Source organism: Argentina silus (genome assembly GCF_951799395.1).
Source record: "Argentina silus genome assembly, chromosome: 4".
NCBI lineage: Eukaryota > Metazoa > Chordata > Actinopteri > Argentiniformes > Argentinidae > Argentina > Argentina silus.
The window spans coordinates 6,843,044-6,987,222 of NC_139658.1; the positions used below are offsets into that span (position 1 = coordinate 6,843,044).

At 41.4% G+C, this 144,179-nt stretch overlaps 8 protein-coding genes across 9 annotated transcripts in view; 3 read left to right on the forward strand and 5 right to left on the reverse strand.

Moving 5' to 3' along the window:
• The window catches only part of kcna3a (potassium voltage-gated channel, shaker-related subfamily, member 3a), a gene marked incomplete at both ends in the record, with an annotated part of 1,440 nt that extends 1,103 nt beyond the window's left edge, over positions 1-337 (reverse strand). The window contains one exon of the mRNA XM_083668637.1: positions 1-337. This exon is cut by the window's left edge and continues 1,103 nt beyond it. Within this exon, the coding sequence (XP_083524763.1) occupies positions 1-337 (337 nt within the window).
• A 36,172-nt stretch (positions 338-36,509) lies between these two features.
• Positions 36,510-38,635, forward strand: ngfb (nerve growth factor b (beta polypeptide)). Its single transcript, XM_083668478.1, has 2 exons — positions 36,510-36,611; positions 37,794-38,635. Exon 2 carries the CDS (start codon positions 37,805-37,807, stop codon positions 38,420-38,422), a length of 618 nt encoding a protein of 205 aa, XP_083524604.1. The 5' UTR covers positions 36,510-36,611; positions 37,794-37,804; the 3' UTR covers positions 38,423-38,635.
• A 9,036-nt stretch (positions 38,636-47,671) lies between these two features.
• Positions 47,672-58,504, forward strand: tspan2a (tetraspanin 2a; the record flags this gene model as incomplete). The annotated part of the gene is made up of 8 exons (XM_083667904.1): positions 47,672-47,740; positions 50,402-50,504; positions 55,187-55,284; positions 55,677-55,751; positions 55,856-55,948; positions 56,111-56,176; positions 56,527-56,610; positions 56,793-58,504. 8 exons carry the CDS (start codon positions 47,672-47,674, stop codon positions 56,856-56,858), a joined length of 654 nt encoding a protein of 217 aa, XP_083524030.1. The 3' UTR covers positions 56,859-58,504.
• A 270-nt stretch (positions 58,505-58,774) lies between these two features.
• slc25a55a (solute carrier family 25 member 55a) lies at positions 58,775-65,591 on the reverse strand. 2 transcript variants are annotated; one of them, XM_083668171.1, is made up of 10 exons: positions 65,490-65,591; positions 64,628-64,774; positions 64,176-64,301; positions 63,593-63,648; positions 62,066-62,156; positions 61,842-61,960; positions 61,515-61,704; positions 61,118-61,272; positions 60,942-61,017; positions 58,775-60,156 (listed from the first exon to the last, which is right to left on the reverse strand). In XM_083668171.1, the coding sequence occupies exons 2-10, from the start codon at positions 64,645-64,647 to the stop codon at positions 59,997-59,999; spliced, it is 993 nt and encodes a 330-aa protein (XP_083524297.1). In that variant the 5' UTR covers positions 64,648-64,774; positions 65,490-65,591; the 3' UTR covers positions 58,775-59,996. The 2 variants fall into 2 exon arrangements, with proteins under 2 accessions (XP_083524297.1, XP_083524296.1); XM_083668170.1 differs by having other exon boundaries at positions 61,515-61,707.
• A 2,350-nt stretch (positions 65,592-67,941) lies between these two features.
• Positions 67,942-69,184, reverse strand: tshba (thyroid stimulating hormone subunit beta a; the record flags this gene model as incomplete). Its single annotated transcript, XM_083667653.1, has 2 exons — positions 67,942-68,223; positions 69,023-69,184. 2 exons carry the CDS (start codon positions 69,182-69,184, stop codon positions 67,942-67,944), a joined length of 444 nt encoding a protein of 147 aa, XP_083523779.1.
• Positions 69,185-71,648: 2,464 nt separating this feature from the next.
• On the forward strand, positions 71,649-76,863 carry slc5a8l (solute carrier family 5 member 8, like; the record flags this gene model as incomplete). The annotated part of the gene is made up of 15 exons (XM_083667654.1): positions 71,649-72,002; positions 72,403-72,468; positions 72,744-72,795; positions 73,033-73,100; positions 73,305-73,459; positions 74,078-74,218; positions 74,318-74,447; positions 74,599-74,687; positions 74,844-74,956; positions 75,241-75,308; positions 75,442-75,528; positions 75,768-75,958; positions 76,220-76,329; positions 76,484-76,569; positions 76,738-76,863. The coding sequence occupies 15 exons, from the start codon at positions 71,649-71,651 to the stop codon at positions 76,861-76,863; spliced, it is 1,836 nt and encodes a 611-aa protein (XP_083523780.1).
• A 2,531-nt stretch (positions 76,864-79,394) lies between these two features.
• On the reverse strand, positions 79,395-89,801 carry sycp1 (synaptonemal complex protein 1; the record flags this gene model as incomplete). Its single annotated transcript, XM_083667655.1, has 33 exons — positions 79,395-80,361; positions 80,641-80,730; positions 80,996-81,100; positions 81,214-81,492; positions 81,625-81,789; positions 81,885-81,971; positions 82,079-82,153; positions 82,244-82,336; positions 82,438-82,548; positions 82,633-82,749; positions 82,939-83,001; positions 83,099-83,161; positions 83,256-83,318; positions 83,481-83,562; positions 83,648-83,718; positions 84,060-84,177; positions 84,270-84,373; positions 84,491-84,595; positions 85,067-85,183; positions 85,704-85,765; positions 85,897-85,964; positions 86,058-86,242; positions 86,410-86,504; positions 86,902-87,010; positions 87,293-87,366; positions 87,510-87,576; positions 87,672-87,730; positions 87,833-87,906; positions 88,288-88,355; positions 88,459-88,623; positions 88,857-88,900; positions 89,122-89,203; positions 89,670-89,801. The coding sequence occupies 33 exons, from the start codon at positions 89,799-89,801 to the stop codon at positions 80,221-80,223; spliced, it is 3,333 nt and encodes a 1,110-aa protein (XP_083523781.1). The 3' UTR covers positions 79,395-80,220.
• Positions 89,802-91,650: 1,849 nt separating this feature from the next.
• Positions 91,651-96,422, reverse strand: slc16a1a (solute carrier family 16 member 1a; the record flags this gene model as incomplete). The annotated part of the gene is made up of 4 exons (XM_083667656.1): positions 91,651-91,925; positions 92,130-92,915; positions 93,089-93,232; positions 96,206-96,422. The coding sequence occupies 4 exons, from the start codon at positions 96,420-96,422 to the stop codon at positions 91,651-91,653; spliced, it is 1,422 nt and encodes a 473-aa protein (XP_083523782.1).
• Positions 96,423-144,179: the final 47,757 nt, after the last annotated feature.

The window sequence follows — 144,179 nt, forward strand, 5'->3', positions numbered from 1 at the left end:
AAAAATTGATCTCTTCAGAAAAAATATCTATGGGAACGTTAACAGGTCTCCGGATGCGCCCCCCAGACTGGTAGTAGTAAAGAATGGCATCAAAGCTGGGTCGATTTCTGTCGAAGAAGTATTCGTTCCTCAGTGGGTCGAAGTAGCGCATCCTTTTCCTGGGGTCTCCGAGCAACGTTTTTGGAAACTGGTTGAAAGTTTTGAGTTGAGTTTCGAATCGTAAGCCTGAAATGTTGATAACCACCCTCTCACAGCATCCGTGGACACGCTCATATCGCTCCACGGACAGGTGGGTCGGGAGCGCAGCAGTCTCCTCAAGCATGTTCTCAACAGTCATGACGCCCTCCCCCGTCTCGGTGTAACCGTTATTCTCAACGTCGTTGCCTACCTGATGGAGGAGCGCAGGCCGATGAGTTTGAAGTGGTCATCCAGGTGATATGGAGGGGCAGAGTGCGCCGCGCCCCCCCCCTCACCCCCAGCCAAAGCCTATAGCCTTGGAGAGCTACAGCCGACGCTCAGGCGACGCGCTTTCCTTCTTTCCCCACCTCATCACCTTTGTTCTTATCCACAGTAAAGTGTTGCCGCCCCACGAAGCGCACTCTGGGGTTTATAAACACATGTCTATTCCCGCCCACGGCGCGCCTATGTCTGACACAACTTCCACCGTTCACCCAATCGGATCCTCACTTGACATAAACACAGACACGACACATGGCATAACACCCAGTTATGACGCCAATTTGAGTTAATTATGGTAACCTCAATTTATCTTATCCTAATTAAAAAGATGACAGCAAAAATGGATCATGTACTATCACACCCAGTTCTTTCCCATGCAACAAATGTGCAAAGTGGAACGAGGAAATAAGGACGTTTTTCGGTCTAGCCTATTCTCTGCAATGTTTTTTTAATTTCATTTTTTTAAACCACAGTAGGCCTTGTCTCACCCTTCTTTAAATTCGTGCCAGATTTAAGTGTTTTGACAATACTGTTCAGCACTAGCATCAGGCGCGCGCTCTCCATGGTGCTGAAAAGTAGCGCTCCGGTCAGACATACAACGCACGGCGCTTGTTTTGATGAATCTCATTCACTTGTTAATGTATTCATAACACAAACAGAATGAGTCATTTGCATATGTAATGGTTTTGCATTTATTTAGAAGCTTTAGAAGCCTGCTCTGGCTATTTCTATACAATCTATAATACTAGATACTGTGCATTATCCAGACTATGCACTAACAATGATTCCCTTTTTAAAATATGAAGTTAGAGCTGCCACTGTTCCCATTTAGTCTGAACTAGCATACCTGAAGCCTATAAATGTTCCATCAAGTCCTTTAATTTCCCCTCACTCTGCATCATACAGTAAGAGGAGCATTCAGCCCTAAAGCCATCAGTTCCCAAACTTGGGGTCGGGACAACCACTAAGAGTATCAAATTCAACCATCAAATCCAACCACATCCAATACACTTGGACGTCATTATTATGTTATGGCATAGTCCCATGGGGTCAAAGAAAATTCTTGATATCAATGTGGGGTCATGAGACAAAAAAGTTTGGGATCCTCTGCCTAAAGCAGTATTAGATAGAACGTGAGAAGAGATAGAATGATAGAACAGATGATATGATAGATACATGAATAGACAGATCAAACATGAGGCTGAAGGCCGGGTCAACCTCTGATGCAGGCGGCGATTGATGATAAACATGCAAAATCAATGTCAGTCCTATTGCTTTTCTTATTCATAAAGACAGGCCTCATCAAAGGCAGGTGCTTTATATGGAGCTGTATACAGCAACACATTCATCTGTTGAGACAAACACTTTTTCTATGAGAGAGCAGGCTGGAATCCAATCAAATGTGAAGTGCAGGAAACCCACACTTCAGAAAAATCACATTGCTTTGAGAGTTGGCCATGGAGGGAATAAAGAGGCGATGTAGAAACGCTTTCAGGTTTAGAAGAACTCCCTGGTGGGTCATAATCAGTCTCCTTCCTTTTCTTGGATCCCTTCTGAATAATACTGGGTTGAGGTTAGATACATCTGGATCTGCATTTGAGAAGGGTGGAACACAGTGGAGGCTGGTGGAGGTAAAAATCTGTGGACAAACGTGTTTGATACCATTCCTTATTCCATTCCATGCATTACAATGAGCCTGACCTCAGATTTGTACCTTCACCAGCCTCCATGGTGGAACACCATGTTAGGGTTTTGATAAACAACACTTGCTTTAAATAAATACTGCATGCACATATGAAGAGTAAACCCATGATATAACTCCAGTAACATGGATGATTCGTCAGAAAAGATTGACTGTAAGGAGGAAGTCCAGGTGAGACAGCAACAGTTATCCTGCGGCTGATCATCATTTCCTCCTCCAGGCGAGATGTTTGTGTTGATGTCTCTGGCCTACATGGCAACAAAACATTTATAAGTCTTTGTTAAGATGAACAGGGTTATGTTGGCGACATGTTACATCAGATTCAATGTTCTTCTTCAGGGACAAGCACAGTTGAAGCTATTATGTTTCCTGTAACAGGAAGAGCACTTTTCAGACAAAAAGAAGATAACACAAAGGCTCTTTGTGTTAGAAGCGAGGGTGCTTTTCAATCACTTCAGTGTTGGCTCAAGAAAGTGACAGATAAAAGAAAAGACTGGGTAAAGAGACACTTTGCCTTTCATTTCCACAGCCACTCTTTACTGAATAAGCATGGCTGTTATGGTTCTCTCTCTCCCTCTCTCTCTCTCTCTCTCTCTCTCTCTCTCTCTCTCTCGATTTTCTGTTGGCAGTTTATCCTTTTATTTATCCTTGTAAACATAGTGTTCTGAACTTTGTCTGACCCGGAATCTGATCTCACACTTTGAGAAAATGATGTTTGTTTTCATATGCCTTCCCTGTTTGAATTTGTTTGCCTTTTGGGATGTTTAGATGGGCAAAATAAACGGGAAGATGATCAATTTCCTTCTGGAGCACCTTGAGCTTTTGATATTTCATATTCAAACAGTATTAATTAGATGCATACCTGCCTGATATACATTTTGTGAGTCTTTGTCAGTCTCTGTGTATAATGGGTGTGTGTGTGTGTGTGTGTGTGTGTGTGTGTGAGAGAGAGAGAGAGAGAGAGAGAGAGAGAGAGAGAGAGAGAGATACTCTAGAGAGCCTGCACACGTGAGAGACAGAGAGAAAAAATCACCTTTTTAATAATGGAATTCCCCACCGAGTACCATCAGTGTGAGAGCCAAGATGTCAGGAAGCAAATCCCGTTAGTTATTTGAAGTGCTCCAGAACCACTACATGTGTTTTATTGCCCCTTCTACAGGGGGTTTAATGTGTGGTTGGATATTGTTGACTTTTTCAGACATTTTTCAGGCACATTCTCAATCTTACATTCATAGTTAATAGGCTTTTATCGTCAGGCCTCCTGATGCATTTGCTCCATTCTATCCCATCCTAACCTACCTTGGGCTGAGTAATGTAGATCAAGTACAGACCTGTTCTGCACTCAACTCTCATGGGTTTTGAGCACCTTAAGATATGCTAGGTTTTTGTCTTTCAGAAAATTAATGCTTAAATTAGGTACGTGGGAAATTGTAGAATGACACTGCATATTGCATTGTGTGACTGGTTCAAAGCTTAGGACAAGGACCTTTGAAAAAATAATCCCCTCTGAAAAGCTTATCTGCATTTCAGTTAATCATACTTCAACAGAAGGCCGGGCGAGGTCTTCCAGAAAAGAGTTCTATTCTGTCAAAGTAATGATGCTTGGGAGCCTTCTCTGAGAGATGAGAAGCAAGTCTTTCCTGTCTGCTCACTCCAGCTCGTAGGCACACAAAGTGAAATCAATAGAGCGAAAGAGAGACCATGGTCCATCGATCAGCCATCTATTTGGCTGCAAAGCCTGCCTGTGGCACCATTACATACACTGTCCATCTCTACATTAACAACAGGTCAAGGACCAGGTCGTAAGGACAAAACAAAACTAATTTGACCTTTGGCATGCAGTATATAATAATAATAATTTGAGGAAGTAACCAAATAAATAAGTAAAGGGTATCGAGCTGGTCAAATCAGGACAAGCGCCTAGTAACTCAATCACTTTTTTGCATGACTTATTATTATGTTTGACTTTGGATTTACAATGAAAATGTAAACTAATACCATTGTTGAGAATTGAAATGCCATCAAATCAATTAATTAAGACAACTAACTAATCCATGGGAATTAGAAAATGAAATATATTGTTCTTCTGTCATATAGCACTGTGTGGACTACATATTTGACAAAAGGAAACCTGTGTGTTTATGTTTCAGTATTTGGGTCTGGGAACTGGCATCCTCTGTGAAATCTTCCTCTTCATTAATTAGGCCTTGCCACCACGGAAATATGAACAGCTGCTGCCACGGCAACGTGCAAAACAGGCATGACACACATACCAAATGGCAGGGGAATAGAATGCAGCATCTCATCAACCTGTCCCCCTTCAATGTTATTATGGGGGTTTATATTAAACACACACACACAGACACACACGCACGCACGCACGCACGCACGCACACACACACAGCTAGGAGCTATTTAAAGTGCTGTTGACACTTCTACTTCTTCTGTAAGCTAACCACCCTCTCTCAGTAAAGAATGTACATGTGCACTGAAAATGTACCACACGCTGGTTGGAAATTTCGGAATAAATGATCATAGTGTGGTATAGAACGATACTCTTATTTGGGTCTCAAGTCATGAATCGAGGCTGAATATTCTGCTTTATTAAAGGTTTACAGACCCATATAGTAACCAAGTGACACCCAGGGTGTATGTCTCGTGAGCCGTGACACACAGCACAATCTCCTGAGGGATGACAGGATGTACAGTAAGACTTACAGCCCTGCAAACGCCATGTGATCTATCACATCTTAAGATGCTGTTACAAATGACAACCCAAGCAATCAAATGTGAAGGTCACCAGCATGGAGGGGACGTGCCTTGGGTATGTGATCTACCCTCTTGGATCAGTGTTGCCCTAGTGAGTGTGCCCCCCCCCCCCGATTTGACATTATGTCAGGGTAATGAATTGGATGGGCTGAATAGAAAGCCCCCCTTGGGCATTGGGTCATAGCTTTATCTGACCTGAGACGAGGTAGTCGTAGTGGGAAGACTACGGGCTAGGGGTTGGGTACTAATAAAGTCTCTGAGATTGATGTGGTTGAGGAGGTGAACCATATATATCCAAGCTGTCTCACACACACTCACTCACTCACACACACACACACACACACACACACACACACACACACACACACACACACACACACACACACACACACACACACACACACACACAGACAGACAAGGACACAAAGGAAGGAAGAGTAGTATGACATATGGCATATGGGTGATGGAGGAGGGGAGAGGTCCTAGAGTAGATATGAGTAGACCTCTATACCAGATGGAGGAGGGGAGAGGTCCTAGAGTAGATATGAGTAGACCTCTATACCAGATGGAGGAGGGGAGAGGTCCTAGAGTAGATATGAGTAGACTTCTATACCAGATGGAGGAGGGGAGAGGTCCTAGAGTAGATATGAGTAGACCTCTATACCAGATGGAGGAGGGGAGAGGTCCTAGAGTAGATATGAGTAGACTTCTATACCAGATGGAGGAGGGGAGAGGTCCTAGAGTAGATATGAGTAGACTTCTATACCAGATGGAGGAGGGGAGAGGTCCTAGAGTAGATATGAGTAGACTTCTATACCAGATGGAGGAGGGGAGAGGTCCTAGAGTAGATATGAGTAGACCTCTATACCAGATGGAGGAGGGGAGAGGTCCTAGAGTAGATATGAGTAGACCTCTATACCAGATGAAGCCACTGTTAATATATATGTGTGTGTGTTTTCTTCTTATGTTGATTGTCTTCTTACAGTAAACTAATGGGCACAAGAGGATACGAGACAAATTCCTGTCAATAAAGTGACCTGAATGTGAACTCTTCCATTGAAGGTATTTCTCTGTCATCCTGAGTACAAATGAATCGGTGTTGAACTTATTGATACTGTAGATAACACCCTGCATATTGACTTTGCACTAATGACTGATGATGGCAGATTGGTAGATTGTATTATGAGTCAACACCAGCATCAGTGTCACTGCCAAACAGCCACTAGAGACAGGCAGCTATTGTACATTTGTGAGTCGAGCAGCAGAAGGCACATAAGTGAATCAGCATATTGGAGATAGGACAAACAACTTAATTTGCAACTGTCACCACAATAAACAACACATGGCACATATATATCTAATCATCCTCCATTTGCTAAACTGTTGATTCACTTGCCTATTTATATCAAACAGATGGTTTGCTGTTCACCTAACTGTTCATAGGTGAAACACAGCCTACTGTGAGAGTTCCAGAGCTACTGCATACAGCATACTGATCCAGTGACATGGCAGGAGTCACTGAAAGCACTTTGAAAGATATTGTGCATTTACTCCCTTTGTACCATACACATTGAGAGAAACGAAAACTGTGCAGGGATAGTTACCTGATAAGAATTCTGAGACCTATAGAACTCTTGTGGGGGGAGACAGAGAAGTGTGTTTTTTTTAAGCCGCTAAATAAGAGTTGTGCCTTTCCTTCTCCACCTTTAGAGATTTGACCATCAGTCTCATCAATCTCAAAAAAGCAATCATTTAAAAACGAGAGACCTTCAGCAAAGGAGGTCCAATCTATTATAATGTCAGTTTCCAATCAACAAGGAAGCGAGGAAGAGGGGCTTTCCTGTCAGTTAATCACTGGGAATTCTGGTTACTATGGTAAAGAGGGAGATGATTCGAATGCCGTAGCGATGTGAGAGGAATTTTCCTGCCTGAGAATTCCAGAATAGTTGATGAGCTCCATCACATTATTTACAGCCCAGTGCCGCCACAGGCTTCACTCCACACGCGCTAGCATGCATGCTTTAGTGGGAAATGCTAAAAGAAAAAACAGACAGGCTTAGGAGGGATCTCCCCCCAACTTCACGCCCCTGGGGAGGACATTGAAATGGAACAATCACCAGTATGTGTGTGTGTTTGTGTGTACATATACACCTACACATGCGTGAACACACACACACACACACACACACACACACACACACACACACACACACACACACACACACACACACACACACACATTGAAATGAGAACACACACACACTTGAGAAATGAGAACACACACACACTTGTGACTGTTCCCATTTCAATGTGTGTGTGTGTGTGTGTATGTACATACTGTATACACCTACGCTTACACCTACACATGTGAACACACGCCTGAACGCGCACACACACACACACAAACACTTGGCATCAGCTTTAGCATTTCACGATATGGTGATCTCTATTTAATCAAGGACTCAACTATGAATCAGTTTAGACAGGCCTGGTAGAATACACTCTGGTTATGGTTCCACCACTTTTACTTCACAGACTTGACAGCAAGCCCTTGACAATAATGTCATCAAAACTGCAATGACGTTGGCAAGTAACAGCTGGTGCATCATGAGCGCTAGATCCAACATGGGTTATTATGGTATGGATTTGGTGTTCCCATTTCACAACTTACCTTGAAGATGGAACAGTGCTTTGACTGTCTTATCTTATCAAACACAATCTCTCCGTTCACAAGCCCTTATTTTACAGCAAGTTATATGTGATTATTCTGCTATGGGAAGGCTATGGGCTCATCAATTGTCAGTTAGAGATGATGGGACAAAGACTTGATCTGAAACCTCATCTCTGTGAGTATGTTATAAGTCTTAGAGCTTTGTCTGGGCTAATCCCATCAGGGAAACGAGAGGAGAACATACAGTATAAGCCCACAGGCTGAAGATAGGCTGAGGATAGACATTTGGAGAGAGCAGTTGCTATAGTATTCCCGCCTGTGCTCTGAACTATTACATAAGGTTAAAAATGTGTCAGAATCCTGAGATTACTCTTGCTACAGTGTGATTCCCAAGCTGATCAGTTGGCACTATATGTACCAATGATGCTAAATATTTACCAATGATGCTGGCAGGGGACAGGAGGCAGACAGTGATCCTGGTCCTGGGCATGATCAGAGAGCCTGGCATGGTCTCATCTGTGGGAAAAGACCTCCCCACACAACAGAGGAGAGGACAGGAGAGGGGAGGAGAGGAGAGGAGAGGGAATGAGAGGAGAGGAGAGGAGAGGAGAGGAGAGGAGAGGAGAGGAGAGGAGAGGAGAGGAGACGAGACGAGACGAGACGAGACGAAAGGAGACGAGACGAGGCATGCCCACTGAAACAGAGAGGGCACATGCCACATTATGTTCATCCAATTGTAGTTTCTAGTCACTGTAACACTAAAATACTGTTCATCTTAATGATATCTTAAATTGTGCCTTATGCTTATATGAGGCTTCTGTTGCACAGACTCCTCTCAGTGTGATATTTAAGTGAATGTGCCATTTACCACAAACTAACCCACTCTTCTTTAATCATCATCCTGGAGCCAGTCACATAACACTCAACAATGAACTAGCCAATCACTGAACACTCAACACTGAAATACCCAATCACAGACTTTGTACTATTGTACATACATTCCACCTTACAATATACAATCTTGGACCTGTTTGCAACTGGGCACAAACAAGTTTCAATAATGTTCTTACATTACAATTTACAACCCTAAATCTAGACATTGTTTTACTCTATTCCTTCTTCTGTGAGTGATGACGCAATAAATCCTCTTAAAAATCCAAACAAAACGGAACACATGATTAGACCAGACATCAAAGCACACGTCTTCATTAACTCCCTTGATCTTGTGTAGGCCTTTGAAGAGCTGGGGACAGTCCTCGGAGCAAAATCACACAATCATCTCTCCAAGAACTCTCTCATTACACTAATTATACACAAAATGATCCAAATGTATTGTTCTAGGCTCATTCTAGTCCGGTTCTGAATCAGTGTCAAACTGTGATAACAATGGGGGAATGTGTGATTGTAACTGATTGCCATGATCAACTGTGTAAGAGTCAAGAGTTTCAGCTGAAAAATATAGCCTAGCCTACTAACACATTTTTCACATTTTGTCGAAGTGGGTCCATTTGGCAGTCCAGTACTTCAGATTTGGTGGTCTCACTTGTCTTTATTAACAACCATCAAGAAACATACAGATCATTCATATACTGATGTTAGTGCTGCTACACTATGTTTCAAAGCAATGCAGGCCAGTTACAAACCACTGTGAGTAAAAAAGTAAACATTAAATACATGATGTCTACATTAAATGGGTCAGACATTTTAATGAGATAGATTTAGGGTAGACAATGGATTTAGGCCATTTAATTTGTTGGTCAATATGACATTTCTTAGTGGCCCAAACTTAAAGCATTAGAATACAGCTAGGGTTAGAGTTAGGCTTGGAGCTATAGTTAGGGTTGGGGTTAGGGTAAGGATTAGGGCTGAAGTTAGGGTTAGAATTGGAGCTAGGGTTAGGGTTGGAGTTAGGGTTAGGGTTGGAGCTACTGTGGAGTTAGGGTTGGATTAGGGTTAGGATATGTGTTAGAGCTAGGGTTAGGGTTGGAGTTAGGGTTAGGGTTGGAGCCAGGATTAGGCTCTTAGCCACTTATTGGTAAACAGGACTGTGTGTTGCACGGTGGTAAGGTTCAGGGCTGTGTTTGTGACTGTGACTTGGTTGGAGGACCCCTGATGTTGTCAAAATAAGATGCTTAGTGATTTCGGGCGAGGGATGAATAAACGCCTTGGAAGGAGAGGGAGGGACGGAGTGAGGGAGGGAGATTTGCTGTACAGGGTGAAGGCCGGGCCGAGGGGATCCTGTTTGACACGTCATCTCTGTGGCCACTGTCTGACAAGGAACAGGAGTAAAAGTGCAGAGTCAGACACAGTCAGACACTGGCACCGGTTACTAGTGACCCTTAGTCATGCCTTTGGGGATCACATGATCACCAGGCAGGATACTGTGCTTGGCGCCTTTGGAAAAAGACCTGGGAGGGGATAGAAAAAGACATGAGTCAGGGAGCCAGACTAAAGACTAGAATATCACTAAGACAGCACTCACTAAACTCACCCCCACCCATACACACACACACACAAACTATTTTGCATTTTTTACACAATTGGTTCCCTACTGCATGTTGAAAGTAGTGCACAAATATAAACAAATATGTGCCTTCCAAGGCTCATTTAGTAGCAACATTTGATCTCTCTCTCTCACACACACACACACACACACACACACACACACTAACACACATATTCTGGCCATTAGCTTTCCCATTAAGTGTGTCATGTTTCGTACCAATGACATTTTTTTCACTATGTGCTTCAATCCTCTAAACACAAACAAATGTGAGCGATTGGACACAGTCATTGCTCCTCCTGCAGTGAGGAGATCTCATTCCAGTCTGCCAGTGTGCAATTGCCTTAGCTCAATGAGTTATGCAAAGGAGAACAATCTGGGCACAGATGGGACATGACAGGGACGTGCACAGACTTATGGAAGGGCAGGTGCTTTTTCTTTGGGGGGGGGGGGGGGGGGTGCGCGCGATGTGAACAAGGAGGGTGGGGGGGTATTTGAGTATTTGGGAGGCTATGCTACATACAGAACCTGTGGTGGTCTATGGCAGCGGAGTGACAGGAGAGCAGGTATTCAACACTGAGGTTAGAGGATGGTAACGTGCTAATATCGCAGAACATAAAGGGGAAATCTCACTAATCTGTGTGTTTAGAATAATCAATAAGAATCAATAAGAGATCCATATCCCTGTTCTGAAACGTGTTCATTTGTATCTGTTCTTAACACACTCATTGAGAGCCATTACAAAGCGTGAGGTGCAACAACAACTGTATGAAAAGTTGTATGCGTATATGTTGTATGGACAACAAAATGATGGCCCAGATCTTCCTTAAGACTGATGCAATGACACTCACAGCACCACATGGGTGATTAGCTGTGCCAGGTCTCAGGAGGACCAAAGTCGACTTTTTAAAGTGACAAACACTTTCATTAGTGCACATGAATTCACACCTTTCCCCTCAATGCGACATGCTCATCAAAGGGGAACACATTAATTCAGGTTCACTATTCTCAATGCCTCACAATCCTACAGTGGAAGATGAATTGACATATTGATAAATTGCTTCTATTTCTATAAGTGGGTGCTACTCATTGGTAGTAATGTGATCGCTTTGGTTGTCTAGAAAGGTGCTATATGAATGCAATCAATGTATTAGTCTCCCGTGCTTCACAATCCTACAGTGAAAGAGGAATTAACTTATTGATAAATAGTTTTTATTTCTATGGATGAATTGATAAGGAGGAAGACATGATAGACTTAACAATAATGCAACCATACTGTACAAAAGAGAACAGATATAGTACTCTGTAGGTGTTAAGGTTGCAGTTCACTACAAAGCTCAACATAGCATGGAAGGTATGTTTCCATCTGTATATAGTCCTCATTATTATGCAGCGGTAGCTCATGGGAGAACCTGCATGGAACCTTAGCTTGAGTGAAATCTGTATGTGCTGCTCTTCGGTTCTTCCAAAGAAACATTCTATATTCATCATCATGTTAGATATCACATAGAAAAATCCAGCTTCTTGCCATACTAACTGACATTTTAAATTCAAAAACAACCAACAGTTCCTCAACAAACCAATGTTATTGTCTTGGATATATTTTTTGTTTCTTTCCATCCTTAAACTGGATTCTGAAATATCAGTGACAAAACATGTCTCCTGGGCAACCAATGTGATTCTAATCCAACATGATTCTCTGTTATGAACAGGATTGAAATGAACCATCACTGCCTACATAAAGCCTCCTGTATATCTGAACTGAACAGTACGTTTACTGTATCTCACTGCTGCCACAATCCTTTACAATCTCTCACATGCTGTCTGTTGTCTGCTCCATTAGAACATATGTATAATGTATAACTTAAACAAGCTGTCAAAGGCAGATGAATATAATGATACCATGGGGCTTTCTACTGCATGCATTCTACAGCTGATATGTTCTACCATGTACACTGGTAGCATGGTGCATGTCCACCACATCACATCAGGCTATTCTGGGGCAAGCCATCCTTCACACAGGAAGCGTAATGAACTAATTAATTTGAGTTTCCAGCAGCCGGTGTCGGCTGTGTGCATCTGTTGTTGTTGGCATCTTCCAGTGAAGAGATCCTGGGAGGATTCCTGCTTTCTCTTCTAACGAGCCATCAAACAGTCTGACCTGCCCCTGCACTGTCCTCAGAGGATATGCAGCAAAACACGACGTGTTGTGTAATGTTTCACTATGCTATATATTGTTTATAATGCTACATTTGCAATATACTGTATACACAACACTGTAATTACATAGTTTAACTGAGAATTTCTGGAGGTTGTTTTAATCTGTTGAAAAATCTGAAATTGTTATGCTCTATAAGAGCTTGGATTGGCAACAAAGTTGATATATTCTTACCATGCAGCTATAGTGATTTGCTGAAGTAGGCCCTATCTAGAACGATAAAACTCTTTACTGGCTCCATGTGTCAAGTGTAAAACCACCAGTCAACACAAACACACATGACATTGAAAGGTTTCATGTATATGGCGACGTCCAGTCACAGCAGTGTGATAGTATCCTCCATTTAAAATGACTTCTTATTCGCTTCTCATTCCAATGTGTGTTTTAGTGCAACACCACCGGGAGGCAGTAGACTCACATCCAAAGCCAGTGTGGCCAGGGGATTCACGTCCAAGACCAGTATGTTGAAGTCAGGAACAATCTGATAATGAGCCACCTTGTTTCAATTCCAAAAGACATTCAACAGCAGCACAGCATGACTAAATTAGAGACCACAAGGATTTATTGAATATGACAGCTAAAAACATAATAATGTTGGATTTGTTATCATAGCTTATTTGACAGTTTTTTTTGTAACCCCCTCGCACAGGAAGTTACCCTATGAACCGGTGTGTACATTAAGGAGGTCTTAACTATAAAACACATATACACAGTAACCCTAGAGGCCAGCAGACTGAGATGTCAGCCTTGTGTCACAGATAGGACACATGTAACAGTTTAAGATATAGGTGAGGTTAAAGGTTAACGGTAATATGCGCAGATCTAAATGTACCCATTCAGACGAATCCTCCATTGATGTCTCACAATTAGAAAGTATGCACACTGCTGGTAAAGTTGGCTACTATGATGGCGTAACAGTTGGGATATAGCATGTGTACAGGCAGTTTCAGAGAACATATATATACTCTGCACATGTATGTTCTCTCCACAAACAACCTTTATAATGAGTTCCATTGTGTTATAAATCTATAACAAGTTTTGAATACCACAACATAATTCAGACATTGTTTAGAATATTGCCTTGCAGAGAATGCTGTTGATATAGACTAGAGCTATTGAATTTAAACCATCTGGTGTCCAGATTGGGATGGAGTTAGTCAACTTGTTGGAGGTTGATGTTCATATTGCTGGTTGACTCAGTGCATGGAAAAACATGGTGGAGGCTAGCTGTGGCAAAGCAGTGCCCTCACTGGCAGTTATACTTGAGGTATATGGGAGTTGCTGTCTCCTGGATAACAACATCAAAAGTAGCAAATCGTGCTTCATTTAAAAAATCTAAGTTGACAAAACAATAACAATTAACAATAATACACAGACAGGATTAGGGAAGGAGCAATTTGGGTTTTTAGAAGAGTTCTCTTTCAAAGAGTGAGTTGAGCTGAGGCCATTCCATATCCATACAATAACCATACCTCACAAACCACTACAGTATATCCCAGGGTAGTCTCACGATTCTGAGATTTTAGGCACTATAGGATTTGTAAATTGGGCAATTTGTCACTCAAAGCATTGGGTTGATAACAGTGCAGGGATGTAAACTAAGGAGAAGCCAAAGCTTGTCTGTGAATCTCAAGCATATTACAAGAATGTTATCGTAGCACCACCTGAATGATTTTGGAGACAGAGGGGGAGAGAGAGAGATAGAGAGAGAGAGAGAGAGAGAGAGAGAGAGAGAGAGAGAGAGAGAGATAGAGAGAGAGAGAGAGAGAGAGAGAGAGATAGATAGAGAGAGAGAGAGAGAGAGACCCAATATTTTGGCACAGATATCTAAACAAACATATGTCCCTGTGCTTGGAGCTCTCTGACCCCTGGATGCACAGAGAGAAGAAGGCTAATTACAGAGGAATTCTCCCCTTCCATCTCCCAACTGGCTCAGCGGAACCGAACAATGAACAAAAAGAGGCGAGGACAACTACTGGGAGTACAGGAAGAGACAGAGAGAGAGAGGGAGAGAGAGAGAGAGAGAGGGAGAGAGAGAGGAGAGAGAGAGAGAGAGAGAGAGAGAGAGAGAGAGAGAGAGAGAGAGAGAGAGAGAGAGAGAGAGATACTGGACAAGTAGTGGGAGGTGTGTGGGAAGAGAGAGAAACAGAGAGAGAGAGAAAGTGTGTGTGTGTGTGTGTGTGTGTTTTATAGGAGGAGAGGTGTGTAGGAATAGAGAGAAGGAGATGTTTAAAAACTCCAGAGACAGAAGTCTGTCTCTTCCAGATGGTCAGCAGGAAACACCTCAGTTTCATGTGTTTCCTATTTGTCAAAAATGACGTCTCCCAAAGGCTCCTGAAGAGCATAGATCTAATTTCCAAATTTGAATTGATGAGTCTTATAAAAGTCATAGTCCCTCCATCTGCTTGTCTGAGGTTAATACTGCCTGTAAAATCTGTAAAAATGTTATCATAAATGTGTGCGGCAGAAAATGAAATGAAAATACGAAATACTCATGCATTCACTGGCAATGAAAGGTTATTTCAGCTGACACCTCATCCAGAACACAATGTTAAAAGGAGAAGAGTTAAATGGATAAGAGAATGTGTTTGCAGGTTAACGTTTTTTCATAATGTCTCAAAAGGACTCTGAGGCATTCTCTTTGCATAACAATGGATATTCCCTCCAATGAACCGAACCCGCCAATTTCAGTAGAAGGCCTGTGTTTCACTCAAGGGGGGCTGTGTCGTTAGCGATGGCGGACTGTTTGATCACGTCCCCGATTTCAAAGGTTGGGGGGGTCACCTGATCCCCTTGGTAGGGGAGGGATGGGGCAGGTAGGGGGTGCATTAGCCTCAATGCCCCCGGGGCGGAGGTATAATAGGTACCCTACCCACCCCAGGGGCCAGCCCTCTCAGGCCCGCGGACAGGCTGGCCCGCCTCACACAGATCTGGTTTCAGGGACCAATCTATCGATTGATGGGTGCAGGACAGGTTGTTGGGAGTTCAGCCTTTGAAGAGAGACCCTGGTTTAGCAGTCGTTAAAGGATCTCTTTCTCGCTGTCAAACTGTGAGGTAACAACATGAAATGTTCAAGCAACAAAAAGGTTTTCAGGTTTGATAGGATAAGACAGTCGTTCTAGGTATTTATGAGCTGTGATCTAAGGGTACATTTCAGTGGTTGAAAATATCAATGAGCAAAGAGTCATTTTGACAACTTCCCCTTTTAGAGTTTCTTTTGAGTGTGCCATATAAACTGCATGGGTCTTTGCACCTACAGATCAGAGAGACTCACCACATACTCAATCAGATCGTAAAAGTTACACAACCGTCCTCAGTCTGTCTATAAATGGATGTGAAAAATGTGGTTGACTGTCTACATACCACATTGCTTACTCTGTGTTGTGGATGAGAGATGTTTGACATGGGACTGGGTACGGTATGTGTCTTTGCAATATACTGTCCTTGTCAGGCTGGCCAAAGGGTATGGGACATTTGAATGGCAATGAAAAACTGTTGATTTGCAGAAAGAAGTGGATGGATGGTGTAATCATTTGCCTGGTAAAAAACACTTGTTTATGTGTACAAAATGGCATCAGGCATTGGGATGGCACCATCTCAGAGACCTGTTGTTGGTCGTCATGGAGCTACTTTTTACGACCCACTTGTGACCTTTGTCAGTGGACATCAGAATGATTGTGAATGAGCACTTTGAGATTTACAGGGGTGTTACAGTAAAATGTCCCCTTCACTCACGTCAATGAGGACAAGGAGCTCAATTGCTCGATTGAGGCGACGCTCCGACTCAGAGAGGCCTTTTGATATGGGGAAAGCATTCCAACTCAATGACAGAGGCAAATTCATGAGCAATTCTCTATGGTCAAGCTGTTGTGTAATGTCCTCTGCTTCAGTATCCCTCCTTTAACACCAACTAGCACACAAGGAAGTACCCTAGCCTAGCTGGCACTGAATCAGACCCTCAGGCATACAGTAGAGTAGAGAGTGGCACTTGATGTGACAATGCCTGCTTGTGGCAGAGTGAATACAAGGAATATCATTAAGGCTCCAAATGACGTGTATATCCGTCTTCTGATTCCAGATCATACAGGCTAACAAATCAAATACCAACCTAATAAACCATAAACAAAGCAGCACACGCAACCACACTGATGAGTACTTAAATGAAAGGGATGTGTTAATAATGTCAATATCGCAGACAGTCTTCAACAGCCTCCCTTCCGACTCTGACAAGACACTTCAGAGGAGCACTTCTCAGAATCCTTCAGTCTTGCATTACAAATGTTAACCTTGGAGACATGTTAACTACCCAGCAGCGGATGTTGTGAATTTTTAATTACTGTTCTGATCATTCAAGACAAGGGAGAAATGAGAGTCTCTCGGTCAGCTGCACCCTCTCTCTCCTCTAATTTCAATAATTCTTGTCCAGTTTTGTTCTTGTCCATATTTCTATGTACAGTAGATCATGATTAAACCAAATGGAGAGCATTCCAATACTGTATGAATTGAGAGGTGTTTGCTGAAACACACTTACGTATGCCACTTACTGTATGTCAGCCATGCAAGGGAGGCTGGGGAGGACAGATACCGAGGATCACTATGACAACACTGTAACTTCTAAAATGTAATCGCAAAATGATACATTTCAAGAGACATACGGTATAAACAAAGCAGAGAACAGCTACTGTACAGAGGACTTTACTTCACTCTATACCACTTCTGATCAATACTTACAGGACAGACTGTGTTCTACTGGAGAGCTTTCATTATCAGCGAACAGTGTGGTGCCGTGACATCTGTGCTTCATGTGTGACCTCATCTATCAGCAAGCGACAGGGACACCACCAGTCCTTCCACAGACCAAACAGGAATAGGATCCTTTTCAAACAAACCTCGACGTAAAGAGAATGGATCCTTCAATCACTAGATACAGCTGTAAACACAAACAGTATGTTCTGTGATGCATTATACAGTATGTAGAGTACAGTGTAGGAGGATGTTGAACGGGAAGTGCTTTTGAATGATGTTGACTGAAATTGTGTACATTTTTCTTTCCACACATTGCACTCAGAGGAAAAAAAAAACACATTCATACAATTAAGTATATAAATTAAGAATAGGATAGCACACCCTTGAAAAAGACATACAATACGCCGAAACATCGGGTGTTTCTGTGCTGGCTCTGATATATAAATGAAAATATTAAGGATACAGTGCTCTTGCGTAAGTAATGGGACAGCGAGGCTCTACACTCCAAAAGTTTGGATTTGAAATCAATTACTATGAGGTTGAAGTAGAGATTCTCAGCTTTTATTTGATGGTACATATTGGTTTCACCATTCAGAAATTACAACACTTTCTATGCATAGTCCCCCTATTTTAGAGGACCCAAAAGTAATGGGACAATTGGCTTGACAGGTGTTTCTGTTAAGTCAGGTGTGTTCCGTCACATCATTTGTGCAGGCATAAGAGGGCTGTCAATGTCTAGTATTCATTCTAGGCTTTGCGTTTGCCTTTGGAGTCTGCTATTTGTGTCTGTCAACATGAGGACCACAGTGGTGTCAATGAAAGTCAAGAAAGCCTTTATTAGGCAGAAAAATCCACAACCTTAGGCTTGCCAAAATCAACAGTTTGGAACATCATTAAAAAGAAGAAAAAAAACATTGGTGACCAGCAATCGCAAACGGGCTGGTCATAATTAAGAAAAAACCCCAAACAACTGTCCCACTGATCAGGACCACTCTCCAGGAAGTAGGCATCAATGGGTCAGAGACTACCATCCACAGAATACATCATCAGCCAAACGACTTCACTGCAAGGTGCAACTACTAATTATCCTCAAAAAGGGTGGTCACTTAAAGTTTGGAAAAGGATCTGCCCAAGATTTACAGCATACCACCTCACCTGTGAAACATGGTGGAGGGGGTGTTAATGTTACGGCATGTACTGTACAGCTGCCACTAGAACTGGCTAACTTGTCTTAATTGATGATGTAACTGCTGACATCAGCAGCAGAATGTATTCTGAAGTGTACAGAAACATCTTGTCTGCTAAAGTACAAGCAAATGCCTCCAAATCCATTGGATGGCACTTCATCATACAATAAGACAATGACCACAAAACGGACTGCCATAGAAACTAGGGAGTTTTTCAGGGCCAAAAAAGTGCAACGTTTTTATCATCAGATTTAAATCCAATGTAACATGAATTTCATTTCCTCATGATAAGATTTTAGGCAAAAATACCTCAAAACAAACAACAGCTGAAGATGGCAGCAGTTCAGGCCTGGCAGAGCATCACCAGAGAATATACCCAGCGTTTGGTGGGATCAATGGGTCGCAGACTTCTGGCAGTTATTGCATGCAAAGGATTGTCAACCAAATACTAAACATGAGTGCTTCATTTGGACATTTGATAGCTATTGGGTACCCTGAAACTAGGGGACTATGCATAAAAAGTGTTGGAATTTCTGGATGGTGAAAACAATATGTAAACAAATACCATTAAATAAAAGCTGAGAATCTCTACTTTAACCTCATAGTAGTTGTTTGCAATCCAAAAGAAGTGTAGAGCCAAAAGAAGAAAAAATGCTTCACTGTCTCATTACTTACGCAGGGCACTGTATACAGTAGTTACATCCAGTAGTTACATGTAGTGTTGCCTTATGATTTCTGCCATGCTCCGTTTGGTTTATTTGAGAAGGAAACTTTGCTTCTGAGAAATAAGTGTGAAGAGTGAGGCGTTGACAAGATGATTCTCTGCTAGCGGGTTCCTGTCATCACAATAAATGAAGCTAGCCAGTGAGTGTGTGTGTGTGTGTGTGTGTGTGTGTGTGTGTGTGTGTGTGTGTGTGTGTGTGTGTGTGTGTGTGTGTGTGTGTGCGTGCATGTACGGTATAGATTGCATCTATAGAAATGTGGGTACAGTATGTGACATTATGTAAGGCCAATGCAAAGAACTGGAAATCCTTGGGTGCTAAATCTTCGGAGCAGTCCACAGCTGAACAATTATCGAGAGGCGACATGAACTGAATTGAAGGTCATCGAGAACTGCTAAGCTTGCTTGAAGACAAAGATTCAAACAAGTTGGATTGTATGACACAAAAATTACATAGAGTGGGTAGATTTTTGAAATTCTTCTTTTTAAAAAGAAATTTAAGCCAGTGTGAAAATTGTCCTTTTTGTCAGAGACAACACTAGCATTGTGCTCTGGGACTCAGAAGCCTACAGACTGAAAGGCTATCTATCCAGTAGCCCCAGGCTCATCTGAGCTGAGGAAGAGGGTGGGCGTTCACGGCAGGGGGTTGAAGGGGGCCTCCTCCTAACTACAGTACTACTTCAGCATGAGTCTGAGAACACTTAGTTATGTCATTTTAACTCAAGAGTCAAGTGCAGTCTGCTTGAGCTGTTCTGACCAAAGTTGTCTTCAATCAAGTCTCTGGCATTCATTATTCTGCAAAATATGCTGTGAAATGTTTGTGTTTTTGAAACGTAGCCAAATAAAGCAATTACACAGCCAAATTATTCAATACACAATCAATCTTTCTTTTCCCTTGTGTAAGATTAAAATCAAATGGTAAAAAGATGGTTAAAAGCATTATTGGCGGACATTGTTCACTACTGGGCCTGAAAGGTGACCTGCTCCGCTCCCCTTGTTCCCCTTCTCCCTCCAGCAGAGAGGAGAGGAGTAATCCTGAGAATAGAGGATGGGAGGAACGAGAGGAAAGTTACCCTGGCCTGGCGTATAGGACTGGCTGCAGAGAGGAGGGAAGTTACCCTGGCCTGGCGTATAGGACTAGCTGCTGAGTGTGTTTGCATAAGTGTGAATGGGGTGAGGGTTACACTCACAGTGGCTCATGTTTTTATGTTATTCTCTGGGTAATTAAACCATAAGGGATAACCAGACCAAGTCTTAAGGTAAACTCATGTTTCCTGCAGTGCCCCAGTCAGCTGTCTGTTCCAGCACTGGTTCTGATCTGATGTGTGGCTAATAGAGCCCAGATGTGGGTCAACCTAAGCAGCCAAACCCATCTTAGTCAGAACATAGGAGAGGAGGCCTGGAGGTTACACAGTTACTCCAACAGTCACTGACAGACACAGAGGGCCTGTTGAAATCAGATCCTCCCATCAGAACAACTGTTATCTGATGTATTTGTTTGTTACATTATGAAGGTTGCTTTGGACAGAGAGCAGGAATACTATTAAAAGGGGAATTCCAAAATCCACTACATTTTGAGCAATTTGGTGAACTCACAATTCACAATTTGGTGAATTTAACGTTCCGACCGTCTTGTTATATTTGTAGCTAAGTGCAGTGATGAGCCTGGATGTCTTACTCCAACTCCCACACACTCTACTCCCTTCTCACCACCTGAATAACGTCTGCAAACAGTAAAACATGTCTTCCTCCTCTTCCAGCTGCCACCCACATCCCCACTGAGCTACTGTAAAACAGAGGTTGGGAGATACTGTATAACTCTCTCTCCTCACCTGTCATCTACTCCAGTACTTTAAACACTTCCGAAGGTTGTACAGTACAACTCATCTCTACATTACTTGGAACAGTCTCTTTCAAGAGCAGAACTTAACTCCGTTTCATGCAGTGATAAACACATACATAAATACTGTGCCTTCGGAAAGTATTCAGACCCCTTCACTTTTCATCAATCCACACATAATACCCTAGAATGACAAAGTGAAACCACATTTTTTTGAAATTTCAGTAAATTTATTAACATTTAAATACAGAAATACCATAATAGTTCATGTAATTTTGGAATTACTATCTTTGTTTTCATAGGGTCTCTGATTTGCATAGAAATCAATTACACACTGTGTGGATCAGGATGTCACTACCAACTCAGAAAATGTTATAATTTTCTCTTGACCCTGACAAACTCCCCAGTCCCTACCGGTGACAAACATACCCATAACTTTATGCAGCTACCACTATTCGTCACACAAGAGACGGTGCGGAAACTACATCGCATGTGCTGAATTTGCACCAAACTTAGTCCTTTGTAGTAAAACCAAATAAACACATTTCTAGCCACTTTCTTTGCTGTATCACTTGAATTCATTGTTGCAAACACAATTATGGATATGAGATAGATTATTTTCCATTAAGGGATTGTTTTTGGCCACTTGGTTATAGACCAATTTTGTAGAGTGACTGAGATGATGTTGTCCCATCGACTGTGCTTTTTACTCTCCACCATTTAACTTTGTAGATTTCAACTTATTGAGTGATTTGTTGATGACATTTTTGCATTTTAGCTAATTTTAAGAGTGTCATAGCAAAGGGTCTGAATACTTATGTACATGAGGTATTTCTGTATTTCAATTGTAATAAAATTGACTGAAATTTAAAAAACAAAAAACGGTTTGTCATTCTGGGGTATTGTGTGTGGATTGATGGCAAATTTTTTTAATTTAATCCATTTTAAATTGAGTCTATAACACAATAAAATGTGGAAAAAGTGAAGGGGTCTGAATACTTTCCGAAGGCACTGTATGTCTTAGATGTCTGCTGTATATATCCTACCAGTAGTCCTTGAGATAGATTACAACAGAGTTCTTTGGATCTGGTAGTCGGCAAAATTCTCCTGCAAAATGCAAACAGATCTTTTCCATTACAAAGTCTGTTTGTACTTATTGCTGCCAGGCAAGCAAATCAAATCAGGCAGGGCACAAGTGGAGTGGAATCTTTTTTATAGTACACAGAGAAAGACCCTACATGGTAACTAATGACTATCAATGGCCAGTCAAATAATCCAACTTAGTCTTTCAATGAGTGTATATATAGGTGATACATTACAACAAGAACACTAGCTACCTCCCTGTGAGTCATCCAAGGGTCCCATTTGGACTGACCTGACATTGACAAAAAGCAGCCTGTCCTCAGTATCCTCCATGTGTGAGTTATGTTTCCTCTCCGGTTACTCTCATCCCCGACCGTGTCTAAAGACGTTCAAGGGGCTGTGATGAACAGCATGAGAATGTGGGCCGTACGGCTGCCCAGGTCCTCCAAATGTGTTTTACAGGAGATCAGCGGGAAGACAGGGTCCTAATCCCCAAAGCCCCAGTGCCAAAGCAGGAAGCAGTGTCTGCTACACCCCGTCTGTAGAACATGGAGATCTGATCCTTCTCAGAGTCACGGCTCTGGACTGGCAGACACTGCTGGTGCCACTGGTGCCATTGTGACTGGTACAAGAGCTCAGGGTTCTAATGGGGAGACTGGGGGCTCAATTCAACCTAAGCCACATGTGCAGCATATGAACATGTAAAGTAGCATTCTCCCCATGAACATATACAGTACAATCACATAGTAGTTTTGGGCCTACTGTACAAGTCGATCCCCCTCACAAGCAGATGCTTCCTGTTTTCAAGAGTGCAATCAGTAGTTGTTTGTAAACAAAGATACTGAAAAAAATAGTTTGGGCAGAGAATGGCAACAAGAGAACTTGCTTTTGCAAAAAAGACCACCAGTCAGTTCTGGCAAGAAAAGTTTATGGTAGTAACCAGAGAAGGCTGAACAAAAGAGTGATTCTGGTGTAATTTGGTAGGCAGATTTTTACTCCAGATGTTGAATTTTATTTGATTCCAGATGTTCAAGCTTATGGTGACAAATATGTGAACACAGTGAAACCTTTATCAAAAAATCTCTACTATTATTTAATTATTTAGGGTCATGTAGGGGAAAAGGCACAGAACGGGGTCTTTCCACTGGTCAATTATTAAACTAACAAACAGAGTCAGAAAGAGAGAGAGAGAGAGAGAGAGAAAGGGGGACTTATCTTTTCCAACCACCTGGGTTAGTTTATCCACTCACTCCCCTCCGCACTGAAACTACATTTGAAATCTATCAAAATGGCATTAACACCATATGTGGTGATTCACTTAGACACATTGAGGTGCTTATCACACTACCTCCACCAGTAACATTATCCCTAGAAGGTAGAAGTGTGGACAACCATGTCACTTGAAAAAATGAGGCAATTTCACTCCTTGGGAACCATGCGTTCTTTTGGGAGAAAAATGCAAACCCCTGGATAGCAAATGCTTAAGGACGATGTGAGGTTCTGAGTACAAACTCATGTGATTTCTGGTTACATTGTTGGTCTCTATAGTGCATACTGTACATGTGTTGTTTATAGGTTGTTCTTTGGGGACTAAACACATTTCACTCCTCCTAAGTCGGCATGGTAACAGACGTTGGCTACAGTAGAGTTCGACCATAGAATTAGAACAGTGTGTGTGTGTGTGTGTGTGTGTGTGTGTGTGTGTGTGTGTGTGTGTGTGTGTGTGTGTGTGTGTGGGTGGGTGGGTGCGCATGTCCAAAGTTTTAGTAAATCAACAGGGAAGTGCCTAAGTTATCCATAATCCTTGGCAACGGGCTGGACTACACAAATAACTCTGCAAACATGATCTCATAAACATCTGCTGGAGAAACAAATGCTTCAATTCATAATGAGTACAACTGTCCATAAAGTTTTAGAGAGGACAATAATCCTTACGGGAAGTTTTATGGAGAAAGGAAACCTTAAACTATTTCAGTACTTGTCTGATGTGCTACAGGGTGCATCTGTTTATGATATTGATTCGAGCGATAATGCCTGAGAGGCCGTAATTTACCAAATATTTTGACAAGAAAAGTAGTATTTATTTTGTGATAGATTTTGGTGGTTTCTGCCCTGCATGTAGTTCCTAAAACAACAAACGTTGTCGACGGAACATAATAAACAAATATACTGTGGTGTATGAATGTTGTAACAGGTGATTTAACGGTGACATTGTTGTTATTAAATGACGGCTTTGAACGCCTCTCGGCCAATCACAATGCTTGTTCTGGCCAACCTGTATAATATGACTTTGACTGTGACTTGATCCTTCTGGTTAGTATATAATACAGTAACTCTGGCTTCTCTTCTGTGTAGGGTTGGCTGCTAGTGTAGTCATGTGTGGAATGCCAGTAATTGCTGCTGTCCCTCTGGCTTTGCCCCATTAAACTCCAGGGTTATTTTGAGGGGCTAACACCTGCAATGTTTATGGTCCTGTTGAAGCAAGAAAGAAAAACAAAATATCCAAAATACTGTAGGAATCCACATTAAGCCTCAAATATTGTAAACTGGAACCTTTAAACTCTAGTTTCTATCAACTCTAGCATCTGAATATATAGGAAATAAGGTTAATATTGTTCACGCCAACCCAGTTGCCTGATTACTAACTCTACATATCATTTCCCATTCGCAGCAAAGTTTTCAGGTTGATTTTTTATTATCAGATGCACCTTGTGTGTTAGTTTTGTCTATATTTCGTCATGCAGGATATTTAAAAATCCAATATATAAATCCATCATGTAGCCTACTTTATAATCACACATTATACATCCATATAACAGCATTGTTTAGTTTAGTTTATTTGACCATTTTAAAAGCAAGCACACATAATACAAAAACATACATGTACATGAGCACAATCATTGAGGATATTACACAAGGTCCAAGAGAGTCATTAGCCGATTTTCGACAGCGGTGCATGTCGAGGCTTACTAGCAGCCAGCTAGTGCTCAAAACCCGGTGCTTCGAGCCACAAGTCTGTTTGAATTCACACAGCTGCTTCTAGTCCCACCCTTTATAGTTTGTTTACATTCTGCAGTTCGTAAGAGGGCGAAGTCAGAGACACTAGCAACACATTTAAAATCCTTCAGTTTCCCAACAGGTTCTGGTGATTTAAGCAGTTTATGGCAATGTTCTTTGTAAAAAAGCGCTATTCAACGCTAACTTGGATTAGCCAAATTAGCGTTAGCCAAGTGACCCACCAACTTCGTTAACCAACTAAAGTACTTGGTTGATAAGAATATCCCGCCCTCGTTCTAAACAGCACCCCTAGCCCTGTTTAGCCTCACAAGCAATAGGGGGATAGAGGAGGCCAAAAGCTCAAGAGTTTAAAGCCACGAATCATTGAAGTCCTGGAGTGTCTGTAGAAGCAATTGGCTTTGGCACGCACAGTTTAAGCCCCGCTGTAGAAAGTCGGCTTGTGATCAGGTGAAAGTGATATTCTGACAGTGACAGGCGGGCAGGCACTAGGACCTGCAGCGATCCACAACGGAGCGGAGTATCTGGCACAGGGTCTCCTCTCACTAAACTTTCAGAACCATCAATGTCTAAACAAGTGAGAGGATTGTCTGGAGCAACTGATAAGGAACTGGGCTTTTTATTGACCTGTCTTTCTGGTAAACTTGTGGAATAGGACACAAACTGGAATATATCTCATCTAATAATATTGGTTGGACATCATCCACTTGTGAGGAGGGGAGAGCCACTGTAGAGGTAGGTGGGGGGACTTTATTTTAGTTTTACAATTTAATCCAATCTGATTGTGTGCTTTGCAAGGCAGTACTGGAAACTACAGTTATTAAACCTTCATGTCAAAACGAGATTAGGAGAATGTATGACTGATCTTTATAGAAGAGTATACAGTACATGATTCAAATATCAATTATAGATGCATGATCTAATTATTCAAACATTCAAACATCTACAGGGGAAAGTTAAATTAATTTCATTAAATGTAAATGCATATCAACACTTTCTCTCTGTCTCTTCAACAAGTCCCCTCTCAGTGTTCTCCCTGCAGTGACTGTGTGTGAGGGTTTCGGGCAGAGTAGGGTTTCGGGCAGAGTAAGGTTTAAGGTTTAGAGTTTAGGCCATAGTAGGGATTAGGATTTAGGGTTTATAACAGAGTTGGGTTCAGCAGAAGCCCAGACAGACTTCAATAGAAACCTGCCATGTCGTTTGTTCTCTCGGGGAGAGTTGGAGTGGAGCCTCAGGGTCATCAGGTTACACCTACTCGGCTCTCCCTGGGCTGTGGGAACTATTATCAAGGTTTGTCATTTATTGGTTTAAATTTATTTTTTACTGAAAAAATAAATTATCTACAAATATATGGATTTTATACATTTTTACCTGCACTTTGCATTCCACATAAGGCTTTCGTTCTGACTCATTTTCCTTGCTGATTCCACTCCAGGAAATCCCCTTTATGACCTGAATACATCAAGGCCCTAATCCCAGGGCCCATTCATATACTTGAAATGTTGAGTGGAGTTGTCATACACTAAACCCTTGATTGCACCCTCTTATTTAGTAGCGATGATCCCTCACAATTCCCGGCAATCCTCCCTCCTCCCCCTTGTTCTCTCCCTGTCTGCCTGTGATGGAGCTAACTGAGTGGGAGGGGGGGCACCAATATACCAATAGAATCGTGTCAGCTATAAAAATTTAAAAAATAATAATAATAATTGTCAGCCTTAAAGGTGCAATTTGTGATTCAAACAACAACAAAGCGGGTTCCCTGTCACTTATTTGGTAAACAGCTGAGGGATGCGGCTGGAGAAAAGTAACCACTCTCATTTTCATAGACAGAGCTATGGATGCAAGGACTGATCATCCATGAGATCAAAATGATAGTTTTAAACATGTTTTGAAGCTATAGTATACAGTGTACAGTGTACAGTGTTGCATTGTACTGTATACAAACAATGGAGTAAAGCTTACATTTTCAGTTCTGATGGGATAAGACATTTGATCTAAGCTCATGAGCCATTTATAAGTTATATTCTTCAACAATCAATGGCTATATACACCCACTCAACACTTTATTAGGAACATCTGTACACCTTCTCATGGTGGAGGTGGTGTAATGGTGTGGGGAATGTTTTCTTAATGTTAATACCAATCAATCATCAATCATGTTTGCTTGAATGCCACAACCTATTTGAGTATTGTGGCTGACCATGTGCATCCCTTCATGGCCACAATTTACCCATCTTCTAATGTCATAAAGCAAAAGTCATCTCAAACTGATTTCATGAACATGACAATGAGTTCAGTGTTCTTCAGTGGCCTTCCCAGTCACCGGATCTGAATCCAATAGAACACCTTTGGGATGTGGTAGAACGGGAGATACACAGCTTGAAAGTGCACCTGAAAAATCTGCTGGAATTGCATGATGCAATCATGTCATCATGGACCAGAATCTGAAAGGAATGTTTCCAACATCTTGTGAAATCAATGCCAAGAAGAATTGAGGCTGTTTTGAGAGCAAAGGTAGGCCCTACCCCTACCCAGTATTAGTATAGTGTTCCTAATAAAGTGTACAGTGAGTGTATATATCAAGTCAAATCACTTGTGCTGTCCTTGGAGTTTGGACATGCTCCCTCTCAAACCATAGAGTACCTGTACACACAAGCCAGCTCACTTGTGGCTTTAAACACCACAATCACCAGACACTCCTCTACTGTGTTGTGACTTCTTTAGAGCTTCTCCTCCTGAGGTATTACTGGTGGTGTTAGGTCTTTACAGCCTCTCCTCCTGAGGTATTACTGGTGGTGTTAGGTCTTAGGAAGGTGTTTCAGAGAGGTTAGCCCCACCTGACATGTCTCTCAGAATTGGCAGCGTGAAAATGCTTGGAAAGTCTCGAGAGACAGATAATCCCTGTTCCCCTCTCTGAAGAGGTTTCATGGTGCGGGCCAAAGCCCCCAAGCTTTCCTCAGCCTGATCCAGGGATTACCATCAGAAGAACAGGAGAAACTAGCAGGGAGAAATATGTGGCCTTAGAGCAGCCCAACCAAAATAAACATGCATTCCTATGGTGGTCCCAGCCTAGACTAAATAGCAATTAACAACTGAATGTATGACACTCTAATAGTTTCAACAAGTGCTTCAATTGAGATTAGGATAAATTATATACTTAGCAGTTGGCACATCTCTAACAAAATAGTGTAATGTGTTTCATATTCTTAGCATAACATGCTCTTCTTTGAAAGAGACAGCAACTAATGCTTACACATATTGGGAAGATTTTCCTCTGCAGTGTATGCTTGCCAGAGCATTGATCTATTAGCCAACATACATTTTCAACTACTAAACTTTCTCATTAGCCCTAATCCATCTGTTTGAGATCTCATTAGACATTTTGTTATACTACATTCTTCCAAATTTGTGGGAATTCCTGGAAATTCCCTCTCCCACTGTCGGTGTCTGTCCAGTTAGAGATCAGCGATGAGATGACATAACACACATGTAGAACTCCAGATTCTAGAGTCTAGAACCATCCCTACATTCCAGTTCACATAGGTGACCTGTCTTTAAGATGTATTTGGGCATCTTTTCCATACAACCCATTACAGAGTTACCTTAGCAAAGTTCAAAATAATTTCATATTTCAGTTAAAGATGAGCCTAGTGTTAATTTATTTTTTCTCTGACCTGCTACCTCTACCACCCTGTCTTTCCTAATCATTTCCTAAGCTTCAGTGTTAGGGGCCCAGGGTATGGCTTTTCTACAGGCCTTGGGTATGGCCTTTCTCTCCCCCAACTGTTAGATCTCCATGCCAAACAATCTGTTCGACAGGTGGATGTAGTGCATGTGTGAGGCTAGACCAGGCTGAGACTGTAGTGTGTGGGGCTAGACTCCCAGGCTGAGAGTGTGTGTGGCGCTAGACTCCCAGGCTGAGAGTGTGTATGTGGGGCTAGACTCCCAGGCTGAGAGTGTGTGTGTGGGGCTAGACTCCCAGGCTCAGAGAGTGTGTGTGGGGCTAGACTCCCAGGCTGAGAGTGTGTGTGGGGCTAGACTCCCAGGCTGAGAGTGTATGTGGGGCTAGACTCCCAGGCTGAGACTGTGCATGTATGTGTGAGGCTAGACTCCCAGGCTGAGAGTGTGTGTGTGGGGCTAGACTCCCAGGCTGAGAGTGTGTGTGTGGGGCTAGACTCCCAGGCTGAGCTATATGGCCACAGTACTGTGCTTCAGCATTACGGACAACAAATAAGTGATGTTAGGTAAATCATAGTTGTTTGGACATAATATATTTCTCTTTATTCTTCTCTAATTCTACTCTGGGAGAGGGAATGCACCAAGGAATATCAGAATTAGATTGGGAAATGTTGGAGGCTAACTGGAGCACAGCCAGGGGATAAAGAAGACCCAACATCTCCTTTTGGCATTAAAGACCAATTACTGTATGTCCTTGATGTAAAAACATAACTACAACATAACTGGAATCTAAAGAAGTGCAAAGTGTGTAATGATAGCTCAGAATGTGTATCTACGATCTCTCTTTTGCATTCTTTCAAGGACTGACTATGACCTGTACTACTAGCTTGAGGAACAACATCAGTCCATGTGAAATACCACAGTGTGGAGAAAATGTTCAATATCACCTGCGTTAAAGGGAGACTTCACATATGTGGCTTCTTACCCTGAAAGGAGTCCATGGACAGACAGAGAGATTGGGATGATTTGGGGCCCATTGACTTTAATAGGTATTTGTTTTAAAAAGCTAACAGTTAGCGGTTAGTGACAGTGCCAAGATAAACAGAACCAAAGTGTTGAATGAAGTCTGTCTATGTCCATCGACTCCTTTCAGGCTAAGGAACCAAATATACAAATTTGTAATTTGGGTGCACTATACCTTTAAGTCAAGTTTATTTTACTTGCAGAGGGGCAATCATCTCTTATGTTCTGCACGGCTAGATTTATGTACACAATCTAAACTTTGGATATAATTTCAATATTTAGAGGAACTGAAGACAGTTGTATACAGTGCCAAGGGACATAATGTAAATCTGAACATCTGCTGGGATGATCTGCGTGTGGAAGGCAACAACAGGGCTGTGATCACTCTGCAGTCTCCTTTGCTCCACACACTCCACTGGAGTGCCTCTCCAGTCTCCACTCTGCTCTGAGACCTCACTGTGCTCTAGTGGTGCCTCTTCCCACAAGAGCGTGTAGGGGCCACGTGGCGGCAGGCAGTGTGAGGGTACTAAAGCTCTCGCTTGTATTTCCGGACTCACGGCTTCATTCTGAAATATATACTTAGCAGTTCTACAACTGTGGGTCCAGAGAGACCAAAACAAAAATAATGCTTTCAGCCTGACATACAGTAACGGTCGTAAACTAACATGCAATCTGTGAGGCTTTGAACTGGCTGATTGTCTGCCAAGTAAAGCCGCAGAGACAGACATGAGGTGTGAAACAGATGGAGCCTCCATCATTTTACAGCTAAACATTGTGACCTTAACCTGAATGGGCCAAAAGTGGTTGCTGCCTGCCATGGCCTCAAGGTAAATGTACTGTATTGGCTCTCTGATACAGGATATCACAAACACATTTAAGGTTCATCGTTTGGGAGATCTTGTTGAGAAATAATGAATGTGTATCGATAGGCTGATTAATGCTTTCCAAATCCGAGCAGACAAGGATAGACTCGCTGAGATAAACTATGATCAGATCTGGCATGGCATGGCCACCTCCCAAGGTGGACAATTAATCATTTGTGGCCATATTGTGGCCAAGTGTTGACACATCTGGTCATTTATAATGTTTGTTGGAAGCCTGACAGCAATCTGTCTTACAATAATTTAATTGGCCACATATCTGCAAATTAGAGGCTGTAACATTACACAATCTGATCACAATGTGGACATTATGAGACAGCTGTAGGACCCATTGGTTACTAGAGAGCTGTTGGTTACGGTCAGGCCTCACAAGATCAGAGTATCAAGAGTATCTCCTATAGTTCAACTGTCAAAAGACACTACAAAATGATTATGAAAATGGAACAAAAATGTCTTGAATGATTCAACATGTAATTTCATGCAGTACATTTTTCCATTTCTATTTGATATGACATTCCATGGCATGTACCTTTTGATTGACAACATATGAATTGATATTTGTTTTTGCAAGTGGCAGGATTCCATAAGCTTGCTGTGAAAGGCTATCAGTCGGCAGAGCTGTTGCATCACAATTAGCTCTCAGAGATCTGTATCACACTCTTCTTTGTCACCAAAGCCACTGAGATCCACTATCTTGGGAAACAATCTAGGAACTGTTTTCAGTGTTAATTTGGCATTCACTATTCCAAACAAACACGTCTTCAGCTAAGTTAGGTCAAGGCGTAATTATAGTCTTGTCAATGTGTTATAGTCTGTAACAAGGCCATTCTAAGGACAGACTGCTATCAGATCATAACAATAATATTGTCCTTTTCACTCTGGTTTAACTCCATCAATGAGTGGCCTGCCAACACTAATCATGGAAGGGAAGCTAGCCAAACTTGCCCTTTTAGCATCTTTGAATGTCAACCCTCAGTTGTAAACTACAGATTTAAAGCTACAATGCCCTTACAGAGCCATACGAAGCAGTGCACTTTGCTTAGTATCATTTATCTGCTGGTTTGGTCCACCAAACTGCAGTCCTCTTGTTGACAGATCTGCTCAAGTGAGTCTGATGTGTATAAAGTAACACTGTGTACAGAAACTAGGGGTCATCTGTGTTTCCTCCCGCCACAGAGCTCAAACACAGACCATCAGTGACTAATGAAACTATCCTTGTTAAAATGCTTCCCCCATACCAGTTTATGGTGCTCTTGTGGTTGAACTTTCATTCTCCTGTCTTTGTGAACGATGTTTTCAACAGAGTTGTAGATAAGGACAAATGGCCAGGAATGATACACATTTCCCATGGCTGTTTATTCTGACACCTCTTTTTTTTAAGGTCAACCATTTTTTGCAATGTTTCATTGAGCTGTTATTGGTATAGGAAGCTTCCTTATAGCTTAAGCATGTGGGCCTGCATGTTACTGTGTGTGTGATTGATGTTTACATCCTTAACACATACAGATGTTACACAGCTTAAAACAGGCCTATTTCAGTGAGGCAATTCTAAACATGTACAGTAACCCCAGGTGTATACAGTGTAATACTGTAATCCATTTTGAAGAGAAATTTGTTGATTTAGTCTTTTGGTCTCAGAATGGATGTTGCCAGACAATGATAGCTCAATATCTACTATCAGCAGATGTATTGGCCAAAATCCAGTGTTGAAGATGGAATGATTTCACGAGAGGAACTTTTGTGGGTCAAGGGGCAAATTAAATGCATTTATCAAAGTGTTTTTATACCAACAACAAGTTTACTTCCAGATCCTGGTTGCCATGACTCCCCCCACCATTTCCACCACTACCTAAATCCCACCCCACTTCTACTTCCACACCTCCAGTCAGTGTCCTGGCACACAGGCGGGATCTGGGGCTGTTTAACAGGTCCTTTACGGCCTGTACTGTAGGTTTATGTTTCGAAACGCTGAATTTCAAAGGGGTTTTGGCTGCGCTCTGAACTATAGTTTAGCTCTGAGCCTAGGGAGAAGCTAGCAGCTGATAAACAGGTCCTCTATGTTGTGTAGACCGCAGACCAGGCCGTCTCTTACACACATCTGTGCTGCATCAACAGTGCCTGCCAATGGAGTCTGGCCCAGCCACTCTCTCAAACACTCATATTTAAGATTATTTCTCACAGTTATGTGATAACAGTAACAACAGCAATGAATTGCCCCAACGAGTGAAAACAGGATGCTTGTCAAAGAGAATGGGAAAGAAAATTGTATGCTTCAATTGCATGCTATTATCCCTTTTGAAAGTCCGCCCTCTGACTGTTCGCCAGAGGGGTAAGAGAAGACATCTCAATTTCTCAACTCCTGGACAAGCTGGAGCGAGTATCAATGCAGCCTTCTAAAGCAGAGCTTCAGTTGAGCCGAGGAGATGTGCGGCTGTCCTTACATGTTAAGTCGCTGCTTATGATAACACATACTTCTTGGTTCAAATTGATCTATATCATCATTTGCTTAAATGCATCCTTTGAATGAGGTAATTGATATGAATCATGACACAGTAATACCTCAGTCGGTGATGATACAGAGCTGCTGATGTTGGGCCAGATGTCAAATGTGTCATTTTAACCCTTAGAAGCCTACGTTCGGATTGCCTTGCATGAAAATGCCTTGCATGAGTTTAGGACAGTCCAAGGGGACCTCAAATAAGACATTTCTGCAACAACAACAAAAAAGATTCTCAACATTCCTATCAAAAGTTATGAAATGTGTCAAAAAGACAGATTGGGCTTTAGAGGGTTAACTAACATTATTCATGATATAAAAGGAACTAATTTAAATTGTGCCTCCGAATCTTGAGCTCTCCTGCAGGTCGTCCTATTGGATTAAACTGAATCTCATTTTGGTCCCAGGGTTAACTTAAGTTTGTGACTCTAAATTACTTTGACGCACATTGAGAGGAAAACAGGGAGCGGTCTCCATATGTCAAACTAACAGTTTCAAATTGTTTAGTGTAGGCTAATAGAAGCGATTCTTCCTTCCAAGATGGTGAAAGGTACAGCTTGCCTCTCCAAGTGTTTACAGTAAATCCTGAATTACGTTATTTCCCAAAAGTGTTCTGAGTTAGGAGGAGCAGAGGAGGTTGCTTTCACGTTTGATACAGTACCATTCCTCTTTCCATTCCATACTTTACAATGAGCCCGTCCTCCGATTTCTACCTCTACCAGCCTCCCCTGAGGAGGAGGTAATAGCAATCACACTGTCTAGTGACAGTCCCTGTCTGGCTATACAGCCAAACTTGGGGGAGGTTTTTACAGTAAGACCTGCGGTCATCTGTTCTAACAGACCATATTATTTATCCTACCAAATCATCTCAAGAGACACAAAAGAATAAAACAAGCAGAGTCCTGTCTGTAAGACAGACCTGGACAACTCAAGTCTACGTGATATCATGAATTGATTGATGCCACTAATTGGCTCAAGTCCCCACATAGCTGGTTACCCCGTTGCCGTGCAACAGGTTATGTCACTTACTAGTCCCTGGACCTTGGAAGATGCTGATATAGGTTGTTTATTTTTTGTGTTTTTTGAAGCCCCATGCTTAAGGATTGTGAATTTCAGCCTTAGACCGTGGCGGAGTCAGGCGGACTTTGGTTGTGGACATTGTTGTCATCTAAATGTAGAAACCTTTCGTGTGCTGTTGTTTTGTGTACTGATGAACAACTTACTATTAACATTGCTTAGACCTATGGTAAAACCTTACTACTACTGCAAATAACAATTTTTGGTGCAACTTCAGTTGTGCATGGAGCCTGCCATGGTTGTTGGATCAATGTTAGTCTTATTTACGGACCATGTTGTTTAAAGATACAGTTTACAGTAAGTTTACAGTACCTTGACTGAGTTAATGATTCAGTGGTGAAGATTGATAATAGTGTTGAAGTGAATAATCTCCCACACCATTCATAAACTCTTCTACACCTCCTACACCATTACCACCTGGTGTGTGTGTGTGTGTGTGTGTGTGTGTGTGTGTGTGTGTGTGTGTGTGTGTGCCCTGTACATGTGGGTTTTGTCAAACAGGCTTTGTTGACACTAACACACACATCTTTCAAACAGGGTGTTGAATGCATGAAAGAAGGTTCTGTTTTCCGGGAAAGCTCATTGTTTCCCAGCGGGACTGTCAAAAATGGGAGAAATCGGAAATGAACTAGCCTATTGTTCCCCTTTTTTTTGTTGAAACCTCAGTCTCAAAGGTTGGGATTTATACATCAAATAACTGAAAGCGTTCATGGACCATTTCAAACATTTTAGCTTAGTAAATATGTTCATAAGTCATTCAAATTGAATATTTCTAAATTCAAAAGCAAAGGTTTATGTGGGGATGTGATTTCTTTTTCACCCAAAAACTAGGGGCCTAAACCAAAAAGGCCATTAATAGTGCACCATCAGTCACACAGCATTAAATGTAAAACAAAACATTTAAAAAGCCTTCACAGTACCCATCTCTCTCTCAGGCTTTTCATGACTGTCACTCCCAGAGCCCATATAGGCTTTGAGCCAGCACAAAGCTACACTTCATTCATTCCTGTGAGCAGTTTCGCACCAATGCCCAAAGAGAACGCAATGAGCAGCATGTCATTCAAGGCCTAGCGTTGGCCCACAGATAAAGTCACCCACGGCTCCCCTCGGCTTTCAATGGGAGCCGGGGCGGACTGGGTTAGGTTACCTGGAGAGCTGTGTGACTTTTACCATATGAATGAAGCCAACATTTACTGGAGGGGATTGTTCCTGGGCTGCAGACGGTGGTGGATGGTCTGTGTCGCCGGGGCCTGGTTGTGTGTGTGTGTGTGTGTGTGTGTGTGTGTGTGTGTGTGTGTGCCTGGCTGTCAGTTAGGACAGACGGGAGTCATTGATGTGACTCCATTACAGCTAATGAGTTGTAGGTCAGAGGGTTGGTGGGTGGCCCACTGGCCCCCACTATTCAGAACAAACGGACCACATAAATTACAGGGCAATTCCTCTTACAGTGACAGGGGAAGAAAAAAATGTTTTGTTCTCTTTTTGCATACATGCACGCTGAGTTTTAAGTTTCTCGCTTTCCAAAATGTAGTTTCAACAAAGCCTTGTGAAAAAATGTTCTGGTCTCCAAGTAATTTGAAATTCTAGGTCATTGAACTGACAACACAGATTTATCAGATAACACATGACTAAGAGCCTTTCTTTAAACAACTTTTTCCAACATAATTCTGCCTCCTTTGGCTTATTATTGCAAGCAGCCCTGTTAGCTACAGTAACCTGTTTAGCCTCTATATGTGCACGTCTCTAGATTGTTTTCCAAGCCAGAGGGAAAGACGGTCAGTGTGCCTAATCTAGCTGTTGGTCCTGTGTGTTTTTCTGTGGAGATGATTTACGGTTGCAGCCAGACTGTATGACAGTAACGAGGTGTTGCTGAGATGAGCAGTGTGGTGTGGAACTCTCTCTCTCATTCTCTCTCTCTCTCACACACACTCACTTACTCACTCACTCTCTATCTCTCTCACTCAACCTGCCCACATTGGTTTCCGCTGTTCCTACATCCCAACAGTACTGCTGTGCATGTGGGGATAGGCCCCGAGAGAAGAGAGAAGAAAATGCATTGGTTATAGTTGATTTGATAGCTCCACGGTCGGTTCCACAAGGTACAATATGATATTATGATAGAATGGAGCCCAAAAGTCTAACATTGTGTCCATCACGTGTGTGTAACACACTCACACTCTCTGGCTATCGCTGCCATAGGAGAGCCTATGACAGTTTGTTCTCTAGCTGGCTTACCCACCCTGTGCTTGTCTCTCTACAGGCCAGACAGAGCAGAGCAGAGCTGGGGGCCTCATCCAGCCCTGATGGCAGGAATCAGGAAGACCACCTGTTGTGAACACACCCTCTAGGAGCCTGCCAGGGGGCGCCACCCTTCACGTGGAAACACTGCACAGGTAAGCAGCAGAGGAAGAGAGTGTCATAAACACTTAACAGGTGAGCAGCAGAAGAAGAGAGTGTCATAAACACTTAACAGGTGAGCAGCAGAGGAAGAGAAGGCCAAATAAGAGAGCAGAGAAGTGGAATGACAGTGTTACTACACAGGTATAGGGGCTTTACCTATTTCCTCATGTCTGTGTGTACTCTAATGTTCTTCATAACATGCTTCATAACTTCATGCTTCCAATGCCACCAAGGGAGTAAACAGCAGGTTATTCTAGCTGCATAGTATTGCTTGCGTTAAATACGGCATGTGAGCTGTCATTACCAGTAAGCCAGCCAAAACACAGGTGTTGTGTCATGAGTCATGCTATGATCACGCAACATAAAGCCATCATAGTGAGCCCAGACTGTCACAATATTGAAAGGATGAATAGAATATCTCACCTACAGTGTTTTGAAACCACCTGTCTGTTATGCTCCATGTGTAGAAGTGTGAGATCGCAGTTCTTGGACTGCATATTCATGGATGTCAGTAATTATATATTTATACATGCACAAGACTTGACATAGGTAATGCTTTAAGTCAGGGGAGACTGGTGGAGGTAGAAATGTGAGGACAGACTCATTCTAATGCATGCAATGGAATGAGGAATAGTATCAAATACAAGCCTCCTTGTGGACTAAGGGAAGCCATTGCAGTTGTTTCCATTGCATGTACCTTAGAGCAGGGATTTACTATCTAAGTAAATGTGTAGTTGGTAAAGAAATGCTCACAAATAGCCCCCTGTCAGGTGGAAGTTAAAGAGATGCTTCAGCCCATAGTTCTAAAAGTAGCTCTTATGAGGGGAAACGTGTCCCCATCGCGTGCCCTGCAGTCTGTGTGTGGTGCATTAGTGTGGATTCCATTGAGCCCAAGCCACGGCATCGCAGGGCCAAAAGCCATCTTTAAGCCAATCTTAAAGTAACGCTGCTTAAAAATATTGGTAAACTGATAAACTAGGGATTCCGTGGCTGAATGAGGTAAAACAGCGATTCAGTTGCTAGATTATATTTGTACAAACTATACATTGACCATCCAGGCCCAAAACGAGCAGTTTAAAAATGACAGACATAGTCACGAAGATCCCGTAGCGTCTCTTTAAAGATATACAGTATGTGATCAATGCCAGTCTTCATCGATGAAACAAGGAAAAAACACGTATTCACTGGAATCACAGTATGTAGTTTTAATTAATAACGATAATCAATTGGACGCTTTTCTGCTTTCAGCCTTCCTCAATGTTCAGTCATCATTGATACCTCATAATGTAACGATAGTAACTGCTGTGTTTGTGCCGCTGTCAGGTTGTGTGTCCATGAGGTCGTCTATGCTGGTCCTGCTCCTGTTGATCAGTGGCCAGGCTGTGGCCACCATGGGAGGGGACTCCTGCCCCCAGGCCTCAGCTCCGCAGCAGGACCCAGACAGGACCTCCAACGCTGCCCCCACCGTGGACCCCAAACTCTTCGCCAAGCGTCGCTACCGCTCCCCGCGGGTACTCTTCAGCGCCCAGCCCCCCGACACGGAACCCATGGGGAGTCAGGAGTCCTCAGGGTCGGGGTCCAGGACGCGTCGAAGGGCCGGCGGCCAGCCCCAAACTCGGGGAATCTTCTCTGTGTGTGAGAGCGTCAGCTTCTGGGTGGGCAACAAGACCAAAGCCACAGACATCAAAGGCAACGAGGTGATGGTGCTGCCTGACGTCAACATCAACAACGTCAACAAGAAGCAGTTCTTCTTTGAGACGACGTGCCACAGTGCCCAGCCTGACAGCTCCAGCTGCCGGGGCATCGACAGGCGCCACTGGAACTCCTACTGCACCAACTCACACACCTTTGTACGGGCGCTGACTTCCTTTGAGAACCTGGTGGGCTGGAGGCTCATCCGCATCAACGTGGCCTGCGTGTGTGTGCTCAGCCGCAAAACCTGGAGGCAGTGACACAGTCACTATAGTGACACCGACACTAGGGTGGCCGCTGCTACCCTCCCATACACACAGACACACACAGACACACACAGACACACACAGGCACACACACACACACACACACACACACACACACACACACACACACACGCTCCACTAACAGGACAGCTCTGAGACTCTCTCTGTCTCTCCACAACCCTCACCTAGCCCTCTGCACAGAGTAAATTATTGGTTCATGATAAGGTCTGAGGACGGCATGTATATATACTGTACTGTAAACCAACCATGTGTTTATCTGTTGTGTTGTTGTTGTTGTTGTTGTCGTTGTTGATATTGTTATTTATTAAACACTCAAGTACATGCACTGCATGTTGTACGCCATTATTGTCCGGGCCGTGCAGGCCTGGTGTTCATCACAGGGAGTGACAAACAACGTTCAGACACGAGAAAGAACTATGGGTTGATTAAGAGACAGATCTGTGTTATGTCAAAAGAAGAGGCATACTTAAAGGTTTTTTAAACTAAAAGGTTTTTCCATGAGAATGTGGATGAATAAAAACACATGGCATTGTTTGAGGTCAATATCAGCATTTGGCTTCAATGCCTTTGCTGACTTTTACAGGATGTCTATTACTCTGCTTCTCGAGAGAATCTCCACAGACATTCAGAGGAAGAAAATCAGGATGACATACTGCATGTAAAATAAAAAGCCTGTGTGGAAATAGAGGAAACCTGGGTAACATAAGCATTCATACCAAAAATACCAGTCCGGCTCTACCCTCAGATTAACAGTAGGTCCAATGGTACAGTCTGAAGTAAATCTAAAGAGATTGGAATCTATTACTGGCAATGTTCAGTGTCTCAAGAGCCCCGACACTCATGTGTGCTGCCATGCTCCTCCTGCAACCTCTGGCAGGTCAAAGGTCATGTGTAAACAGAGCAGAGAAGGGTACCACAGGTCAGTTCAACAGCAGGGCAACAGGGATTGAAGGGGAATGAGGTCAGGTCTGGGTCTCAAAGATAAGAATGTGTGTTGTTACTATAGGCCTATAGAGCCTCTAGAGCAGACAAGTATTTTAGCTCCATAATAAAGTAGAGGTGATTCCCAGTTGTGGTGAGCTGACTGGTGTGCTACAGAAGAAAACAGACACAATATCATGGGTGTGAGTAAAATGGCTTATTTTTAAGAACATGCCATGGACATGGATTATGCATGCTGCCTTGACTGTTGAGTTACCATTTCCAAATGTCAATAAGACCCTTCTATTAAATGAACACTGCTTTAGTGGAAGTACTGTGGTCAAATGAGACATCCTCATTCTACTGTGACAGTTTTAATGGTTGACAAAATAGATAATTCATTCAGTAAATGAAAATCCACATAACAATACTGCCCTCTAGTGTTCTGAAATATGTCATTGCAGCATTATTTCCATCTGGGTGTTGTTAGTTTTAAACATTTCTTCACCTAAGACACATTAAACTCAAGCAATCCAACACTAACATATATGTAAGCAAGGATGATTTTTGAACAAGGCAAATAATAGGGTGAAAATATATAGAAATAATCTTTATACAGGATGTGATCATCTAATTATATTATCATCTAATCATCTAATTATTAATATTGTCAGCACATTTTAAACTGCTACAAGTACAAGTTTCCAGGTGCTGGAAACTTGGACTTGCTCGGCATGCACTATCCTGGGCTATGCTGCACTGAGTGGAATAGGAATGTTTCTTCATTTGTCACGGTCAATCTATTGCTGTGCAAAAATCATTAATATTTATGCCATTGTTTCTATCTATAGATTTAAGGGAAAAGGAAGAACGTCTGTTGAGAAAAGCAGGATATATCCGGGACTCTAACTCTACCATCACAAACATTCTCACAATGTTAGCTACGACTGTGATGTTTCTCACTCAAACAGCAATGAATAAGAATTTGACTGCCTCAACTGTAAGTCTAATTCTAGATGTAAAATAGGTTGCATGAGCATATACTGTACACCTTGAAAATGTCTACATTCTTTTGTTCTCCTTCTTCTCATCATCGAGGCTGTTACTTTACTCGCCCTCTTTAACTCGATGAAAGCCGCGTTAGGTCTCCTGCCATTTTCTGTAAAAGCCATTTTAGCTGAGGCTATGGTCTCAGTCAACCGGTTGAAGGTGAGAGCTTTATCCCTTACTCTAAAAAATAGATAGACAAGCTAAATAATATGCTATATATTGTGGCTTTAAATGTATTTTTCTGCCATCCATCCACACACAATACCCCATAATGACAAAGCAAAAACACATTCTTAGACATTTTTGCAAATGTACTCAAATTGAAATACAGAAATACCTCATTTACATAAGCATTCAGATCCTTTGCTATGACACTGCTAAATTAGCTCAAATGCAGAAATTACGTCAAAGCAAGGATCACTGAATGCAAGGATAATAGTTCATGTGATTTTGGAATTAATATCTTTGTTTTTATAGGGTCTCTGATTTGCATAGGAATCAATTACACACTGTGTGGATCAGGTTGTCATTACAAACTGAGCAAATGGAGAGGACCAAAACTGCCCAGGAATGCGACCCTGAGGCCTGGGGAGACTTACAAAAATCTATAAAGCTGAATGGTGGAGAGGAAAAAGCACAGTCAATGGAACAACATCATCTCAGTCACTCTACAAAATTGGTCTATAACCAAGTGGCCAAAAAGAATCCCTTAATGGAAAATAATCTATCTCATATCCATAATTGTGTTTGCAACAACTAATTCAAGTGATACAGCAAAGAAAGTGGCTGGAAATGTGTTTATTTGATTTTACTACAAAGCACTAAGTTTAGTGCAAATCCAGCACATGCAATGCAGTTTCCGCACCATCCCTTGTGTGAAGAATAGTGGTAGCTGCATCAAGTTATGGGTATGTTTGTCACCGGCAGGGACTGGGGAGTTTGTCAGGGTCAAGAGAAAATTATTAAATTTGCTGAGTTGGTAGTGACAGCCTAATCTACACAGTGTGTAATTGAATCCTATGCAAACCATCGACTATAGAAACAAAAGATATTAATTCCGAAATCACATGAACTATTATCCTTGCACTCAGATGGACTCAATTCAACTTGTTGAGTGACTTGTTGCACATTGTGACATTTTTGCATTTCAGCAAATTTTAAGAGTGTCATAGAAAAAGGTCTGAATACTTATGTAAATTCCATATTTCTGTATTTGAATTCTAATAAATTTCTAAAAACATGTCGCTTTGTCATTTAAACAATTGTGTATTATGTGTGGATTGATGACAAAAAATACATTGAATCCATTTAAAATTGAGTCTATAACACAACAGAATGTGGAAAAAGTGAAAGGGTCCGAATACAAAGCCACTGTGTATATGCAGTTGCTACTGCATGTACATGTACTGTAGCTAATGCAGACTGTCAATGCTGTATTGTGACTGTCATTCTCAATAAAACACAGTTTGAAAAATGAGCCATTGCTAAGCTATGGATTTGGGTTAGGCATACCCATGATTTGATTTAGCTCATACTGTATTGACTCCTGCTTAAGAACCCAGACCCTTACCTGATCAGGGTGACAGGGTCTCGTAAAGCTGTTGTCTTGAAGAAAGCCTCTCTCTCCTGGCCTCAATCCAATGGTGGTGGAGTGGAAATTACAGTTTCACCTAAACTGGCACTGAGAGAGATCAGCTTCACCCTGAGGAAGGTAGATATGGGGTCAAGGGCGAGAGGTCAAGATCGCAAGATCGCACTGGTTGATAAAGAATGTCTACTTGTGTCATTGTTGTAATACCATGCAGGTGTAGGCACTTGACACACTCAATAACAATACATACAGTATCTAACTCCCTTCCCTACAGATGCAGCAGCATAAGGGTTCAGTGATGACAGATGGCACATTTGCCTATGTGTCCCAACAAGCCTGGATATTCCATGGCAGTGTGTTGAACAACATACTGATGGGAGAACCATTGGATTATTGTAGGTGATTTAAATTCATACCACATTAAAAACAAAACATAGTACCAGCACCACACCACATAAAACTACAATCAATAATCTACATTTTAAATTAAAATTGCTAATCAACAGCACAAATGATCTGTCAATATTTAGATCGAAACAAGTCATCAAATCATGCTGTTTGCGACCTGACCTGGCAATACTCCCTCATGGTGACATGACTGAGGTAAGTCAAAATGCTGGCTGTCTTTGCCTTTAGCACATTCTGCACTAACTTTGATTTTTAATCATTTGATTAGAAATGATGTGTTTAATCAAGTATAGGCGAGTAACCTATCCAGGTTTCGTTCACGGAGCTAATGTTTGGACGTACCTCGTCGACTTTCTTCCACAAATGCTCTTGTTAGCGGCGGTTGGCCTAGCACTAACACGACGATGAACGGACTATTCTTGACACTACACTAAAGCTACCCTTAAGAGAAATATAGTTTGACAAACTAAAGCTACTTTGAAAAATAGTTTGACACAGATGACCAGTCCAAGTGAGAGAAGGCGCGCGAGTGAAATGCTCTGAAACCATTGGGAGAGTTAAAGGGCTGGAATAGTCGTTAAATTCCCCAAAAATGTTTGGTTCTCTTTTGGAAAAATGTAGTGAGTAGTGACAGTAGCTTACTATACCGCGACAGGACTACTGGAAACACTACTAGGATCCAGGTAGGACAACATGCGTGCACTGGTATGGATGGTTTGAGTGAGTGATTTGTGATGATAATGATTAGATGATTAGATGATGATGATGATGATGGTGGTGGTGGTAGTGTTAAAGAAGTAGTGTGGCTGGTTTTAATGAAACACAATTCTGGTGACAGAGGCTATTACTACTGTGCAATAATATTCATATTAATCATGTATTATTTCCCATGTGAAGTACCTTGTGTTTTGCAGTGCTATTCTTCTACTTGAGGATGGTGAGGTAAAAGAACGGGGAAGCCATGAAGAGTTGAAATCTCAGAGCCGATATGCTGAGCTTGTCCATAATTTAGAACAGTCCAAGGTGAGTATAAGCTATATACTACACACTTTTTTCAATATCAGTCAAAGCTGTTAGTAATTGTGACTTATATAATAGCTGTAATTTTTGCTAAGATTTAGAGTCCATTCCTCAGCTAGACTGTTGTGTGTTAGTGTTGTTCAGTTGTAATCATCATCCTGATTCCTCTTTTATTCATCCTAAGAGCAAGGACACCAGAAAACAGGCCCAGCATTGTGACACAGAGGAGGAAAATGTGGATAATCCAGGTAAACAAGACCATATACTACATATCCATTACAGGGGAGGCTGGTGGAGGTAGAAAATGGAGCCCTGACTCATTGTAATGCATGAACACGTGTTTGATACCATTCCTCATTCCATTCTATGCATTACAATGAGCCTGTCCTATGATGTCTACCTCCATGAGCCTCCACTGATTCTTTAAGGATGTATTGTGCATTTCAAGATTCATATTCCCACCCCCACCCACATACCTCTGTTTTACAGCAATATTTCCAGATGAAAAATCCCAAAAGGATGTTGAACCTGATGGAAAAAGGTGTTTATCTTTCCTAAGAACTTAAGACAAATTAAATCTGATTGCTATGTACTCTCCCAATTTTCTCTACATTATTGAGAATTGAGGGCAAATGTGGCTTGAATGAATGTACATTGTGATGTGACAGAAAAAAAGCTTATGGTCAAAGAGATGTTCCAGGAGAGATCACAGTCATGGAAGACATACCTTCATTATTGTCAAGCCTCTGGAGGTGGGTCCCTTCTAAACATGTCCTTTCAATCTGATTGCACTGCACTTAAAGACAATGAATGAATGACTTTGACATATTTAAAATAAATGTAGAGTTGCGTCAGCCATTTGAGTGCAACAAGTTTGAGTTTGTTTGAGTACAACAAAATCAAAGCGTCAGCTAAATGGCATATATATAATCAATTTAAATACATGAAAAGATCATTGAGGAATTATAAAACACAATAAAGTCGACTGACTTGTTTCCATTGTGGTCCCATGTGTGATATTGTCCCATGTCTCGACCCCTTAGGCATTCCTGTAGAGCTAAGTGCATAAGATAGGTGTAAGCAATATGGTGACATGTCCACCAGCCAATTGCAGGGCAAGATAGAGTTATTACTATATTGCTTATATCTACCCAATCCTCTCAGTCCTTTCTGTCACCTCCACTGTCCATGGTCAATGTAATCTGGACCGGCTCAATAATTCCACTTTTTTGGTCAGGGTATTTCACAGTCTTTGTTGTGTTGGCCTCGTTCATTGGGATCGTTGACTCAAATGCTTTCAACAATTTGTGTCTGGCTCACTGGATCAACCAAGGAGCAGGGGTAACACTCTTTATGTTACACATGTCTGAAGAACCAAATGACGGCACACAGAGAGGGTGGTAGTGTGAAGCCCGAAGGCGTATTTAATAATAACGAATGGGGAGAGGGGTAGGGGAAAGAAGGATAGTCCAAGGGGGTCGTCGGGGTCCGGTCCAGGGATTCGTAGCTGAGAGGGATCCAGTAGCTGAGAGGGGTTGGGAAGGGTCGACGTACAGGTAGGGGCTAGGTCCATGGAATGTCTATACAAGGGGGGTTCGAGGGAGACGAGGGTTCTGGAGGGGCACAGGAGAACAAGGTGAGTCACAAGAGAAAACAAGACACCAGGAAATCGTAGGGATACTCGGGAGGGCTGAAGCGTCTGTGGATCACATGGAACAAGTTACCTTAAGACACAGTACATTCTAGCACTGGAGTGGAGTTCAGGCAGGGTTTATGTAGGGAGGTGATTGCCGATGGGTTGCAGGTGTGCTGATAGGTGATAGGGAACAGGTGCGCTGCCGACTGGGGGCTGGACGCTCCAGCAATGATCGCCGGGGCCTCAAGGTGGTGCCAGAGGGTTGGTTAGGGGGAAGAACCTTAACACTTTAATTGATGGGAGTGATTTCCTAAATTAATTTAGATTTAGCTTACATACTGTATTTGCAAGTCAGTCATTGGTGTGTAGCCTATCAGAGAGAATCACTTGCTCAATGATTCATTTAAGACAAGATTTTAATAGAATATTAGAATTGAAGCAAAATAGATTAATCAATGTCATATAATAGTAATACAGTTGTGTAAAAATACCAGACATATTCAGTATGCAGATTAACCATGATTTATGTTAGATATCCAAGCTGCCTCTGAAGCTCGACTCTGGCGTGTGCGAGAATGGGAAGAACTTTTCTGTGGGTGAAAGGCAACTCCTCTGCATGGCAAGAGCTCTACTCCGAAAATGTATAACCAACAACTTAATAGTGTTAGCTATAGTGCCTTCAGAAAATATTCAGACCCCTTCACTGTTTCCTGTTTTCACTTTGTCATTCTGGGGTATTGTGTGTGGATTGATGGCAAATTCTTTTAATTTAATAATTGTCTATAACACAAAAATGTGGAAAAAGTGAAGGGGTCTGAATACTTTCCGAAGGCACTGTATGTGTAATAAAGCAAACAAATAAACAATCATCAACTCTTCCTCATGTGAGGAAACTAAAACAATCTAATATTCTATTTTGCTCCAGATAATCCTTTTGGATGAAGCCACAGCTTCCATAGATCCAGAAAAAGACACCTTGATCCAGCAGACAATCGGTGAGGTTTTCAAGGACTGCACTACGCTGACCATCGGCCATCGCATCCCTACCATCATAGACAGTGATAAGATCCTTGTCATGGAGAAAGGGCAGGTAAGAATGACCCCACACACTATACTCAAGAGCTGTAATTTCAAAGCAACCATCTCTTATGCTATTAACTAACCTATTAGTTAGTTGTATGATTAACTATAATCTAGTGGCATAAACATTTTTTTTTCTTTACTTAGAATGATAGAATGAGCTAATATAAAATCTTCAGTTATTGCTTTTGTCATGCACCAGACCAAAGAGAGACCAAATGTGTGAGCAGTGTGTGTGTGTGCTGTGTTTGATCCTACAGGCTGTTTGAGAGACCAGCCGTTCTGACCCAGAGGCAGGGGTCGCTGTTCTCCTCTCTCCTCAAAGCTGCCAACAAAGTGAAAACAAAGTGAGAAGAGAGATCTGTGACCTTCCATGTCACAACAAATACTACCGCCTCCCCAACAGTCCATGTATATGCTGCTGAAAGGGTTCTCTTTGCCCTCTCAGCTCTCTGACAAGTCTTACCAGGCTGTGAAACTTTGATTTTGTTCTGCTGAATGAAACGATTGTATGGCCATTTGAACTGGTGTTAGTGTCATGTGCTAACATAGTTTATTAGTCTAGAGACTATCATAAAATGTTTTTGACAAACTTGTGTGAAGCTTTTGTAATCACATTGAATTCATTGTATTGTAATGTATTTTAATGTCACATGTTATGGATTCCTATGTAAACATTGCTGAGTAACAAGAAAATTTAGAAATTAAAGATAAAATTCAGAAAATGACCAAGAATCCCGGATATGAGGACTGTACGAGGACAATATAGTCAGAATTAATCATGCAACAACAAAAAAAGACGTACCTTTGACAGATCAACTCATCTATCTATGTTTAAGGAACAATTTAGAGCCCATATTTCCATAACAGAGATTATGATTTTAGATGACAGATTAGCAGACACGGTTTAATCTTTGTGGATTTGTACTCACTTTAGGAATGTATATATGGTGTTGTAGGCCTGTATCAGAATGAGATTGTGCATCACACAACTGCTCTTCTGTTGTTAACCATTTACAATAGGTCAATCAGCTACATTGGCGGCCTTAAACTGTGAGTCTTATTTCTTCATGATTTATATGGGACTATTAAAGGTCCTCTTAATACATGGTTTATTACACAACAGTAATCAATAAGTGAGGGCGTTCTTTTTATGCCCTGCATGCTATAGAAACATACAATTAGGCTTATGTTAAAAATGCCTAAACAGATGGACTACACCTGCTGCATCCCAATTACAGTAATTTGACTATTCTTTGTTGGACTATTCTTTTACTATTATTTCATAGAGACCTCTATTGCTGTCGTTTAACCCCTAGCACGCCTGCTGTGACTGAAATGGGCGGTCCGAAAAGACGCGTAAAGCTCCTCCGAATGTTTTTATCTTTAGTTGCATGGTGACGATGCTTGAAGTCCATTGCTGAAGAATAGATTTCCAGTTCACCTTTGGGACAACTATATTGTGGTGATTTTTCATAGGGCGTTCTAGAGACAGATTCAGAAAACCTCTGACAAGATGAGCAAAGTGGAAGGTGGGATGAAGTGCGTGAAATACCTTCTTTTCGTCTTTAACTTCATATTTTGGGTGAGTACGCTGCTCTTGGGTCCAGAATTGATGATATTCTGCACGGTAACACCATCAGCGCACGAGTCATGTATGCAACTAGGCAGGCTAGGATGATTGTGGGAAACAATGTATGTTTATAGTTATGTAAGATGATTACGATTTATAATTATTTGTAGGATATTAGAATATCCTCAAGGTTCCGTTCATTCGACCGTCTTTCACAGAATAACCAGTGTTTACATAACAAATATGTTGTTGCCAATAATGTTAGGTACTGTAGGCAAGATTACCGGTAGGCTATAACAATGTCACCCACTGTCTCGCTCTAGATCTCCTAAAACGAGATATATTTTTAGAATCAGGTTGATAATAGTTAGGACAAACAACCTGCCATACCATATTTCGTTTTAATGCATGTATTTCGTTGTTTACTGCAGCCTACTGTATGTCTTATCAAGGATATGTGTTCTTATAGGAACCCCTACTGTAACCATGTTTTGTCCTTTTGCTACAGTTACTTAAGATGATTGCAACCTGCAGTTCTTCACTTTGATCACTTATTTTAATGTGTCACCAAAGAGTATCAATTATACCTCCAGTTATATTCATACAATTTATGATACATTTAGTGAATCAATTATATGTTTAGTATTTGTTTATAGGTGCTGTATACATTGGTTGTAAACAGTCATTCCTTAGTAGTTGCTACATTTCCACAATAGTTACCATAGCCAGCAACAGTTCCGTTCTTCCTCCCGTGTACAATTTGGCATTGTGATGTGACTTTCCAGGTTTGAAGGTCTGGGAATGTGTCTAGAGGTTTGTCTGGGGGTAATCTGTTTTGGGCACATCATATTTGTTGTTATTTAAGAATGGGTGGGCACTGCTCAGACGTGGAATATCATGGATTTGTTTGCTCACAAACTTGTAGGAACACAGTCTTTTTACCTGTAAAGTAAAGGTGCAATGCTGCTACCTGACAATTGATGGCAAAAAACATAGATTGCATACAGTAGATATCAGGGGAGGCTGGTTGAGGTAGAAATCAGAGGACGGGCTCATTGTAATGCATGGAATGTGTTTGATACAATTCATCATTCCATTCCATGCATTACAATGAGCCCGTCCTCAAATTTCTACCTCCACCAGCCTCCCCTGGTAGATATGTATTTTATTTGACTTACGGGCTATGCATTTATCATCTTGTATAGCTATATTGTTGTGTTTCAATTGCTATTCCATTAGCTCTGTTCTTGAGTCTAGAATCTAGAACTCTCACTGTGCTCCTGCCAGATAATTGGTTGTCTTCTTGGTGGTGTGAACACTTCAGCAGCAGACAGACAACAGCTCTTTGTGCCTAGTTTAGAAACAAGAAGCAGCGCTCTGGTCAGCTGAGCTAAAAAGGGGCGGGGTTGTGGGCAGGAGACTGGGTACAGTGCCAGTTTGGGGGTACAATGCCAAGGGGGCAGCCAATGCCAGCATGTGTTACGTCACCCAGGGTAGCCTGTTAGGGTGGCACGGCCTGCAGCTGAGATATACTGCAGCCTAGCCTACCATGGGGAGTGAAAGGGTGGGTTGTCCTGCTGCATGGTATGTCATAGGTCCCAAGCAATTTGTTAAGACAGTTAAGAGCTGAGACTTGGATAGGACAGAGGACTGTTTCTCTTTTCTGAAGTGTTTTCAGACTGGTGACTGACTGGTTCTTCTATATGTAAAACAACAACTACATTTCTTCTCAGAGCACTGCTATATGTATTTCCTTCAACACCTTCAATGACACTAAAGAGTACCTCTGCATCAGTGGAGGCTAGTGGAGGTAGAAATCGGAGGACGGGCTCATTGTAATGCATAGAACGGAATAAGGAATGGCATCTTTCCTTTGGTTTCTACCTCCAGCAGCCTCCCCTGCTCTGCATCTGCAGAAGGACAGGGGTTGAGATGGAATCAGGGTGATACTGCTCTGTATTACTGGGTTTCAATCAATGGGTTATTTCTGATAAAAGCTTACCCTGGAGAGAGAAGATCTGCAGGCAGCCTCCTGCTCTCAAAGTCAAGACTAGAAGAGACTCATTATCACACAAGCCACATCTCACCAGGGGAGGCTGGTGGAGGCAGAAATCAGAGGATGGGCTCATTGTAATGCATGGAATGGAATGAGGGATGGTATTTCTCATTCCATTCCATGCATTACAATGAGCCTGTCCTCCAATTTCTACCTCCACCAGCCTCTACTGTGTCAGATACCTCACATCTCCACTACATGTTGTGCTATGGTAAGAATGTTGTGTTTTTGAATGTTCATTGTTATCCAGTTTGTTTCAATGTCATGCAGTGAACATTCATTCTATGTACACTATATTGATCATGGTTAAAGGTCCAGTTTGTTGATTTGAGCTTTAAAACAGTGCTAAATTGCCGTGATGGCGATCAAGGAATGAGATCAAATGATAAAGACAGTTCAATGAAGTTGTGCTGTTTTGGTGCAAACAAAGCGCTTTTGTCAAATTTGGTGTCGATACGTTTTGTTTGTTTACAAAGATATGAACATATTTTCCGCTATTACAAACTGTAGCATATTTACGTTTTCACATTTTCAGTGTAGCCAAAAAGGGCAGCAACACGCAAAACTACATGCTACACCTTTAACACTCTTGGCATTTGTCCTGTTGTGATCCCCAGCTGTCAGGCTCCTTGGTGCTGGCGGTGGGACTATGGCTGAGGTTTGATCCAGAGACAGTCCAGCTGCTGACTAGGGAGGGAGCACCCGAGACCTTCTTCATAGGTGAGTCCTCCACAGACACATTCAGACCTAACCAGTAACAACACACAGTAAGTCAGGTACCCGAGACCTTCTTCATAGGTGAGTCCTCCACAGACACATTCAGACCTAACCAGTAACAACACACAGTAAGTCAGGTACCCGAGACCTTCTTCATAGGTGAGTCCTCCACAGACACATTCAGACCTAACCAGTAACAACACACAGTAAGTCAGGTACCCGAGACCTTCTTCATAGGTGAGCCCTCCACAGACACATTCAGACCTAACCAGTAACAACACACAGTAAGTCAGGTACCCGAGACCTTCTTCATAGGTGAGCCCTCCACAGTCACATTCAGACCCAGTGAGAGGAGACCAGACGAGAGAATGTAGTTGAAAGGCAAAGCCACTTGCTTGCGTAATCCACAGAGTAGACAGGAAAGGATTTAGGAAAATAAAAACAAATGACTTAACTAAAACAACTAGCGCATAAGATAACTTGTTCCTATGATATGACATCAAGGACCATGAGAGAAATACCTCTAACAGGAGTCAAGCTACCGACTTGTCCTCACCACTTTGAGCCGGGAGATATGGAAAGATGGGCACACTCTCATGGAACTGGGGAGCTTGAGTCAGTAGGTTACTGGGTTGATCCGCCGTAAGATTTTAAAAGGCCCTACGAAGCGTGATGAAATCCAGGAACAGGTGGGACCAGGGCCGGTTGGGAATGGGCAGGGGATGGAGCAGCCCAGCCAGATGTTGCCGCGAGGATTTGCTTTGGGCACAGGTGGAAGGTGACGAAAGAGCGCACGTCCTCCACCATGGGTTAGGGTTAGGGTTCACCCCAGGATGGGTTAGGGTTAGGGTTCACCCCAGGATTCACCCCAGGATGGGTTAGGGTTAGGGTTCACCCCAGGATTCACCCCAGGATGGGTTAGAGTTAGGGTTCACCCCAGGATTCACCCCAGGATGGGTTAGAGTTAGGGTTAGTTTGGAGGAGTGACCCCACTGTAATCCGTCCATATCACAAAGGGATGAGGCGCACCCTCCAGCCAATGTCTCCATTCCTCCAGGGCCCACTTGACCGCCAAAAGCTCCCAGTTGCCCATGTCATAAGTGTGTTCAGCCGGTGAGAAGCGGTTGGAGAGAAAAGCGCATGGATGGAGTGTCTCATCCCTCCTGGTCCGCTGGGAAAGCTCCGCCCCCGCGTCCACTTCCACCACAAAAGGACGAGCGGGATATCAGGGTGGATCAGGATGGGCATGGATGTGAAGCGGATCTTGAGTTCTCCAAACGCCCTCTCGGCCTCCGGAGTCCAATGGAAGCGGGTCAGTGCGCGCCAGGTAAGGGCTGTGAGAGGTGCCACCACTGAGCCAAAGTTGCCTATAAAACACCTGTAGAAGTTAGCGAAGCCCAGGAAGCATTGGACTTGCTTGAGAGAGGATGGACAGGGCCGCCTTGACCTTGTCTGGGTCCGTTTGGATGCCAGTGGTGGAGATGATGTGGCCGGGGAAGGTGACTCGGGACACGTGGATCTCACACTTCTCAAGTTTAATGAAGAGTTGACTCCGTAGGAGTAACAACGTACAGTAAGTCAGGTACTCAGACCTTCCTCATAGGTGAGTCCTCCACAGTCACATTCAGACCCACACAACACACATCCCTCTGATACTTTGTTTAGTATCAGCTAGTTTAGTATCAGCTAGTTAGTTAGCTAATCAGCTTAGCTAGTAACAACGTACAGTAACTCAGGTACCCAGACCTCCACAGTTACATCCAGACCCACGGAATTGAACAGCTTCCCCCCTTGTACTTGGAGTATGGCATATAGTATTCAATGGGAGATGTGGTTGAGCATTTCCCTCTGGCCTTACATGTTTTTGTCTGAAAGGGAACAAAATATCAGAGTCAGCACAAAAATTCCTGTGGGTCATGATAATGTGTTTATGAATGATGAATCGGGTGGCGCCATCTTTAATCCTAGCCACAACAATAACAACAACAAAAAATAATCAGTGCCTTGTGCCACATTTGTTATTAGTGATTATATAGCCTATTCAGTCATACATCTTGTCTTTGAATTGACCTCTTAACATTCCGTAGACTTCAGTCTTCCACACAATAGCCTCTCTCTCAATGGAACCTCTTGAAGATGAGTAGAATGCAGCCTATTCTTGTTCCTCACAATTAGGTCACGACCTGAAATGGTGACTTCACTTCATCAGCTCTTCACTATGCCTGCTTCTCTCCGCTGGTTCCTACCCTCCGGGCATAGTAGCTACAGTAGCTGTACTGGCGGGGCGGAGCGGAACTCCCATCCCTATCTCCAGTCACTGTACTCCATTAACAACACAGTAATGATATCATCAAACATTGCATCATCGCACACTGTGATATACTGCCATCATGATGCCAACTTCTCAATTCTTTCCTTGTGAAAACAAGCAATAACAACAGGCTTGACGCCCAAGAAGACTTGTTCTTGTGGTTTTGAGTTTCATCACCGGGTTGGTAATAGATATCATGGAACAGGAGGTTACTGTGATAGCTCTATCACGTTCAGTTTGCAAATGTAAGGTCACCTCTCTTGTGTAAAAGAGATCTCTTGTCATGACCTCAATGAGACTTGCTATATTGCTTTAGAAAAACAAGAAGCTCCTCAGTCATCAGTCAGCCTTGCAGGTAGATTTTAAATGCTCTATTTCAGGGATTCCCAACCTTTTTTTACCCAGGGCCTCCTATTTCACACCTAATTAAATTTGCTCTTTAATACCTCTATTTCAACCACAGTTGTATTGCATGTAGGACTGGGTACTAAGCTCCCTCTCCTCATGTTGCACAGAGCACATACCTATCACTAAGATTGATCACACTGCCATATTCCAGCGGAAGCCTTAGCAACAAGATAAATATTATCACTGGCTGCATAAACAGAATCTGAAAGAATGGTTCCCTTAATGTACCTCTCACCCAAGACCAAACAGAGAGATACTATAACAGAGCAAGGTAGCAGCATTCCCCTAGGGTGATTCACTTTCCATTCTGTCACCTTAGGGCCAGTGTGTGTGTGTGTGTGTGTGTGTGTGTGTGTGTGTGTGTGTGTGTGTGTGTGTGAGATGAGCTGAGCTGAGCAGCCACAGGGTGTGGCATCAAAGAGCATACACTCAGTGATTTGCATGGCTCGTTGATATCCTCCACCAATATTGGCCCAGGGAAGAAATGCAAACGGTAATTCCTTGTATATTTCCGGCGGTGAAAAATGAGTGCTTTGTTTGTTTAGAAAGCTCTTAGCAATTCCTAGAAGGCTTTGTTTGTGTAAAAAGGGCCCTCTCTTGTCTCATGTAGTTTTCCATTACTAAGCAGGAGGATCAGTTTTGCGTACACGCAGAGCCCTCTTGTTTTCAGCTTCCTGCAGCACCAACATGCAGTAAACCCACAACGGACTTCTCCTCTTAACTCCTTGTCTATTGTTCCTAAGCAAGACAACAACAGCAGAGCCCCATGTGGGTTAATTAAGCTGCAGTAGCAGTTCCTGCCTGAGTCGTTGATTAGGCCCTTAGCACGTAGCTTGGGGACTTACCCTGGTGTCCATGTCATAGGCCTACAGTACAGTCTCAAATCTGGATTGACTGCTTACTGAACAGCAAATTGTCCCTCGGGGATAATAAAGATTGTCTACTCAACTCTACAGTACAGAGCTGGTAGCGAGGATGGAGGGAGGGAGGGAGGGAGGGATGCAGGGAGCGAGGGACCATCACAGGGGAGATGACGCCAGTCGTCAGCCTCGGTGCCCTAGTGACTCTTGTCTGGGAGCAGATGCTACCCTAGCAAAGCCTTGTCTTTGTCAGGCCTGTGATGAGCCCTCCTGCTGTCCCTCTAAGGGGTATTGTTGCTACGTGGTGGAGGGGGCTAATGAGGGCATCCACAGGCCTCTGAATATGGGACTTGTACTGATGAGAGTAGGATTACTCATGTGTTGGAGTGAATAGAGCACTCCTCTCTGTATTATTTGATTGGGTATATTATGGCTGAACCACATCCAATTGTTGTCTTTCCTTTAGTTGTCATCAGTCTGCAGATATTGGACTATTGCCTATGAGTCACATTACTATTCAGAGTTTGCAAAATTTATTCAGAGCAACGAGGCTCTTTGAATGCTGGTGGTGCTGCTGTGCAATGAGAACTTTGAAAGGGAAAGCGATAGCACCTTCCTTCCTGTAAGACGCCCTGCACCACTCGCAGGATGTTCCCTGTGTACTACAGCTCTTCAATTTGTACTCATACTTCTTACACCTTACCTTGCAAGGAAGTCAGCTCACTAGTACATTCGTATCAAGTGCTGGATATTCAAACTACATGTTTGTTCATGTTTAGATTGTGTTGAATCACTGAAATTCCATGTTCAACTTCATGTTTAGCCTGCTGTGCCTCATCTTGCATAATGCTGCCATCCTCTGTTGTTTCTATGAATTGCAGTTTGTTAACACTGACTGACAGAACTCTGTATTCATGACCAGTTCATTTTTTTAGCTCACATTAGGCCATTTACATTATCATTAAGATAACAAAGATAAATTATGAAAATTGGGTAAAGAATTGTTCCTGTTTTTTTTTGTTCTACAGTTTGGGCACCATACTGAATTATAAGGAGGAAAAGCCATTGATCACTCTGTCTCACCTACTTCCTTTCTCTCTCTTCAGCCGTCTACATCCTCATTGGTTCAGGTGGGCTCATGATGCTAGTGGGGTTCTTTGGCTGCTGTGGGGCTGTGCGAGAGTCTCAGTGTCTCCTTGGATCGGTGGGTATACCGTGTGGCGCTGTCAACAACATCATACAGTGATGTCTCTCATTATTCTGATGTTGCATGTCAAATGTATTGTAGACCAGCGGAGGCTGGTGGAGGCAGAAATTGGAGAATGGGCTCATTGTAATGCATGGAATAGAATGTGTTTGAGAACATTCCTGATTCCATTCCATGCATTACAATGAGCCCGTCCTCCTATTTCTACCTCCACCAGCCTCCGCAGGTGTAGACTGTGTTCCGTGTGACAGAAGTCTTTGAAGGCCCTCTAGCATCTTTAGTATGAAGCTTAAACTCATAAAAGCATATGTAACTAGTCTAGTGTCTGGGATGCTGTAGACAGATTAGGCTACGTGCATAGTGATTTCACTGCACTCTCTGTTTTCCAGTTCTTTGCTTGCCTTCTCATCATCTTTGGTGCAGAGGTTGCTGCTGGTGTGTTTGGATTCTTAAGCAAAGACAAGGTTTGTCTACTATAATCACTACACTGATGTGTGTTTGAAATCAACATTATAACCTGATTATTGCCACCTCAGATTAACTTTCCTTTCCTTTCCGTTTGTTTTAGATTGTGGAAGAGGTCCAAAAGTTCTACAGCAGCTCTATTTCTGACAGCGCCGACGCCAACAGCACGACTATAGCAACAATGTACCACAGTGTTGTGAGTTCGACTCTACTTCTACTCAACTGTTGTTGTTCTCAGGTGTTGGCTACTTGCTGCTGTCACATTGTTAATAGTCTCACTAAGTCAAAGATTCTGGGTTCCACGATAACATGTTGTGAAAATTCCACATTTTCATGTTTTTTTCTTCTTCATGTGTAGCTGAATTGCTGTGGCGGCTCCACGCCTAACGATTCTTTGTGCCCTGATACTGATGAAGACATAAAGGTAAAACTCTACTGTTGGTACTATATTGTCCACATGGGGGCAGAATAACACCATTGGAAATCCAAATTGACCTACAGACTGTTTTACAAGAAACACAGCTTGTCTAAATGTGAGTGCTAAACTGTACACCATTGTACGTAACATCTGAAGGTCAGAGTTTCATAAGGTAGTTATAATACAGTTACTGCACATATAATAATACAGCTTTAATACACGTAGCTGTGGTCAAAGCATTGGTGATAATGTAAACTCAACTAATGTAAGCTGTAAACTAGTGAACAAAATATATTGTGAGTGGCGTATATCCCATCTGTTAACAAGATGAATGTACTCTGCTTTTGTGTCTCCAGGACTGTTTCAGTGCAATAACAGAGTTTTTCAATGAAAAGCTCTACATCATTGGCTATGTGGGGATTGGTGTTGCAGGAGTAATGGTAAGAACCCTTATAGACACTTATAGACAATACTAAAATTTTATTATGTTGAACATGTTATGAACATGCTATGTAAAAATATGGTTATATTACATCTTCTACACTACATGCAACTTTATGACCATCTTACAGCCTGTTGATGTATGTAGGTGTTTTACATCAACTGTCTGTTTTCTCCTCAGATCATCGGTATGGTCTTCAGTATGGTCCTGTGCTGTGCAATTCGAAACAGCAGGGAGGTCATATAGAGCCTCATACAGACTCACAAGGCCTATGTAATCAGGTGGTCTGAACATGGAGGGGTAGGGGAAGGGACATCAAAGCTGGGCCTAAGGACAGGACAGGGTAGCCTTTTTGTAACATTTAAACATACATAAACAAGTCCAGATTGGTGAGGGTGTGATATCACTGAATGAGCACAAAAGGCTACATAACTGGGACCACTAGAACCCTGCCCAGAGTGAGGACCGCTCACGTCTCTCCTCTCCTCTACCATCACTGTAACTTGAATTTATTTATTCATGCCATTTATTTAACAGGGACAGCACACATTAATCAACATTTCAGTGTTCACATCCATGTAAATGTGCTGGAGTTAGCAAGTAAGCTAATTTCCATCCTCAGTCCCTGATCCCTAATAAGTGATCCCTCGCTGTGGCCCTTCCCTTCCAAGCACAACGTGCACTGCACAGCATTTGGCACTACTCTGTGGCATTCCACATTTTTTGCATCCTCTTGTAACACTGCTGGCATTCCATATCCACATTAAATCCTCTTTGACACAGGAATGTTATGGCTGAGGAATATTGCTGTAAATAGTACATATGGACTTCTTTTATGCTTCAGCAGCTATTTATAACATTATTTATTCAATGCCCTTTGCATCCTGAATGGAAGGGATAGTTTTGTGTGATAATGAGTCAGTCAGAAGTTGTGTGCTTGAAAGAAGTCAATAAGTATGTAGGTCAATAATCCTAAGGCATGACAGACATGTTTTATTTAACTGTTGTGAGCATCTTAGCAGCATATATTGTATTACCATGCCTTAGGGACATGCACATGTATAATAGGTAGAAACCTGAGGATTTTGTGACTTTCTGTTGTAGTTCCATCCCCAAGCGCCAAGAGGGCGATATAGCGCCCTCTCAAACCATGTGTTGATGCACAAGTTGCAGGCCCATAATACTCAACAATACTTTAACAAGAATGCATATAAACTTGTCTTTTAACAATGTCCATAGGAGGATTCCAATCATATAAGCAAATTCAAAGTGAAATGTGTGATAATCTGTTGATAACTGTCTGGTGTGTGGAGGCACATACATGGGGTTTACCCCCTTGAAGACAAGTTTTGAATGACATGTTGATAGCGTGACAGGTCAGGTGGTCAATAATTTCTCAGGTCCTTAATAATAGGTACTTGCAAGTGGGAATTGAATCCACATACCATCTTTGTAAAGAGAACTACAATATATCTATCCCTGTATACTATAGGTGCTTTAAAACCTGTAACCTTGCCTGCCCTATATCATCAGATTGAAAGTTGGTTATTCTACTAGACGTACCCCGAACATAAGGAGTAGATGTACAATGCAACAAGAGTTAATCTCAAATTGATTGAATGACTATTGCCACCAATATACTGTATTTAGTCAGGCAGGCAAAGCCTGTGATAAACTGCAATGTGAATTTCCAACCCAAGTGATCTTTTTGGTCTTTTGCATTGTCCAATTTGAGCTCGATTAGAGCATGCAATGTGTGGACTAGTGTACATTTTGTGTGAATTTGTGTGGGTGTTGATTTCTTTTGCGTGCCATTAGGATGTGCATTCAGTACAATGTTGAGGATCCAGATTACTATGTAGGCTAATGATGTAAAAACAAAACAAAACCAATGGGTGCTTTTATTGGCATGTCAGTTTTGTAACGGTTTCTTAAAGCTGTATAAATTGCCTGTGAAATAAACAGTAATTAGAACAAATCAAGAGTTTATTTCTTTAATGCTTTGGCAATGGGTCTTCTCAGAGAAAGAGACAGACCATTAGCACCTCCGAGTTTGATCATCAGGTAGAGAGCAGGTAGCCTCGTAAAACCAGCCCAATCTCACATTCTGTTTCAGGAAAATAAATTGTCCATGAGAGTAGTAAGACAGAGAGAAGAGAAGGTATGTGTAAAACTTTATTTCATAAATGAATATACAAAAAAGACTAGACATACAACATACATAGTAACAGTAATTTCCTTGTTTTGAATAATGTGATGGTGTCAGTGATGCTATTTGGCAGGCTGAGGTAGTCATCAATATACAGCCTGGCTAGGAGCTTTTTCATAGTATGAGAAATGCCAATCCACACAGTCAAGGCAAATACAAAACCAGAATGAATTAGTGAAATTCAGTGGTACAAGAACAAACTACCAAAAACAAGACTATATTTCTTAATGAAGTCTTCACCTATTCTGTCTACTCGAGCCCTGAATGAATGTGGACACAAACACAATATACTTTTCACAAACCTACTGCATATACTGTGCATAAATGGATTTCAAGTACTCAACAGATTATAAATCCATACACAACAAAAGTCAACTGTGTTAATAGTTCAATAAACTAATATGGGCGTGTCTGTGAACCATAGTGTGTAGTTGTGGAGCAGCCATTGTGTGCTTGGTCCCTTTTCTCAGACTGAAACTTTGTGATCAAAGTGAATTCAAACAAAACAGTGACACTTTTTTTAAAATGTTAAAAATCTATTTCTAGAGTTAATCCACTGGCCTCCTCAGACATACAGTTTAATGAAACCCACTTCACATGCGAGAATCAGAACAGAAGGCTTAATGTCATGAGCTTGCAAATATATGACCAACACTTTGAAAAAATTCACAGAAATGTCATAGCTGCACACTATTTCATCAAACAGCACAAGGTGGAATCTTTAAATTATCAAAAATAAATGTCCCAAAAAACAAATAATAAAAAAATTATTGAAAAACTCGTGTCGACTTGTGTCGTTCAGTTGAAGTCTTACCCACCCCCCCTCCCTCACAGAGGGATACTCAGAGGGTATCGTCCAGGGACAAAATAACACTGCAGGTCCCCAGTTCAGCAAAGCTGAAACCTTCATGTGCAAACGTTGGTCAGATCATTCAATAAGCCAGAAACCCAAATGAGGAAGTGCAGTTCAGCCGTTAGACCGCACAGGAAGTTGATACCCACAGAGTTCCGCTAGGCTCTGAAACCTTTCATATCTCAACAGACTCTCGTAGTTTCTTTTCTTTAACATATATACTGGTGGTGTGTAGCTGCCAGTCGTTTGCTCATATATACTTCATCCAATGTGTGAGAGGGTCCCATGATGCATAGCAAGGTGAGGCGGGGTTGAACTCATCTCATGCTGACAGGAAGTTGAGGGGCGAGTGGTCAATGATATATTCCCCGATGCCGATGAAGTACATGACCTGTGCAATTCCGAAGAGAGGGGCGATGACCAGCGCTCTGCAGCCTGCTCCCTTCAGGAAGGCAGAAGGACCCTCCTTCCTCATTATCTTCCTACAGGGAGACACAGACAGGAGAACGCAAACATTAATGATTACATTACAATCAAGTAGACATTAGTGCCTTCGAGAAATTGGGAGATCTTGTTGGCTGTTGTGTTCCAAAGTATTTGTTGTTAAGAGTCTCAAAATCAGTTAAAAGTGCTTTGGCTACTAGTGTTGCACGATGTACCGGTTCTACAAAAGTATCACAATACCCTGCTTTGACCATAACTCCCTGAAGCAGTATTTACTTTGAGCTGTACAGAATATACAAATGTAATTTGTCTATATGCTCACAGGGGGTGGGGGGCATGCAGTCTGCATGCATAGTGAGCATGTGTGGCTGGGAAAGACAACGCTAAACAATTGCAAGTGTCGATGTTGGCCTTCCCCAGCTTGTTGATAAAAAGGTGAAATCTGGCATTCCTTTACTTCTAGAGCCAATGATGAGGGCGAGCCGACCGATATCAAAGCCTGTTTGTGAACCATGTTACAAGGCCATGCCGTCAAACGGAGGCAACACGTCACATTTAGCCAAGCATCTTTCTGATAGAAGGCATCCGACCTCTTCAAGGAGCTCAAATCACGACAGGTCAGTGAATAGGTCTGATGGCTAAGGATATGAAAATAAGAACTTCCATGTTCTGTTATTTAATAGGATATTCTTTTACTTGTTTTTTTAGTTGCCGTGGTATAGTTTAAGAATCGAAATCGTGACACTTAAGCTGGTATCAGTAACAAAGTCAAAATGTTGGCATCGTGACAACACTATTGGCTACATGATCAAAGAGTCTTTACCTCACGCAGTCGACCACACCATTGTAGCTCTCCTCGTTGGCTCCTTTACTCAGAGACTGCAGTCTTGTCTTGACCACTGAAATAAAAGAGCAGGGACTTGTTAAGACCAAATAAACACCAGCAAAAAGCTAAGCTAACAATGAATGGACACAGATGGATGCAGGCCAGGGACTCACCATCACAGGGGTTGACAGCCATGGCTGCAGTCGAGCCAGCCAGACAGCCGGAGAGGAAGGCCCAGTAGAAGGGTGCCGATTCCTCAGCGCTGGGCTTCCCCTGGTGATTCAAGTGGGCGAACAGAGGGAAATAGACCATGGAGAAGGGAACATCTCTGAAACATAGAAAAACAGGAACCGATGAGTTGGTTGCAATGCTATGGGGTGGTTTCCCCAGACACAGATTAAGCCTGTTGAAAACAGATTATCCACTGAAAATAATCCTCAATCTGAGACATGGATTCATCTGGGATCCAGGAAACTCTCCCCAGATACCCAAATGCATCTCTTCTGATACAGCTCATCCTAACCCACCCTGACTCCATAACCCTAGTTTCAGTGAGGGCTGAGCAGTTACCTCATGAGCGTGGCTCCGAGACCTTTGTAGAGCCCCTGGATGCCCTGGGTCCGTAGAAGCTCCCTGGCGATCTGAGTGGCCGACACAGCCGGAGCCGCTGGGGCAGGACTCACGCTGTAGGAGCGGCTTAGAACCGCGCTGGTGGCGGCTAACTTGGTAGGAGACAACATGGCTGGCTTCCTCTGCTGGGCTGCTGTCAATTAAACAGATACATTCACGTATGTAGGCCCAGCTGTAATAGTAAATACATGCCGAATCCACAGAGTTGCATATTCAATTCTTATTCTGTGGGTGAATCAAACAGGGAAATGTATTGTATTTGCATACCTAGTCTGCCAGCGTCCTGAAGTTGAATCTTGAGCATTTCCATGGGAGTGGTGATGACGACTTGGCACATGCCTGCACCACATCCTGCCAGCATCTCCTTGAACACCGTCAGTCCCTTACTGGAACAATAAACAGGGATGTTAAAAACCAAAACACTGGGATCTGTCAATCTTTACGCAACCAGGCGGGTCAATAAATGGCTTACATGTGAAACTGTCACTTACCCATCTTTGCCAAGGTGGTGGCGGAAGAAGTCATTGGCTGCTAGTTTGATAGCCTTCTCAGGAGTGACCAGAGCCAGATTTACAGCAGCACCTGGAAATAAAATGATTGACAGTTAGCAAAATCTTCACACTAAGAAAATTTCCAAGGACAAGAAAGTCACATCAAAAAACATTCCGAAAACATTCCCCACCACCATCAATATCCATTCACAATACAATGCCACTGAATGTTTAGCTACTAATCTAACACACACTTAATATGAAATAGACAAAACAAGTGCTAGGCTCAGTATGACTGCTAAGGCATGATAATGGAGGGGGATTATTTCAAGAGCAATGACATGAATTACATGATGAGTTGAAACATAAATGAGAACCAAGCAGAACTTAACTAATCACAACAAGAGGAAAATAGACGAGAAAAGGTGGATGCAAGATAGAAAGTGAAGTCTGAGTAATCGACTACAGAAAGGTCGACAATGTGGGAAGACTTAAGGTCTACATGTGAGTGGAAATAGACAGACAAAAATGAAAAGTAACCTCAACAGGCAGAAAAGAAAACAACTCTGTAGGGAGTCAGGAGTGTTAGTGAAGAGAGGACAGTAAATGAAGGAGTCAACAGAACAGACAAGAAGAGTGACGAGGTTCACTGATAATAAGAAAGACAAGGAACACAATACTGAACAAATATGACAAAAAAAACAATTGGTGCCTAGTTTGAAATAGAGCAGTGTTGTAAGAACCATTAAATGATTTGCCTCCAGCGTGGCTGGGCCTTATCGGCTAGCCTTCAATATCCCAGGGGGACCAGAGTCTGCAATATGAAAAACACAGATGCAAACAAACAGCATTCCTCACACAAGTGGAGACCCAGAACAACCGGGTTCTATCCTCCCCACAATATACAGCACAGTGAAAATATCCCTCATAACATTGTCTACATAAAACCCATCAAATAAAAATGTGCATTTTCACAGTGAAAGGATTGATTAAGAAGATTCTACAAGTCTACATTACCAAACCATACATGAAAGAAATCGCATAGACGGTTGAAAAAACAGTTTGCATGAGAAAAGTTCCTTTCTCATCACAAACATTTACAAAGGTTTGACATCACTACTATTCATCCACTGAATATCTGAGAGCAGATGGTACTTTGTCATTAGATATTCTAGGCAACTACTGTACTGAATATGTAGGTCACAAGGCGACAAAAAACAACTGGGGTAACAGTGAAGTAAGTTAGGGCAGATGCTACTTTGTCATTAGATATTATAGGCTACTACTGTACTGAATATGTAGGTCACAAGGCTGCTAAAAAGTAGTGGGGTAACAGTCAAGTAAGTTAGTGGACCCAACAATGCAATTACAGAGCCAGTGTCAATGTCCTACAGTACTGTTGCATGTTAAACAACGCCCAAAATCAGCATATAGCCTAGAATATTAATGAGGCCCAATATGCTAGACATTGACAAGATCCTATAGTATCACTGTAATATGAAAGACTAAACTGAGAATGAATCTTACCTCTATACATTCCAAAGTATCCTTCAGATCGCACTGTTTTGATGAGGCAGTCCATCCTTTGAGAGAAGAAAAAAAACATGTCAGAATAAGGGATCTTTTTTCAATTTAACCTCAATCCGTCAAAAATGTTTACAATCCAATGTTTTTCATAACATCCAGCTAACAAACTGCAGATGTCGTAACAATCTACACTACTCACTTTATACCAGTCTTTTACATCACTACAGAGCACCTGTTTGAAAAGGCTCTGTACTATATATCCTATCCATTATCCTTGGTGCTGTATTGATACAGCAGGAGTGAGGAGGAAGGAAGAGCAGAGGCTTAGGGCAGAGACAGCAGCTGAATGGGTGAACTGAACAGAACATTTTCCACCTCCATCGCACATTCCTGAGGATTAGGCCACTCATGGGGGCAGTACTAGGGGATAATGACGGGAATCGGACGTTGTGTGCCAAGAGGCTTGGAATAATTATAGTCTATGCTTTCATAATGACTGCATTTTTTGAAGTTCAGTGTAAACAACATGACCCAACATGTGACCATTGAGTTATTCATAGCAAGCATGACAACATTGACTTACATGTTTCTGTAGACCTGGTGTCCTTGTCTCTGGTTCTGTAACCTGGTCTTTACCAGGTCAATGGGGAACACACAGGTGACCCCCACAATGCCAGCAATGCCACCATTGATCAGCTTAGCGGGTAGGCTGGAAAAAAGTTTATTACTACTTCACACACAATTTCATGAAACTTGACATGGCTTTAGGCACTCAAACACTTATTATTTTTATTTATATTATTGTAAAAACCACTTATTTACTTGATTAACTTATATTAAACAAAGATGTATATTAAACAAAACTAAGACAACTGACCAAATGTTATCAAAAGTTTGAGAACATTAAATGTAGAACATTAAATGTGAGAGCGATCTCGGTCAAATATATGTCAAATACTTGCACTTGATTAAGTTTGTCTGGTACAAAATAACCTATAAAATAGTCCCAAAAGTGCAAACTCCAAGTAGACCTACCTGATCTGCTGTTGAGACATAGTGACTTTCAGTAAGGTAACAGTCGAAGCAAGAAGACAGGAGCTGTGAGATCGTAGTGGTCTAATGAGCTGGTGCTGATAGTAGTAGTCCGTCTTTAGATCAAGTGCTGAGCCACTGAGTTGAATCCTAAAGAGACACAGTTGGGGAGGAAGGTTTATATAGTCAAGCCTATCAGTCTCTCTGGAGTAAATATGCAATGCAACATTGCACCTAGCTTACTCGCACAAAGCCTATCCCACGCACATTGCCCTGCTTTGGCTTCCATCTCCGCCCACCCACGAGTGTGTGATGCAGTGACGTGTTTCAGGAGGCGTATGTACGGTGCACACGGCCATCAACCGGTAGACTATATTTGGGCATTCATTTGCATACATTGATACAGCGCTAGTCATGTCCGCTTTTGATGGATGATTCAGGAATGTGACAAGTTACCTTTACATAGTATCAGGAACTCGCCTATACATGAAAGATCTCACCAAGGAACATTCACAACATAACATTTACATTGTCTTGGTGATCAGTTGTCTATTCACAATACCGGAAATAATTAATTCAGTCAAATTAAATGTGTCGATCAAATGTAAACCTAGCATGCCAACTCCTGTAAACAAAGAAAAATACTCGAACATAATATCATTTAATTCATTGTATTTGTTTGCAATGCATGAGATACGGTAGTTCTGGATTCCATAGCTAGCTAACTAGCTATGCTAACGAATCAGACCATTGTTACTAGAAAAGTGAGTCACGATGAAGACAGAGACTGTCTCTGCAGCTAGAAATAACTATAATAAATTAACTCATGATAATATTAGCTAAATAATTATCTAATTGTACTCACCTATGACTAAGCTCGCTTTTATCAGATGAGGTATTTCGTTTCTTGAGAAGTGAGAGTCTCGTCTGGCAGCAGATAACCTAGACAGGGAGCGTAAGTGGAAAATTCCATTCATGTCTTAAAAGAGGAGGAGCTAAAACGTTAAAGCGAGAGTTTCAATCCATCCAATCGTGATGTGGTAATTTACATATTGACGGTTCATTGGTCCTTCTATTTCCTTAGTTGGACGTTTTGGCCCTGTACAGAATCAACGCCAACCCCCAGCCTCTACTCCCCAGACATTTGTAGATCTGAAAAAGGATTGGATAGTTGTAAACAAAATGGCAATTCCACCCAGCCTGTCAGACGATAAAGTGGGTCTCCTACCATCATGCTTATATCAATCCATTTTTTTCCAGATCTACACAAGGGCCATAGTTGTAGTCATGCATGTCGATCAGACCTGAATAAGTGAAAATTAAATACATTATGGTTTTGCAATTTGTGGCATTATTAACATTTGACAATTGGCCAGCTGTGACTAGAAATATAAAACTTAAACATAAACTATTTCCCAACTGTTAAGAATGCTTTGAACTTCAATGACCCCTACCACAGGCCCTGTGAACACAGGGAGAGGGAACCACGTCTGAATGTTACACATGTTGCATAAACATTCCATCAAGTTCCTTAGAGGTGTCTATATTATCATTGTGTTTTGTGTCCAAAACATATGCTGTACAGCCAAATATTGCTTATTTCGCCATATTGCGTCTCTCTTCATAATTAAGAACTCTGAAAGGAGTGAAAGGGAACTAAACTAAACAGGGACCTGATATTTACCATTACAGTTGTTTTTGTTGGGCCTATAATTACCAACTGAAAGAGAAGAACACAACAAAAACAAACTGAGTTGTGTTTGAATGGAGTGGTCACAGGTATGTGGCCTACATAGCTATCTCTCTTCTGTCCAAAGAATGCTGACGGGGGCAAATTCCATTTTGTCAATTGCTTTATCCAATACGCTATCAGGGCTTTGGTTTTCAAAACACAGCTTGATGCGGAATGTCAGCTGGACAATTCATACCATTCTGTTGTCTGATTAGTCTAATTGTTTTGGAGTCAAATCAGGTCAACAGTTTTCTTTTTGTAGTGTGAAATGGAAGAACTAACTGAAATGGAAGAACAAACTAAACATAATCCTTCACCTCTACTCACCCCTATCTTAAAATACACCAGTGGCCTCTACTGTATGCCACAGCATCGTCAGTCTGAATAGAAGTCAATAGGTCATCAATGAGTTTAACATATATCAAGTCCAATATATCTACTGTGTTGTAACCAGGAGGGTAGTTTATGGAATGAAATAAAATAAACATGATTGTATCCAATGTGAATTTTCTTGTTAATACAGGGAAATGCAAGGTGCAGCTTTGTGGTGTGGAAATCATTGTTTATGAATGCTATCTGCTCAATATTGGATCCATAGTGTCACTTCCCATCTCTGCCTCCCAATCTCTCTCTCCCGCCCTGCCTGTGTTTCCCCTCGATGATGAGTCAGCATGTAACGTGATAACACTGGTCACACTGATTGGGATTGAGTCACATGACTGTCTTTTATGGACCATCTTTTACATGAAATGGTGTACTGGAGATTAGATTAAATTCACAACAGGCTTATCAGACATTCCTCCACATTTCCAATTCTGAGTTGCTGACCTGCTGACCATAAATAGACAAAAGCTGTGACTCAGGATCACTTTGAACAACAATAGGATACAACAAGCATTGTATGGAATACAATAGGTAAAATGACAGTAATTGTGAAAGTAGTGATTTATGTTCACTAAGACGATTCATATGCTAAAAGTAAAAAACAATCATGTGTCCTATAAGCATTTTCACACAAAGCTACTCTTAGAACCTTTTGAAACATTTTTTTACATTATACAGGCAAAGATTATGTTTAACCACTCTAATTTAATGTAGCTACTGTACCAGACAAATAGCAAACTGAGGTAAAGAGAGGAGCTCATTGTTGTCAAGGTCATATTATCATTGGGTTGCCGTCGGTGTGTGACTAACACTGTAAGGTGTTCCTTAACAGGATATGATTAATGCAGATTAGTGAGAACTATTTACAGACTTCAGCTTTAATCAAGTGCCATACAAGGTATTGTTTTTTTACAGTGAACAACATAGCTCTATGAGTCAGAGGGCAGACAGAGGGATTTCAACAAACTCATGAGGGTGACAAATACTAGGATCAGGCTCCATTGTAAACAGAGCCGTAAACAAAAAGCACATCCACATGCCAAAACACAAAAGGCAACAATGGTGCCATTACACAAATGTACCGTATCCATAAGCAACTGACAACGATGTTTAGCAAAATGAATACTTTAGAAATGATAACTATAACAGAAACAATGGGATAGATAGAAACAGCAAATCCACCCAGTACATCTAGAGTGCATCAGTTGAGTTGGATGTAGTTGCTCTGGCCAGGGTATGGGTAGATGTGTCTGAGTGGCTTGGAACACCTGGCACTATCTCCACTGCTGGCCTTTTGGGCACACTCGTCGCTATCTGTGTTGCAGGTGCCACAGTGGCAGCTGAGAGCCACTGGGTAGGTGAAGAGTGGGTTGGCGTGGAGGGAACAGCCAGGCAGTATGGCTGTACGATACTCCACCTCGTCATAGGTGCAGCCCCTCTGGATCAGGAACCGCGGTCCGGCCAGCTCCTTCATGTTGCTGTCCTACATTAGTATGGCCACCATGCAGGACACAGGCACACAACAAATAAACAAGCACATAAAGTATTAATGACAGGTCGAAGATGCCTGAGGGTCTGATGGATTTGTTTATAGTTATGCTGTTAGCAATGATCATGCAGTGGACCCAAGTGTGGAGAGATACTCAGACGACAGCATAAAGTAAAATCAAGGAATGCTTTAATCAGGGGACTGGGGCACAGCACACAAATACTGGGGGGAAAAGGGTAAAATAAAGGTGGAGAAAACCAAGCTCCGTTAAGAAAGGTACGCACTTAACAAGTGGAATAACTAGGACCAAAGAAATACAAAACTTGAACTAGAGCAACCGGGTAGACAGACAGACAGACAGACAGACAGACAGACAGACAGACAGACAGACAGACAGACAGACAGACAGACAGACAGACAGACAGACAGACAGACAGACAGACAGACAGACAGACAGACAGACAGACAGACAGACAGACAGACAGACAGACAGACAGACATGCTGATAGATTGGGAGGGCACTGGCCCCGTACCGCCAGAGGAGGCCACCAGAGTCACCAGACAGCAACCTCAGGCGTGACATATGCTCACAAAGTCAATATCTCTATTCCAATTGCACATCACGTGTACAAGGTGAATGGAGAGTGCAGCATTCAGTATGTTTTATATGAGGCATAAAAGTTCAATATGGTAAAAATCTTGTCTATTGTCTATAAAAATATAGTCAGAGCAAATTCAGCTCAATAAAACCATGGCAAACTACAGAGTGATACTGTCAGATGACAGCACTTACCCTTGAGTAGCAGAAACCCATACAAATGGTGGTGTTGATAGCCACACAGTAGTCACACTCATTCTTCTCCACATAGAGAGTGTACTCAGTAGGTGCACACATGGGAACAGCTGGCCTGAACAGCAGGCAAAGGAGACCACAGATGAACACAGAAGAATCCATCTCCTCACACAATCAAGGACCTGCATGGAGGTTAAAGTAGATAGCTAGAGAATAAGATAAGAACAACAAAACAAAATATATATATGCAATCCTATGACTATGTAGTATGTGAGAGCATCTAACAAAAGCAGAGTGAATGCTAAGAGTTTCAACATGTGGTGAGTCTCGCTATCAAATGTTAGAATGTCTTTTCCGAATCTAGATTTAGATCTTCAAATGAATGAAAAAAGAATGAATAAACCTCCCTCCTAAAAATGTAGAAGGTTAAACTCTTAAACTGAGATCAATCTGTACCAGATCCTGGATATAGAGTTCCTGTAGCATGACTGCGCCCCTGCATGTATCCCACAACCAGCTCTTTCAATGCTTTTGTCATGTCTGCTCTGCACAGTACTGTATGTCACTCACCTGGGGAGATGTGGACACCTGCAAGCCTGATGATGCTGCTGCTGTGTGCCTGATGGGGTTTTTATACAACCATACTAATCCTCCTTAATCCTGACAACACATTATCTTACATCAGACGGAGGCAAAGTATGAGTCTCCGGACCATTATGAGAATGACATGTTTTTATTAATGATACACCCTCCATAAACACAGGTCATCCAGTAACAAAGCTGTGACGTGATCATAACTCAAACCTTCCACTCAGCTCATGCTCCATTTGCAGAAACTAACTATATTGCAGTATGGGTAATAGCCACTGGATGGCACAACCAAAAAGTAAAGGCATAAGTTCAGAAAAAGCCCCTATTCTGTCCTGGCTGGGTTATGGTTGCTGCTTCATGAGATCCCTCCTGTGTTTGGAAATGTAATTATATATAAAATCTATTATATAAACATTTCAGAATTCCAAAGAATATGCAGTGCATTATAAAGGAGCTTTACTTTAAAATAATGTTGAAGTATATTTCTCATCAGTACACTGTTGGTCTCAACATATACAGTAAATACTTAATACTTAATATTTAATATATTGCACTGGTAAACAAGAGAGTAAACACTGGTAGAGACTGGTAAACAAGAGAGTAAAGACTGGTAGAGACTGGTAAACAAGAGAGTAAACACTGGTAGAGACTGGTAAACAAGAGAGTAAACACTGGTAGAGACTGGTAAACAAGAGCAAAGTCTCTGAAACAAGACAGTTTCTGAAAACAGTCTGTGTAAACATGAAGGCTGCAGTGCATAATGATTAAGATGAAAATTGTTGAAAATGGATGAAAATTGTTTAAAATCCACAACAAGAATAATATGACCTAGAAGTCTTTTGGAAAAGGTTTTGGAAATTTCCTTTAGTTTGGAATTTCTAGTCTAATTTCAGTTGTATATTGTACATGAATGGCAAATTAAAATACACTTTTTTCTGAAGTGTTTTCATTTGAAGTTAATGATTGTGTGGAGTATCAATGTCTCTCCCAGAAGAAACTGGGAAGAATACCACAGATTCTTTTTTAATCTACTCTGCATTTCACATGGACGTTTCAGATGGACAGTATGTGCTTTCAGTGGACATTTCCTGGAAACATCTTTTTAATCAAACTGAGTGGTTACCAAACTGACAGGGATCTAACAATGACTTCAAGACATATGTATGTGGTTATCTCAAAGCTGACGTTGCTTGGCTAAATGGAAATTCTTCTAATCACCAAAAGTTGAGTAACCTTGTCTTGGTGTCCAGAAATACGACTTCATGTTGCTGAACCCTCTTCATGCTTCAACAGTTACAATGAAGTCAACCTGACCGCGCAAGGTTTTTCTGTTCTGTACCTACTGCAAGAACAGAGATACCAGTTTCCTTCCAGTTTTATTGAGTGTTTTATTGAGTGTTCAATCCTGGAAGACTGTGGAGTAACTTTATCGTTCTGTCCTCAAGAGATAATTAACTAATGTCTTTATGATTACCCGGCACCGGTCTGTTCTTACTCCACATGAACCTGGAGAGTAGTTCAGGTTACATTCATTACCTGGAAACCAAAGGAGGCTCTGTTGGTATTTTACAATCTTATGGAATTCTATGAAGACTTTTCAAAGAATGTGTGTGCCAAAGGTCTGAACTTATATCAGTGTTTTACTTGTATAGTAATTGCATTACTTAAGTGAACATCTACAGTAGCTGATGTAATTGCTATATAATTGCATTGTTGTTCTTATGGTCTCTTGGACTGAACGTAATATTGGCTTTACTGTACACAACTATACTATACTAGAATTAGTTTATTCCTCTTGATTAAATGCTTTCATTTTGATTGCATTTATTTTCAATGGAGTGAAAGATATCAGTGTTATTCAAATACCATTTTCTTTAAAAAAAAAAAAAATGTTTTATTGTGAACAGAGGAAAATTAAACATTAGCAACATTCCATAACTATCAACCAGCGAAATCGAAGTGACGGTGGTGACTACAGTTAGATAGTAAAGGAGTATTTCTCCTGAGGGAAATCTGCTTGCTGGACTGATTAACCATGGCTGGAGCTGGGGGCCCTGTGGCCTCTTTCTCTGTGTGGGACTATGTGGTGTTTGTTGGCCTGGTCCTGGCGACAGCAGGCATTGGCCTGTTCCAAGCCATCCGCAGCCGCAAGGAAACCAGCAGTGATGAGTTCTTACTGGGTGGACGTCAGATGACAGCTGTGCCGGTCGCCTTGTCACTCACCGCCAGCTTCATGTCTGGCATCACTGTGATTGGCACCCCAGCCGAAGCCTACCGCTTTGGGGCTACCTTCTGGATCTTTGGCTTTTCCTACTCCATAATGTCCACCATCACTGCTGAGGTCTTTGTCCCTCTCTTCTACCGCCTGGGAATCACCAGCACCTATGAGGTAAGGAGACATAGATTTACAGTGGTACCATTCCTGAATCAAGGATGAATACACATTAATCCTGGTTCAGGGATGATTTAGTACCAGTTCAGAACATCAAACATGTGTGACATTCCTCATTCCATTCCATGCATTACAATGAGCCCGTCCTCCAATTTCTGCCTCCACCAGCCTCCACTGATATGTGACAAATGGAGCCTTTATAATATAAGTAATGATTCATCTTGTCTAACCATCTAGACAAGGAAACAACAATCTAATGTAGGAAAGGTGGCTCCCTGTTAACTGCTACTTTACACAGATCGATAGGACATTAGGCCATGAAGATACAGCATGTGATCAACTGTCAAAGCCAATAACATACATTTATGAGTGACTGAAATGTTCCTTTACTCTGCAGTATCTGGAGATGCGCTTCAACAAGTTAATTCGGATAATTGGGACGTCCATGTATATCATACAAACGGTAAATACACTGTCATGAAAACAGAAACATGAAATATGCTGTATGCAATTTTTCCTAAAGCACTAATGGTGTGGAAATGACACCTCCTACATAATACATGATGTTCTGATATATGATGTAGAACACATATGTCAACATCTGCCTTTTTTCTTATTTCTCATTCTATTTCAATGTTTTTTCCTATGTTTTTGTTTTGAGGCCAACTTGAGCCTACTAATTAATGTGTATCATGCAAATGTTTACATTCAATTAACTAATTGCTGTGATTGTCCCAGGCCTTGTACACAGGTATGGTAATATATGCCCCAGCTCTTGCACTCAATCAAAGTAAGTAATATGCAAATAGCTTCAATGTTCAAAGTTCAATGTACCGTATCAGTTTCACTGGGATGTTGTATATGACCTCATTAGGTAATTATATTATGATTAGTCTGAGATCTGATGATAAAAGCACTGACTCATGAACTGATAATATCAGCATGGTTGTATAAATACAGATAGTACACAGACTTTGTGTGAAGTATGAACTCATACAAATAGCTGTGTTCCTGTTGTGTTTCTCAGTCACAGGTCTGGACCTCTGGGGAGTTCTAGTGGCCACAGGGGTGGTGTGCATCATCTACTGCACTCTGGTCAGTGAGTGGATCATCTCTCTCTCTCTCTCTCTCTCTCTCTCTCTCTCTCTCTCTCTCTCTCTCTCTCACACACACACACACACACACACACACACACACACACACTCTCTCTCTATCTGCCGTTCTCTTCTCTCTCTCAGTCAATTATAATGAGTTGACATAGAACAGTGGTTACAAATTTCTCTGTGTTATGGTTCTCAGGGTGGTCTGAAGGCGGTGATATGGACCGACGTGTTCCAGATGGTGATCATGTTGTCAGGTTTTGTGGCTGTCATCGCCAGGGGGGCTGTGATCCAGGGGGGGCTGGGGAAGATCTGGGACGACGCCTACCAGGGAGACCGACTCAACTTCTTTGAGTAAGGACCGATCACATACCCTGATCCACAGACACACTCACATATCACACACTGATCACACACCCTGATCCACAGACACACTAACACATACCGCACATATGGGGACGAAAGGTGATATGTGTCAGTGTCACCAGCCTATGTCTAGCCTAGAAATGCTCCAAGTTATACTGATACTCTGTTAGAATGTATTTTCCTGAATGACCCTTGGAATGTGGTTTTCAACAAGGGGTACCAGACCCTGAAGATATATCATAGATAACATATCAGACTCACTGACGCCGAGCCTAACTGAGATTAATCTTATGCCCTGGTTTCATGTTTATTACCTACTATAAAACTGACTGCAAACTCTTTATAGTTGCCACTTCCGTGCTGCCCATTTTCTTGAACAGTAGTTTGGTGTCCCAGATCAATCTGACAAATAAATTGTCTTTATTTAACTTTCAATTTGAATATCCACCTTCTTCCACGCATCATTGGATATTATTCTTCAATATCCGAAACATCATCATTACATACTCCTAATAATTAGCTACGGTCATCATAAAAATAGGATTCTAATTCTGTGAAGGGCAATTAATCATCACACTCAAGACAATGCTGCACCTTTTACTGCAGTTTTGATCCAGACCCTTTGAAGCGTCACACCTTCTGGACCATTGTGGTTGGAGGCAGTATAATGTGGACTTCAATCTACTCCATCAACCAATCCCAGGTGCAGCGCTACATCTCGTGTCGGACCATGACCCAAGCCAAGTTGTAAGTGACATTCCTGCAATGAAGAACAATCCTAGTGAAAATGTTATGAATGAAGCACAGTGATATGACCTCTTTTTTTTTTCATTTCCTTCCCCTCAGATCGCTCTATGTGAATATGATTGGCCTGTGGGTAACTGTGAGCTTGGCTGTGTTCTCGGGTCTCACCATGTACTCCATATATAAGAACTGTGACCCACTCACAAACAGGGATGTGACTGCCCTTGATCAGGTAAGTCTGAGGGAGTGATACTCCTTGCATAGGCTTGGAGTCCATATTCAGTTCTACTCTATGGCAGTGTTAATATTATGTGAAGCCAGACAGGATTGTGTGACATTGATTACTGAATAACGTTGTTTGTATGTGTGTTTGTGTGAATTAGCTGCTTCCATACCTGGTGATGGATATTCTGGCAGAGTTTCCTGGGATCCCAGGACTGTTTGTGGCCGCTGCATACAGCGGCACCCTTAGGTGAGCAGAACAAAAAGCCTTAACCTTGCACTACTTTTACAACTACAGTAAACATCAGAATGGAGGCATTTATCAAGACATCACTGCAAACAGACAGGGTTCAATAACATCCACCCTATCTGTTCTCACCACTTATTTCCCTTGCATCTGTTGCAGCACTGTGTCCTCCAGCATCAATGCCCTCGTAGCCGTCACAGTGGAGGACTTCATCAAGCCGGTGTGTAAAAACCTGACAGAGAAACAGATGTCCTGGATCAACATGGGCCTCAGTGAGTGTCACTGGCGGCTCTCACTATTCATTGCACTGTACCTGTTCTGACTGTACTGTTGGACCATGTTAAGATACCATTAGGCTAATTGTGGGTAGGACACAGAGAACAAGGGAATACAAACAATTCATCTTTAGGTCGATTCAAATAGTACTGTAATGTAATGCGTCACAATCTATGGAAAGTCACTGTGTCATTTTCATTTTCATCTTGAAAATGCATGTATTTGAGAGAATGGTGTGATTGAGGAGATATGATGAACACTATAGTTTGACCATTTCCAGGTGTGTTCTTTGGGTTCCTCTGCATTGCAATGGCTGCAATGGCTTCTTTGATGGGGAGCATTCTGCAGGTATTTAACCTCATACATTGTTGTTTTTCAGTGAGACTTCAAACTTCAATCATATATATATATATAGCTCTTTAGCACCACCTGCTGTCTGTTAGTTGTAACCTGTGGGTTCATGGCAGTTATCTCTTTCTAGGCAGCCCTGTCTGTATTTGGAATGATCAGCGGACCCCTTCTTGGCCTTTACCTGTTGGGCATGTTCTTCCGCACATCAAACTCAGCAGTAAGTATTCCCTATCTTATTACGATCAATATCAATGGCATAATTCATTCATCATCTGTTTCAAAACATCTGTTTCATTGAATACTGTAAAAACATGAGCAGAGGCTGTGCAAGGCATTAAAGTATATCTAGGAAAACAACACTAGAAATGCAGTCCTCAAGTATGAAATACCTGAATATGACATATTGTTAAAAGACTGTACTGTAAGGTGTAATGTACTGTTATGTGTACATTGCAGGGTGGACTGACAGGGCTGATCATAAGCCTGGCTCTGACCCTGTGGGTGGGCATCGGGGCACAGATTTACCCACCCACAGCTGATAAGACCAGCCCGCTGCCACTCAGTACCACAGACTGTAAGGCAGTGGACCTCAACTTCACCACTGTGACACCATGGACCAGCCCTGTAACACTGACCACTCTACCTGAGTAAGTCACCCGCAGACACATTATAAATACTCCACACAACAATGTTTCTCTATCCTAGAGCAGATAACAGCTCCATTAAGGTGGACAGAGATTTCTGGATTTGAAGTCACCGAATCAAGTGGATAATACTAAAGATCTAAAAAAAGATGTATACAGGCAATTGGCAGTATACTACACTACATCTACAAATAAAGGGGGTAATTTCAATTCAGTTTCTGAAGTGAGTTCTTGATTCTGATGTGTGTTCTCTTGCTGTTGCAGTTACCGGCCTGCTCTGGCAGACTCATGGTACTCCCTATCCTATCTCTATTTCTGTCCTCTGGGCACTCTGGTCACCATGATTGTAGGCCTGGTGGTGAGCATTATCACAGGTGAGTCACACTCCTTCCTCCATTCCCCCCCCTCCCTAAAAGTAGAGGAGAAGGGTGGAGAGGAGAGGAGAATTTAGTGTGATCAAATTGATACCTGTTGCAGTTATTTAGGTCGCTACTGGTCACACTGTCTGACTGTGTTGTTCCTGTTCAGGTGGCTGCAAGCAGGAGAAACTACGCTCTGATCTGTTTGTAAGAAAGAGTGACATGTTCTGCTTTTGTAGCCGCAGAGACTCCCAGGTAAAGTCTTTTCTCTTGACTGATCTGAGCAGTGAGCACTCATTTAGTGTGTGAACTGATTTAAACTGATCAACTAACAACTAACACCGTACGTACCTTCTATCAAATGATAAAGATAAACATCTGCACATGTTTAAAGGCTCCTTGTGTATTCTTTGTCCTCTACAGGCATCAGATCCTGAATTGAATGAGAAGGCTGGGTCAGACCTGAAGAAGGGAGTGGACAATCCTGACTTTAACATCTCTCAGTTTGATATACTGGAGAAGGATGTGGAGAAGGTCACTAAGTTGTGATCACTCCAAGCACTGTGAAATGCTCCAAATGAAAGATTTGCCCTCTCACATTTCCATTGTAGGTCTGTAGCAATGATATGTATTGCCAAAAAGGGATCCAAGTGTGTAATAAGGATGCAGGTGAAATTGCTAGTCAGTAAATGTTTGTGTGTGTGTGTGTGTGTGTGTGTGTGTGTGTGTGTGTGTGTGTGTGTGTGTGTGTGTGTGTGTGTGTGTGTGTGTGTGTGTTAGTGACATGAATGTGTGTCTATGTGACAAATGAACACATGACTAGCATTATTGAAGCACAATAATGTCTATTGCACATAACCTTGGCCATCTAGAGGTGCTGCAATTTTAAACTATCATTGTAGTTTTGTAAAGAATCTTCAACATTGTGTAGATTTAATATATTCATCACTGAATGGAATTCAAATCAAATATATTGTCAATATAATTATATTTATATCACTTAAAATATGTACCTGTGTATAAGAAAAATGCAAATCATGTTTAATTTCTATTTTACAGCACTGTGATCTGATTTTACATCATTTTAATTTAGTGAATATTAGGGTTAGGGTCGTACCCCTTTGTTGTGCTTGTACTTGATTTTCTGGTGTTGTTTTTGTTATGGTAATTTGGTCATTATTGTATATTTTTCATTGCCATGTACAGTAGTTACTGTGTGATTACAAAGCAATGTACTATCCTAAAGAGGCATTGATCAGCAATATTGACTGAAAACATACACACCGGGTAGGCTAATCTGGCTAATCTGGCTAATAGCCCGGTCTCCTTGACAACAGACAATAAAGGAAGTTGACAAAGAAATGGTCCGCCCACTTACCTGCTGCCAGTGTGCCATGAACACAAGCCCTCTGCTGTTTGTGGTCTTTAGGGAGTGGAGAGAGTAAGCAGTTTTATCTACGAGTGCTAGGGCAATATACCAAGTTCCTGGTTTCACTCTCGGGAGTGTCAATTGTAAACTGTAAGGTGAGCTAAAACCTCTTTTCTGAATGTTTGCTGTGAACATGTTGGAATGACATAGGAAGCATAATACATTTTTAATCTTCAGTTGCCATTTCCTGAAGTTTCAGAAAACAGGTGCAGTGATATTACAGGTTACTTTGATTACAGACATTGACTCTTGGGATCACCTTTTATGATAGAGGTGAAAGAGAGCTTTTAGGTCGTATCTGATTACTAGACCTGGGTCAAATGTCTATTTAGATTAGATTAGATTCAACTTTATTTTACTTGTCGTTACCTTTGCAAAAACAAAATAAATACAATGTGGTAGGCCCTTAGTTCTTGAATACTAGACAAAGCATGAGTCATACATATGTTATTACTATGACAAAAATGTTGTACAAGCACAGACTTGTGTCTTTTCAATATCACAATCAGTAATTAACACAGTTAGGATGTTTTTTCTTCTTCTTTGTTATATAGTGTATTTATTCTGTTTTCACTATAGGATCAACAAGGACACACAATGGTCATGGATAACAGATTTTCCCTCTCTGTGGCAAGTTTTCTTTTGGCCATTTCCTTGGCCACAAGTTTGCCAGATAGAATAGTTAATTCCACAGATACCCCAGATCCCAACAGTTTTGCCACCACGATGACACCTGCTCCGACCTCACGGCAGACATACACCACTACCATGGTAACTTCATCAAATGTCATCATTGATGGTACTGTCTCTACGGCATCTACTCAAAACTCAAACAGCACAGAGGGAACAACTTCATCTCACAACACCATCCAGGACAATTCAACAACATTCACAAACCCTACAGCAGCGACTGAGAGCACAACCATATCTACTACTACCCAGCTGACCTGGACCCCTACAGCTGAGGCCACGTCTGTGGCTAGTACAGTCCCAGGCATTCTCCCCTCCACAGAGCTAACAACTCAAGCAACCGAAACGACTGGGAGTCCAAACAGCACATCAAATACCGTTTCCCAACAATCTACTAATAGTTTTCCTCAAACCACCTATACCACTTCATGGAAGTCAACCACAGGCTCAGCACATAATGCCACATGGGGTAGGCTAAAAGCTGTTGTTTCATATTACAAGCTGTCCAGATCACTTTGTTTATCACTGCACTAAAACACTACAACAAGGAGATATTGATCTGAAATCCACTCATTACCTTGTTTTCTCTCCTGAATAATCAAAACAGGTTTGGGACTCAACTATTCAGAAAAGGCCATGACCATTTTCTTCAGTGTTGTGCTTGGGGTGTTTGTGTTGGGAATAGTTGTGTACACACTCAATAGATGCAAACAGAAGAGGATCCAACATCAACCCCTCTACAACTCTGAGGACACGGGTAAGGTGTTCATATATTACCAATTGTCAATTGTCCCTATCTAAATACTCCTTTCACCGAGAAAAATCATGTCAGAGCATATGCATAGTCTCAAACTGTTACAGTAACTGTTACAGTAACAAAAATAAATGTGTTACATTACCAGCTGAAAATCTGAGCTGTAATTTTACAGAATTTGGACTAAATGTTTTACTTTCAGTGGACAGATTCGTAGCAGCAGAAGACACACTTGTCATCTCTGGGGGACTCTACAATGACTACGAAGTCTATAATCCAACTATGACAACTACTAGCATGATGGAGGGTGAAGACAATTTGGATAAACATCTTTTCAACTCCCAGCCCTCACAATTCCGGCTTGAGTTCTTGAATGAGAGGTCCCCAGATTGCTTTGAGGCCTCTTCTTTTCATACATTTCATGATTAATTAATGATTCCTAATGCCTACATTGAGTTATGGCTCTCTTTTAATTTACTTTACTTTACCAATTGTATTGTATACTTCTTGTGGGTAAGTTTGTTGACCTTGTTGTGTGGGATTAATCTAGAGAAATTACTCTACTAGGTAGAAAATACAAGATGAGTATGTCATATAACACCATTTTCTTTAATGATAATATCAATATAAATAACAATAAATATTTAATAAAATAACAATACATCATTGAATGTTGCAGATAATAATGTAGAGGAACAGGACAAACAAAACAATGCTGTTAAAAATAAGTACAATGAATTTCATAAGCACAAAACCACTCAAGTTGAATGGACTCAAATTAAGTCAAAACTAAAAAGCATTTTGAGATATGTTGCAACTTAAAGTGAGTAAAGTGACTGAACAGAAACAATATTACTCACACACTGTTACACAAAACAATGAATTTCACAAGCTTACATTTCAAGTGTATTTTCATCAACAGCTTTTCTCAGCAACAGGAAACATTTTAAGACATGTATGAACTTGTGTGATGAAAGAGCATATTGAATATCTCCAAACATGTAAACACTATCCATCTAGGAAAACTCATTGGTTACGCAAAGATCTTTCCAGTGGCTTTTTTCTTCTTTTTGTCAGAGCCCGTGACAGCTGTCCAACCAGCATCCCTCATCCTTTTCATGGCAGCCAGCTTTAAGGCACTTCCAGGTGATTTCTGAATGGCAGGGCTCTGAATCTGAAAATATAAGGAAAATATAAACACGAACAAGAGAAATGAGGAAGTAAACCAGTAGGAAATTAATTCATGTCTAACTATTAAATCCCATAGCATTAACTACTTAACTACAAATGAGACTCTACTAGATTATGCCTATCATACTGTATACAAAACACCACATTAAATTTGTGAATCAAATTCAGTATATTACAGTTGTATTGAATGATTTAAACTACCGTGCGTATATCAGGGGGAGCATAATTGCACAAGAGCGGAATATACAGAGACTTGTTTTACCTTCTTGAATATGTCCACTTTGTGATGCTTTGCAGCAGAAACACTTGGCTGTAAGCTGCTCTTGAATGGCTCAGCTGCAACAGCAAAGCTCTGTAATGAAAAGAACCAGAAGAACATCAGTATGATCCAATACGTGATGTACTATGATACACTTTGATGTATGTGATGGGACAACAAAAAAGAACACATTTCAACATTTCTACTATACTGTAGCAACAAGGCAGGATGCCTTATAAGGCAGTTTTTCCAAACAGGGAGTGGTCAGTCACAGTAAGTAAATAAGTAAGTAAGTACTGTAAGTAAGTAAGAACAGTGTGTTCTTTAAACCCCCGCATAAAGGAGAGCCATGACTTACCAATAAATCATTCTGCTCAGAGCTGTCAGACTTGGGATCAAGCTCCATGGTGCTCCTCGTCCACAGCGCTTTCTCAGTGGAGGGTGGTGTTCTAATTCTGTAGGACTACAGAAGAGACCATTCAAGGATACATACAGTAAGGAGAATCCTTTGGGTGAATGGTCTACAAATCATGGTCAATAAAACATAATCAATAAATACTACAAATCAACTAATACCTTAATCAGTGGTGTTGCTCCAACCCTCTTGTGAGTGGAGTTGGTGTTCCAAGATGGAGTTTTGAGAGCTTCATTTTCAGTTTCCTTTGACACATGAAATGTACAATGTAAGTTAATCAACGTCGTGATGCAGTGATCACACACCGCACAGGTCAATATTAGTAGAATAATGAATTCATACAACAAATTAACAAATGAATCAACTGATACCTTAGTTTGTGGTGTTGCTCCAACCCTGTTTGTGAAACTCCAAGATGGAGTTTTGAGGGCTTCATTTTCCTTTGACACATGAAATGTACAATGTTAGTCATTATACTGTGATTATTCAACACAACCTCCTATTCCAGGATATGTATCCAGAATATTACAATGAAATATTTAGTGGGTTAATTAAGGAGGTTCATCACTTACATTGATGTTTGGAGTTGAAGACACTCTTTTGTTTGAGCTTTGGGATGGGGTTGGAGTGACAATTTTCTGCTTTGTCTTCTTAGAGAAATCAAACACAGGCCTCTTAGAAAAAGAGGTCTCAGAGCTTACTTGGCATCTTACTCCTTTTGAATTTGATTCAAGCAGCTAATTGTTCAACATAGAAAATGAAATGAATTACTACCAGATACTTTAAAAAGACACAAAATGTTGTTCAGAGCATTTCCACCCCAGATATGTACCTGTTTACTCTGTGTCCCCAGTTGCTGGCTCATTTGCAGAGAAGCCATGTGTTTTTTAAATTCTGTTATCTCCTGTTGTAAGTTCTCCTAAAACCCAACATGACAGCATGAATGAGTAAAACACCAAACATAACAGAATTGGATTATCAAATACTACATAGGAGTAATTAAAGAAATTATAGGTCAAAACTTACCCTCTCCTTCTTTAGTTTCTTTAGTTGTTCCTTCAAACTCTGGGTTTCTATGTTTTTCTGTGACAGCTCCAATTCCTGAGGAGAATTTCAAGAGGCATTTCCTTAAAGTGCTCAAAGCAGAAGTACTCACATTAAATGTCAATATATATACTATAATGAGCATACCAGTGATGTTCTACTAGCATCTGCCTCTGTTTCTTTCCTCTTCTTCTCATCAAGCTCTGCATCTTTCTCTTCAACCATTTTGTCATACTGATTCTGATACCAACAGGGAACAAAATATTAAATAGTACGAGGAACATTTCATTTTGGCAGTGGAGTGGATGACTTTGTGGATATTTATCATAGGACAACCTTACCTTGTGCTTTTCCATCAAAGCGACCATATCTGCTATTTTGTGCTGACATTTCATTTCTGCATCTTCCTTACACCTGATGGCTTCCACAGCTGTGACCTTCAACTGTTGTACCTGCAGGGAGCACATTGTATATAATGTATTTTCAGACATCTATTGGGAGCTGAAAATGTACAGTATAAACTTCCAAAGAATAACCTCTTTCTGGAGTTCTGCTTCAGAGGTTGATTTAGTCCTAAGATCATCAATCAGTTTTTTACATTCCTCCTCATTCAGTTGTTGAATATTATTTGACTCCTCTTTTAATTTGTTGATCTAAAATGAATGATATAACAAATGCATTACAATGTGGGAACATTTCTCCATACTTTACATTACATAACATAACATTACATAACATTTTCTCCATACTTTATTTATTCATGTTTATTAGCATTACAGATATTTTAACATATTGCTGTGGGTGCATTCTGCTTTTAATAAATAAGTCAAAACATGCTATACCTCATTTTCAAGTTGACTGGATTTTTCCACCTCATTTGCTACTTGTTTTTTCAACATTTTAATCTGGGAACAAACAAGGAAACTATTAGCTAAATGAAAAACAATTATGTTGTCGAGAGATGGACATTTTTACAGATGATATTTGATAGTCACTACACACCTCTTTCTGGCATTCATCTTGGGCTTTAGTTTTACCCTCCAATTTTGTCTTCAGGTTGGACAGCTGTAGAGAAAAAGACAGATTTCATAAGACAAAGAAGGAAACAATTTTACACTCTAGATTTCAAACATGGGGACTTGTGGCTTTTCCTAATCACCTTTGTTTCCACTGATTTAATGTGCTTCTCTTTTTTGGTGAGTTCAGCCTGCAAATGTTCACACTAGAGAAATAGAGTAAAGAGAAAATATACTCAATTCCATAAGGATTGGATGGAGATTTGTATACACACACAAGTTGACATTTTCTGCATTTACATCGTAGCGACAATGTATATACTACAGTTTACACTGGCATTACATTGCACAACAATTTACTTTCTTACACTTTTTTCAAGCTTCTTCTGCAAATTCTCAGTGTCTTGACCTTGTTCTTCCATTTTGGTGTTTAATGACTTCACTTCCTCTCTATTAGTAAAAAGGAGAAGGATTTTAAAATAGTCTTACTTCAGTGTGTATAATTACTCATATACAGATGGATATCCAATCTAACCGTAATTGAAGATTTTCTTCTTCAAGTCGTTCAATTTCTTTTGTTATCTTCATCTCTTTTGCTTCACTCTCCTGATTAGAGTGAAGATATTTCCAGCACATCAACACACAAAGATGAAAGAAACAACATATTGTCTTGCAAAGTACAGTACACTGTGGGGCTTTAACTCACAAACTGCCAAAGAGTTCCGGAACACTCACTACCTAGAGTGCCAATTATTTTATGTGGTGTTTAACTAGCAACAAAACTTTGATTGGCTACAAAATGAAGCATCATCACTTATGCATTTTTGGTGAATAAAGTCACCCTTGTGGCACTCTAGAACCTTGACAATTTGGGGCGACTTTATTCACCCTTGACACTCAATTAGTTAAATACTGTAGCTATACAGCAACACATTTTCAATTCAGACCTTAAGGTTAGCTTCAATAACTTTTGACTCTGAGGACTGATTCTTAATCTGCTCAACAATGGTCTTCATCTCTAGTTGCAGCTGGTTGAAACTTCCAGATAGCTCTTCATTCTTCACCCTGGGGAAGTCACATTACATTATTATCTTTATAGTGAAGGAAAACCATCCTGACATTATTGCATGTGTGATATTCCAACTAAAATAACTCACTCATGCTGTGTAATGTCTTTCTTTAATTTCTCTATCTCCTTGATGGATGTTTCGTTTTTCCTCAACGCAACAGATAACTGCCCCTCAACCTCCTGTACTTTACTCTGGGGAATATACAAATAAGTGGTGTGATTCTAGTCATTTAACATGGTGTGATTTTTGTTCAGGTAAGTATACCAGCTTTTATGTATTCAAGGAAAAGGTGGCCAATGGAATCAAACCTCAGTCACAAGGGCTTTTTCCTTCAAATCAATGTGGGTGTCTTCAGCTTTTTTAAGAGCCTTTTCCAGTAAATTGTTCTCCACAGACGTTATCGACACTTTATTCTAAAAGAGTAAAAATACATGCTTATAATTAAAATAAAACAATGTTATCAGAACTATTAGTAACTTGAATGTCTTTATACGTTTCCATTACGCATTTCTGTACACAGCAGACCAGGAAAGGATAAAGGATTCATTTTTAAAAAGCAGTTTTTAAAAAAAAGTAATGCAAAGAGCTTTTTGGGGACAATTCTTTGGTGTAAGTACTATAACGTACAATGGTTGTAGCCACATAATTACAGTATCTAGTATTAGTATAGTATATCTACCATTAGTACCTAATAACAAAAACAAGTAAATACCAGTGCAAACCATAATATGAAATATATGAAATTGAAGCAAAATACTTAATCCAAGTCATGTTGTAGTGGAAGAGGTGTGATCCTCCCATATAGTGCAAAGCGTCTGAGTGCTTCACCCTTATTCATTCTGAGACAGAAATGCATCTATACAATTATTTGAATGTTATCTCACCTTGAATTGATGAACTTCCTCATTTTTCTCTGCAAGATCATCAGTGAGTTCCAATGTTCTGTTCTCCACTACTTCAATCTTTTCCTCTAGTGACAGGATAGATTTGGATCTGACATCCTACAAACAATAGTTAAATAATTGTAATAACCTTATGACCTCTTATAACACACACTATTAATGACAAACATTAAAGAATTGGTTCAGGATGTTTCAATTGATAGTCAGATGGTTCCTTAGCCTGAAAGTAGTCTATGGGCCAGGAGAAACTTTAATCCATGGTTCAGAGTTGTTTAAATAGCCACTACTAAGTACAGCTAACTTTAGCCTCTACTAACAAAAAAACATCGGGAGTGATGGGGGCTCAAAAAAAGCGTTCAACATTTCAGCCAAATCACCTCAAAGTAACTTCCAAGCATGTCAGAGAGTTGAAGTGATTGTGGCCACAAATGTTCAATTTATTTTGAGCCCCCATCACTCCCATTGATTTTTTGTTAGCAGTTGCTAAAGTTAGCTGACGTTAGTAGTGGCTATTCAAATAACTCTGAACCATGGATTAAAGTTTCTCCTGGCCCCTGAAACAACCCTTTAAGAGTGCCAACTTGTGTTCAAAGTTAAAATGAGTCATCCTAGTCATTACCAATTCATCCTCAAGGATTTGTAACTGTCTGTCTTTCTTTTCTTTCTGCTCTTTGAGTTCTCCTAGAAGATAAGAATGATCTTCAATCTATCGTTACATATAGTGCATACTACAAAACAAAACAAAACTGATACAATTACAAAAATGTCCCCTCAAAAACAAAACTGTTATTATTATTCCAATAATGTATTACCTAATTCACAGTTTTTCCTGTAAAGTTCGTTGGTGAATGATGTCACCTTCAGTTCTAGTTCTTTCGCCCTGGAGAAATGCAAGTTAACATAGTAGTAACAGACCATTTCAGTGATGAGTACTGGGGGTGGGGGTGGGGGGGGGGGGGTCTGCTGATCCTACCTCTCTATCTCCAATGTCAATGAGGTTTGCAACTCCTGAGCTGTGGCCTGAATCTCTACAAGCTTGTCTGTTTGTAGATCTTTCATTTTATTGAGCTCATCCAGGCTTGCGTCTTTCTGGATGAGGACTGTTGCATATTCCTCTTTATTGAGCTCTAATGCAGCGGCAATAGCTTTACAACTTTCCTAAAGATTCAAAATAAATAATGTATGGTTTAAAACGACAGAAAGCTAAATTAGTATCGAAAATGACCAGAAGGTTATTTCTAAATATACAGGGTGAATTAATTGACATTTCAATTTTATTTTCTCTACATCCAAAGACAACGTATGAAACAACATACTGTACTAACCTCAGTATCTTTATTGAGCTGCTCTGCTCTTTGTAGTTCTTCAAATAGGGATTCTTGTTCCTGTTTAGAACTTTGAAGGACTTCATGTTGTTGCTCTGTGAAATGAGATAAGACGTTCTTACAGTTTACAATTAATGATAATATAATGATAATATACCAATTATGACTTATCGTCAGTCCTACTCAGTCCTACTCTAACTCTATACAGCAATGTTTTGAGGGTTGAAGTGAGTGAAAAACATACACCTGTAGGCAACACCTGTTCTTATATTTAGTACAATATCTTCATTAACTTGGAGCTGATTTACTCAAACTTGTAACGTCAAGGAAGTGCTTGGTATTCAAATAACTTTGAACAGTGTTACAATTACTACCACACATTTAGTAAAAAATCAAACTTTATATTTTTCTTTGTTGAAATCACAATGCTATGCATCATTTGCATTTATAAACTCAATGATAAATGTCATTGTCTTGAAACAACTTTCATACTTGCGGTCTCTTGTAACTGTTTGCAACTCTCCTGGGTTTCATGGAGGTTTAGCAGGATTTCCTGAAGTTCATTTTCTTTGTCCCTAATTTTAACCTGAAGTATTACAACCTGTGCAAGATAATTCCAGTTTACATATTTAGCCTACATGGTCACAGTCAAATTCAATTATATTCCTGTCACAAGAATCATTGTTGATAATCTAGGCGTATATCAAGAGTCCAAGAGTCTCCAACTTCGGTCCTGTAGTGTGCAGGCTTTTGTTCCAGCCCTGCCCTAACACATATCTTAAATAGCCTGTATGCCTTATACCTACATCAGCTCTCCAGGACTGGAGTTGGAGAGCTCTAATTTATTCATCTATCAAAGAGTGATTTACTGCTACTGACAAACCTCTTCTTGTTTCATGCTGTATTCTTTCTCAAAAGTCTCCTTTAGATCTTCAAATTGTTGCAAGCCCTCTTTGACTGTTAAATGATTACAACAGAGTTATTGAACTTAACCTTTTATAGTTACTGTAGGCCCTAGGCTATATGATTAATATTCACATCAGACAATGTCCACAACAACAGAATCTATACTAACCAATAATTCTACATCCTATTCATACCTTTCTGCATTTCATGACGGTCAGTTTCAGCTTGAACACGGAGACCCTCAAAGGCAACGATCATCCTCTACAGTAACAATAAACATGATCCTCAACAAACAAAAAGCTTTTTTGGGGACAAATTATATAATTTCAATCAAATGATTAGGTGATGACATTCACCTGGATATTCTCACTATTTTCCATATACAGGTGATGGGTTTCTTCTCTCTCAGACTCACCTAAGTACAGTACAGTAGGAAAACATGGACCACAAAACGTCATAGTCTAATTCTGCACGAAGGTAGCATGTAAAGTATAAACATTTGGTATATTTTACTCACATAGATTCATTTTCTCAGCTGATCTTTGAAACGTATCCTTCAGTATGTTACATAAGTTCCGTGTGGCATTATTTCTATCATGGAAATAAGGATTACGTATAAAACACATTTATGATTATATAAGGTATCTGGAAGTTCAATTTGAATCAATTTGGCTGACTATGGAATTCAATCAAACCTACACATTCTAATTACTATAACAAATTGTACAACTTCAACTGCATGAAACAGCACACAACTCTTTCTGACTAATTGATCTTTGAAGCCCAGGTTCAGTGTCACTGTTCTTAAAGTGTGGATTTCACTGAATCCAGCCCTCTATCGCAACAAGCAGCCTGATAAAAACAGGGATCATTTTGTTGAGCCAAGCCTAAGACTAGATTGTTGAGTAATACAATGTAAATTAATAACAAGACAAAATATTAATTTCACACAAAATCAAATACTATACATACTTGTTCCTAAGATCAGCATTGTCACCGATCTGTTCCTCTAGTTTTATGCTGAGACTTTCATTTCCAAACTGTAACAAGCAGACAGAGGAAAACACATTTGTGATTAATATACCAAAGGACAACAGCAAGTCATTTACACTGTCATTTTAAAATACAGCCTGATGTACATACCTGTAATTCCTGAATGGCTTTGCGTTGAGTTTCAATTGTTCTTTTATTTTCTTGTAATTTCCTATCTTTTTGTACAGCTTCTGAGTCCACTTTGACTTTCCAACATTTGACTTTCTCAACTTCATCAAATAGTTTTGAGTACAGCTGACTCGGTTTGCAAATAGTCTAGGGAATATATTCACACACAAACATATGTCTGAAAGTCTAGGGGAATATATTCACACATATGTCAGAATTTTTCTATGATATAAAAAAACCTATAATATACAGTATAATTATGTTACTGTCTGAACTGTTACACAAAGCAATAATATAGGCTACACATATCAAGGCCAAGAATGGTCTTAAAGTGTTCAAAAAGCCTGCATTGTTCACACAAACATTTCATGTTTACTCACTTCCTCTTTCTCCATCGGTGGCACAACTATCATCTTGGATAGGCCTACATCTTTCGAGAAACAGAATAATCTGAGGATATACTGCTAGCTCCAGATCTATATGCGACTCACACTTTAAGGAGATTTGTACAACAATTCCAGTTGGCACACAATGTCTAAGAAATCAGACCTACCCAATAACTAATGTTTAGGCAAATAGTAGAGTTACATTAGGATGGGTACACGCATTAGTGTGGCACCAATATCATTGGAATCAATGACATACCTGCTCTGGTGGGTTTCGTAGGCACAACCTTTGCATTGGGAAAAGGCATATTTGACGCTTTTTCAAAATATTTATTGTAGCCCTAAAATAAATAGAAAATTGAAAAGAAACACAGTAGCTAATGTATGCCTCATTGTTACAGTGAAACACTGTCACACCATGTGGCTTACATTGAGTTGCCCCCATCACTATGTAGTAATACTGTCAGAACAGTACAATGCTACCTAGTACCACTTACCTGACATTATATTAGCTACTGTAGGCTAAGCAACAATGTTGTAAATGATTTCATGGTACATGGAGTTGAGCAGTTTGTGTTGTTACACATGGAATGTGGAATGTTACAGTCCTTAGCTACTCCACTTATATAAAATATAAATAAGTCTAATATAACAGTTAACACTCAACTCCATTATTACTGAGCAAAGCAATTAACGTCATGTACTGTACCTAGCTACTTAACAGCATGTTAAATCAATCTTACTACAGTCTGGGGCAATTTAACCCTTTGTTTTAAGCTCCAAAGAAAACAAAATAGCTAGACCTACCTGCTCCTGCAAAGAGTGCATGAAACCACAACTGTCCTCAACACTTTCCTGAGGTTTGACGGTAGAAACCTGTCCTGGGTTAACTCTGGGAGGCACCAACAGTTTGAAGTTGAATCCTCTATCTCTCTCCATCCTAACAGCACTCCTTGTCCTACTGGCTAGCTAACATAGACATGTCAAAGTGATGACGTTAGAATGTGTTGTTAGCTAACGTTACAATTGTTACAATGAATTAGACAGCTTCCTAACTAGCTACATTTAAAGTCAGTTAACATTAGCTGATTGACAACTGACAAGAGACAGTTATAAGTTTGAATGTGGGCTAGCCAGGCAGCCAAACAGTCAAAAAGCTAAAGAAAGCATACTGGTAAGCTTATGAGCAAGGGTATTTAGCAACAGACAGGTGACTCAAAATTGCAAGGCAATATGATCCTTTGATAAATAATTGAGGCAATTTGTAATACAAAACAGTGTTGTGAAACATTATGTTAACATTACCTTCACCAGTAGAGATGAGTACGACGGTTATTTTTTGGGTAAAGTCAACGGTTTTTCCTGTTCCAACGGTTTGATCTCAACCATCACGTGCAGGTCTTTCTTTGAGCTGCAGTGAGCATGGGAGAAATTCGGAATGTTCCTATTTCGTACTTTATTCTTTGTTTCTTTCCTGGCGTGTCAACAGTGTTGATTTTATGTGTGTATGCAGTGAGAATTTTTATTTTATTTTATTATTATTTGCTCTTAAAAGTGGCATTGTACAATGACATCAATGAAAGAATGATTCAATGTTGTGTTATGTATTGATTTTCCCATCCTTAGAATTTGTATTTACAGACCAGAGCAGATGCAAATAATCAACTTGTTTACAAGTTTGTTTTATTTATCAATGCATTTATTTTCTACTTTATACACTGCTGCCTTATCCTTGTAGGGCTATAAACACATTCCAAATATGATTCCATCATTCCATGATGTTTTGGTGAAATCACCAAAAACCTTTCACATTATGGTCATCATTTAATGGACGCACCTATGTACAATGAAACACATGCACATGACCTTAGATTTGCTAATGCCAGCAGTCCCACCAATAAATCCCTAGAGCATTTGAAAATAATGATGACTTGGGTTTTGGTCTGCTCCATCAAAAATGCCAGTTCTAATGCCCCTGTATTACAATTGGAGCAAACTTCTGAATTCAGAATGAAAAGTTTCAAAGTCATATAAAGATCTTCAGTGTAAGCTTAACATGTTTATATCTGGAATATTTTCAAAGTTACTGTACACAAAACTGAAATCCTCAGCAACAATACTACATAATCTTGCAATATAATGTGCAAACAATTTCCTCCAGGATGTTGAATCCTAAGTCCTTATGGTTGCCTGAAATAGTCTGAGATAGACAATAGTTTGATAGAAAATGCTTCCAGAGAGCAAATAAACTTGGCATTACTTATGGCAGTGTGAAAGAAAAAAAAAAAAAAAGATAATAAAATTAAAATTAAAATTAAAGTGATGAATTAAACCTTATAAAAGTACTATAATAGCCATTAAGTGCTTTCACAGAAAACATTTGCAGTCATTTATGGAAACATGCACTGCAAATGTGCATTGCTGAAGAGATAGATTTAACTAATTAACACATAAACATATGTAGAAAACTATGGTCTAATTAAACTTAAACAATACAATATCAACATTTGCAGGGCAGTTAAATGCACTAAACTGCATGCTTCCACATATCTCACACAGAAAGTGGATCTTGTTCTGGTCATACTATGCTTATGCATTTTTATATAATGGAGGTAAATGGAAATGGGGCAGAGACACTGTGTAGGTTTTTGTGAATACTGCTATATTGCCATACTGCTAAATTCAAAATGACTTGCATTGCTGCTGTTTTGTCATTGGAGATGGACATTATCTCATTGACTACATTGATTCATCAAATAAGTGTGAATTAGGTCAAGAGGATTGTAATTTAGACTGTGTCTTCTGCTATTCTGGCCTCAACAACGGATCTCAGAGGCGATGTCACATCGTTGCTGGCCTCTATCTCCTTGGCAGCATTGTCCTTGTTAGACTCCTCTTCTTTGCCCTCCAGTTTGGCCCTCCTCTCCTCCTCTTTTTTCTCTTTGTCCACCAACCGGTAGTTGATGCCCATTCCAACAAACAGGAACACACTGGCAATAATGAGGATGACCCCACAGCTTTGGTATGTGTATTTGTAGTCATCGTAGATGTCATTGAATTTTCCTGTGGGGATTAAGAGAGTTTCATTTTAACATTGAATATGGAAAACAAAGCATTTGTAAACACCATGTTATACAGTATGTAAGCCAACTGTGTGTGTGTGTGTGTGTGTGTGTGTGTGTGTGTGTGTGTGTGTGTGTGTGTGTGTGTGTGTGTGCGTGTGCGTGTGTGTGCATGTGTGTGTGCGCGATGCACATGCGTACTCACCTAGTAAAGGGGGCCCTAACAACACAGGCCCACACTCCACAATGGTGACTAGACCCACTGCACTTGAGAAGCGCTGGGAACCCACCAAGTCCATCAGGGTTTCAAACAATACAGAGCTCAGCCAGCCGAAAGCAAAGCCAAAGAAGATGGCATAGATGACAAAGCCTGTGTAGTCCTCAGAGAGGGGGGCCAGCACATGGCACACACCATTATACAGCACAGAGGCTGCAAAAAAGTACTGTATCCTGGGCCGGACCCACTTGGTGTTGGCCAACAGGCCCATGGAGGGCCGGGCAAACATGTCCACAAAGGCCAGCACAGAGAGCAGGAAGGCTGCCTTCTCTTTGGGGATGTCCTTACTCTTGGCATAATTGCTAAGATACACCAACGGTGAGAAGAGGCCAAAGAACATGACAGTGTTTCCCAAGATGTAGAGCAGAAAGCCTCTGTGTTTGAAAAGGGTGAGGTCGATGAAGCTGTTGATCTTCTTCGTGCAAGTTGTGCTCTCTTTTGTTTCATCACTGTTGCTCATGGCAGGTTGGGGTTTTGGTCCGATGGGTCTCATGAGAGAACCAGCCACACAGCAGTTGAGAAGCAGGCCTCCCAGGATAAGGAAACTCCCTCTCCAGCCAAACTGGTCAAAGAACCAGCTGTTCAGGGGAGCCAGGGTGGAGAGGAAGACAGGACTGCCTGCCATGGCAATTCCATTGGCGATGGGGCGCTTTTTGTAGAAGTACTTGCCAATCATAGTGAGAGCAGGATTGAGATTGAATGCCAGTCCCAAACCTACCAAAAACAAACAACTGTTACACACAAAATTGAAGTAAACAGCATTTCATTCATTTAGTATTTTATCTTCACATGATTAAAGATGCATACTGTAAATCAACTATCACATTTTACATTCAACAATGAAAATTAACCCTACTACTAAATTATGGAGAACCAAGATTAGATACCTCCAATCACTCCCACACAGAAGTAGAGCCCTTCGACTGAGTTGCAGAAGGAGGCAGCAATGAGTCCAGATCCAGACAGGCAGCCTCCCAACATCATGACAGGGCGACTGCCATACTTATTAACCAGGATACTGCTTAAGGGACCTGAGAGGAACACACGTCAGAGAGAAATAGTGTGGGTGAATATAACATAGCTGCAAACAGTAAGCTGGTCAATATGGTATGCAAAGCCATTTTGGGAAACATCATGTTATGATAGCATACAGGTTGCCAAAAATTGGTTGAAAGGCCAAAAACCTCTGTGAGAGAGAGGTTTTTTTGTATTTTACCACCAGAGAGCGCTATAGCTATAGCTCTGGTGCAGCCAGAGAGTCCTTACAACTTCTTCAATGATTTCTCTCACTGCTGCTGCACTGCAGCAGTTTCTCTGGTCTATCCTTATTCGCAATGCAATTTCACACAAAACAACACAAGCGTGATGAAACCAGAGATTTCAAGGTGTCTGTATTCTTTGTATATTCAGCATGTATGTGCTAAGAATAACAAAAAAAACCAACATTTCTACTGTAAACCCAGCTTCATTCCAGTCTGCGTGAGATTGTGTGTGTGCAGGATTGCGTATATGTGAGGTTCTGTATGAGAGAGAGGACAAAAAGGACTTGTCACTCACAGTCAGTGTTTTGTCAGTTTCTTATTTGTACCTTTAACTTCCCACAGAAGGAGAATATCAATAGTTGCCATGATGTTCAATATGAAATGGGTGTCCCACTCCACTGTACTGAATAGCGATGACTTAATAGACTAACACATTTTCTTTTTCTTATGGGCGAGGATGTCAGGTTCAGCTGATCTTCCTTCATTGCTTATCACCTTCACAATGGTGACTTGGAGGCACCAATCACAATAGCAGTGTTTTGGTATTGTCGTACACTGCAACCTATTCCATTTAGGTGTATTTTCCATAACATCTTGGAAGATGCAGCGACAATAAACAAAACAAGGTAGATACAATACATGGTAAATACAAACCACATACCTTATCACAACTAACTCACTATGAATTGTAAACATATGCCTAAATGGTGTGGCAGGTTCAGCTGGCAGCATGCCATTTCTCTGTCTGGCCTATAACAACAGGACAGAATGAGAAGGAGGATGCACTTGGAAGAAGCTTCAGCCAGCCTGCCAAATCAACTGCACCACCCAAGGATCCTAAATAGAAGCTGACAGTTTTTGTTTAGAGCTTGTCCAGACTCGTTTGCCAGCACGGATCTAGACAAAGGGGTTTTTAGAATCTAATCCAGGCAGGACTAAACATTAACGATGAGTTCCTTCCTTCTCTCTCGGAGGAAGAGTTGGTTAGGGGGGGAGGTCTGAGGAAGATACGGTATGATTCAACCAATATAGAACATTATGAAACTGATAAGATAGAAATTGAGGGGAGTACAAGAGGATAAACAGCAGGTGTTGCCCTCTGTAGATTCCCCAAACCTCAGATGTTGGTAAGTCCCATTATGCACTGAATGTATGTAATATTGTGTACTATCATGATTTCTACTCATGGTTGGCACATTAAATGTAAAGTTTTAGTCGTAATAAATGTTTTAGGAGTAGTTCAAAGTAGAATCAAGCAAGTCAAGCAATACAGCTTGTATTGCTTGCAATTTCATATGCAAAATTATGCATGAATATAATCAATATTTTAGAAGAATGGACACATTTTTGTTTTGCACTGTATCTGCCATTGTGGCTCCCTGGGAGTGGGTTGTCATTAGGGTCTGAGTCTTGACAGGCCCTATGTGTTCTGGGTCTGTTGAAGGTCAAAGGTCAGCCCACACAGGCCAGGCAGTCATGTGTCCAGAACCAAGCGAACAGGCAGAGCACTCAGAGAGTAGAGGGCAAACTGGGAACCCTCTGAGAACCTGACAGAATGACCCTGTAACCTTACTTACTTAAGACTTATTCTTTAAGACTCGTGACGCTACAGTATTACTATGGCTTTACACACTACGTGCTACTACTCTATGTGAAACAAAGACTAATCCACTCAAGTGTTGAGTGTTTTGGTTACTGGTCCCAATATATCCTCAAAAGGTTTTGCAGTTACTAGGCGGACAATACAAACGTTGGAGACTATTTGTGCTTTAAATAAATCATTTTGACTAGACCAAAAATGTGCTTTTCTGAGACAAAGTACCTTGGGTTTATCCGTTCATCTCGCCTCATAGAGAGAATGAAATGTCTTTCACTGAGAGACACTGCTTTGTTATAAGGCCATGGACCCCGTCTGGAGGGACGAAGAGTCTAAGAAGGGAAGTCCCTCTGATGAGTGTTCTGTGTGTGTTGAATGTCATGCAGATGAAAAGAGCAGTATCAACACCTCACTGGTTAGACCTGTCTGACATCATGATACATCTGATTCACTCTCTGCCAGACAGCATACAGTAGGATCCCAGACCAGCCATCACATTGGTCTGTCAGTCACTTTCATGTAAAACATTTCACCTCCTCCTCAGCCAACACCAGAGGAAAACATTCATGGGATTATAATGAGTACACTGGAAAGAAACCCATCCAGAGACTCTAGAGACAGATAACCTTGCACTCTTCGGTACAATGCTTCAATAGAAGAGTAACAGCATTGTAGAGGCCCCATTCATTGTGTTTCAGTGAAAGTGGGGTGATTCAAGCCTTGCCGTCTCATTTTGGACAATACGCTTAATCTTCATCTTGTGCTCGGTGACCTGACTATACACAGTCAATGGGTGGGAAACTATTAGAGCTGTGTGTGATTAAAGAGAAAGTAGTGAAAGACAGAAGGTACTATATAGCCTTCTAATGGATCACTGACCTAAGATCGAGGGTATGGTGTATGGTTTGTTTATAAAAGGCTTTTGGCAGTCATTGTATTATGCTACATTTAGATTAGTGAATTTTGCGCAGCACCTATTTCAGCCTTTAGGCTACTTTCAAGTTCAGGTTGGAAACTGTATGAAACTTTGTTTGAAGTTTCTTTGAGGAACTATATTAGGCAAGGGATTACATTTTATATTATGGGTTAGGCTTAGGGTTAGGGTTAGGGTAACCCCATTCTGAAGTGATTTTGCACCAGCTCACCTCCGGCGTACATCACAGCCAGCATGATAGAAGAGATCCAGGACACCTGACTGCTGGTCACGTTAAAGATCACCTCAATATCCTTGAAGAAGACAGTGATGGACTTGGGGAAGGCATAGGAGAAGCCTATGGATATGAAGGCCCCTACCACCACAGCCCATCCCCAGCCTCCATCTGGTGGGGTGAACCCCTGGGGTCCTCCTTGTGCAGGCGGCATGGTTGTTCAACAAATCTCCTCCAAACTCTACAAACCAGTGGATGCCTGTTGAAGAAAGGGACAAAAATAAAAACAAAGACAGGCTTGATCACTCAAACAAAGCCTGAGCCTAGCGAATCTGGAATGTTTTTCTGACAGAATGTACCATGCAATGCATACTCTGATTATAAAACAATGTTTCTGTAGAGACTTCATTCATGTATTCATTCTGATCGAGAAAAAAAAACCATACATTTTCAAGGCCCATAATGACAACATTTGAGAAGCAATATTGGTCTTATCTATTCAGATTCACGTAATTTAATTTGATTTTCTTAGAAAAATGATTTGAGGGCAAGAGCAGATAGGGGCAAATGCAGTGCTGCGAGTTCAGGTCAGCAGAATTTCATGCGCTGGTTTCACAAGATAAGATTGTGTTTATTTACAGGGTGGATGCATTACCCTAGCCCAGGAAGATAGAACAGACACTGAAATAGTCTACTGGGATGTGGTGTGAGCAACTAAAGCTGAATGTCAAATAGAGAGAGGGGAAGGCACGTAGGGTGATAATGTAAAACATAATTGTTTGCTTAAATCATCACCTTTTAGCCCTGGGGTGAATGCCACCATTTGTGCCCATGATTATTTACAGTAATGCACAAAATGCCAAATCATCATACAGCGGCATTATCTGCAATATTTCACAAGTTTTGACATTGCCATAGAAGAATGCCTATAATACTAACATTGAGTTAGAGCCATTTCGGGAGATAGTTTGCCTGTTCAGTAAATCCTCCCTCCATCCAACCTTCTGAGGTGATGAATAAGTCTCTGCAGAGTCAAGAATCTGCAGAGTCAAATGGCTTATTGTATTGTTTACACAGGGGAGACTATCTGGAGGGCACATTGATCAAACCATGAATACAGGTTGAATTCAGCCTATTCAAAGGTATAGGGCTATCAAGAGGGTAATGATACAGTAGAGAGCTTTTGAATTATCAGAAGGAAGGCAGAGAAGACTTGATCTCAAAGATGAACTGAATCTCTGTGGTGAAAAGGTATAGGGTTAGCAAACTGTGTGTGTACAGTGAGCATATCTTTCATGAGTTTGAGAGCTATTGACATTGAGCTGGGAGAGAACTGTTGTGATGTGATTGATTAAATACCGAAAATGTAGGAGGAAAGTTTAACTTTTAAAAGCCCTTAGTTTCGTTCTAGGTAGAGCTCTAATGTGAAGGCGACATAATGAGTCCAAGGTATATTGTACTGTATGTGTTAATGGTTTTGCATAAATAACGTGTTATACCTCACTATACTGACAAGATAGTTTATTATTATATAGAATATGTAAGAGCCTCATACTTCAGTACATGTTGTCCATCAGGCTGAAATGGATCAGGACAGGTTTTCTCAAAATGTTCTCAAATTAATCCTGAATATAGAAAAGACTTCCATAAATTACGCTCTTAAAGTTGTTCACCATGCCAAGCTAAGATGTGGAAAAAAACCCTAATGTGAAAGCATTTCTTATCTTCTGTTGATTTGTAATATTCCCCCTGTTAGCAGTTATACTCTCTGTGGAAGAAAAAGGAAAGAGAAGACAGTGTTCCCTATGATTTCTTTATGGGATGCCAGGAATTACAGTATCTGATGAAGATCGACTCCCTTGTACTGAAGCCTACTTTTTTTCAGTTTCAGCAACTTATACAATTATTATTATTTTTTTACAACTTATAAATTATTTTTTTCCCCAATCATTAAGCTGTACATTTTAATTAAAAAAAATATAAATAAAAAATAAATAAATAACAATAAAATAAAATAATAATAATAATAATAATAAAAACAATTTAAAAAGGGGGTGGGGGGGGATTGCGTGTGAATGAGTGTCATGGTATGGGTGTGTGTGTGTGTTTGCATAGACAGATGAGATGAGTTGGGGAGACAAAGATACATGTATGAATCGGAATGTGTGGAAGGATTCACTGTATTAATATAGCCATGGAAGGACTCCACATTTGAATAAATATATCTTTTTGGAGCCTCAAAGAGTATGTGATTTGTTCCATCTGGTAAATTTCCCATACTTTCTCAGTCCACATATTGTAAGTTGGGGGGTCAGGTTTTAACCACATTATTGTAATGCATTTAATTGCTGCAGTAATATTTGTAAAAGATATTTTTTAGCTCTTCCATCAATGCCTTCTGGTATTACTCCCAGTAGTGCCACCTTTGGATCTAATGTGAAATCTTGGTGGAATATTACTTTAAGGGCATGAAACACTTCCTCCCAAAATGTTCTTAATTTAGGGCATGACCAAAATACATGGGTATGGTTGCCAATTTGTGCACAGTTTCTCCAACATTTATTTCAGTGTGTTGGACCCATTTTAGCCACTATTTCTGGAGTCTGAAAAAAATCTTGCAATCACCTTCCATTTGAATTCCCTCCATGTATTTGAATTGGTTACTAAATGTGCTTCAGTGCATATTTCTTCCCATGAAGCCTACTTTTAACATTGCACTCAGCGTAAGCAGTGCATGTTCCAAATACTGTTGGCATTGGAACATCTTGGATTTATGAGGGACTGTCAATCAAATGCAGTTTTTTATATTGCACAATTTCAGAAGATAGATATGTAATGATTGTGTGAAGATTCATTTGCTTCCAGCTGAATAAAACAGAATTCAAATGCCATTAATGATAAACATTACTTAAATAACTGTGAAACAATGTTCAGAATCCAAAATTCTAGGTGTCCTCTTACAACTGTCACCTCTATCTCCTTGGGAACTAGAAGACTGTAGAGTGAAGGTCAGTTCAAAGGTATTGTCCGTCTGAAAATAGTCCTCACACATCCAACAGGCAGTAGGGTATCAACTAGCACATGCGTCCAGGGTAGAGTATACTCTCTTAGTTCATGTTATTCAATCCAAATTAACCACAACTCTGTGACATTCATGATTGATATTTTGTTTGAATTGATGAATGGAGGAATACATCAGAATGGAAAATATATAAATAACATATAAACATGAAAAGGTGATACAGTACATTCAATTCACTACAGCAGACTATCTATTGTATTCTCTAAAACTAAAAGGGCAATAATCCAAACCTCATAGAAAGCTGGATTGCAGGTTTATCAAAAGGTTACAGAATGAAACCTGAGTATGTCCACAGAGCAGTGACAAGAACAATGCCTCCGTCATTGGCTAAAGGTCTAAAATAAGCACATGGAGTGGGCATCCTGACAGTGCCACTTGACAGGGAACACACTGCGTCCAACACAGCGAGCACATGTGCTCGGCAGAGGACATTGGCAGAGTCACAACAGGGCCTACGTAGGTTTGCTATGTCTACAAGGTTAAATCTTTAGAAGTCATCTCGCTGTCTCGGAGCGGCCAGTGAGCCAGGTGGTCTCAAGCCCCTGGACTTGGCATTTAAGCTAACATGCCCTGCAAATGGAAATATAAGTGTCACAAGCATACAGGGATCAGAAGCCAGGACTAAAGCTGGGTCTTGTAGCAATATTAGGTTATTTCAGCATTGTCTGCTAAGCCTCGCGACATAAGCGGTGGGATTTGTGTTAAAAGCTTGGGTGGAATAGATGTGAGAGTTCAGATCCTAGCCTGTGTTTAATATGCTCTCAGCACTGTCCCCATTCATTCTCACTGCAGTCATGTTGCATGCAGTGACAATGGGCCATGATGACCCTGACCCCAAAGTGAGCAATCATGACCTCTGATTTGTCCATTCTTTTCAGGATATGGTAAAGAAAGAAACATTTAAAAAAAACTTCTTTTTTTTTTAAATGCACTCACACAACTTTGCTTTTTCACACAAATATATGAACAAGATGCTTCAAAACAAATTATCTTTTCATTTTCAGATGTTTTACTCAGAATGTTTCTCAAATTGACATCTCACAGAACATAATAGTCAATTCAGGTGCAGTTGGCATCTTACCTGACCAGAGGCTCTCAAATACAGGTTCAGGATGAGCTCTGCAAGCTGAGGTGAATACTGTAGCTCTCACGTCAGCACGTCAACACAGGGCACACACCATTGTATGTCCTATAAGTGGCACTGTGTAGGAAGCAAAGCCCTTTGTATAAGTCTCCAGTGGTCTGAAATACTCCAATAGAACAGAGTCTATGTACAACTCCACTATCACAGTCCCAAACTCGCAGAGCAATTACTACTTCAACTTCAGAATAAGAGCTGGTCTGTGTGAGTGGACTGGAGTGGACAAAGTTTGTTTCATTGGGCGACCAAATCAAACAGCTGGGCAGGCCAAGGAGTACAGCCTTAAATGGTGAGGTCAGTCAACCTCTTATTGGCTGTGTGGAGCTTAATGCCGTGCCCCTAAAATGTTTTCCCCACCCCCTCTGTCATGAGTTTAGCTCACACGTACTTCACTCAAATGTGGCCCTACGTGAGACCTCACACCATAGGATACACCCTGATGTCTGCGCCTCAGAGATAACATGTTTGTTGGTCATTGATTTCCTTTAGGATTTAATATACAATAAACATTATAGAATATTGGGAGTTGCTGACATCCGGGCTCCCTCAAGCAGCGTGTATTGTTCACTTCGACCTCCAGGGACATACTGACAGAAAGCTTTATGATCACTTCAGAGGTTAGCTTTAGTCAAGTCCTTATTCCAACTCCCCTAGGTACCATTTCAGGCCTGTGTGAAGGCTTGGGAAAGGAAAAGGCCTGAGCCAAGAAGGTTATCACAACAGTGGCAATCAAGTCTATAGCTTTGTAGCGAACCTGGTCAGAGAGACTTCATAGTACTGACGCATTTTGAAAACACATTCAGTCTCTTTGGTGTGTTTGCTTGTTGCTTGTATGATGTTCGAAAGGGAGGATGCAACCATACTCCACCTATGGTTACCCTTTACACCATAACTTTCCTGCCTATTGTAAACATATATTAATAACTGTACATAGATATATTTGCACCAATGTGGAGAATATTTTCCTATCAGTATATAATGGCTATTTCAGTGAACATTACTAATCCACTCACCTCCTTAATATGCCTCATATTACATTCATATTACAAGTCAAAAACGTAAAATACTTATTCAACCTTTTTATGTAATCAATTATTTAGTTTTTCCTCTTATTTTTCAATACAGCAGTCTGGCTTATATTCCATGTCTGCTGTCTTGAAATGAACTCAGTGAACTTTGCTAATATGGGATAACAGATTAAAACACAGCATAACAGGATGCTCTCTGAGAACAGGGTACATTATATGATATAGTAGGATACAATACATACAACTACTTTTGTTGGCTACTTGTTTGTCCTGCTTATCAGCGTGATCAAATTAGTAATCATCATATCAGTCCTGCCCTATCACAGGTTCATCTGAGCTCAGAGACAATGAACTCAATCACCAGTTCAGGAAGTTTGGATGCCTGGCCTACGTGTTGTACCTGTTTTCGTTGCCAGAGGGGTTAATCATTGTAGCAGTTTGTATTATTGTATTAGAGGGAAGGAGGAAGATGCCTCTGATTTACACATGCTGTGACCAAGGCTGGTACACTATGACGATGGTGGGCAATCAAAGAACAACTGAACAATCAAAGAGTTGTAAGCAGAATAAACAGTATGTATGAAGCAATTAAATATATATCAAAAACAGTATTTTCAACTAAATAACATGGCCCTCTCCAGGCTTAATTGCTGTGAAAAACAGGATCAAGAACCTACAGCAAACAATAACACACTGGTAACAATATCAGACAAGGTTTGATCAGTGGGATTATATCTGATTATCTTAGCTTGGCGAGAAACACAGGTTTTCCTATAGAATGATAAGCTCCCAAATAATAGGCTTTGCTGTTATGATCACTGAACATGAACATGCTTGAACAAACCTCCATGATTGCATGAATGAATGTGTTGTGAAGCTGTGTCTGTCTGGGACCCAGTTATGCTGTAGGTCTTTACTCCAGCACCAATCACTAGGCCACCCATGTTGTTGCTTTGATGCGATTGGTTATTCCTAGACAACATAACCAGTCGCTGAGGAACTGAACTGCCTACTGTTGGAGTGTCACCATCATGGCAAACCTGGTGTGCACTTTCCCAGCTCACCTGATACTATAGCAGTTCCTATATGAAATGATGACACTGTATAATGTGTCATTTTGAATGAGAGGAATTATTTTCCATGGACAATAAAAAACTACTGGATCTACAGTACAATAACTAACACCTGCAATTTTCAAATGGTTAAATCCTATTCCTTAGTACTGTAATTATTCTTTGGAATACCTCTGCAGAGACCCCAGTTTGTTCCTGCAAATATTATTATCTGCATTAATAAAACTGTATAACCCTTTGAATAACTCTCCTCAATTGTCCGCTTCCACTCCACCACAAGCCAATTAGCCCAGAGCACTGGTTGTAAGCCAGCCATTCCAACACAACTCTGCACAGGTATGCTGCATCACAGTGATACCACTGTACAATATAAGTGCAAGTGTGCAACCTAACAACAATGAAATCAGTAACGCTGTAATTACTCTAGTAACAACAATGTAGTAATATGCTGTGACTGTGAAATCATACATTTTCAAATGCGTCCACCTCCACAGTGAAAAGGGAGAGCCCCCACCCATCTCTCCCTCTTGGCCATGGTTCTGAGGTAGTCACATGTAGACATTCCTCATAGTAGTGCCATGCCAGACATCAAAGCCATTGTGAGACTCTGGCCATGAATGTAGCTGTAAGTGGCCTCTTCTGAATGCCTTTCCATCCTAGGCTCAGACAGGCTCCCCACAGGCCACTGCCAGCACACACTACTGGTTTATATGGTAATGTGTTGAGTTATGGTTCTATGGTAGGTAGGCACTGGCAAACAGTGAACAAGGACACACTCATCCACAGTACAACTGTCTCATATTGTCTCAGAGATAACAATTAGTTGTTAGGAGTCCTGGGACTCTTGGTGTGAACGTTCTGTATTGGTTATTGGTGACGACACGTGTCAAGTATGAATCATCAGGGGATAATTAGGCCATGATGAGACAAACTATAGTGACTCACTCTAAGTGCGTAGGATCTGAACACATAAATAAACACTTTTCTGTTATCTACAGCAGCCTACAAATACACTAGGCTACTATCTACAAAATGATCTACATCAGCCCCCCCTCCCCGTACTTTGCCCCCCTTTCCCCCAAATGATCTACACTAGCCCTCCAAGAGTACTTTGTCCCCCCCCCCCCCCCCCACCCCCGTACTTTGTCCCCTGCACTTTGTACCTTTGCATACTATGACGTTCATTGTGATACAAAGTCTGAGTGAATATACAAAATCAATGGAGTTGTGAGAACGGCTATGTGTGTGTAGTTGTGTAGTATGTTATGTTTTCATTGTTAGACTTCAGTTCATATGGTAGTAACCCTGAGAAATTGGAGATGTCCATTAAACAAATCAATTTATTTATAATTATTCAGATTAGTATCATGATTATGGTTATGATTATTATAGTTATTATAGTTATTATAGTTATTATTATTATTATTATTATTATTATTATTATTATTATTATTATTATTGCTGAGCGTCACTGTATCAATGTAAGGCACATGTTAATGCAGATGTTGTACTTATAGGCTATGTCTTGATGTAGGCTATATCCAATTGCGTTCATGACTGGTGATGTGTTTTGTTTGACTGTGGTTCCACTGGCATGCATCTGAGCGTTTTTGACAGTGGCCTCACCAAAATGTTTGGGTTAAAAACGCCACTGATTGAAACACACTTTATTACCGGTGCGCAGATGGAGCTCCCAGTTCAATCACAGTAGCTGTAAGCACACGTATAGCTTACTGAACGATTCCTATTTTGTCCCCACTTGTATTTGCTCATGTGCATATGAAATGAGTAGAACCTCAATGCCATTGATTTCACTGTGACTCATGGATTCATATAATTTTATCGGTAATCTTCAAGTCGTAGATTTAAGTAAGTTTTCTTTTAACCTTTCTGTTCTTTATCGACCTGTCCTACACTGCTATTCAGATAAAGGTTAACTACATGACATCTAATAAGCATTAGGAATAGGATAAATGAGAATATTGAATGGAGGATCCAATCCATAGTGGGCAATCATGCAGTCATATGGGCCTTGTTTTACTATGTGAAACATGTTGTACAGAGAGGGTCTAACAAATGAATGTTTGTATATGTGTGAAAATGACACACCGCGGTAGAAGTATAGCGTCATATGTCTCTTCACTGTGGGAGTCCCATTGTTAGCCAGAGAGACCCTCAGTATGGTAGGAAATGCGGTGACGCCCCCCTGCAACAGTTAACCAATGGAAATTACGTGTGATAAGACAGGTCAAAGAGATCTGTGAGTATGAGCTTTACTTTTTACAGCATGAGGTCTTCCATTCATCGTTCTTTTCATGTCATTGTATACTGTACTATGGGTTACCTCTGGTCAATGACCGATAATGCCTCATAACAAATGTTTTTACAGCAGACCAATGACATTGATTGAGGTAATCTGAAACGCTATGTCACAGATGACATGAAATAATTAATTTGTACAAATACATTTTTGTTTTTGGTTATAGCCTACAACAGTTTGCAATCTGGCATTTAAACCTGCTTATTACCGCACCTGCTCATGCTATATGGATTCATTTGGCCAATTAATATTTCTGGTACAGGAGGTATTTCTGGTACAATACCTTATTCTAAATTAGGCAGGGGATGGCAGATAGGTATGTAGGCAGGCAGACAGGCAGGCAGGGGAGGGCAGGAGAGGGCAGATAGGTATGTTGGCAGGCAGGCAGGCAGGCAGGCAGGCAGGGTAGGCAGGCAGGCAGGGTAGGCAGGCAGGCAGGAGAGGCAGGCAGGCAGGGGAGGGCAGGGCAGGGGAGGGGAGGCAGGCAGGGAGGGTAGGCAGGCAGGCAGGCAGGCAGGGTAGGCAGGGGAGGCAGGCAGGGAGGGTAGGCGGGTAGCTAGGCAGGCAGGCAGGGTAGGCAGGCAGGCAGGGGAGGGCAGGGGAGGCAGGCAGGGAGGGTAGGCGGGTAGCTAGGCAGGCAGGCAGTAACAGGAGAGCTCTACTGCTCTGCTCAGTCCAACAGTGTGAGGCTAGGGAGCTGACCTTGAGGGGAATAGAGAACACTGACAGCGTGGAGAGCGGTAACAAGGGCCAGCCATATATCAGGGAGGCAATTTGGAGCGCTTTATCCGACGGGGGTCAATTCCTGCTGCAGTCCCATAGATCAGAGTTTTCACGCCTGGAACACGCAGCTCAAAGGAATAGGTTAGATAGATCCATTTCAGAACGACCGGGCCACCGATCAAATCCCAGCAAATCATTCACACACAACACAGAAATGTAGTGTAATCATCAGGATTTGTGATGCAAGAAGGGAGCATCAGCAGATTTATCTACCACTATTTGTGGCCTTGCCTCACTATAGCTGCAGGCAGCCAACTCTGGCTTCCACTCAAACCACATGTTTTGAAGAGGCTCCATCACAATGTCCAGTTCAGTGATTTTGTACATCAAGGGCATTAGGCGTGTCATCAACTGTGGGACATACTGTGATGATATCTCCCATAATGCATGAGTTATATTATATATATTATATCCATATTTATGAATAGTACAATATAACAGTGCTCAAGTCTATCATCTGCCGATGGTTTATCTCTCTGACCTACCTGCCTTGCATTCAGTTGAAATTGAAAGAAATACATTATACTTATTCCATAATTCAGTTAATTCAATCAATCAGTAAGAACAAAATTCAGCACTAAAATTCCTCTCAGCATGAATCGGTAGTACAGATAATACGCTGGCAACTCGTTTAATTTTTCGATAAAAAGCCTTTCTTCCCTGCGTGACCTTTTCTCATACAGCTTCTATTCTGGATCTGTGTGTCTCCCTGCACCTCTGAGACTGGCCAGATGGCTGGCCTATTGAGTGACAGGATCTGGCCCTCCTGTGTGACAAACTGCACTGACCGACCTCAGTTTCCCTGCATTGTTTAACTGGCTCACAGTGACCGGTGAGCCAGTCACGGTGCCAGTCAAATGTGGCTGCTAGTCGTTAGGAGGTGACGAGTGAAATATTGAGTACACAATATGAGTCATGCACCACTGGTTGACTGAGTTTATTTGGATGTGCTGAACATATTCCAGTGTGTGGCCATACTGTGTCACAGTCACTCAAGTCTTTGCATAAACAGACAATTGAAAACACACAATTATGCAATGAAGCATAAGTACAATTGCAATCTGTTACAATTTGGAGTAAAAAAGAAAAAAACAATACCTACTGTACATCACTGCCAGATTTTCAACCTTTATGCATTATTCAGTGGCGGCATCTTGTGGACAAAATGAATATTGAACAATGCAACGACTAACATGTTTAGATGTCTTGCAAATGAGGACAAAACCTGTTATAAGTCTTCGTGAAATCTCAAGCTATGTTCTCCGGTTTGGCAAATCCTTTATTCATTAACTTGTGACTATAAAGCCTAGTCTTACTTGCAGTCTAGATTGAAGAAATGGGATTAATAACCAATAAAAACACAACACTGCATATTGTCTCTATCTCTGCTATGAATTGATTGACCAAGCAGTGGCTATAACCGGGGAGATCATGTTAGGGAATCAGTTATGTGACGTGATTTAAGCTACAGCAGATGCCCTAGCGATACAGAGATTCTACATTGTGACATGTCGCCATAAAGCAGATTCATTCGTATCTTATCTGTACAGTACTCATTTTACGCTTGAGGAAGTAGGGAAAATTGACTTAGAATTGCTCCATGAAAAGTGGTTGTATTTTACATTTACATGGTTGGACGCAGGTCATCAACGTGTGGTGCAGGTATGATTTGCAACACTGCACCATCTTACAACACAAGAGCCTGCTGATCAGCCATCCTGCAAATACAGCCTCTCGGTAGGCTACATGCTCACTAATGTGCTGTGTAGAAGGCTTTGGGAGGCAGCCTCTAGTCTTCCACAGAGGGTTGACAAATGCAGTGTGTTCAGATGTAAATACAGTCTACTGCCTATGTCCTTGTTTCAGTTTGAAGCAGTGGTCCAGGGGTAGTTAGAGGAATACAGATGATAACAACCTTGACAACCTTGCAATCTTGTTAAAGTAAACAAGTGACATAATGTGTGCTCTTTCAATACCATACTATTCAATAAGCTACATAGATAAACATCATTATTTATACTCCACTACGACAACCGTCAAAGAAGGAACCAGTCTGCACTTTACATAGATTGCTCTAGGAACTTGAATATGTGATGTAGCTTCCAACTAATGAATGTATGATCAAATGCTATAAAGACAGTCTAAATGTATTCACTACATATCTATCCAGTTTACTGTAGGTGGGTGCTTGACTGAGTCTTTCTCACTACATTCTCCTCAGCTAGATCCATTCTCATCATTTAGCTTTGTCCATGGATAAAATGATTACATTAAGACAGAGAGAGGGAGAGAGGGAAATCCAGGAGAAGAGGAGGAGAGAAAGCTGCAGCACAATTCCATTTGCATCTCTTTCATCTGTTTCAATGACAGGAACATATAATTCGTTTTTCTCTCTGCCTGCAGAGGCTTTCTTTAAATGGTAATTCCACCTTGCCATCAGGGCCTTTGTCAGAGAAGGTATTTATATAGGCCCTGTCTGCCTGTCTGCCTGTAAAGCTCCTAATGAATTATTAATTGGTGCCACCCCAGTTTTGGGGGGTAATTTACCCCCGCAGTTTCACACTGATTTTATTAAACACTGGGGCTGACTGACCAGTCAAGTCGGAGCCCATGCAATATTCATCACCAAAGATGTATGGGACAACAGCTTATAGCCCCCAGGATTTATATGGAAAAAAAACAACAACGACAACAACAAAACAACAAATCCTGCCCACTTGTAAAAACCCAGCATGCCTCTGCTTTTCCATCCTGTGTGTGACGGATTTGAGGCAACCTTACTCCAGGAGGTCGAATGGCTCTAGAGGAGTTGCTCTCATGCCTTGTAATGCCCCTGTGGAATCCAGGAGTTGATAGACAGTGGAGGCTGGTGGAGGGAGAATTCAGAGGACGAGCTTAATGTAATGCATGGGATGGAATAAGGATTGTTATCAAACATACAGTATATGTTTGTACAGTACCATTCCTCATTCCGTTTCATCCATGACACTGAGCCTCCAGGATATGTGGGAATAGTGTATTGGGGGCCAGGGAGGGGGAGTGCATGTTGTAATGTCATACAGTACATACCATTATGGGGCCCTCTGACACCGTAGGAGCTTATGAACACTTCAGCCCAGAGTATACTATGTATGGCTGTTGACATTTTTATAGTTTGCTACTCTAATCCAGATACTGTACACAGTATACTGATAATCTAGTGCTGTACAGAACATTAATCCTCATAGTTGGCTGCTGAATGTGAGTAAAGAGAGGAAGGATTCTGAATGCCATTTTGACAGATGGGTGTTACAACCCCCCCCAAAACAAAGGATGAATATTCAAATATTAGTTTTTTCTCTCTCTCCATCTCTTGTTCGCTTTCTCTTCAGTTAAGCAACAGTACTGCTACAAGCCCAGCGCCATCAAAGCACAGCAAACAGGATACAGAATGTGAACGCCATTTCAACTGAATGGGTATCAAATCAATATGTTGCCACCAACCCAAATCAATAGCCAGCAGAACCAGGTCTGAGAGACCCGACACTACAGCACATAAAAGAGCTGGGAGAGTGAAAGTCTATTGACCTGTCGTCTTGGGAGGTGTTAGGTATATATTGACCTGCAGTGTTGGGAGGTGATAGGTAGGTACCGTATGGGACAGACAGGCTGTCCTGGGGGGGTCAGACCACACCGTTGTCCCGAATTCTGTGATGGTACAGAGCGATTATCCCCAGACCCACACTGGAATACAAGGAATACAGTTCAAGTGTTTGTTTATTCAGACAACAATACACATAGGGATAGATGTCGGCCATGTTTCTGACACTGCAGGGTGTTGACAAGCCGATAAGAGCAGTCCAGGGAAATGGAGAGAAGAGTGTCTGCCCTCCCTGCTCTTCTCATCCACAGCCTCGGCTCAGTTAAAATAGCATGTGTAATCTGATGCAGTGTTTAGGTATACATTGCTTTGATGTAGAGTATGGCTAGTTCAACCACTCCGTAGTCATACAGTACAAGGAATAGGGCAATCTTCTGGATAGCTTATTGTTATTGCATGACTAATGGTCCTTACAGGAATGTTTTCAGGATATTGAAGGTCATGAAGAGACAACAAATGATGCACAGGAATCCTCTGGTAGAGAAGCCCAAGTGGAGAGGACTCCGAAGGCTAGCTCTGTTTTAATGCCCTGGACATCTGTATGCAGGGAGGGAAGGTTCAGCAGAGACCGGGATAAAAAATAAAATTAAATGCTGTCTTTTGACAATGAAGCTACACGACAATGGTCTCAGTTTCAAACGTCTGAGGTGCCCCAAGCCAAGAGGGAACTTACCTGACATCATTTCTGCTTGTTTTCTTCAGCAGTCTCAAGTGCCAAAGCAACACTAGCACTCACAACTCAACAACACAATTAAACCAGAGGTTAGTGAGTCACCGTGATGTAAATAACTGCTGCCTGCTGCCCCTGAAAAAGAAGCACGTCTGAGAAGAAGTACATATGTCAATATAAATATAGAGGAATGCAACGCATTAGTATTTAATTTGCTGTCTGTGTACCACCAGATGCTAACAAGTATGCTTCCTTCAAGTGAAGTCCTTTTTATGAAGTCAGGGTAAAAGCTATTCTGTGTTATCAGATTGTCTATGAAGCACAGCATTTCTCCTCAATTACGGCATCTTTTATTTAAATGTCAGGGTCCTAGCCCTCAATCTCGGCGTGGGATGATGACAGAACCTGCTGAGGTTGTACTACCTGGTGGGTGAATTCTGAGAGTCAGTTTGAGATAAAAACCAAAAAGTGAACTTCTTATTGATGGTCTATTTATCAATCTTAGTCGATTTTAAATTTGATGTTAAATGTGTGTACCTTATATGCCCAGTGTTTGTCATAAACAGATTTTCTACTCAATTCGATATGGAGTAAGTCAGATACCAACATAAATGGTACTGTACTGTATTTCAAGGGGTTTAGAAATGTGTGGTTAGGATAAATCCTCCTTGTATTTGAGGGGGTACAGAGAATCGCGTGTGCATAGAAAAGTGATAATTCAAGATCAAGTCAAGTTTTAGGAGGAGCTTATAACTTCTATAAAGATATATAATGATAAAGATATTCTGTCCCATTGGTATAAGATCTGTGTAGCCTTTCCAATGTTAAAGGTCTGAGGCTGTATCCTGAGGTTCTATCTTTTTACATGTAGCCCCCTGACAGAGAGAATAATGACTCAGACAGCATGCAACAACAACAGCCCGGCCTCTGCTTCTGTCTGATATGGCCCAAAAGGTTTATCACATTAATACATGGCTTTATCTGTCTCTAACCTGACATTGTCAAATGTGTTCTTAATATGACGATAAAGAATGGTATTCTGTATGGACGGTCACTCTAGGGGGCATCTGTTGCACACTGATATGAGAGTGACATCACCCTCAATACAGTCAATACATATTTCCCATTCACTGACATTCACAACATGTAAAAAAGCGAATGTCTGCAGAATGAATTCCTGCATCCCACCTTTTTTACATTACAACAATTACCTTCATCACCATAACAACAACAAGCCCATATGTCATATTTCTTCTGATTGTGGTTCAGCTTACGTGTGGTGAGCAAAAAATACGCTCTCTAAGATTGATTGTCATAGAAGAAAATGCGGTGGCTAATCTTTTCTCTTGATGCAAAGGCATGGAATGGAATGAAATGAGTCAGGGTTGTTCTGTTCTAAGCATAGTTGAAATGAATTGGCGTGTGGTGAATGTGAGTCTCTCTATCTGCTGTGGAGATAACAGGCATATACAGGGATGTGATAGGGATGGGGAATAGAACGGTTTCCCAACCAGTGGCACGGGTCCCACTGATTTGTCTCAGCTAATTCCTACTGGGTCAGGACTTACAGTAAGGAGGGGGTTGGACTTAGCTAGAGACATTGTTTTGTTCATATGGGGGTTACAAGACATTACAAATGTGAAAATAAACTGAAGGTAGGCTACAGCGTAGGTCACGACAAAACACAAAAACATGTTGGGCACCAGCTAGATACAGTGGAGTTGTTAGATAAACACCAGCATGAGCAAATAAATCAGATACATTTGTCCTTGTTCATAAGGAGTAGAAAAGAGGAGCAGTAGCATAATATCCATACAGCAGATATGCTCCTATTCCTCTTTATGAATCCAAACAGGCAACTAATATGGCTTTTAAGATTTTCAAATCAAGGGGGATTAGGTTAAAGATGATTTACAGCCAAATGGATCTTTGCAGATGTGCCAAATGTTCGTTCTTGAATGTCCCCAAAAATGGTTAGAAAGTCATCCGCTGTTTCAATCCCTACAAAAGGGATTATGAGGCATTACACAAATATATCTCAGCCCCAATTGTCTTCTCTCAGTGGCAACACATGGGGACACAAGGAGCAAAATGTTCTGAGACACTCAGAGCATTAGACTCTTGACCTTAATGCCAGTTAAAGAGCTGGAGTGGTAATGCTGTAATCTAGTTGATGGTATGGGGCAAAATGGATCAGATATGATGCAGGATAAAGAGAGAGATAAAGGGTATGACTGTACTCAGAGATCAGAGATCAGAGATTTGGGTTTGTTTACTTTGTTCCCATTGTTGAGAGCACAACAATAGCCTAATAAGCATGCAGACATACAGTCAATGTCAGAATTATGTCAATAATACAATGTTAGGGTTAGGGTTAGGGTTACGGTTAGGGTTAGGGTTAGGGTTAGGGTTAGGGTTACTATATACTAATTACAGTGATACTACAGTGGCATAAGAACAACATGTAATTAAGGTTGACTGACACAGGGATATCTTTCTAAACATATCTAAGAGCTTCAGAAGAGTACATAAACACATTAATGATATAAAGGAATAAACAAATACAAATATATAACTTATTGTTAATCGCTTTGGTTAAAAGCGTCTGCTAAAATGTAAATGTAAAAAAATATCAACTGTTTTATGCAGAAGTGAGCACCGCAGGGATGAAGCAATCTAATGAAGCAATTGTTACAGACTTACTGTACAGTATACAGTGTTGCTATTGTTACAGACTTACACAGTTGCTTTTCCCCCCACCGTTCTTTCATGGTGACTGATAGGACCAACAAGAGCAAAGCTCCTGAAACTTGAGACATGAACTAATAAATGTGTTTGTTCTCTTTTCTGAGCTGCTGTATAATCATCTCCCTCTTCGTGCAATTACCTGCTGATTCTGTCTGGCCTTAATCAGTCTGTCTACTGTTGCTCTCACACTCTTAGTCTTGGCTAATTATACAGCTACTAATCATTTTCAAAAGCTAATTAAATGCTTGATAGAAAAACGCTTTTAACCACTGGTCTACTCGTAAGTTGATATGACATTTTAAATGGTTCTCCTCGTGTATGTGTAAAATGTTTCATATTGTAACCCTACTAAAATGTACCCGTTACTGTATATCCTATACTGTAGTTTTTCTCTTGCACATGCCAGTGTATTTGCTGATAACGTTTTAGTAAACACATCTTATATATAATATATATTTTATAAGTTAGTAATTAAACTGTATAATGATAATTCTGTTTTCTACCATCTCCCAACCATCTGAATCCCCTTGTGGGATTGTCTTTCCGTACGCTCATTTCATTTCATGTATACACACTGTGCTTTATGCAGTGTGACAATGCCTATGAAATGACCATCTGTCTCCTGAGGAAAATATCATGTTCTTCTCCAAAGATGATTACATTTTGGGAGATTTGGGTCACAGTGGTTAACATTAGGTAGAGAGATCTAACGCTTCAATGTGTACAACCCTCCCTGTAGAAATGATTCATTTAGCTCATAGAGTGTCTCCCCTACTGCTGTTCAGGCCCTTATCATTAGGACATTTCATACTGCATGCTGCAACAGATCATGATGGCATGAAGACAATGTTTGTGTGAAGAATGGCAAACTGTGTATTCATCTGCCCATGATGACAACCTAAACTGAACATGAATCTATGCATAAGCACCTATGCAGTTGTTAATACTCAACTCCTGCTGGAAGTTTTTTATTTAAAATAAATATTTCCTTGCTTCAACTATTCAGCTGGCATTGTTGACGAGCTGTGTGTTGTATAGACTACAGTTGATTACAGTGTGATGGATGCCAGAGTCGATGGCTGGTTGTGATATTTGTTATGCTGCATTTAACTGTATTATAGATATTACGCTTTCAAATGTACTGTAACAATGCATGATGATGGTAAGATACCTCACTGGGATTTACACCTGCAGCTGGCGGAGGTAGAAATCGGAGGACGGGCATATTGTAATTATGGAATCAGGATTGATACCATTCCTTATTCCATTCTATGCATTACAATGAGCCCTTCCTCCGATTTCTACCTCCACCATCCTCCCCTGAGCAGGTACTTCCCTACCTTGTCCCTACCGTCATCTGACCTGTGGGAGAGGGTGGTACGGTGGGCGGAGAGTGGGAGGTGTGTGTGGGGGGAGACTATCGTGGGAGAGGGGGGTGGGGTGGTACAGTGGGTGGAGGGTGGGAGATGTGTGTGGGGGGAGACTATCGTGGGAGAGGGGGGTGGGGTGGTACAGTGGGTGGAGGGTGGGAGATGTGTGTGGGGGGAGACTATCGTAAGGCAACCACGATGATGATAATATAACTCACAGTGATTCACACCTGCAGCATCTTCAATAAACCTTGTTACTGTACTGGGTGGTGGGGGAGGGGAAGGGGGTGGAAGGGACGGTGGGGGATTGGGGGTGGGGGTGGGGGGGAGGACAAGGACTATCGTAAGGCAATCACCTCATTAGTGAGGATGGACACAGACAAAGGCAACCGAGGTGTGACAGATTTTAGGAGGAGTAATTCTGTCTGGACGGTGGTTATCGGGAACAGGCAATGCAGGCTGAATTGGATATTGATCCTCTCAGGGTATCACTGTGGTGGTGCAGATAGTCGCTGTTGAACTGTGACACATCTCAGGGAAGGAGAGAGACCATGAGTGGAGTCCGTCTGTGATCCGCAGTCATCCCAGGACAACCATTCATACCTAATTGTTTAGGTACCATTCATACCAAATGTTGGCACAGGAATGCATGTTGATATTGATTCAGAACATTTTTAAATATTTCACCAAAGGCAAAGAGGTTAGATAAAAAATACATAGTCATTGCTGCGATGGGGGAAGTACTGTACCTGTAAATGGGCAAGGTTTAATATATAATAATATAATAATATGTGCCATTTAGCTGACGCTTTTATCCAAAGTGGCTTACATTGTAGTGAGTGCATACATTTCAGTATATATGGTCCCAGCAGGAATCAAACCCACAACCTAAGCGTTGTTAGCTCTACCAACTGAGCCACAGTTTATGTTCATGTTAACCAGTGAGTGATAATGCAATGAAAAAGTTCATCCTAGCTTTAAACATCAGAAGTATTTATGACCATAAGATTGAGGTGAAATATCTGTATACAGAGATTAATTAACAGCTTCCTGATATAACACCTGTTTTCAGTGGGAGATAAAATACCTAACACAAACAAGACAATTAACTTCTTCTTTCACACTTTACAGGTATGTTTTATTCCTTCTCACAACCTTTATTTCACCTATCAAATCCCTGTGGAGAAAAACAACTGGTGTAAAGTTTGCACCTGGCCCAAGCGCTTAGTAAATCTTACCCTAGTATTGACTGCACTGGAATCATTGGTGTTCCATCAAGATAACGTATAAATCCTGGGGGGCACTAAAGGTCTATCAAGGAGCTCTCTACAGTCTCTCTCTCTCTCTCTCTCTCTCTCTCTCTCTCTCTCTCTCTCTCTCTCTCTCTCTCTCTCATGACCTGTCACATATACAAGCCTTTCTAAAGGTACCTGTTAAAGTGAGATGGCCGATGCTCTCTGGTCCAACCAGCTGCTGCTGTACCACTATTGGGCAGATTAGAAGACATGCTCCTAGATAGAGATTGATGATAGCATCTGATGCAATTTACGCCACATCTCAGCTTCTCACACTGTGGCTAATGCGGAAAGTACAGGGTGTCCAGAAATCTCTGCCCTATCTATCTGACACCTAGAATGGAACTGCAGACTCAAATAGTTGACATTTTATCCACATGTGTAAGCCGTGTATAGATATGTACGGTTGATTCACAGATTATTATCACATATGATCAGCATTCCTACATTGTTCCAGTACATGACATAAGCAATACATTACATATTACCTATTCTACAGTTGACCTATTCTCCAGACAAATCAAACATACTAAACGGACAATTTATTGTGTCTATTAAACAGCAACTCAAATAGTTCATGACTCAAGATTGCTGTACTCATATGAACGAACACATTAAGCATTTGTTCCAATACAACTGATGTGGCCTGGTTTTTCATTTGTGGTAATGTGTTCCTCTTTCTCAAAAACCAGTGAGCTGTGTCCATGGCGAGGGTTTTGTAGAGGACATGAATCGTTAAAAGCTGACATATTACCATGTTAACTAGAATAGGCAAGGCAACTTATCAAGTAATCTCTTGATAGAACACTTGAACTGTGTGATGGATTGTGTGCTGTCCTCGCTAGTGTGAAATGTGTTTTTAATTGCCCGTTGTAATTAAGCATTGTCATAGAAAGACATATTATAAGTCGCTGTATGTCTCCCGCCACAGTCCTGGCTCTATTTAATTTACTGAATTCATGTTTAATATTGAAATTATTTTTGGAAATAATCCGATTCCCCTACAGTCTTCAACTCTCTACAGTACAGAATGAGCATGTGCCATAAAATACAGGATGTAAATTAGTATGTAAATTAGTGTGTATAACCAGATGAGGATTGGGATTAGTATGCAGTATTATTTCATTCACATAGACAATTATAGCCTCTGTAAGTATTAATCTAGCTTTAACAAATATCAAATGTGATTTCAGTGTACCCGTAAATTATGACATACTGTATGCTTAATCTAAAGCTAAAATTCTTCTAAACATCAATCTCCCACTCTACTATTGAATAAATTCTGCAGTTTGACTCTTTGGCTCAATTTAACTGAAAATGGGTTGAGTTGAGTTAAATTCCAGTGTCTGTTACGGATTTTGAGTGAACAGAAGCGAGTTGAAAGCTATAAGAGTACTCCCTCATGATAATAGCACATTTGTTGATATCTGTGTTAGACAGAGATGAGTTCTTTGTTTCTGGTGGAAATATCATTTCACAGATTGTAAAATGGATTTCAAACATCTAAAGAGATCTATCTAGATCTAAGCAAAGATGCAGCTAGATATGTAATAATCTCTCTCTCTCTCCCTGTCTCTCTCCTTCTTTCTGTATGTGTGTGTGTGTGTGTGTGTGTGTGTGTGTGTGTGTGTGTGTGTGTGTGTGTGTGTGTGTGTGTGTGTGTGTGTGCGTGTGTGTGTGTGTGCGCGTGTGTGTGTGTGCGTGTGTGCGTGTGTGCGCGTGTGTGTGTGTGTGTGCGCGCGTGTGTGTGTGTGCGTGTGTGTAACATCCCATTTTTTGCATTAATTTCTTGTCAGTTCTAGTGGTTGAAAATTGAAATGAATTGTCCTGACCTATTTCTAAGTGAGTTAACATGGATGATTGTGTCTGTAATTGATAATTACCGCCTCTCACTGACTGTACAGTAGTGCAGGTAGGGTTATACAGTCCTCTCTAAGATGATTTAAGAGACAAGTGAAACCCTCCCATGGACCGGGTCATTAGCTTGATCCCACAATGTTGCAAACACTTTATCCACTATGTCTGTAGTAAAGCCCAGGTAGTTGAGTCTTGGTCAAATGAGAAGGGACTGAACATACAATACACACCGAAACTGTTGGGCAATACACATGTCCCTCAGCTGTTAGGCTCAGGTAGAACATACGATTCAATTAATGTTATTACAGGTCAAGATAAAACTTTTTATTATTTTTTTATTTGAGCCTGATTCTACCCCATTTTTCTTAGCCCTTACTCTCCGCAGTCCTCAAAGTCCCACTACTTTAATGGCTTTGGACAAGACCATAATGGAAGACACAAACATTTCTCTTGTCCCGTGACCCCCGAGACCCCAGCCAGAGCCAACGGGCCAAGCCTCCATCCCACCCCCCACCCCCCACTCCCTCCACTCCTCTCAGGGTTGAAATAGGTGACACCCTTTGTTTACTTAAATCAAAATCCAATACTCTATCCTGGCAGTTTGTCTGCAGTTTTTGCTTTCCACAGCACTAAAGGCCTGTGACACTACTCAAACAGATGTCCTTGACTTTTCCTGTGGGTTATTAACCTTTTTGGTGGAGAGAGCAGTGATTCAGATGTGGACACGATCCCCAGGAGGATTGGCTCCTCCACTACATACTCCATACATGACTCAGGTGGTGGAGGCCAATGGACATGGTGTGGAGGGGGGCTCGGGATGGTGGGAAGGCTGGTGGTACCCAGAAAGCAACACATAAAACACGATGGATGTTTGAAAGGCCACCTCAGTGTCTACATACACAGTGATTTAACGTTAAAAACAGGAGGGGATAAAAGGCAATTAGTGTGATATACAGTACTGGATGGATATCAATATGATGACAGAGAGGCTAGTCCTTTCTGAGGAGGGGGTTCATTCCTAGCACATTGCACCTTCTCAGCAGAACCTTCTCAGATAGTGTGTTAATGCCATAGCAGGGGGACAGCCGTGTTACTGTAGGCACATGTCAAGACCTGGTTCACAATATTTGAGGTGTGCTTAGCTTGCCCAGCACAATGGAACCAATGGGATAGTCTCCAAAGTGAGAACCGTACCCACCCAGCATGCTGGGGAAGATGAATCAAGCACACCGCATGTATTTGAAGCGCGAAGCTCCTTCCTTCAGTCAGTGAAATAGATTCCATTACTACTAACACCACAGGCTCACCATGGTGATGACAAACAATAGTTATTGAAAGTTGTCAGCAACCATATACACAAAGGCTATTCAAAATCATTTAACCTTCATGCCCAATTTCCTGCATAGCACAAAAGAGAATTTGAGTCTTTCTTCTAATTCTGCCTCTACACCTGTACAACGTTCACGCACACGGCTCCTGCCAAGCTCCGGGGGAGCAACAAAGGAGTGTTCCACATTAAATAAAAAATGAGCAAAGCGAGGGAAGTTTCATTATTCATCTCACACCGCTATGCCCAGCTCCCCAGCTTCCCCAAAGGGAACGCTATGAAATTTCAATTGGCATCATTCTATGTGTTGAGTTTTAATGTCAATATCGCAGACAGTCTTCAACAGCCTCGCAGCCTCCCTTCTGACTCCTACAAGAAACTTCAAAGGAGCACTTCTCAGAATCCCTCAGTCTTGCATTAAAAATGTTAACCTTGGAGACATGTTAACTACCCGGCAGTGGATGTTGTGGAATTCTAATGAACGTTCTGATCATTCAAGACAAGGGAGAAATGAGAGTCTCTCAGTCAACTGTGCCCTCTCTCTCTCCCCTACAAGTTTAGATAATTCTTGTTCAGTTTTGTTCTTGTACAGATTTATATGTAGATCATGATTAAACCAAATGGAGGCCCCACCATTTAACTAACATCATTGAAATCATGTGAAATTATGTGATTAGATACCGTGGGTGGAATCTTAACTCGAGACCTGCGAGCGTGAGTCGAATCATCACGCAAATTCCACCCTGTATGTCCAAGTGCACATTTTATGCTACAGCATACAACAATGCCCTCAGACATAGACAATTTAGACAATTACATGTTGGCTGCCAGAAACATATATGCCTACTGTAGGATCAACTATGTAACCTGCTACATTATTCTTTATAAGACTCAAATTGCAGAGAAGCATATGGTAAAGAGCACACTGCATTGTACAGACCCAGCATTAGTAACAACGCAGCCAGACTACCTCTGTGTCTTTTGGTCCTGTACGTGTGTGTGTGTGTGTGTGTGTGTGTGTGTGTGTGTGTGTGTGTGTGTGTGGGTGAGAGAGATTGCTCCGCTCATAGCCTCAGGTGTGGTGAGCCCTAATGGTTGGCAGCTGTGGCTACACCAGAGTGCCAAAGTGCCATCTACAATGCCAGTCGCTTTGTGCCAGTGCTTCAGTGGCAGACTGTATCTGAACACTACTGGCAGTATCTGCTGTGCAGGTGCTAGCCCTTCATACAGGTATATAGTAGTGTGCCATCTTCCAGCACCACTACACCAAGTACTTCAACACCAAATGGCAATAGATGAAATCACTGAGTGCTTCTATTGTATAGAATATGTATTGAGGAGCATAAATGGGTAAAATGCATTCTCTGATTAATGAGATGTATAACAGTGAACAATTTAAATAGGAGTGAAACAACCTTTTTTATTGGAAAATACTGGTCTTTTTTTTTTTTTTTTTTTTTTTTTTTTACATTTAGTTATTTATACTTAATTTGTTCTTTAGTCTTATTTCGTTATTTACACTACTTAGTAGATGGGCCCGGTTGTTCTCACTCAGTGACCTCTGCTCCCTCTGGCTCTGGTTCATTTCAGTGTAAACCCAGATGAGAGAAAACACTCACTTTCAATCCCTCACTCTCTCACACACTGAACTCAGAGTAAAGAGAGGCTTAAAATTGTCTTAATCAAGTTCATCTCACTGGGGATATCAAGAAATCAACCCAGTGCCATTTATAAGATGATAGCTGTCCATCTAATAGACTCGTATAAGGAATTGATGGTCATAATCCATGCCCATTTGCAGCAGCCACGTAGTTTCCAGACCATCTCATTTTAGAGAGGTCATGAATGGAAAGGAAAATGTCATTAGCCAGATAGGTAATCTGTTTCTTTAGAGGAATCAAAGATCATAATTGGATTTTCTTCAAGGCTGCTCAGAGCTTTTCAGTGCGGCTCAGCCCACTATCATATTAATGATCATATGCTGAGTGAGCGCTGAAGAAAATGGCCTCCTCAACAGGCACCTGAGATGGAAGGAAGACTCCTCCAATTGCAACTTGTGAAGGAAGTTTTGTCGTGATTTATTATCTTATGAGTGAGTGATCATCAGTATGGGGGGATATTAAGTCAGGGAGGAGGAGGGACAGGAGTTTCACTGCACACTGCAATCACCGTGAGTAAAATATGAGTGTGGTTATCTTTAGTAAGAATCAGTTACCCTGCATGACAAAGAGCATTTGTTAGTTGTTTCTAGTTTTAGCAACATAGTCTCACCCCATATGTGAGGATTTCTCAACTGATGACGAGATAGGCATGATAACATTGAATTGTGGTACGAAGGTACTGTATGCAAGGGATTTTCAAACATATGCAAATATGGGTCAAAGAGATGGTTTCTTTTAGGTCCGTCACGATTGAAGAGATGCTTGCCATCAAACGTGAAGGCCCTAAGGAGACAGGGCCCACAAGCTACTGAACTGCCAGTAACAAAGCATATGGAAAGCTGACACTTACAAATCCCTGCACATAAGAAAATGTGACACTAATGAGCACTATTTTCCGCCTCAAAAGCTTAGAGAGGCTCACTGTTGGAGCACTCAGTAACAACAAAACCCAATTCTTAACCAGATTAACTCAGTAACATAGCTACAGTACATTCTGACAGGGGCAGACATTTAAGGTACCAATTGAAAGCTTGCTTACATACAAGACAGTTGAGACTGATTGAAATGTAGATTAGGTTGTAATAGTGAATTGTTGTAATGATCTCTTGTCTTAGATGTTAAATAATAGATTCAGAGACTTCCTTGTTTACATTTGTTCAGTCGATGATTAGTTAGAGAAGCATCTGAGAGCCTTCAGTGTTATTTCCCAACCCTGGGAGGACATGAGATTGAATGTTGTTGTCAGTGACATCAGTTTGATTTACTAATCAACCCTTAGAGCCATGCAGAGAGACATTACTGTACCTCCTCCCTAACCCCATGCAGAGAGACATTACTGTACCTCCTCCCTAACCCCATGCAGAGAGACATTACTGTACCTCCTCCCTAACCCCATGCAGAGAGACATTACTGTACCTCCTCCCTAACCCCATGCAGAGAGACATTACTGTACCTCGTCACCATGCAGTGAGACATTACTGTACCTCCTCCCTAACCCCATGCAGAGAGACATTACTGTACCTCCTCCCTAACCCCATGCAGAGAGACATTACTGTACCTCCTCCCTAACCCCATGCAGAGAGACATTACTGTACCTCCTCCCTAACCCCATGCAGTGAGACATTACTGTACCTCCTCCCTAACCCCATGCAGTGAGACATTACTGTACCTCCTCCCTAACCCCATGCAGAGAGACATTACTGTACCTCCTCCCTAACCCCATGCAGAGAGACATTACTGTACCTCCTCCCTAACCCCATGCAGAGAGACATTACTGTACCTCCTCCCTAACCCCATGCAGTGAGACATTACTGTACCTCCTCCCTAACCCCATGCAGTGAGACATTACTGTACCTCCTCCCTAACCCCATGCAGAGAGACATTACTGTACCTCCTCCCTAACCCCATGCAGTGAGACATTACTGTACCTCCTCCCTAACCCCATGCAGTGAGACATTACTGTACCTCGTCACCATGCCGTGAGACATTACTGTACCTCCTCCCTAACCCCATGCAGTGAGACATTACTGTACCTCCTCCCTAACCCCATGCAGTGAGACATTACTGTACCTCGTCACCATGCAGTGAGACATTACTGTACCTCGTAACCATGCAGTGAGACATTACTGTACCTCGTCACCATGCAGTGAGACATTACTGTACCTCGTCACCATGCAGTGAGACGTTACTGTACCTCGTCACTAACAATGCTCACCGATGTGTTACTGCATCTCATTTCATCACCGGTGATGAATGTGATCCTCAACCTCGCTGAAAATGTAATTTCAAAGGAAGGTTGTGGAGGTGAAATGAAATAATGGAGCCTAACTTAAGAGAATGAGTAGAGGAGAGTTGAGTCTGGGACTCAGATTAATTTATATATGAGTTCTGGTTCTGAGCAGGAAAGCATAGGATAAAACCGCCATCTCTGCCATCTCAATGGTCATGACGAAATTAAATCGTATTGTGCAGAGGTTGTGCAGGTTTTGAGGTTGGAGAAGATGAGAGTGGAGAATACACAGCATTAATGCAGTGGTTTTTAAGCATCTGAAGAAGATATACAGTATGCACCTCATATTCATTGCATGGTAATCAACTGCGATTATGTATCTCCATCAGAGCATTAATGCATTGGTTTTAACATCTGGAGGAGGTTTTTTACAAATGATTAAAAATGATTCTATTTCTGGTTTACAGTGATTGTACTCTGTCCCTCTGTATCATTGTGTGCCACCTCATATGCACAGCATGGTAATCAACTGTGATGATGCGTCTCCGTCATGTGTGTGGTGCTCAAGGGGACTGGTCCATAACAGCTGGACCAAGATGGCTGCAGGGAACAGCAGGCGGACTCTAATACCTCAGAGGGAGCTCTCTGTCAGGTTGCATCTTTGTTGCATCATTTCTCCCCTCTCTTGTGACAGGCTTGTGTATGAAAGAACCTTTGCTTTTCCCTCCCCCTCCACTGCATGACAACTCAATAAAAGAGGTCATTAACAATTTCAAGGCCACTGAAGATTCAACGTGCCTTAAAGACTCAGTCACTCCAGCATTTTACCTTGGTTTCTCAAATAACTTTGTGAAAATCAGAGGAGTTTGATGTGTGGTTGGGTCGCCATCTTTTAAATGGTAATCAAAGCCACTATGGAAGTGCAATTTCTTATTTCTTCATTTTTCCTCGTGTCAAAACTCAAGCCAGGTCATGTCCTGGCATGGAGAGTCTGTAGGGAACTCTCAATAGCCTAACAAGTGTTAAAACAAGCTGTCTAATGTCCAAAGCTTTGAGCAAGACAAAAAACACCCTGAGTGCTGTTGTTCTAACATACAGGTATAACAAGTGTCTTCAGGTGTTTTGGGGCTAGGTGCAATAGTTTCATATCAGATCGAGATAGATACAGTAGAAGAAGTCATTTCAGTCCACATTGAGAAACCATTCATTCCGCCTGCATTGAGAAAACTCTAATAATTCCTCGTCTGGAATCTCAAAGAGAGCGGTGTTGTTGACATAATCCTTTCATCAAGCTCATGTAGATGGAGTTCCACCTGTAGTGTGTGATTGGCCGAGACCATTTATATTCAAGGTTGAATACAAGCAGCGTGTCATTTGCATTAGCAGTGTCTCAGCGTTGATGATTCTCCTGGTTTTAGGCCTTAATTGGATTGCTTCTCCACAGTCCATTATTGATATTTGCACGCCATAGTTCATCATGATAAGTAATGAGAAGATTATTCACTGGAGGTAGCCAATTGCAAACTCCATCTGTGAGAGAAGGGAGTCCTGTCCACAGCTATGGATCCCAAAGGCAATGAAGAGGGACGGTGAAAATCACAATGACAAATACACATACCCCCCAAAACTGTATGACACTGTGCTGTCTGAGTCACAATCCATCTTTAGTCCCCTGTCTGTGGCTTCATGTTTAAACTTTATAATTTACAACAGAGCCTTGCAATAGTATCAGTGTTTTCTTTATCTCTTCATAGCCACTCTTGTCATGGTCACCACATCTTAATCCCAATGTTTTTCCGAAGCCAAAACTCAGTTGGAGAGAAAAGTCATTTCAAACAGGAAGTTTCTCAAAGGAGCACAACCAATTAGAGAGATTATTCATTTGTAACGTTCCACAATGATGTGTAACTATGTGGACATGTAACTAGCCCTCCTCAGAATGTAAATATTAACATACAGTAAGTCTGAAAACTGGTAAGGCTAAATTTGGATTGGGATCCCTGCACAGTGCCTACTGATTAATACTGTGTTTGTCGTGCAGCAGGTTGGAGAGGAGGTTCCATCCACATATCCATCAGGAAAACACTCCACCTGCACACTAACGCCTGTGGAAGCCATGATAGCACACCCATTTGATTCTTACACTTTACTCTCCATGTATAGCTACATGAGACACTTTTAAATCGAATAAAAATTTGTCAAATGGTACCCTCATGTTAAGGCAGATGATAAAACAAAAACTGTTCATTAACAACACATTTATCTGAAAATGAGAATGGTACAGCCCTTATTGGAGACTGCACAGATGGTGCCTCTCCTCTGGGCATCATGGCCTCGCAGCAGTTTGGCAAAACATCAGAGAAACAACTTTTTATGGCTATAACTGGTCCATTACCTATGTTAATGCAAACATCCACCCACCATTTAAGGAAACTTAGAACTTTATGTATTTGCACATATATCATTTATATATATATCATCGGAGACATTACATCATATCAAGCGGAGGAATAGTGACTTTAATTTCCCCTCTTCAAATCCTCCTAGGCATAAAGGCATGAAGACTGCAAACTAAGATTATGGTCAACAAGAGAATTGAATAAAAGAAAAAATACTTGTCTTCATTCCTGTTCTTTCTAAGCTGCTTTGCTCCTGGGAAAACTTTGACTCTTCATTTGAATCGGCCACACTTGGGATTTATAAATATTTTCTATTCTCTTCCATGAATCTGAGACTTACATGCAGTACTGTGCCTTACAGTTTTATCCCTGTCTAAAGTCACGCACTGTATCTGTTGAAGCTAGTCAAGCTGATGCCTAGCTGCCTCTGAGGGATTTGAACCTGAAACTATTTGATAAGGATGCTAGTTTCCTGACTGCTGTAGAATCCAACCCTGTTTGAATAATCCTGTTCATGTCCCTTCCTAGAGTGGTTTGGTATGATAAGACTCCTGAGATGCAACTTAACAGTTTGTTAGTAAGTTCTCAAAAATGTTATTTTAAGATAACAATGATTTCAGTTACTGTCAAAGGCCCACAATATTGATGCTGTCAATTCAATGCTGTTTTTTATGTTGTAGTTTTCATTTTGAAGACACATATGTGTGGTTTGTATTAGTGTAAGTAGATAACTTAATTGTGTCTTATTACATATTTGAATATGGTCTATGTACAGTAATATCTAATAGGTTAGAGACTGATTCAGGTGAGCATTTGAGGCTTTCTTCACCAGTATTGCAGTGTTCACAAACCTCACACTCACCCTCGTCTTGTCTGATATAGTCTGGCAACTTGTGCAGTGGTTATAGTGCTGGTCTCTGCTGACCTGACCTGTGAAGTGGGAGAAGATGCCCTGAGCCGTATTTGACTCCTCACTGAGTCAAATTACCATAAGACATAGGCACAGACCAGAAAAAGCCACACTTACCCTGCATGAAATATACAGTAGAACACTGTCGCACACACTGTGTTCTATTCTATAACATCAGAGCATAAGGGTATTGACCAGATACTGTACTCTACCACATTTCCATTTATGGAAAAGGAGGCCATTTTCAGAACAGACCCATAATGTCAACATTTACACAAACAAACATAGTCATTGACAATTGTTAGCTTTTCCCTCAGTCTTTTGGGTGACAGAATCTTGAGTGACAGGCACTAGTAATATCCCCCTGCATCGTCTCTGTGTGCAGTGCAGTATAAACTTGGCGATGGCTCTCCCCTCTCTCCCCTGCTTGGCCTCCCCTGCTTTATCTAATCGCTTAGACATGGCCAGTCCTCAGGCATGCTGCCCCAGCTCTACACTAGCTGCGGGCAAGGTTGAGACAGAGGGTACACTGGCTAAAAGCACAGTCAGAGCCATATCCTCACGATTATCTACCACCAGGACATCCTCCTACTGCTCTGCTTTATTCTTCCCCAAGTGCTCCTTTTTTGTTTAGTGCTCTAGATTTCTTATTTTACACTTTGTTGGTATGCAAGAGACATTGTGGTTGATTCTAGCTGAAGAAAATTAATAAAAACTAAGAAACTCTGTTTCCAGAAATAGAAACGGTCAATAATGTATTATTGTGGGACCAACATGCCAACTGCCCAACAAAGTGAGGAGCGATATAATACAAAACTTGATGCACTGTGAAAGTTTATTCTCTTCCCCAGGCCTACTGTAGCTGCAATTCCACCTTCCCCAGTGACTAGCAGGCCGTCAGCTGACTGTAAGCTATGATATGTTGCATCAGTAATCTCTCCACCTCTCTTTCTGTCTTATTGGCCTCAGGTATGTAGAGGCATCAAAGCAGCATGGGATCTGGGAGAGGAGAGGAGAGAGAGGAGGCCTCCCCAGCAAGCCTCCTCTGAAGGTCTGGCAGGCACAACACTTTCAAAGCAAAGAGAGGTGGGCATGGATGAATGACTGTTGAAGGCTTCCAAAGGAGTGCTTATATGCCAACATCAACTCCATTCTCCCCCCACAGACTTGGATGAAAGTGGAATCCTCTTTAAAATCACTGTAAAACTACATTGACGAGACGACAACCTAATTACCTTGTAACAACATGCTAATACATGCAGCTTACAGTTGATGTGTGATGAGATTTCTAGCGCATAAATCTGCTACACATTGGTAGTGATGAGGTGACTTCTCCCCATCACAATATGAGCACTTTGGGTGTCTAGAGAATCACTCTATAAATGCAGTCCATTCATTACTTCTCTATACAGGTATTGACGCTTCTTGTGCAGCAATTCTATAGTATATGAGGGTCAAATTTGTATAGAATGTTTGGGACTGTGAGCTTAGGGTAAGGACAGGTCAGTGTCTCTGGCATGTTGAGTTGCACAGTCTTTTCCTTTCTAAATCTGCCTTTTGTTTTCCTTCATGAAAATAGATGAAGCAGTGCAGTCATCTGCAGTTCTGAATGAGACAGAGGCCTCTTGACAGAGGAGGCCTTCAGGCTTCGTCAGGCTTCTGCGGCACGTAATCATGGCAGTTCTGTGAGAGCGGGGGGGAGAACATTGCAGCAAAGCACTACTGTGGAATGACAATAGGAAAAGAATAGGGTGGGGATTACTAATGTAGAATGCCAATCATCCCTCCAGTCTAATGCTTTTATGAAAGACAGACAACACATTCTGGGACTGCGATCTTGAGTGAAGAGGAAGATGTCATTACTCAAATGTCGACACGTAATGGATGCAGGCTATTGGCACTGAAAACATAAAACAGTCTTAGATTATTGAAACCAAGAGTGACGTTTGACAAGAAGTCAGTAGCCTGACTTGTCATTTTAAGTTTTTGTAGTTTTCGTGTCTTTCCCAACCCAAAGACCAGACACAAGTTTATCATTATGTTGATTATACAGTATGCAGCAATACAGTTCAACTACCTGATAGAGATAATTTGGTTAATTAACAGAATAATGATTATACTGTAATATAATAATGTAATTTAATATATATATATATATATATACACTATAATTGTTTTTCAAATGGGAAAGTTTTCAGGAGTTTGTGGGTGTTCAACCTGTGTTCATGGCTTTATTTGCTCAAAGGTTCACAGTTGGAGGGGTGAGGAACCAGCGAGAGAGAGAGAGCAAGAGAGAGCGAGAGAGAGACAGAGAGAGAGACAGAGAGAGAGAAAGAGTATGGTGAGGTCTTAATGAGTTACGTAACAGCTCTGCACACCCTCTGATGTAGCACCAGCCCAAGATTTGGCAAGATTTAAGGCTAATCCACAGATTTGGGGAGATTTGCAGGTAGACAGGCAGGAATCCTTATTTGATGGCTCTCTTTTTCTGGCAACCACAGAGAGATACTGGCACTCTCATACAGAAACAGCTGTTATAACTTGAGACCTCTATATGTCTTGTTTTCTTTGTATCCTATTTGAGTGGCTGTCTTTTGTCCTTAGAATAAACATGTTCGTGCACAATTAAGTGTAAACAAGATTAACAAAACCATTGTGAAAAGCCAGGTCAACTGCTTAATCCAAGAAAAAACATGTATTTCTGTGTTGTTTATTTGTAGCTATACTCCTTCAACATGGTTAGGATGTCAAACTTTATTTGCACTCTTGTTGAGACAGAACATAATGCTTATAGTATTCCCTCATGTAGGGTCACATGGGAAATATGCAATTTTGAGGTAATTAATTACTGATTAATTAAAACAATGTGTTTAGATTGCCCAGTCCCAGTACAGTTCAAATAAAACCATGTCTGATTATCCCTTAAAAAGCCTTGTACTTGTAAACCTGACCTGAAAACACAGCAGGTGTGGGAATTGTTATCTCTTTCATTAGTTTCTATCTATTCTATTAGGTTCTATTGGATATATTATACCATGCAATGAAATGCATACTCTGTCTATTGAATGAGTGGAAAGCTTATAACAATGTAATGTGTTTGCAAAATTAATGAATGATCCTGGGCTTCTGTACTGTAACACAATAACCTGCATGGTGTAATCCTTCCATCTCTTTATTTATCTTTTTTAAAAGGCTGAAAAGTGCTTGTTTATAAATGTTCCTTTACAAAGGTGTTGGAGAAATAAATCATATTCTCGTTGGGATTATTCATGTGTGTGTACCTAGGGTGCTATGTCATCTGTCTACAGTGCTAATGGAGCCTATGATAGCCCAGTGGGTCGGTGGTGGTGGTAGGCGGATGGGGGATGGCCACTGCCACTGCTGGGACCTTCACTGCACGTTGGACCTGCCAGGGAAAATAAAGTTCACCAGATCACAGTTCACTCTGGCCCTGCATGTAATCAGTCAGTGGAGGGGGCTGTCTGTCAGTCCCTGACAGCTGCCTGCGCCGTTAAATGTGCACAGATCAGTGGTCGTCAGAGCGCACCGCGTGACAGCCTCTAAACGAGGACTTTAAATTAGTTCCATGGGTGGCAGAGCATTTCTGTTGAGTCCCACACTCCTCACCACCCCCACCACCCCCACCACCCCCACCACTCCAACCCCAACCCTCCCCCTACCCCACTCCATCTTGTACTCAGAGCCACTGCCACCATCAACCAGACTCAGTGATTACATATCATTAGTGTCTCTCTAGAGTGACACTCATGTCTGTCTGTCACTGAATCTCTCCCCCTCTATCTCACTCTTAGGGACCAATGCCCTCTGAGGTCCCACACCAAATTGGATATCAAAATGTCAATTGAAAATACCAGAATATGCTGGTATAGTTTTAAATGCATATCTTACAGTACGTTGAGAGGAACAATGGGAGTTTGAGTCTAATTTAAAGTGGTTCCCTTCCTCCACATGAAAAGATAATGCTGGGATGATAAAACGACCTCCTAAACCCTCTTCCACCATAACAAGACAACAAGGCAATCTAAGAATGGATGACCCATTGTTAATCCTGTGCCAATTTCTTTAAGATTTAACTCCAAGTGGTCGCCATAATCTAGGATTACATCTAGTAGAAAAAGAGGAAAGAGGCAATCAATCTTCCTTAAGGGGTTTAATCCTTTATGAAATAGACTGGATTATTTCCTTGAGTAAGGCTTTATGACCAGGCTTAATTCCCCAGGAGTGTGAGTGCCAGCTCGCTCCCTCCAGGCTCTGACTCCCCCTCTCCTCTGCTCTAGGGGATGCTTGATTTATAGATATCATTTGACCCGTTAAGGCAACAGTCTGCCAAAACTACAAGATTAAGTGCCAATGTCTGGGCTGACAGGGGTTCCTGCTGCTAATTTTACATGATATATGGTACTAATACCTCCTCCACGTCTACTGGTGTACATAGGGGGTCAGCCCAGCGCCGCTTCTACCAATACCGCCAACTGACAAGCAATCATTACAGCAATGCTGGACACACAACTCAAACCATAGAAGAAGAATGGCATCACATAATACTCATGCTTTCCACTTACTGTGCATGTCTATGGGCATCTGTGGCCAATAGGTGTGTCGCAAGTATTGTGTTCGTTTGACTCATTACTCAATTTCAAAACATTACACTCCTCAATGTGAGTGAGTGTATGTGTGTGTGTGTGTGTGTGTGTGTGTGTGTGTGTGTGTGTGTGTGTGTGTGTGTGTGTGTGTGTGTGTGTGTGTGTGTGTGTGTGTGTGTGTGTTGTGTGGTCTCCTAACAGCCCATGACAACCTCCATGGTAACGCCTTTTACGCACATAACCACAGCTGAGAACTGCATATATTATATCTATTCTTTTTTGGGCCACAGGCTGTTTTTGCATGACATTTTGCACCCAGAGTTGTAAGTGTTTCTGCTGCCTCCTTGGCCTTGGATGTATCACCCACTGTACCCAACAGCCAAATGAAAGGGTACAGTCTCTCATCTATGACCTCTCTGACGGGGCTCCTGAGGCCCATGTAACCTTTACAGCAAGAGAAACCCCATCATAAATGTAAGGACTGTCCCAATCTTTCATCCAATGAAATTGTACTGCTATTTCACAATAATGTTTTCATATACGCTTTGTGACTTTGTCTTCTGATTCTGATTCTGATTCTCATAAGATGTTCTTGATAACAGCTGTTTGATTGAACTGTGCTAGGGGGTATGTAGGCGCACTGGAAGGGGGAGAGACCCGAAGCAGACCCCTGCAGGGTGTTGTGAGCATACTCAACCCACATGAGATGCTTACTCCAGGTGGCCGAATTCTGGGAAACGAGGCACAGCAAGCAGCAAAGCAGAATGGTGGTGTTACCTTTTGATGAGGTAATCCCATGATGAAGTCCAGTGAGATGTCGGACCAGGGGCGATGAGGCACAGGAAACGGGCGCAGGAGACCGGGAGGCGGGCATTGGGAGACCTTGTTCCGGGCGCACACAGAACAGGCAGACACATACTCTCCAACATCTCTCTCCATGGACGGCCACCAGAAACGTTGACTGATCACAAAGAGAGTCCTCCGTATTCCAGGGTGACAGGAGATGAGGGAGGTGTGGGCCCAATGGATCACCTGAGAGTGATGGGAGACAGAGACAAACAACCGGTTCAGGGGACAGCCCTTGATCATCAACACCTGCCTGTCTGACCTCCTCCTCAATACCCCATGTCACAGTCTCCACCACACAGGAAGATAGCAGAATGTTGGTGGGACCCCTTGGGGTAGAGTCTGGGTCAAACAGGCGAGACAGGTTAATGTTTTTGGAACCAGGTGGTATGACAGGAAGAACACAAACCTATTGAAGAACAGGGCCCATCTGGTTTGCCTGGAGTTGAGCCGCTTGGCGGTCCGGATATACTCCAGGTCCAAACCAGAAAAGGATGCTCCCTCCAGCCAGTGGCGCCACTCCACCAACGCCGCCTTGACGGCCAATAGCTCCCTGTTCCCCATCTCATAATTCCTCTCGGCAGGAGAGAGTTTCCAGGAGAGGAAGGCGCAGGGATGAAGTTTGTTATCCTCTGGAGACCGCTGGGAGAGGACAGCCCCGATGCCCATGTCTGAGGCATCCACTTCTACAACGAACTGCCGCCGGAGATCTGGGACAGTGAGAATGCGTGCCGAGGTTAAGCTCTCCCTCAACCTCCGCAATGCCTGGTCCGTCTGGGGAGACCACTGGAATCTAACAGACGAGGAGGTGAGAGGTGGTGCGGCAATAGTACTAAAATTTCTGATAAAACGACTTTAGAAATTAGCAAACCCTAAAAACCACTGTACCAGCTTGCGACTAGTAGGCAGGGGCCACTCAGCAACCGCACTAACCATTGTCTTTAGGGATGATAAAAACCCAGGAAAGCAACAGTGGAGACATGGAATTCACACTTTTCAGCTTTTCCGAAAAGCTGGTTGTCGAGGAGATGCTGGAGAACTTGGCGGACGTGTTGGACATGAGTCTCCTCATTGGGGGAGAAGATAAGGATATCATCCAGGTAAACAAAAACAAACTGATTCAACACCTCCTGGGCATTAGTGAGTCCAAATGGCATAACCAGGTACTCATAGTGACCACTAGGAGTATTGAATGCCGTCTTCCAATAGTCCCCCTCCTTTATCCTAATCAAATGATAGGCATTACAGAGGTCCAGCTTAGTGAATATCTTCCCTTGCAATAGTTCAAAAGCAGATAAGATAAGAGGGAGGGGGGTACCTGTTCTTTATGGTGATCTCATTAATGCCTCGATAGTCAATGCAGGGACGAAGCGTTTTATCCTTCTTGTCCACAAAGAAAAAGCCAGCCCCAGCAGGAGAAGAGGAAGGGTAAATGATACCAGCAGCTATTGAAGAGTCAATATATTCCTTCATAGCATCGCTCTCTGGGGCCGATAAGGGAGGAGGAGACGATCCTCCTCTGGGAGGAGACGATCCTGGGAGCAAGTCAATAGCGCAGTCGTAGGACCAGTGAGGAGGCAGAGTGGTGGCAAGGGTCTTGCTGAATACCTCTTTGAGGTCGAGGTAACAGGGGGGAACACTAGAGAGGTCCGGGAAATCAGAATCCAATGAAACCAGGGGACGTGAGGAGACATGAAACCCAGGAGGCACTGGAGGCACTGGAGGCACTGGAGGCACTGGAGGCTCCGGAGGCGCAGGATATACAGAGGCCGAAGGTCGAGGAGACACTGAAGCCGGAACAGAAGAAAAGCATGAGAGTGTGCATCCCTTGCCCCACCCCATAACCTCCCCAGTGCACCAGTCTATGTGGGAGTTATGCTTAGCAAACCAGGGATAACCCAGAATGAGAGGCTGTGAAGAGGAGTTTGACAAATGAAAACTCAGGGCTTCCAAGTGGTTATTCATGATGATAAGTCGAATAGGTCTTGTGCGGTGAACTGATGAGCCCTGCTTTTTACCGGACACCCAGACATGAAATGCCCTAACTGGGCACAGTTAGCATCTGCATCTACCCTCCCGTATATGTCGCTGACACTCCTCAGGAGTGAGACGGGCTCTCCCCAACTGCATGGGTTTTAGAAGTAGGAGTCACTGGTGCATCAGCCTCCAGAGGGAATCGTTGGAGAGGACGCCACGAAGGAGAGCGATCGACATGGAACTGACCCCTCCGGATTGGCAGAGAAATCGCAGACCTGGACCTCTCCATCTCTTTCTCCTGAAGACGGCTGTCAATTCTGATGGCCAGTTCGTACTGTAAAGACTGTAGGCAGAGGACTCAATCGCACAATTTGGGACAAAAGCTTAATCCAAAAGAATAATCCTTTAATTCCAGTGCACAGGTAGACAATATGTAGGGAGGCAGACATCCAATAAGGGGTATGCAAGGCAGGGTTTGGTACACAGGCAAACAGTTTGTTGAGAGACAGATGATGCAATAAGGGTAGGCAAGGCAGGGTATGGTTCACAGGTAGTCAAATAGGAGGCGGATAATCCAACAGGGAAAAGGCAAAAGACAAACTCGGAAAAACTAACAAAGATCAAAAACCAGGAAGACAAGAAATCACTAAGAAAACCGCTGGGACGTTTTGACACTAAGGCACAAAGAAACAAAGAGAGGAGGGAAACACACAGACTAATTACACAAAGAATGATGATGAGGAACAGGTGAATACAATCAGGGCGGGGTAGACGATCACACAGGCGGGAAACACACAAGGGCAGGTAGTGAAGTGTCTGGAACGAGAGATAAAGTGAGAGACACAAATAAACAGGGAACAATAAATGAATAACATGAAACAAAGACAAACAAACCAACGAACAAGACGAGACCTAACAAAGGCAAAGCAGGAAAAAAGCACTGGTGGTCGCATATAAAAAGGGTGTAATGATTTCTTCCTACCTACCATCATTACTGTATCTCTGCCACGCTACACTCCACGGCACCACGACCTCCCCCAGCGGAGTCTACATAAAAAAAGCCCCTGTGTTTCTAAACCATCTGTCCTCCGCTCCCAGTATCTACAAGACTGTTCACTGTACATACAGTATGAGATTCATTCAGTGTTACTCTGTAAGGAAATAAACACAATTAGATCCCAATGTCGACATGAGAGTATGAGAACAGTTTGAGAACCTGGCAGCATGGTGTCTTGATGTTTGTCGTTATGGAGAATGCTTTGTTGTATTATGATAATTACAGTGTTACGGTATAATAACAACCTAATGTTACATTTTACCACCACCACGGCCAACACACACACACACACACACGCACACACACACACACACACACACACACACACACACACACACACACACACACACACACACACACACACACACACAGTGATTAAACCCCTCATAATAGCACCTGCACCTGCTACGGTAATGCTGATTTCTTGCTGTAAATCCATTTGAATTTCTCTGGGCCTTTTGAGTGTCTTGGACCTCTGAGTCTCCAATATCTCCACTGACCATATTGGAAAAGTGCTGTCACTAAGAGGGACCACAGGGAGCTCCTGTGAAGTGTTTAAGCAGCTCTGTATTATGCTGCCGTATGCAATTTATCGAGACGGCTACAGAGCACCAGATCTATCTCTGCCACTACAATTCCCTTCTGTATGAACACAACATAGACAGGCACAGCTCCAGTAGGCCTGACCCTGATGCTGTACCAGTGAATACCTGATGAACTCCCATCTCCCAGCAATGCAAGACAGCAGAATGAAGCTGTAGCTTATGTGGTGGAGGGACGAGGGAGGGAGGGAGCGAGGGAGGGAGGGAGGGAGGGAAGGAGGGAGGGAGGGAAGATGCACAAATGGAAAACCATGTCATGTCATGCCATGTACAACACACGAATGGTTTGTGGCTTGTATGTAGGGGGTTATTGTTTTATTGTATCTCATTCCTCATATCCCATTACATGCAACCAGTTAGATATGATAAAGTGTTTTTAAACTGAGACATTTACAGTAAAAATGTGTACTGTACAATTGGGAAGCATGAATGTGTGGCGCTATATCTCATTAAATTACTCTTTACCTTGCATAAAATGAAAATGTGTTCTGAGTAAATAAAGGTGAATAATGATAACTTATACTGTAGTTATTAAATACATTGATCTCCCCTGTCTCCAGTCCCTGCTCTGTATGTCCTGTTGCTGTCTGTGTGTCTCTCGCACCCTCAACAAGTTTCCTAACCCTGTCACAGGGGGCAGTAGAGAGCAGCCTGGACCAGCCCAGCCCAGCCCAGCCCAGCCCAGAACAGAGCAGTTATATAATGTTGTACTGTTGTACTCTGCAGCACTTTGAGAGACCTGTGAGAAAGAGAGAGCTGCTCTCTCGCTGCAGCAGCAGCAGCGATCTGGGATAAGCCAATTTAATACCAGCTTCTTCAAACAGGGTGCCAGCACGAGTCAAAGGTTAATGAAAGGGCACCTGGTTGGGAAGATGAAGACATGGCAGCAGCTAGAACACAGGGATTAGCCTCCTCTCATATCAAAGGGGTCCCTCGCCAGCCAGGATCACTCTCGGCTTTGGGTGGAAATCTGTCTCCATTGTGCTGCAGCTACTGGGTCCAGGAGGAATGAGGAGATAGTGGGTTCTTCTTCTTCATAACCTGTCTGCCTGTTATGCCTGTTATGTTGTTATTTAATGACGTCTACTGTACTTTATTTATTTTTTACATTTTAGTCATTTAGGAGACACTCTTATCCAGAGCAGCTTACATGAAGTACACTCACCCAAAGTAACTGAAACAACTTTGCATCTATTAGAGTGAATGCTAGAAGCAGCCACAGCGCTAGAGAAAGGGTTAGGGTTAGGGGCGAACCCTAAGTACAAAAAAACCCACTTGTATTCGGCTCCTGGTGATAAAATCATCCACATGTTCAATATGAAAATGTATGGCTGCCAAATTAAAGGTGCAATCTGTAATTCAAACAACAACAAAGCAGGCTGCTCTCTGCCACTTTTTGGGGTAAACAGCTGAGGGATGGGGCTGGAGAAATGTAACCACTCTCAATTTCATAGACAGAGCTATGGATGCAAGGACTGACAATCCATGAGATACAAATGATAGTTTTAACCACTATACAGTGTTTGTTTAGTTTACAAACAATGGAGTAAAACAACTATATTTTGGGTTTTGATGGGGTAAGACAGTTGAACTAAGCTCATTAGGCATATCTAAGTTATATTCTTCAGTAATCAATGTCTATATATCATTAATTAAAAGAGAAGAAAATGATGTACAGTACTGCACAAATTACAGATTACACAGGGAAAATAACTTAACAAAGCCCTTTTAATTGTAAGCATCAAAACAAAACTCTTACATTGTAAAGGTTTTATGACATATCAATCTATGACAGCGTCAGTGACATAAGAAAGTTCAGGAAGTGCGCAACACCCTTCGGCAACACTCAAAAGTGTCGACTAGCTTAATTTCTGTCAATGAACAATTGTCGGCAGTGTTGATCGACAAAGCATAAATTAACCTTAAGGGGGAGAACTCGCTACCAATTACTGTATAACTCTCACAACCTTGTTGACTTTAACAATGGCTGAGGTAGTAATTTAGAAGAGTTCTGACCAAAGCAGAAGTGTACAGTATAATCTCCAATGTCTTGTACCACAAGGGTACAGAGTGGACACTGAGCACTGGTCCCTGAAATTACAATTTTGTTGTTCAATTATCCATGATGCAACATAATAGTACTTCTAGAACAATCGTCCAGTGGTCACTCGTCCTGCGGAAAGTGCTTACAATGTTTATGTCCGGTTTGAAGAATCTTATTGGAGGGTGTTAGTGCTGCCTATTGTTTAACTCTTCACAGGGAAAATAACTTCATAAGATTGCTTCCCATAACTCAACAAAAAGCAATAACAACCATCAAATGCACGTCCTCCAAATACCGTTGGGGCCTTTCATCTGATTCATAATGCATTGTTACATTATTACAAATAGAATCAGTGACCAGCTGTGCATGAAATTAGGGCTATTAAGATGATAACATCATCTGTTTAGGTTATACGATTGTAAAGACAAGCATGAGACATTTCAGTTACATCTGTGTCATAAGAGTAACTTGATTACCTCAAGCAAATGCAATGGTCATGTGTAATACTGCACGATGCTGTAGGGTGGGAATTAGCCTTGGATTACTATGATCACCTCAGAGCCAGGTACATACAGGTGGATAATTATGCCCGCTTTTAAAACCTGATCAACATTATGCTTATGTGTCTGCCTTATGAGTAATGTCTGGTTTCAGCAGTGACAACTGTGCAGTTTCAAAGCTTCTACATGATAGACATGTAGCTATAACATAGGCTATGGTGTGCCTCTGGGCCAGGTGTTATGCTGCTCTAACACACATGTAAATAAGTCTATCTACAGGAACAGTACAGTCCTAACACACATATAAATAAGTCTACAGTACAGTACAGTCCTAACATACATGTAAATAAGTCTATCTACAGGAACAGTACAGTCCTAACACACATATAAATAAGTCTACAGTACAGTACAGTCCTAACATACATGTAAATAAGTCTATCTACAGGAACAGTACAGTCCTAACATACATGTAAATAAGTCTATCTACAGGAACAGTACAGTCCTAACACACATGTAAATAAGTCTATCTACAGGAACAGTACAGTCCTAACACACATGTAAATAAGTCTATCTACAGGAACAGTACAGTCCTAACATACATGTAAATAAGTCTATCTACAGGAACAGTACAGTCCTAACATACATGTAAATAAGTCTATCTACAGGAACAGTACAGTCCTAACACACATGTAAATAAGTCTATCTACAGGAACAGTACAGTCCTAACACACATGTAAATAAGTCTATCTACAGGAACAGTACAGTCCTAACATACATGTAAATAAGTCTATCTACAGGAACAGTACAGTCCTAACATACATGTAAATAAGTCTATCTACAGGAACAGTACAGTCCTAACATACATGTAAATAAGTCTATCTACAGGAACAGTACAGTCCTAACATACATGTAAATAGGTCTATCTACAGGAACAGTACAGTCCTAACATACATGTAAATAAGTCTATCTACAGGAACAGTACAGTCCTAACATACATGTAAATAAGTCTATCTACAGGAACAGTACAGTCCTAACATACATGTAAATAAGTCTATCTACAGGAACAGTACAGTCCTAACATACATGTAAATAAGTCTATCTACAGGAACAGTACAGTCCTAACATACATGTAAATAGGTCTATCTACAGGAACAGTACAGTCCTAACATACATGTAAATAAGTCTATCTACAGGAACAGTACAGTCCTAACATACATGTAAATAAGTCTATCTACAGGAACAGTACAGTCCTAACACACATGTAAATAAGTCAACCTACAGGAACAGTACTGTCCTTACCCCTGGCAGGCGACCTATCTTCCGCCGTAGACTGAAGACCCTCTTCAGGCTACATCTTGACTGTCCCTCGTAAAGACCCCTTCATCCCCACTACCCCTGTGTACAGTTTCTCTACTGTAAATAAATAAATTAAAAAAAAAAAAAAAAGCATTCTAGCATTGCTAATGGCCCCTGGTCCTAGCATAGATTTGCTTTTCTTATGATGACTGATGTACAGATGATTCACTTACTTAGACAAATGTACTTGTTGTAAGTCACTTTGGATAAATGTCTAAAATGTAAATGTAAAATGAACAGTACAGTCCTTACCACTGGTAGGCTAAATGTGAAAGAGTGAACGTCACCAAGAGGATATCCACCTCTGGGATGTGGGAGGGTTGAGGCATGCAGAGTCTTTACACTCTTAATTAACTTCAAGGTTGAATGTGTGAATTTTAATATAAAAATTCAAAGATTTTAATTTCCAATTGAAGCTGCCGTGGCGCCATGCATAAATTAGTAAGTTCCATTGTTATGTCCCTGGCCAGAAGTACTGACAGTTCGACAGTACATTACCGTGCACCATTAGGCTAATTTCTACTTTCATTAGGAGTAATATTAGTTTAATTTACCAAAAGGTGTGGAGAGCAGTGGAAGCTGGTAGAGGTAGAAATCAGAGGACGGGCTCAATGCATGTAATGCATGGAATGGAATGAGGAATGATATCAAATACATGTAACACCATACCTCATTCCGTTCCATGTTTGCAATGGAAGTCCTCCGATTTCTACCTCCACAAGCCTCCACAGCTCTCCACACCTTTTGGTAAAATGAAAGTAATTACAGAATGTTAAATATTGCACAGATGTGGAGGGTCCCCCAACATTCAGGCAGAACACAAATGTTTTAACACTGGACTCTCACCAGTTGACTTTCCTCAGTCTGTCTGGTTAGACAATGTTGCCTTTAGTTTTCTCGAGAGAAAGTAATAATAATTTCTGAAGATTATGTAGCCATTCAATGGTGGAAGATCTCATAATCTCCAGATATCCTAATCTTTTATACTGTACAAACTGGTCCTCCACACACTGGTATTATTAAAAAAATCTATTTCTCGTACAAGACCCAAAAAAAAGCGTATTCTTGCAGATGAAACATCTTGGCTATCGTGATGTAATTGAATTGCAAATGGCACTGTGATACACACTGTGTTGTGCGAGTCAAAAGCCAAATCCGGTTATTTTGATTGAAGGAATTGCATCATTTGATTTATCTTTCCACTATTGTCTGATTGAATAATTGATGTCAGGTTGAAAACAACAACATGGGAACTGTGTAAAAGCAATTCACTATTTGTTATATTGCCAGAGTTTAGGAGCAGAAGCTCTGAAGCTGAAAATATTCGGTGAAGTATCTCAAACGCAGCTTGAAAGCATTTACTCAGTGCTCCACTTGAAATTCTGATCACCATGCAGGGGTGGCAGTTGGGTGGGGTGGCGGGTGGGTGGGGGGTAGTTGTGAATATTAATATTTCAATGAGCTAAACATCAATAGATTTTCTCTCCTTTTCAAATAGAATACTGGCACTTGAGTGCAGGTTGGCTTTTGCATCCACCACTACAGGATCAGGGGTTTCTTGGATAAACCTTGGATAAACCGCCACTCAATTCAACAATACAAGCAAATGAGAAAATGTCCTGCTACAGAAAGGTCTCACAGATACTGTACAATTCATGAAGACAGGCACACTGGTGATGTACATGGCGAGGCATTATTCATATTGCCAGAGGAATTACTGTCTGGATTAGAATAAAATGGAAAAACCCTACATATTAGCACAGTAAAATATGTTGAGATACATGAAAAATACACCAACTCTGGTCCTACAGGTGGGATGTACAATACATTTTCAGTTGATATTTAATTATTTATGCATAAGATCCATGTAGTGACGTGATCATGATCAATATTTAAGTGTAAGATCCATATATTGACATGAGCATGATTATCGTTCAGCATATACAAACCACATTGATTGAGTATAGAGCAAGTATACAATATGTATCTAGTTGTCGATTGGGAATAAATCTACTGCAGATCACACTACACTACCAGGGAAATAAAGAAATAATGTTCTTCTTCTATGGAGTATTTATCTTGCAACATCTTAAACAAATGCATCCAGAGAGTTACTGCAAAAGGTAAAGTAATAATAGGAAACCCTTTTTAAATTCCAATACACACAACACAGAAACATAGCAGGGTTTGCAGTGCAACAGAATGTGGTTCCATAGCCCATTTTATACGATGCATAGAGATATGTGTGGCAGATGACAGATGCATTTTTAGATGAAATGTGTCCATAGAGTATCTTGACATTTGGAGAAAAGACCAAAGTGCACACACTGATTCCCTCAGGGCCAATTTGAAAGTACTGGAGTGTTGCTCTATGCCATGTTGACATGTTTTATGTCTGCAAAGTGACAAACAATGCACACAGAGACCAGGGAGGCAGATGGAGGACAGGCTCATTGTAATGCGTGGAACGGAATGAAGAATGGTATCCGTTCCTCATTCCATTCCATGCATTACAATGAGTCCATCCTCCGATTTCTACCTCCACCAGCCTCCACTAACAGAAATGCTCTAGGGGATCCACACTTTCACAGGCTGACATTTCTCCACATCTAATTGATAGCATTGCGGTGAGGCATGTACCCTTATTGTGCTGTGATATAACACAGGCTGGCAGACTGGCTGCTTATTCACTGTAGAACTAAGCACTAAACAACCTATCAGGAAGACTATCTAACCAATCAGAAAGGCTTTTTCACTACATATTCTTAGATTAGTATTATATGCACAGTGGTTGGCTAATTAAGAAACGTTTCAAATTGTCATAGCAATTATTAGCAAAGGTTATAGCAATTATCAATGTTTCACAAAACAACACACAGTACTGGATGGAGACTGAATTCAAGATAGCCATTTCACATGAGAAGCAGGCATGGCTGAAATATATACATAAGCAAAGAGGCAGCCCCCTTTTTAAAAAGCGAGCTTTATTTTAATCCCTTTTGAAAAACTTTCCCCTCTGGCACAGAAAGGCTCTGCATGGTCTTTTCCATCGTCTCTGCTTCACTGGGGCATATGATGGAAGAGGTTTCTGCAGTGTCCCAAGGTAGCAGATCTTTGGGAGATGACAGGCCACAAGTTCCATTTTTATTATGATTTATTCCAGCCAGACAGTTTTCTGTAATGGAAATTCATTTGAATCAGCGCCTCCTCTTTGCCGAGCCAGGCTGGAACCATACTCACCATCTGTGAGCCAAGAGACATGGAGACTGGAAACTCTCCCCTATTCGCCTAAAATGAAGGGAACCCTTTTCTAATACAAACATTCACTGGGCGGTAGGTCCTGAAAACAGGCTTCAAGCACAATTTATAGTTTTGTCGGCTGGTCTTCAGAACTATTCATATTGAAAACCTGCAGTCATATTGCTTCATCCTGTATCTGAAAGTTTGGTGGACTCAATGATATCTCTATACATCAAAGACACATTTGGTGACAATTCACATGAACTCATATTCACTCAACATTCATTATTCATTATTCATTAATTATTCATTAAATACCTGTATTTATATTTAAATACAACACAAATATGCACTATATAATTTATATATAATATATATATAATATATTTATGTAAATCCATAAAGATGCCTAAAATCTGTGATTTATCGAGAAACCTACACAAATATTATCATTATTACATAATACAGCACATATAATGCTTTTATGCAGCTGTTCTGTCACATTGATGTTGTGCCTATAAGATGTTCATTATGAAAGTCACGGCATCGTCAAATGTCGACTGAAAGATCAAACCCATTTTTCTATGTGTGTACCAAGAGGGGCCGGTGGAGGCAGAAATAGGAGGACGGGCTCATTGTAATACATGGAATGGAATTAGGAATGGTATCAAACACATGTTGAGACATGGAATGGAATGAGGAATGGTATCAAACACACGCATTCCAATGAGCCTCCCCTGGTGTATACTGTATGTGAAATGTCAGTGGTAAGATATATGGTTAAACTGTCGCAACACGCATACAGATTGTGACAGGACATTTATTAGTTGACAGGATGACAAATTAACCATGCCATCTATGAGACTCTAACAAGAAGGACATCTCTGAGGGCGTCTGCAGGGGTTTCATGTAGTTTGCATGATGGTTGAGAGATAATTCGTCTACTAATAATCACTACTGGCACTTCATGTGTAAATCTTGCTATCTTGACATGAATGTACAGTTAGGTCCGGAAATATTTGGACAGTGACACAATTTTCATAATTCTGGCTCTGTATGCCACCACAATGGATTTGAAATGAAACAATCGAGATGCAATTGAAGGGCAGACTTTCAACTTTAATTCAAGGGGTTGAACAAAAAGTTTGTATGAAACATCTAGGAATTGCAACCATTTTTATACACAGTCCCCCATTTTCAGGGGCTCAAATGTAATTGGACAAATTAACATAATCATAAATAAAATGTTCATTTTTAATACTTTGTCGAGAATCCTTTGCAGGCAATGACTGCCTGAAGTCTGGAACCCATGGACATCACCAAATGCTGGGTTTCCTCCTTTGTGATGCTTTGCCAGGCCTTTACTGCAGCTGTCTTCAGTTGTTGTTTGTATGTGGGTCTTTCTGCCTTTAGTTTTGTCTTCAGCAAGTGAAATGCATGCTCGATCAGGTTGAGATCAGGTGATTGACTCGGCCATTGCAGAATATTCCACTTCTTTGCCTTGAAAAACTCCTGGGTTGCTTTCACAGTATGTTTTGGGTCACTGTCCATCTGTACTGTGAAGCGCCGTCCAATCAACTTTGCTGAATTTGGCTGAATCTGAGCAGACAGTATATCCCTAAACACTTCAGAATTCATCCGACTGCTTCTGTCTTCTGTCACATCATCAATAAACACTAGTGACCCAGTGCCATTGGAAGCCATGCATGCCCATGCCATCACACTGCCTCCACCATGTTTTATAGATGATGTGGTATGCTTCGGATCATGAGCAGTTCCAAGCCTTCTCCATACTTTTTTCTTCCCTTCATTCTGTTACAGGTTGATCTTAGTTTCATCTGTCTAAAGAATGCTGTTCCAGAATTGGGCTGGTTTTTTTAGATGTTTTTTGGCAAAGTCTAATCTGGCCTTTCTATTCTTGAGACTTATGAATGGTTTGCACCTTGTGATGAACCCTCTGTATTTGCTCTTTTGAAGTCTTCTCTTTATGGTAGACTTGGATAATGATATGCGTACCTCCTGGAAAGTGTTCTTCACTTAGCTGGATGTTGTGAAGGGGTTTTTCTTTACCATGTGAAGGTACCTCATGTGAAGGTTTCTTTACCATGTGAAGGTACCTCATCCACCACTGTTGTCTTCCGTGGACGTCCAGGCCTTTTTGTGTTGCCGAGCTCACCAGTGCGTTCTTTTTTTCTCAGAATGTACCAAACT

Bases quoted from the DNA above. Each gene is read 5' to 3' on its own strand.
- ngfb (XM_083668478.1), top strand. From the start codon at position 37,805: ATGAGGTCGTCTATGCTGGTCCTGCTCCTGTTGATCAGTGGCCAGGCT.
- slc25a55a (XM_083668170.1), bottom strand. From the start codon at position 64,647: ATGTCTCAACAGCAGATCAG. The intron at 64,302-64,627 runs GTAGGTCTACTT...ACTTTTTTCCAG, and splicing joins ATGTCTCAACAGCAGATCAG to CCTACCCGCTAAGCTGATCA. The intron at 61,273-61,514 runs GTAACTGCTCAG...TCTATGTTTCAG, and splicing joins CTCGGAGCCACGCTCATGAG to AGATGTTCCCTTCTCCATGG.